This window comes from Equus quagga, chromosome 3 (genome assembly GCF_021613505.1).
Source record: "Equus quagga isolate Etosha38 chromosome 3, UCLA_HA_Equagga_1.0, whole genome shotgun sequence".
Lineage (NCBI taxonomy): Eukaryota > Metazoa > Chordata > Mammalia > Perissodactyla > Equidae > Equus > Equus quagga.
In genome coordinates, this window is record NC_060269.1 from 115,423,170 (window position 1) to 115,567,348 (window position 144,179).

The window sequence follows — 144,179 nt, forward strand, 5'->3', positions numbered from 1 at the left end:
AGAAGGACCCAGCCTCGTGAAGAGCATTCTGGGCAGAGGACACAGCTGGTACAAAGGCGTAGGTGGGATCCAGCATGGGGCAGTTCAATGACTAATGTACTAGGGGGCTTTGGGGAGAAGAAGAAGAAAAAAGAAGAGGGGCAACAGTTATTAGCTCAGAGCCAATCTTAAAAAAACAAAAGAATATGCTAGATGTGGTATATATATACAATGGAATACTGCTCAGCCATAAAAAATTGATGAAATCTGGCCATTGGTGACAACAGGGATGGACCTTGAGGGTATTCTGCTAAGTGAAATAAGTCAGAGGGAGAAAGTCATTCATAAATAGAAGGTTAAAACTACAACAATCAATCACACAGAGACAGAGAGTTGATTTGGATTGGCGGTTACCAGCGGGGAAGGGGGGAGAGAGGAGGGTAAAAGGGATGATAGGGCTCATGTGTGTGGTGATGGATTGTAATTAGTCTTTGGGTGGTGAACATGATGTAATCTACACAGGAATCAAAATATAATGATGTACACCTGAAATTTATATAATGTTATAAACCAGTTACCACAATAAAAAAATGAAAATACCCCTGAAACAAACAAAAAGAGAAGAGTATGCTATAGCTCTCCATTTATACAATTCCTTTTTCAAAAGACTCCCAGTAATAAAGTTAAAAGCTAGCACTGAAATAGGACTTAGGAAGAGGCAGGAACTGATCTCAGCACTTTAATTTTTTTTTTTTTTTTTTGAGGAAGATTAGCCCTGAGCTAACATCTGCTGGCAATCCTCCCCTTTTTGTTGAGGAAGACTGGCCCTGAGCTCACATCTGTGCCCATCTTCCTCTACTTTATATGTGGGATGCCTGCCACAGCGTGGCTTGCCAAGCGGTGCCATGTCCACATCTGGGATCCGAACCAGCAAACCCCGGGCTGTCGAAGCTGAACGTGCGAACTTAACTGCTCTGGCTCTGGGCTGGCCCGGCCTTGCTCCTATCAGAGACAAGAAGAATATATTTAAATATATAAAAATAAACTTTCATGCAATTAGATGTAATAATGAAACTCTAGACACATTTTCTTTAATTTCAGGTCTAAAAATTAACTCCCACTAACACAATTATTTAATATTGCTTTGGAAATTTCATGCTAATGTAGTTATACATGAAAAGAGAAAAGCACCATTACTTGCAGGTAATGCAGTTGATATTCCTAGAAAATCCAAAGGACTCAGGTAAAAAAAATTCCTGGAGATGTAAAAATAGGTTAATGGAAAAAGATAAAAGTCAATAGGATGCTTGTATAAGCAGTGATAACCAGCTGAAAAATAAGAGATTCAATTTAAAACAGCTGCAAAAATATAAAATACTTAAAATAATAAAAGATACTTATTCGTTTAGTTATAAAACATATTGGTTAGTGCTTCAGAGAATGGCCTGTAGAGCAGGCTGATGGTGCTAATCCTGGCTTCCACCCTTAGTAGCTGTGAGAACTTGGGAAGTTATTTAACCTTTCTGTGCCTTAGTTTATCCATTTGTAAAATGGAGATAATAACAGTGCCTACCTCATAGAGTTGGAAAGATTATAGGAGTCGAAAATTAAAGTGCTGGGGCCCCACTCCCAGGTAATCTGATGTAATTGGTCTGGGGTGCAGCATGGGCACGGGGAATTTTTTTAAACACCCCAGGTATTCCTAATGTATGGTCAATTTTTATAAACAGTAATTTAGGGAAGACCTGTTTCTTATACTGTGCAAATTCTGGTTAATAGGTTTATATAGCCTACTAGTAAAATATGCCACTGTGTATACCGATGTTCATAGCAGCATTATTCACAATAGCCAAAAGATGGAAACAACTCAGTGTCCACTGATGCATGTGAGTGGATAAACAAAATGTGGTATATGCATACAATGGAAAATTTTGTTGTAAAGGCCAAGTTGATTTGGACTCCTAGCAACCCTAAGTACAGTGAGCTGAACCCTGCCTGGTCTTTTTGCACCATCGTCCCACCTCCTGGGCTATATCACACAGTGCTCTGCTACTATCTTCAGGGGTTTCCTGGCCAATTTTTTTTGAAAGTGGATGGCTACGTCTTCCTTCCTACTCTGGAGGCTCCGCTAAAACCTGCCCACCATGGATGACCCTGGTGGTGTTTGAAATACCTGTGGCATAGCTTTCAGCATCGCGGCAACACACAGCTGCCACAGTACGGCAACTGACATATGGGTAGTGTGGTTCCCTGGTTGGGAAATGAACCTGGGCCATGGCAGTTGGAGCGCCAAATCTTAACCACTAGACCACCATGGGTGGCTAATGGAATATTATTCAACCTTAAAAATGAATGAAATTCTGGTAGATGCTACAATGCGGCATGGACCCTGAAAATATCATGCTGAGTGAAATAAGCCATACACAAAAGGACAAATAGTGCATGATCCTACTCATATGAGGTTCCTAGAATAGTCAAATTCATAGAGACAGAAAGTCAAATAGAGGTTACCAGGGCCGAGAGGAGAGGGAATGGGGAGTTATTGTTTGATGGGTACAGAGTTTCAGTTTGGGGTGATGAAAAATTTCTGAAAATGAAAACTTCCGAATAGTGGTGATGGTTGCACAACATTGTGAATGTTCTTAATGCCAGTGAATTATGCACCTAAAAATGGTTAAAATAGTAAATTTTGTATTTTGTATATTTTAGAACAATTAAAAAAGTCACACAAAAAATTTGCCAGTCGTAGGCAATGAGCCACATTCTCCAACTAGTTTGAGAGTGTTGATGATAAGGAATATAATACAGGGTAGTTTAGTAATTGCCTTAATAGAGCTCGTTTAGTGATTGTTTTTTCCCCATACTGTTTTCAAAGAAGGTAGCTCTTTTACTTTCCTAACTATCTTTGGCTGTTATGAAACCTTCCCGCGTGTGCAGACAGCTAGAGGCATGAAACTAGAATCTGCAGGGCACTGCTGTGAAGACTGTTGTGTGTGGAACCTTTTGAAGCAAAGATCAGATGTGGGTCTCTGTCATACTCACACCTTTGCTATGCTCCTGCCTGGACTGCACACCCGCCCCAAACAAAACTGAGACATCGGAATCACTACTTCTATTACGTGCAACATTTATCAAGAGCAGTATAATTTGTATCTGACTTGATAATGTTTCTAGTGTTCCAAAGAGAAAGATGAATTGAACTGAAACATCTCTCTTTGGTATCAATTTTCATGAGAAAAATGAGACCATTTATAAACTGTCTTGACTGTTTGAAAGAAATGGATCATGATGTCAAAGAAAGGCTTGGATTTACTGTGGTCCCTGATGGTCTGCGATAGCAGAAGATAGATGCGCTTTCTTGGCTTGGTTTTTCTATGCAAAATAATTGTATCATAAATTCATATTGGATGCAAGTAGCAAGTTATTAATATTCAGAATTTTGAAATTCTGAAAGGTGTGGAGTCTACGAGATCTACTACAAATGCTTCTTCACCTAGCAGAGGATTCTAGAATTGCACTGTCAAGAAGTGTGCTCTTGAAATGTGGCTAGTGGCACTGAATGTATTAATTTCCTATGGCTGCTGTAACAAATTACACAGACTTGGTGGCTTAAAACCACATGCATTTATTGTCTTTCAGTTCTGGAAGTCAGACTTTGCAATCAGTTTGACTGGGCCAACACCGAGGTGTCCTCAGGACTACACTTGCTCTGGGAGCTCTGAGGAACAGGCTGTTTCTTTGCTTTTCCCAGCTTCTAGAGCTTCATTCCATGCATTCCTTGGCTGGAGGCCCCCTCCCTCCATTTTCAAAGCCAGCAGCATAGCATCTTGCCTCAGTTGTCACATTGTCTTCTTCTTCTGTTCTGTCCTGTTCTCTGTCTGTTTCCTTATAGGAACATCTGTAATTACATTTAAGGCCCACTCAAATAATCCAGGACAATTTCTCCATCTCATTATCCTTAGTTTAATCACATATGCAAAGTCCCTTTTGCCATATAAGGTAAAATTCACAAATTCTGGAAATTAGGATGTGGATCTCTTTGGAGACCATTATTCAACCTATCATACTGAGGAACTGAATTTTTAATTTAATTAAATTTAAATGGACATGTGGCTAGTGGTTACCATATTGGGCAGTACAGATATAGAACATTTCCATCCTCACAGGAAGTTCTATAGACAGCATCGCTTTAGAAGACATCGAGAAGCCAATTCCAATGCCTCATTTCATAGCTACAGGCCATCTTGAATTTATTGTTGGGCTGCTCTTCAAAAAGAAACTATGTAGATCTTTTTATAGAAATTCAGAACACATTTTCTCATAGATGGGCTGAGGAAAACCCCTAGTCATCTTTCACTGTTGAGCAAAGATTTAATGAGTATTTATGATGGACCAGGCACTGAACTCCAAAAGTAGTTCACAATCTACAATGTAGTTAATAAACATTGTGATAGCGGTAAGCACTGGGAGCATGAGATCAGAAGATGATCCTGGTGAGGTCAGGGAAGGAATTCTGGAGGAATTCCTAAGGTAAGAGGTGGCCAGGCAAAGAAGGGTGAGAAAGAACACAGGCAGAGAGAAAAGGGTAAGAAAGATATTGTTGGCAGAAGGAGAAGCATGGACAGAGGAAAGAGGTTAAGGGAGGACTTTGGGACTAAAGCAGTGCTATATGACTGACTCTGTGGGGTCAAAAGGGGAAAGGCAGAAAAAAGGCAGGGGCCAAATCTCGATGGGCCTAGTACACCATGATAAGGAGTCTGGCCTTTTTCCTTAGTGTCAGGATTGGTTTGAATGCAACTAACAGAGGCCCAGTAATAGTGCCTAGGGTTCTGATCACCCATTAAGACATGTAGGGGTTTCCCACACACATTCAAGCAATTCCTGGGCACCAGCTGGCTGTCCTATGATTCAGTGCAATTCTGACACTTTCTACCTGGAAATAGCATCAGATCCCACAGGTTAAGGACTCAGTCCCACAAGACTACCCACCCCCCACTCCCCACCCCCCACTTCAGATGCCAGTCACAATTCCAGGTTGTCACCTGTGCTTCTGACCAACTGGCTATAAATCAGAGGTTCCTACGACCCCCTCCTTGAGTTTGATTAATTTGGTAGAGCAGCTCACAGACCTCAGAGAAACATTTTACTTACTAGATTACTGGTTTATTATTAAAGGATATAACTCAAGAACAGCCAGATGGAAGAGATGCATAGGGCAAGGTATGAAGTAGGGGTGTGGAGCTTCCATGCACATTCTGAGGGCATCATTCTCCCCATGTCTCCACACATTCACCAGTCTGGAAGCTCACCGAACAACATTCTTTTGGGTTGTTTTGGAGGCTTCATTACATAGGTGTGATTGATTAAATCATTGGCCATTGGTGATTGATTCAACCTCCAGCCCCTCTCTCCTCCCCAGATGGGGAAAGAACTAAAAAAGTTCCAACCCTTTAATCTCATGGTTGGGTCCTCTGGCAACCAGCCCCTATCCTTAGGTGCTTCCAAAAGTCACCTCATTAACATAACAAGAGACACCTATATTGCTCTCATCACTTAAGAAATTTCAATGGTTTTAGGAGCTCCGTGCCAGAAACAGGATGAAGATCAAATATATATTTCCTATTATAAATCACAATATCACAGGGCCTTAAACAGGGCAGATTTTTATCTTTATCAGGACCAAGGCTGATGAGGAAGTTGTGCCTCCAGAAAGTTCTGAGGGGCTCCGATTCCTTCTGCCTCATTTCTCTGCCATCCTTAGTATTGTCATTTGCTAGGGGTGCCGTAACAAAGTACCACACACTGGTGTGGCTTAAATCGAAATTTATTGTCTTACAGTTCTGGAGGCTAGAAGTCTGAGATGAAGGAGTCGACAAGTTTGGTTCTTTCTGAGGCCTGTAAGGATGGCTCTCTTCCAGGCCTCTCCCCTAGTTTCTGGTGGTTTCCCGGCCATCTTGGGTGTTCCTGGCTTGTAGAAGCATCTCTGCCTTCATCTTCCTATTTATATTGCAGTGATCTCCCTGTGTGTGTCTCTGTGTCCAAATGTCCCCTTTTTATAAGGACACCAGTCATACTGGATTAGGGGCTCGCTGTACTTCAGTGTGACCTCATCTTAACTAGTTACATCTGCAATGACCCTATAACATCACATTCCAAATAAGCTCACATTCTGAGGTAATGGGGTGAGAATTTCAACATAGAATTTGGGGAGGGGGACAAAATTCAACCCATAACACCTAGGATATGGTCCTTATCCTTATGGTCCAAGACAGCAGCTAGAGATCCGGCCATCTCATTCACATTCAGGGTCTTCTTAAAGGGCCCACCCTTGCAGGTGCTTCTTTCACATTAACGCGGATGTTTGCTCTGGAGGGTGTCTCAACGCAGCCAAATAGGAACAGATTCTGGCTCCGAGGTGCTCATTGGAGAGTTGTACTCCTGAAGAGGACACTGACCACTCTTTAGCAATGCCTCCTCTTAGAAGTAGGGTCAGAGAAAAGCCTGGCTAAGGATTGAGGAGAGGGAAAGTTGTTGCTTCTCCTCAGATCATTCCAGAAGGAACTTCATGGAGGAGAAGGGATTTCAGGAGATGTTTACAAGACCAAGTTACTAGGGCAATCTGCCTTACTTCCCACAAATTGGCTTCAAATGTTACATCCTACAGACCTGGAGGCAGGATTCATTGCCGCTTTCATTGGTTGTGTACTTGCTTTCCCTCTGCGTTTTGGGATGTCTGTTCTGCCGGGGGTTGTGGTTGTTGTATGTTTTTCCTCCTCTACTAGATGAAATGTTCCTTGAGAGGAAACAAAGCCCCTTTTAAGTCTAAGTCTCATGGGGCGGGGGGGAGGGGAGATTTATAGCTTAAATCTCAGCTCCAGCACTTATTAGCTACAGGAATTTGGCCCTCTAAACTGAAGTTTTATCATCTGAAAAGTGAAGTGACAATATCTACCTTGCACTGTTGTTATGATCATTAAAAATAACAGTTGCCGTGCTTGGGCTACAGTAGATGGTCCGTGGTAACTCTTATCTGTCATTTGTCATAGTCTTTCTCCAGGGCCTAGCCCAGGGCATCTCACAGAGAAAGTGCTCAATAAATACTTGTTGAGAAGGCTGGCCCCGTGGCCGAGTGGTTAAGTTCACATGCTCCGCTGAGGTGCCCTAGGGTTTTGTCGGTTCGAATCCTGGGCGCAGACATGGCACTGCTCATCAAGCCATGCTGAGGAGGCGTCCCACATGCCACAACTAGAAGGACCCACAACTAAAAAAAATATATACAACTATGTACCAGGGGGCTTTGGGGAGGAAAAGGAAAAATAAAAATCTTTAAATAAATACTCCTTGCCTCAATGCAAAATTTAGATAAATAAAGCCCTGGGCTATACTCAAGTCCGAAAATTGATGATAAATTAAAATAGCCATCACGGTATTATAATACACAAGACATTGGAAAAGAAATAATTATTAAATGCAAGTATTGTGGGGAGAAATAAATACATCGAATTTAAAGTAACACCCGAAGAACATAATAAATGCACATGTATCATTTTACAGTCACAAGACTTCAATGTCCCTGATGGAATAAACAGGACAATGCAGTTTGAGGAATGCCTTATGCACAGGAGCCATGTGTGCCTCAGATCTCTGATCGCAGGCTTGAGGGCAACTCTCTCAAACACAGGCAGTGACAGCCCAGGAAAGCCCCCTGAAAGAGAACTGTTATGTGTGACCTTGGACCAGAGCAGATAATCAACTACAGGTAATGCTACTACAATAGGAATCTTTTCCTATGACTTGGGGATACATATTTTATGGTATCTGATCAGAGGAAATGTCTCCCACACCTGAAATAATATTTTCATTGCTAAAAGTGCAAGGTCAAAAGAACTGGGTGTCTTATCTATTGATGGGAAGATGTGTTTTGAATTTCTAAAGAGTATTTACAGAGAGATTTTTGAAGAGCAGCCCAGCAATAAACTCAAGATGGCCTGTAGCTGTGAAATGAAGTATCTGGTATTGGCCTCCAGATGGCTTGTAAAGCAGTGCTGTCAACAGAACTTCCTGTGAGGACGCAAATGTTCTACGTCTGTGCTGTCCAATTTGGTCGTCACTAGCCACATGGCTATCTATATTCAAATTTAATTAAATTAAAAATTAAGTTCACTGATACTCTATCAAGGGTAATTGTAAAGCTATAGTAATGAAGACCAGGTGATACTGGTGCAAAGATGAAAAAAACCAAGCTATTGAACAGAATAGAGTTGGGAAATAGGTCCACATATATATGGTCACCTGCTTTATGACAACTGCAAATGGAGGAAAGTGATCTTTTAAATTAATATGTGGCATTAATTCACTATCCACGTGGAAAGAATGGTATCTGGACCCACCTCTATATCTCACCATTTACAAGAGTCAACTCCAAATGGATTGCAGTTCTAAATAGGCAAACTAAAACAGTAAAGCTGTTAGAGGAAGATGGGAGGAATTGTAATAACCTGGAGTAGGCAGAAATTTCTTAAATAAAACCAGAAAACACCATAAAAATTGATAAATTGGAATATTAAAATTAAGAAATTTTTTCCTCAAAAGACACCATTGAAAGAATGAAAAGAAATCCAGGATGGGAGAAGATATTTGCAACACATACACCTGACAAAGGATGCATACCAAAAAAATCCTCTCATAATGGATAAACTGGTATACTTATCCAATGGAATACTACTCAGAAATAAAAAGAAATGATTGCTCACACATGAAACAACACGGATGAATTAGAAATACAGTACGCTGAGTGAAAGCAGTCTTACATGAAAGAGTACATACTGTATGATTCTAGTTATATGAAATTTTGAAACAGACGAAGCTAATCTAGAGTGGGAAAAAGCAGAAATGAAGACTGTCTGAGAGGGGGCCTAGAACTCAAAACTCACTTGCTCAAAACTCAGCAAATGTACACTGAACGTGTGTGTATTTCATTTCATGTAAGTTTTACATCAAAAGAAACCTTAAATATTGAATTCTAGTTAGTGATATACATCCCAAAGTATTTAAAGGACGTATATTTCTATCTGCAATTTACTTTGAAATGCAACAACATTAAGATGGATAAAGGAAAGGATGGAAATGTAATAAAGCAAGTTTTATAAAATGTTAAAGGTAGAATCTATGTGGTAGGTTTATGTTTGTTTACTGTAAAATTCTTTAAACTTTGCTAAATATTTGAAACTTTATAATCAAACATTAGAAAAAATACAAATAAACAACTCAGAAAAATGGGCAAAATTTTAACAGACATCTCATAAAGTTATTTCTAAATAACCAATAAACATTTGAAAAGGTGCTCAACTTCATTAATCATCAGGAAAATGCAAATTAAAATCATGAGACCCAATTATCACCCACCAAAACATCCAAAATGAAAACAGATGGAAAATACCAAGCGTTGATGAGAATGTGAAACAACTTAACAGTCATATTTTGCTGACAGGAGTGTAAATTGGTGCAGACACCTTGAAAAACTGTTTTAAAATATCTACTAAATTTGAACATGGTACAACCTATGACCCAACAATTCCATTTCTAGGTATATATCCAACAAAATTCATTCATCATTCCTCATGTTCATCAAAAGACATGTATTAGAATGATCATGGCAGCAATATTTTTAATAGTTCCAAAATGTAGACTATTCCAATGCCTATTAACAAAAAAATTGTGGTATATTCACACAATGGAATGCAACACAGCATTCTCATGAATAAACTATAACTAAAATCAACATACGGATGAACTAATAAACACAATAGTCAGTTAAAGAAACCAGACACAAAAGGGAACATGCTGCAATGGTTCCATTTATACAATGTACAAACACAATGATACTACTCTACTTATTACTATTCTAAGGATAGTGGGTAACTCTTGGTTGGAGGGGAGTGGTTAGTGACTAGAAGAAAACATTTCTGGGATGCTGGTTATGTTCTGTTTCTTGAGCTGGTTGCTGGTGCGATCCATTCATGAATTTCAGCAGGTTGTGTATTCATGATTTGTGTACTTATCTGTAAGTATGTAATATTCCAATAAAAAGCAGCCTCTGCCAGAACCTATGGGCAATAATGGACGACAGAGGATTTTACGTTTGAGAGACTTGAGAAGGATTTGAGGGATATGATCAGATTTGCATTAGGAAGATTAATCCTCGGCTTTGTAGAGGATAGCAAGGAGAGGAGCTAAAGGACTGTTTGTGGAAGGAATTTAGGCAAGCATCTATGAAAGCCTGAATTAAAGTAGGGCAATAGGGATGAAAAGGACAGGGTATAGTTGATGTTTAGAGGGCAAGCAGACAGAACTTGGGCAAGTCACTAAATCCCTCTGTGCCTTCGTTTCTTCACTTGAAAAATTGGAATAACAACATATACTTCACTGGGGCTATTTTGATGATTTAATGAGAAGGCACAGTGGGTTTAGTATTGTTACAAAAAAAAAAAATCAATGCTCATTGCACACTATGCAAGGCAAGATACAAGGGATACAAGGTATTAAGATTAGAAAGCTTTAAGAGAAATATCTTAATTTGGCAAGGTCCATGGAAGCTTGCCTTCTCCCAAGCACCGGTAAAATCACCTCCCTGCCCGGGACTGGGTCAGTGTGGGACACAGGGGAGAAGCCCGAGGTTAGGATTGAGGCAGAACATGACAGGATCTGAGTGTGACATGGTCCTAACACGCCACGGGTGAAAAGTTAGGACTCTACTCAGGCGGCCCAAGCTCCAGAACCAAGAACTAAAGGCAGGGACAGGCGTTTCCCCTCTTCCTCCACATCCTCTCAGCTGAGAGGCGGGACACTGAAGGGGGCCAGGATTCAGTTGGGGCCGGAAAAGAAGCCAATGGGACGCGAGTTTTCTCGTGTTCAACCAATTGGTTTTGCCCAAGACCGCCCCATCCGGTGATTGGCACACGCGTCTCCCAGGGTTCTGCCGGCCTGTGGGCGCGGGTCAGAACTCTCGCGATGGTGTGGTCGTCCTGCGGTCTTTGGTCCCGCTGCTAAGGGGTTGTCTCCCCGCCTCCGTGGCCTCGGACTTGTGGCGGCCTCGGACTTGTGGCGCCCTCGCCGCCTCCCGACCTTGAGCCCGGGGCTGTCGCGGGGTGCCGAGGGGCGGTGGGCGCGGCGGGGGCATTGACGAGCCGCAGGCAGGGAGCTGCCTTTCCTAGAGCCCGGGCCCGCCGTGCCGAGGCCGAGATGAGGCGCGGCCCGAGCTCGGGCCCCCAGCGCGCTCCCCTCCGGCTCATCCGCAGGTGCGGAGAGGGCCGTCCGAGCGCCCAGGCCGCCGCTTGGCGGGAAAAACCCGGGTAGTAAAGCGCGCCCGATTAGGCCCTGGCAGGTGCTAACACTCTGTTGAAGGGTTTGCAGCCTTGAATGGGATATTTGAATTAAAAATAGTGGGTGAACTTGTGATTCTGTCGTTAAAACACTTTTTGGTGCATGCAGTACAGTATGATAGAGTGCTCATAGGGATTAACCGCCTTACCCAAATGGTCGGTTCCTGTTGCCCCAGCCTGTTTCTGGCTCGTTCTTTTTCTGCTAATTTACAGATAGTTCAAGTAGGGTTAGGGTCGCCTTTATATTTTGAAGTTCGTTTCTAATGCAGACACTTAAAGCAACTCTATTCACCTCCCAAAAGGGTAATGCAGATTCCACCAGTAAAGGAGCATGTCAATATGTATTGAGTTCTTGCGCTTGTCAAACAACACAAAATTATCTTAAGGTACTTTATACTTAATGCTAAAAGTTCTCAGCCTGAGTCTATGTTGTCACTGAAGGGAAAGCACTGCTTTCCAAAAAAAAAAAAAAACAAAGTCAATGGGGATTGAGAAGAGAATATTTAACCTAGCAGATGTCTGAATCTTCAGGTACCGTTGTAAAGTTTTGTGGAGAATAACAAGTATTGATGAGGATATGGAGAAATTGAAACCCTTGTGCATTGCTGGTGGGAATGTAAAATAGTGTAACCACTTTGGCAAAGAGTTTGGTAGCTCTTCAGAAAGTTAAACATAAAGTTACCATATGATCCAGCAATTCCACTTATCATGTATACCCAGAAGAATTGAAAGCAGGGACTCAAGTCACTTGCACACCAAGGTTCATAGCAACATTATTCCCAATAGCCAAAATGTGGAAACAACCCAAATGTCCACCTAAAGATGAATGTATAAACAGAATGTGGTGTATATATACACAGTGGGATATTAGTTAGCTTTTAAAAGGAATGAATACTACCTGCTACAACATAGGTGAACCTTAAAAACATTATAAGTGGAATAAGCCAGACACAAGGACAAATACTGTATGATTCCACTTACATGAGATAATTAGTGTAGTCAAATTCATAGAGACAGAAAAGAAGAGTAGAGGTTACCAGGGACTAGAGAGAGGGAAGAACGAAGAATTCCAGTTTAATGGGTACAGAATCTCTGTTTGGGATGATGGAAAAGTTCTGGAAATGTGATGGTTGCACAACATTTGAATGTAATGAATGCCACTAAATTGTACACTTAAAAATGGTTAAAAGGATAAATTTTATGCATATTTCACCACAATTAAAAGCAAAAACCAAAACTCATCAATAAAGTCACAACCAATCATTGGAAAACCTCATTTTAATTCTAGTATCTGCATTGTACAACTGTAATTTGTGAAAACCTTTTCAAACTTTGATCTGAGAACTGAGAGAAATTTGTGTTCGAAGCTTACAAGATTCTGTTTTTCAATGTATGTATGTTTGTTTTAAACTCTGACTATACTCGGTAGTATTTGCAGGATGAATATGGGTAATAATACTTATGTGTTAGAATTCCTAGGGACCTGACAACACATATTGTACAGACTGGAGATGTCAGCATATATATTGCTATATAGTTGGAAATAAACTATTTTGGTATTTTACATTTGAGCCTGCGTATCAATCAACATCAGAAAAACCATAATTTCAAACTAGCTCATTCTAAATATTCTAAATAAACAGCCAAGACAAGTGGCAGCTTATATAATGTTATTAGGTTGAATTTTTATCTTGGGTTCTTTTTGGGAGGTAAATGCTCTCTGCAGACAGTTAATGCATTTTTTTCCTTTAAGGAAGATTAGCCCTGAGTTAACATCCGTGGCCGTCTTCCTCTACTTTATATATGGGACACCTGCCACAGCGTGGCTTGATATGCAGTGTGTAGCTCCATGCCAGGGATCTGAACCAGTGAACCCTGGGCCACTGGAGCAGAGTGTGTCAACTTAACCTCTGCACAACTGGGTTGGCCCCCAGTTAATGTATTTTAAGTGTCAATTTCCTATCCATTTGACAAGTGAGAAGATGCTGATTTATTTTCTCCCCTTCTGTAGATGGGAAAATAGAAGGTATTCAGGCTGAGATGGTATGACGCTGAAGGCTTGATCAACTTCTTCAAAGATCGTTTGCAATCTTCCATTGTAATTTTGACTAATTTTTCATCTGTGGTTTGTGAAATCAGAGGAGTGATTGTTGCCAGGATATGTTACAACATGTTTCAGCTAGCCACAACCATGCTTCAAGGCTGCCGGCTAAATTTGTGAGTAGATGAGAACAGAATTATTTCTTTTTTCATCATAAAAATGAGTGACCATTATTGAGAGCAAAGAATTCATATTAAACTTTGTGTAGAGTTAAGTAAATCTGCAAGTGAGACACTTGAAAAGTTAAAAGTAGCTTATGGTGAAGAAATAATGTCAAGAGCAAGAGTTTTTGACTGGCATAGAAGGTTTAAAGAAGGTGGAAATGATATCCACGATGATGCTCGAAGTGGCCGGCCAGTCACCCACGGCACACATGAAAACATTGAGAGGGTCAGAAATTTGGTTTGCTCAGATAGCCGCATAATGGTAAGAAAAATGGCTGAAAAGTTAAATTTAGACGAAGAAACAGACTCATTCTGAAAGAAAACTTGAGGAAAGTTTCTGGCAAGAATATGTCTCCTACTATTGTGGTTGATGATCCTGTAGAGGTTAAACCAAAAGAGAGCTGCGCAGGAACCTGCCTCTGGGGTGCATATCCAGGGCACAATCCAACAGTTTTGTTTCATTGGTCTTGGAGAAACTTCAGGCTGAATCTAAAATGAGCTGGGCTTCTTCAACCATTTTCCTTCAGCTTTGTAGGTACGTGATTTAAGCAGAGTGGAAGCTGCAGAGCTGAGTGTGACAAAGGAGAGAGCATGGAGCTGGAAGTTTATTAGGAGGAATCTAGCAAACTGTTACCTCAGAAGGAGAGACTCAACATGGAAGCATTTCTACTTTATTTCTTCACGGTGAGCTCGTTTGAACAATCAGTAGGTTAGCGGCAGGCTAGGAGTGAAACCCTAAACAGGGAGCTAGAGATCAATGTTATTCTATATGGAAACATCTCAAAAAAGAATGAGAGAGTGGCCACTTTTAGGCAGAAATAGTCACTTGTAATAATGAAACTTCTTTTTGTTGATGGAGATTGTTCAGTTGTTGGAAACAGATATTCAAGGCTGTCAGCGAGAAAGAAATAGATGAAGTTGTAAGGAATGGTTTATGGAAAAGTACACTCTCCCCTTCTACTCCCCCCCCCCTCAAAAAATCAGGACCTGATTTTGGTCAGAAGCTCACAAAGCCTTCTATTCTTTATGTAATCTAAATTTCAATTTTAAACAGATTTTTGTATGTAAACTGTTCAGGTCTGGAATTTGGGATGAAGAGTAGACAAATAGGGCTTAGTTTTGATCTTAAGTTCTTTCATCAGGAGAATGACATTCCATAGGCTGAGCAGAGTTTCGAAAGGCATTCCTGCAAATAGCAACAAGTAAACAACAACACACAATCTTCTCAACAAGAACGGACTGAGTTTTTTTTTTTCAAAGATTGGCACCTGAGCTAACATCTGTTGCCAGTCTTCTTTCTTTTTTCCTTCTTCTTCTTCTCTCCAAAGCCCCCCCAGTACATAGTTGTGTATTCTTAGTTGTGGGTCCTTCTAGTTGTGGCATGTGGGATGCTGCCTCAGCATGGCCTGATGAACGGTGCCATGTCCATGCCCAGGATCAGAACCTGTAAAATCCTGGGCCGCCGAAGCAGAGCGCGCAAACTTAACCACTGGGCGACAGGGCCTGCCCCCTTGCCAATCTTTTTTTTGGGCGGCAACCACTGAGTTTTGACCTTCACATTTTCCGTGTTGTACTACTGACTGAGCATATTGGTCATATTCTAAGCATCAGCTCTAATAAGCATTCATCAAAGGGAAGGCATGACCTTGAATATTCATGAGGCCACAAATAGCTTCAAGTACATTATGGTCAAGTCAATTGGTAGTTTTGCTGAGACACTAATAAAAAAGCATTGGTAATTCATGTCAGAGTGATATAGATATGGCATTCTTCTGCAGAAGTTATAGGTGAAAAATGGTTTCACACGAAAGAAATTTTGATAAACCTAGAAAATAATGCACAGAAAAGAATTTCTGACTATTTTGTCCATTAACATGAGCGTTTTAGTTAAGGAACCAGTCGAGTCGTGTGCTGTTCCTTCCCAAAAGAATAAATTTTGAGTTCAACGAGTATGAACTTCTCAATCAGAAACTCAGGTTCTTTGCCCTTGTTTCCTTCCCAATCCCTAGGATGAAGCTACAATCGCTCAGTATTGGTATTGTTGCAAGCTAGATACACCACAACTACAGCACGCGGGACTGAAGTCAGAGCCCTGTGGCAGTGACCCTGAGAAGACTGGTTTCATTAGTTATACCATTACTTTTTCTTTTTTAAAGCCTCCCAGAAATTCAAGTTTACATTTCATGGAACATGAGCCAAAACTAATTGAGGTTGTTTATGGAAAAATCATCTCATTTTAATGGTCTGTACCTCTGGGACACTGCTGGCCAAAGCTGTATGGCCCACAAGGCAAAAATTATGATAATTAGACTGTTTTTCCTATTGTCTTATTTCCATGACTGAATTTTTATGTGAACTTTGGATGGTGTTTTGTACTGTGTAATGAAATTTATTACAAGTATATGTACATGACATTCCAGTAAACCATAAATTGATTTCTTACTAGTTTTGATAATCTGTTTTATTATGAGGTATTTGCTAATCCTCCAAATTTTAGCCACATGCTCATGTCTCTCATGATTTCAATCTAAATAAATTTTAGCTTCATTGCTATACCTCTGAAATGTTTTAAATTGACTAACGAATAGATAAGATCTACCCATAAGGCACTTATAAAAACTGTGGAGTTGGTGTGGTGAGTGCTGACTCCAGCTGTATTGTGATCTTAAGCTTTCCATCTGTGTTAGTTACCTGAGGCTTCTGTAACCAATTACTGAAAACTTGGTGGCTTAAACAACAGAAATGTATTCTCTCACAATTGTGGAGGCAAGAAGTCAGAAATCAGTTCCACTGGGTCATTCTAGTATATTCTTCCTAGGAGGCTGGGATCTGTTCCTCGCCTCTTCCAGCTTCTGGTGGCTGCCAGCATTCCTCAGCTTGAGGTCGTGTCATTCCAGCCTTCAAGGCCAATACCAGATCTCTCTGCTTCGTCCTCTTGTGGCCTCCTCCTTTGTGCATGGAATCACCTTCTGCCTCCCTCTTATAAAGGCGCCTGTGATTGGGTTGAGGGCCCACAGAGGCTATCCAGGATAATCGCTCCATCTCAAGATCCTTAGCCTAACCCTGTCTTTTTCCAATGAGGTAACGTTGACAGGTTCAAGATTAGGACCTGATATTCTTGGGGGCCATTATTCAGCCTGCTACACCATCTCTCTAGGTTTTGACAGATTTTTCTTCTGTAAAACAAGGTGGTTGTACCAAATAATCTCTAGAACAGTACTGCCAATAAAAACTCTCAGCAGTAATGGAAATGTGTAGAGTAGCCCCCAGCCCCACGTGGCTATTGAGCACTTGAAACGTGGCAGATGCAACTGAGGAGCTGAAATTTTAATTTTATTTAGTTTTGATTTAAATTTAAATAGCCCCATGTGTCATATTAGACAATGTGGTTCTGGTATCTCTGTAGTTCTAAATACTGTATTCTGAAGCATCTTTAAAAAAAAAAAATCCTTGTTTTTCCCACCCTCTGTGTATAAAACTGCTCACATCTTTCATCTATCATTTAGTCTAGTGGACTTCAAACTTTTTAGCCAAAATCCTTTTTACCAAAAAAAATTATCTGGAAAACCAAGGTGTAAACAGGCTGCACTTCAAGTCCTGAAGTCGGTAGCGGGAGGAGGATCTGTGGCAGACGCCTCAAGGGGCAAAGAACCTCCTCTAGGACTCAGTGGAATGGAGCTACCTGTGAAACCAGTGGTTACTCCTGGAAACTATTTGCTAGTGTCTTCAGCCAGACTTTCACACTTGTAGTTTCACATCTTTCATCTTGACAGTAACTAGAAAACATTGTCATTCTCATGGCCTGTTTTCAGTTGCACAGGAGCACTGTTGATGTGGCATGTTATGCACTCCTTGTTCTGCCAGGACACTTACTATAGGCTGTTAAGGTGTTAGGCCTATTTCCTCTCCATTTTTCTTCCCCTTCACCTACTCAGCATTGGACGGCAGCTCATATAGGCCTTTTGCCCCCTCATTACCCCTCCCCGCCCCATTGCCGACTAGTCGCAGCACTCTGCTAAGGAGGACTCTGGGGCCCTTACATGGGAGGCCTTGATCAATGGACCGACTGCAACCATATCCACTGATTTTTGTCTGCTGTGTTCACTGAGGTGTTCACAATACCTAGAATAGTACCTGGCCCATAGGAGGTGCTCTATTGCTTATTGGATGGACACTAAAGCCAGCATTTTGCTAGTATATAAACACTAAATACCAGTATTGTCATTTTGTTATAATATTACAATGATCATACAATATTATAAAAATGATCCTATGGTACTACCAATGAATATGACATTTACTGAGTGCTTACTACTCACCAGGTAGTTAGATGTACCATGTATAAACTCAACTTTAATAACTATGAATACCAGTTTACAGATAAAGAAGGGAGGGGATTTAACCTAGGCTTTTAATACTATGCTGCTAAGAACAGGTAGCTGTAAGCCACTCACCTGAATGTCAAATATAATTCAACTCACTACCAGTTATTGATATTAAGCTTAATTATAAATGATACTGCTCCTTATACTATAGTCATGATGGGTTTGGGGCTAAGTTAAGTATTTGAGGACCTATAACATGCCAGGCACTCAACTAGACCCTAGGAATATGGTGGGAACCAAGATGGACTCTACCTGTAACAGTCCAGAGGTTGCAGAATGTAGGGGCAGGGGCAGTCAGACAAGTATACAAGCAACTGCACATGTACTTCTAAGTATAAGGCCATCACAGGGTGCCATAGAAATCCAGGACAGGAGCACTTATGGCGGGGGGCCATAAGGTCACAGGAAAGTTGGGTAGGAGTGGGAAGCATATGGGTGGTAGGGAGCATTCGAGGTAAAATTAGAGCATTCAGCAGTCTGAGAGGCCAGAAGGCAACTTGACATTTTAGAACGGTCTGAACATCCACCTTAGCCCTGCATACAAGCTGTCATGAAACGCTCACTCTAAGGTTTCACTTAGCCTTTCCCTAAACCTTTAAACACATGCCTCCTCAGGGCATTAGCACTTGCTCTCCCTCTGCCTGAAACGCTCTTCACCCATCTATGTAACCATGGCATCTCCTTCATGTCTTCTGTGCTCACTCCTTCCCTGGCCAGTCCTATCTGAAATTCTAAGTCCACATACATGCACTACTTCCTGTTTCCCATCCTTTCCCCCACCCCTCACAATTATGGCCTTCTAACATATTAATTAAATTACCTAAAGTTATGAGGCTGGATTTTACAGTACAATATGGAATATAAAAGAAATGAAGTTTAGGGGCTGGCCGTGTGGCAAAGTGGTTAAGTTTGGTGCACTCTGCTTCAGCAGCCCAGGTTCATGGGTTTGGATCCTGGGCATGGCCCTACATCACTCATCAGTCATGCTGTGGTGGTGACCCACATAAAAAAATAGAGGACGACTGGCACAGATGTTAGCTCAGGGCAAATCTTCCTCAACAAACATAGAATAGAAAAATAAAAAATAGAAAAATAATTAGAAAAATAGAAAGAAAAGGAAATGAAGTTTAGCTAGAAAAATATTATGAAATAAGCATTATGACTCCAAGGTGAATATTAAATATCTTTATTTAAGACTTCTGGAAAATGAGGTATTTGCAGACATTCAGAGCTGGTCAACAGGAAGAACTCCTTCTAGCACATACTGGGTTGTTCATCTCGCTACACTATCACATTTCTTCCCACATGGAAACTTTCCCCATCACCTCCAAAACCTTCACATTCTAACCTAGCACCATTGTGTTCTTTAAATCCTTTTACAGCTCATTATGCTACATTCATCAAAAACACCTAACATGCTGACAGATGCTCCCTTTATGCCAAATTTTGGGTAACTTCTGGAGGTGTAACAGAACTAAATATTATGAAAAGCTTATATTCTTAATAGCTCTACTGTGGTGTTTCCCTCCAAAACTGGTCTAATCCCAAGGACACTAAATCCCAAGAAAGATAAGTGATTTTTCAGAGGTCATACAGCCAGACAGTTACCTATGAGGCTCCTTGTTCAGAGCTATGCATATGTGATAGGACCTTGAGTCACTATCTGACCTGTTGCTTCATCTGTAAAATGAGAAAATAGTATCAACTTCATAGAGTTGTGAGAATTAAAAGAACAAAATAAAGCTTCTGCTACACGGCCCTCTCACCACCAGCACTGTCCTACTGCTCTAACCCCAGTGACTACATGGACACATGGCTGCTACAAGTTATGTAAGAATATCTGACAATTTCAGAGACCCCTGTGTATTGTAAACTGTACAGCAATAGTTGATCTAAGTCAGTGAAAATACCAGTACCAGAGCATTCCAGCTTCAATGGCCGTACCTGTAGTTTTCAACCTATAAAAAGAAAGAAAAGTTTTAAGTAACTTTTAAGCAGATAGAAAAAAGACAAAGTATCCAAATTCCCTTCTCTATTTGAAAACACCATACGGTATCCCCATAGGAGTTTAAAAAGCGTGCTTGAATGTACCATCGAAGCTAAGGTTAAGTTTAAATCGATCACTTTGCTATTAACTGTATAAAAATATCACAAAGGTGCTTAAACTGGAAGGAATTTTCTTGTGGTTCAGCTGTGACTCCAGACAGGATCCAAAGAGGAGTCTGACAATCTCCTCTCAGGGTTTTATGGAGACTTACTTTGCCCTTCTGTGTTAGCCTCTTAAGGCACTGCGTCAACCTTAAAAGGGCACAGGAAAGGGCCATGTGGGTTTTTACAGGGTTCCCCACGGTTTCCTGCGCGCCTGCTTCGTCAGTATCCCATGGATCTCAGCAGTTTCTTTAACAATTCTGACAACCCACTAGAAGCAGCTGTTGTGCTGGTGGAGCCCGTGAACGTAAATTTCCTCCACGTTAAGGCAGAGCCGGATTCAGGCCCCTGCCGCAATCACGCGCCCGGGCACCCTCCGGTCGCCACTGGCCACGTGCTCGGGGCCTGGGCCACTTCACTTCGCTCAAGGACCGGGACCTACCTGCGCTCAGAAGTGAGGCCGCTGCACCCCGCAGACGCCGCACACAACCTCCGCAGGCCCGAGGTCGGTCCAGGATGGCTCTCGCCGCCGCAGGCGCGGCCGGGCCCCGAACCCGCTACCAAGTAGCCGCGGCTGCGCCCTGGGGAAGCAAAGCGCAAAGCTGTTACCGCGGCCGGGGCTGCCCACCGGGAAGCCTCCTCCGGACGGCGCCCCGCGGCGTCTGTGCCTCGCGCGGCCTCTGGACGGGCACGGCCGCCCGCCCCCCGGACCGCCGAGGGCTGCTCTACCCCTCCGTCCTGGCCGCCGGGAGCAGCGGAGCTCCGGGCGGGCAAAGCTCGAGGGGACGCGGGACGAGCCCAGCCACACCCGGGCCGGCCGGGTACCCACCCGCCACGAGGAGCCGGAACCCCGAGCCACTCACCGCCCCGGTCAGCGAGACTAAGAGGCCGGCGCCGGGCGCGCGGCGCGGAGACCGGGGAGGCGGCGCGGACCGGGAGGAGGGCCGCGGGCCGGGCAGCCAATCCCCGGGGAGGGACGGACGGGGGCGGGACGGCCGGCTATTGGTGCCCGCGGTCCTCGCCTGCCCCGGTGCTTTTGGCTCTTTCCGTGGCGGGAAGACACTCAAACCTGCGCGGAGCATCCTTCCTGGAACCTCCGGGAGTCCTGGCCCCTCCCAGGCCTAGATCCCCGTTGATCTGGTTCTGTGAGGACAATGTGCCTTCCCCGGGACTCTCCTGGGGAGGCCCCAGCCGTTACCCCAGGGCCAGGCCACGACACAGAGACTCCCTTTTTTACCACTATGCTAGTCCGTTATCTGTTTAGAGCCTGTCCTGCTAAACCTAAGGGTAAGAAAAAGCCAGGACCATGTGTCTTTCAAAAAGCTCACCCACGGCCCCTCCTAAATCAGGAGGACCAGCCTCTTCCTCGTGCTCTCTTCATTCTTTTAACGTGTTCAATAAGGAGACCGTAATCAGCCCGGGGGTGGGGGGCACAATCCTTCCCTAGGTGACTGCTCAAACTTGGCAAACAAGTAAGTGGAATAAAATGGGAGTATATGCTAAAACGAGAACTTATATTACTGTTCTAAGAGTTTACCACCTGTTAACAAATTTAATCCTCAAAATATCTTTTATCATCCCGATGTTGTAAGTAGGGAAACAGACACGTTGAGTAACTTTTCCAGGTCACAGGGCAGCTAGCAAGTGGTGGATCCAGGATTTCAACCCAGCGTTCCCTCAAAACACTATACGTCCTACGCTGCCTCTACCCCGGTGAGGGAGGGAAGGGAGACAGACAAACAGCCTCCATTTCACTAGCTGATCAAGACAGGCATCTCGGGTGCGGTTGGGGGTCCACAGCACAAAGAACAGCTTGCGGTAGAGCCCAGAGGTGGAACACGAAAGCGCTTGACTTGTTTAAGGACCCAAAAGTGTAAATGGAACTTAGGAAGGTAGGAGCAGAGCAGCCTGAGATGAGGGGCGCTCTGGGCCATACCATCAGTGAAGGAGGCCCTGGTGGAGTTTGTATTTAATGCTAAGAAGGACGGAAAGCTGTTCCAGCCGTTTTAACAGGGGAATCGTAGGATCTTATGTAGGGCATGGTTTAGGATGTGATTAAGATGGTTTTGGTGATGAGAAGAAATGGAATAAAAGTTATCAATAAAACCTAGCAGTCAGCTGCTGCTTTACAGATATTCATAAGATGATGGTAAAATGGGTTAAAGTGACAGAGGGAGCACCAGTTTGCTGTCCGTTCACCGGTCTGATTCAGAGTCTTCCAAACGTATCTCTAGCTTTAAATCCATTTCTTTTATAGCCCCTTTTGATAGCTGAGAGTATTACTTTTCCGTTAACTATGTCAATGAACATGGACAAGTTACATGGGAAGACTCTCAGAAGAGAGAAGTATATCTTAGGATTAAGTGGAAACCTACTGTGGGTTGAGAACAGTGTGCAGCATCTCTTCCTCCCAAATCAGGTGATAAAAATGGAAAGAGGTTATGAAAGAATTATAATAGTGTTTAACTTCAACTCAGGAGAAATCCAGCTCAATCTGGGGGCTTCACACCTCTGGCCAAATATCTCAATTCAATGGAGATGGCAACTGCCGTTCATTTGAAATGGTAAAACCATTCCTTTGGCTTAGAGGAGAAATGTCTTCTCAACTTTAAACATATATATATATATATTAATTAAAATTAAATACAGAGGTGATGGAGCAAAATAAACTCACTGTATAACTGCTTTTGAGTTAAGTTCAAGATAATTTCTATTTGGTATTAAAAATGCTTGTAATTCAGTTTAAAGGAAATGGAATCAATTGGCTTTATTACCGGGCCTGATTGTTCGAGAGAAATTAGTCTGTCCAATTTGAGAGAATTCACTTTGACGTAGACGAACAGGGATCCAGGTAGGAAGGCACAGGAGACCTGTTCACAGTCCTGTTGGGCAGGAGAGCTCCCAAGCTTTTCGTTTATATATTTTTTCTGTCTATCTCTTCCCTCACTTCCTCCCTCTGGCTTTTAGCTTCTCTGTGTGTATATACTCTCTCTTTCTCTCAACCTGAGTAAGCCTTCCTTCCATCAAATGTCCCCTAGTCCCCAGATACCACACTCTCCCCCTTCCTAACAAACCTTCAGAAAATACTATGTGTATACAGGTCTCCATTGCCTCTGCTCTGTTCACCCCTCAGCTCAGCATAGGTGCCCTATTTCCCTGATACTGTGCCCTCCAAGGTCACCAGTGACTTCCTTGTGACCATATCCATGGTCCTTATCTTACCCAGCCTCTCTGTGACATTTGACAGAACTGACCACTCCCTCCTTGATTCCTCCTTCCCTCTGGTTTCTGAATCTCCACTCCTCCCTGGTTTTCCTCCTCCATCTGTGGCCCTTCCTTCTTACTCTCTGTCCTACCCTTCAAGTTAGTTCTGGCAACAATTCTTTCTCAACTCTCTTCCCTTTTTACTCTGAACACTCTTGCTGACCAACTTCAGTATCGGAAAACTTCACACATTATCTCTAATTCATAAAACAGTTCTGCAGGGGAGATAATGAGAATATTATTAGTAACATTGAATGAGCACTTATCAACCAGTCATAGTATTTAGTTCTTTACATAAAAATAACATTATCATCACTTTAAAGATTATAAACAGACCAAGAAAGGCTGAGTGACTTTCCCAAACTATACCACTCACGGCAGGGCTAGGATTCCAATCCTGGACTCCCAGCCTGTCTGCTTTCCTCCACCCGACCCCGCCTCCCATGCAGATGATCCTTCAGCCTAGACCACTCTCCCAGGCTTCAGGTACCATATAGCTACAGGCTTGTCCTCATCTGGATGACCCAGAGACATGGCAAAATCAGCTTGTCCCAAACAGAGTCCATTCCCTTCTTCCAACTCCACACTTTTTTGTGTCCTCTGCCTTGATGAATAACAGTTCCTGAGCCCAGTTGTCCAAGACTCAGCCCAAATGATGTCCTCTCTCTGCCTCCACTTCCCATTCTCAGCCTTCTGTTTCCTCACCTCCTTTTATTCAGTTGGTTCTTCCTATTGACCATCCTGTGAATCCTCCCTCTTCTTTCCACCCCGTCTGTACTTCAGTTCTGGCTCACATCATCTACTTTCTGGTCCACTGCAGCAGCCTCTACTTAGCCCCCGCCTCCAGTCTTCCGTCCCCTAATATATCCTCCACACGGTTGTCATCTCCATTGGAAATCCTTAAATGGCTCTTCACTGCCACCAGGAACAAGACAGATCCCCTATCTTGTTGCCTCCCCCCTGCCCCCTCACATCCCTATTATGATCCAGCCATGCTGAACTATTTGCAGTGCCATGAATGCTCTGTCCAGCACTGTTCAATACAGCTCTCTGCAATGATGGAATATGGTAGCCGCATGTGACTACTGGCTACTTGAAATGTGACTAGGACAACAGAGGAACTGATTTTTAAATTGTATTTACTTTTACCTAATTTAAATTTAAATAGTCCTACACAGCTGGTAGATACTTATTGACAGCACAGCAGTTTAGACCACAAAGTGTGGTCCAGCTGCATGGACATCACCTGAAAGCTTGTGAGAAATGCAGAATCTCAGGCATCATCCTGGATCTGCTGATTCAGAATCTGCATTTCAACCAGATCCCCAGGTGATTTGTATGCACTGCACACAGTGCTCTTGCTTCATTGCCTTTGCATGTGCTGTTGTCCTTGTCTGGACTGCCTGTCACCTCCCCTCCTTTGCTCCCGAACTCCTATTTATCCTTTAAGACTCAATATCTACAATCACAACATATTCTTAATATGGTTATCTGGAGGGCAGAGGATGAAGGGGGTGGGTGGGGAGGAGTGAGAGGGAGAGAGAAAATGTCTGTGATAAAACCACATGTAACTTGTACTCCCAAGTATCCATGTATATCTATATCTGTCTATCTATATATGTCTGTACATGTATCTATGTATCTAGTGTGTGTGTGTACATGGAAAGATGGTTACTAAAATGTTAGTGGTGGTTCTCTCAAGGTGGTGGGACTTCGTGTGTCTTTTTTTCTTTTTATTGAATATATGTTTTTGAGGTATCATTCAAATCCTTCAAAATGAGCATATATTATTTTTAATCAGAAAATAAAATAATCATTTTCATTACAGAAAACAAAGGAAAGGCTATTTTACCCTTCTATAAATAGTTGCAAGAACATGGTGTCAGAATAAAGTACAGCACTTTTCAGAAAGGAGAGCTGACACCTCCCTCAGTTGGAGACGCAGTCTTGTCTGTATGCCCTCGTTATTATGGGCTGGCAGCGGCCTGGGCATTGGTAACACCTGACCTGAAGCCAGCAGAAGAAACCAGAATGATCTCCCTTGTGATGCCGTCTCTGTTCTCTCCTGTGTCTGCCCTCAGGCCCCAGTAGGTGTGATCCGAACACAGTGATGGTAGCCTGCTCTCCACCCCCAGCCTGGGTTCCTCTCGATGGCTGGAGACTGAGGCGGGTGTTAGGTGTACTGAGAGGGTCACTTAGAATCACTGAGGCATCTGCAGAGGCATTTGGGCACCTTGGTGACTGGGGTGGCATCTTATTTGGCTCTAAGCAGCAATGACTTGTTCTACCAAATGCTCAATTAGGAACCAATGTTTTTGTAAATTGGCTGTTGCATTTCATTCTTTTCTGTTTTGGCATTTTTTTCCTCACTGAAAAAAATGTGACAACCACCTATAGAGGTTATTTTATTTTTTACTTTTTTAAAGATTTTATTTTTTTTTCCTTTTTCTCCCAAAGGCCCCTGGTACCTAGTTGTGTATTTTTTACTTGTGGGTCCTTCCAGCTGTGGCATGCGGGACGCCGCCACAGCATGGCTTGATGAGCGGTGCCATGTATGTGCCCAGGATCCAAACCAGCGAAACCCTGGGCCACTGAAGCAGAGCGTGCGAACTCAACCACTCAGCCACGGGCCCGGCCCCCAAGGTTATTTTAAATTCATAGTGAAATGGGTTTTGCTGAGCTGTGGGATGCAATTTCTGCAGAGCTTAGTGGGCTCAGCGGTGGAAGCCAGTGGGCTCCAGCTACAGGGCAAGGCCACAAAAAGCCACCAGCATGAACAGAGGAGGCAACATAGCCTGGGGCCAAAACATCCAGCACAACAACTGATCTGCAAAAATAACAGGATATTGTGAAATTTGATTAAACAGCAACATGAAGGAAGCATTTTTTGGTGAGACAGCTCCATTTTAAGGGTAGTATGCAAGCATTAATACAACTCCAAAGACAGATCAAAAGAAAATTTATATTCTTTATTTTAGACCAAAGGTGGCTCATCTAAGTGAATGAAAAACCTAGTGGGTTTTTTTTAAGATTTTTTTTTTTTTATTTTTCCTTTTTCTCTCAAAGCCCCCCGGTACATAGTTGTGTATTTTTAGTTGTGGGCCCTTCCGGTTGTGGCATGTGGAACGCTGCCTCAGCATGGCCTGACCATTGGCGCCATGTCCGTGCCCAGGATTCGAAACCCCAGGCCGCCGAAGCAGAGCGCGGGAACTTAACCACTCAGCCAAGGGGCCAGCCCCCAAACCTAGTGTTTTAAATCAGCCTTTTTGATGTATATGATCATATTGATAAGTCTATATCCATTGATCAATCTGTCTACTGTCAGCCCCCATTTCTCCATGTAATGGTGGCTCCAGAGATGTAATGACTTGGATATCAGGGGGAGCCAGACTTGGTGAGGCCCAAAGCTTAGACAATTTGGGTGGTCCTTCTTAAGAAAAAGATTGCACAATCACCTTTTATGCACTTTACAAAAATATACAATCATGTGAGCACATTGCTAGAGCCGCTCCCAGGCCCTGGATGAGGCCCAAGCAGATAAAGAGTGTGAAAGCTAAACTTTACTTTTCAGTAGCTTCTTGATAAATCCACTTCTGCTGCTCGGATGCTTTAGAATGGGAAAGCTTTGGCTCTCCTTTAGTAACATCCCTAGTACGGCATAGCTAAGGAGGAAACCCCATGTTTGTAACACAAGGCCTTCTTCTTGAATCATCAGGATAACGGCCAGCTTTTATTGCACACCCATTATTATGTGCCAGGCACTGTTTCTGAGATATGTTGTCTCATTCAGTCCTGATAGTAACATCACTCCTCATACTGTCACTGAGAAATATGTAATGTGATCTTCGTTTATAGATGTGGAAACTAAGACCCAGAGAAGTTAAATAACTTGCCCAAGAAGATGTACCAACAGAGTGCTGAAACCCAGCTAGAGGGGCGAATTGGTCTCCAGCGTTTGAATTCTTGATGCAGTGTTCTTTCTGCCTGACTCTAGGACCAGGAGCAGAGAGCAGGGCCTGGGATCCAACAACATGAGCTTGGCTGTAGGAAGAGCTTGGTAAGAGCAGACAGGATTATAAGTGACCTGATAGGTCACTAGGAGATTGATCCAGTTACCAAAAGTGGGCAGATGGTCTGAGCCCAATTTGGGGGATGGGTGGTGGGGTAGCTTGGTTCTGAGGCCCAGACATCTCCCCTATGTGAAATGATTGCTTTAGATACTCAGAAATGATGGGTCAACCTGCAGAAGGGTTCCCCAAGATCCACAGACTCAAACATAAAAACGACTGATTGCCTGCACTCTCTGGGGCCACCAAGCCCTTTGGACAAAAAGGCTGCTGGACGTGGGGCTGGCCCCATGGCCAAGGGGTTAAGTTTGTGTACTCTGCTTCGTTGGTCCAGGGTTTCGCCAGTTAGGATCCTGGGCGTGGACATGGCACTGCTCATCAAGCCATGCTGAGGTAGCGTCCCACGTGCCACAACTAGAAGGACCTACAACTAAAATATACAACTACATACTGGGGGGATTTGGGGAGAAAACGCAGAAAAAAAAAAAAAGGCTGCGGGAAGTGATCTGAGAACAGTGCAACTTGCTTTTCTCCACTCTCTTTGGGATGGAATATACATCATACGTTCCTCTTCTTTTTTACTGTCTTGCACAGAAACACATGAATCCCAATATCTTCCTCAGACTTTCTTTTAAAGATTTATTTATTTATTTTATTATTCCTTTTTCTCCCCAAAGCCCTGGGTACATAGTTGTGTATTTTTAGTAGTGGGTCCTTCTAGTTGTGGCATGTGGGACACTGCCTCAGCATGGCTTGATGAGCGATGCCATGTCCGCACCCAGGATCCGAATTGGGAAAAACCTGGGCTGCCCAAGTGGAGCGCGCAAACTTAACCACTCAGCCATGGGGCCGGCCCCTCAGACTTTCTTTTAATCCACTTTTTTTGTTTTCCAATGTGGGAAAGTCCTAATAATAAATATATATGTGTGTGTGTGTGTGTGTGTGTGTGTGTACAGTAGTAGATTTTTAAGGCAACTAAATCTCTCTTAAGATTCTAAGAGTAAAATTAGGTTCTGAAGCAATATATCAGATCGGAAGCCCTCCACGATAAAATGCTAAGTCTAACACAACACATCAAAGAACAAACTTATTTTGATGTGTAATTAGAAGTACCAACTGAATATTTAGTTAGTAATTTCATCCTCTTAGAACTTAAAGTGGCTTTTGAGGAAAGCATTTGAATAGTTTTTCTCTTTTTTTTAAAATGATCAAGAAACTTTGAGCCCAATGCCTTTTGAATCTGTCCATTAATTTCTTGGATGTGTTCTAAATTCTCCCTCTGAACTTTTCCTGCTGAGAAGTTAAAAAGTAAGGACCTGCCTCTAGCATTTGCCCTTCAATCTCACCCTAACTCTTGAGGTACAACTGAAATTTTTGGAATCGAAACAAATTAAGATAATCTAGAAACTCTGAGTTCCTTTATTCTTAACTTTTTATCATGAAAATTTCCAAATCTGCACAGACAGAATTCAACAAGTCCCTGCATATTTATCTTCCAGTCAAACCATCAACCAAAAACATTTATTTTGCATATTTGTTCCATCTATCTCCTTTTGTCAAAGTATTTTAAAGAAAACCCCAGATATCATGTTATCTCACCCCTAAATATTTCAGTATTCATCTCAAAAGATATAATCGTACCTGACAACAATGCCAGGATGATTGCTAAGAAAAGAAACAATAATTCCAAATCCATATTCAACTTCCCCATTGTCTAAAAATGTCTATTTTACAGTTTGCTTGAATCAAGATGCAAATGAAGTTTACTCATTCTATTCAGTTATCTCTAAATTTCTTTTAAGCCTTTTTTAGTCTCCAACAAAATGCCCTCCTCTTTTTCCCCAATGCCGTTAACTTTTTAAATAACAATTTTTGAGATATAATTCAGATACCATAAAATTCACTCTTTTAAATTGTGCAATTCAGTGGGTTTTAGTATATTCATAGAGTTGTACAATCATTGCCATTATTTAGTTCCAGGACATTTTCATCACGTCAAAGAGAAACTCTGACCCATTAACAGTCACTCTCCCATCCTCCTCCCCACATCCTCCTGGCAACCACTAATTTACTTTCTATCTCTATGGATTTGCCTATTCTAGACATTTCATGTAAATGGAATTACACAAGATGTGGTCTTTTGTGTCTGGCTTTTTTTTACTTAGCATAACGTTTTCAAGGTCCAACAAACAAGAGTAGTGCTATGCAATGCTGGACTTCCTTTTATGGCTGAATAATATTTCATCGATTGGATATACTGAATTGTGCTTAACTATCAGCTGGTGGGCATGCCTTTGACTTTTTGAAGAAAACAGGTCAGCTGTCCCGTAGGGTGTTCCGCATGCTGACTGATTGCTTCCTCCTGATGCTTTTCAACCCTTTTCTGTATCCTCTCTTTTTCTCATAGACTTGAGAGAAACTTCACATTCTTGAAAACTTGGTGGTCAAACTTTAGTGTGAGGAAGAACTACCTGGCATGCTTGCAAAAGGTGTAGAATTCTAGGCCCCATCAATACAGAGTCTGATTTAGTAGACTTGAGGGGGGACCAGGAACCTGCATTTTTAATGCACCAGTTGATTCTGATGCAGAAACAGTCATGTGCCACGTAATGACCTTTCAGTCAATGACAGACTGCATGTATGATGGTGGTCCCATAAGCTTAGTACCATACAGCCTGGGTGTGTAGTAGGCTATACCATCTAGGTTTGTGCAAGTCCTGTAGGGGAGGAATTTTCCTCTACCCTTCTAGGTTCTTCTGGCTGGTGTATGAATCAGATTGGCATGAGACAGATTAACAGGAGAAAAAACAAACAAAAGTTTAATAACATGCATACACGGGAGAAACGCAGGAACACTGAGTAACTCACCAAAATGATGGAAGCCCTCAGCATTAAATACCATCCTCAGCTAAAGACAAAAGCTGCTCTGGGCAGGGAGGGTCAGGGACTTCAAAGGGAAGGAAGGCAATTCACAGGTATGTGAAAAGGAGTAAACGTTTGGAAAACAAGTGTTTGGCCACACGGAAACAAAACAACATAGAAGGCAGCCCAACACACAGGTGTCTCTAGGTTCCTCCCTGTCTACCACCTAGTTCATGTTATGCTAAGGTGATAGCTCCCTTCCTGAGACAGGTTTTTTATATGCATTGTTTTAGGCAGTTAAGGGGGAGGTAACAGTAACAAGAAAAACTTTGAGTCTTTTGTTTCTTAAAAATAGTCAGCCTAAAATAATCCTCAAGTTAAAGAGACACATTTTGGGGTGGCACATTTTGTTCCCCTTCTGTGCATTCTATGATGTTCTCACAATGACGAAATCACCTAATGACACATTTCTCAGGAAGTATCCCCTTTAAGTGATGCATGACTGTATTCCCAAAATACACTTTGAGAAACTCTGCTAGGTATCCTTAACTCTTGATTTTTTTTTTTTTTGAGGAAGTTTAGTCCTGAGCTAACTACTGCCAATCCTTCTCTTTTTGCTGAGGAAGACTGGCCCTGAGCTCACATCCGTGCCCATCTTCCTCTACTTTATATGTGGGACACCTACCACAGCATGGCTTTTGCCAAGCGGTGCCATGTCTGCACCCGGGATCCAAACTGGTGAACTCTGGGCCACCGAGAAGCAGAACATGTGCACTTAACCACTGCACCACCAGGCCGGCCCCTTAAATCTTGATTTTAATGGCACTTGACATTTCCCAGGAAAGCCACAAAAGCAACTGGTAGGTTACTGACTTATTTTTTAAACATAAAGTTGAAATATTATTTATAGAATTACTAAAAAGGGCCTAAGCTAATATCCTGGCTGATGTCTTCTGGGTTGGAGATAGACATTTGAAGGAATGACGGCCAAGAGAATTGTGTTGTGGATGTTAATTAGCCATCCTGGAGTGAGTGAAATAGCCAACTTCAGCTTTAAAGGTAATGAAAGCCAAATAGCCTCTAAGAATTAAATCATTGCACAGACTTTTACAGTACTGACCTCACAATTTATAAATGCTCTCAGATTAATAAAAGTACTTTTTGATTCAGGAAATTTTAATCTGAAGCCATTTCTTTTAGGTGATGAAGAACAAAGTAAGGTGTAGATTTTCTAAGAGAGCTCTCCTGTTCCTCTAGAAATATGCTACAACAAAGTACAACCATTTTTGCTTCAATATTTTTTCATTATCTTTTTCATTATCTAAATAGTGTATTTTAAACAGCAAAACCTCCTAGTATGAAAGAGTTGTTTTCCCCTAATTTAATGTTAAGAGTTCCCTTTCACTTAATAGATGAGTGATGCTCTTAAGGGTCTTTTAATGGTTCTCAAGCAGCAAAATCTGCAAATGGAGATCCATTTTCTCCGTGTGTCTTATTAAGCTCTTATAGAAGAGAGTAACGTGGCTGAGGAAAAAACCACCGGTGCTTTTTTCAGGCTATGAGAGAAAAAATGGATTTCAGAATAATGAAAACTGAGTTTTGACTTTCAATGCCCTTCCAGGGGTGTTTATAGGGGCCTTATCAGGGGAAGAGAATGTTTACTTCCTGAGTATAAGAACCTCGACTTCCTGCTTCTTGAGTAATAAAAACTTCAACTTCTGGAACTCATTAGCCTGACTTGTAAGGGGTGAGTGTCTACAGCAAAAGTATATTTTAAAAGACTTCTTATTCTGGAAAATTTCAAGCATACCCCCAAATAAGGAGAATATTGTAAAGCTCTGCACGCCCAGCATCAGGCTTCAGCAATTAGCAATATGTTACCAATCTCATTTCTTTTCTTTTTTTTTTTTGAGGAAGATTAGCCCTGAGCTAACTATTGCCAATCCTCCTCTTTTTGCTGAGGAAGACTGGTCCTGAGCTAACATCCGTGCCCATCTTCCTCCACTTTATATGTGGGACGTCTACCACAGCATAGCTTTTTGCCAAGCAGTGCCACGTCCGCACCCAGGATCCGAACCAGCGAACCCCAGGCCGCAGAGAAGCGGAACATGTGCACTTAACCGCTGCACCATCGGGCCAGCCCTGCCAATCTCATTTCATCTGTCCACCTACCTTTCTTTTTGCTCAAGCATTTTCCAGAAAATTCCAGACATTGTGTCATATCACCTGTAAAAATTTTAGTATGCATTTCTAATTGACAAAAATGTTTTAAAAATAACTAAATGCTATTATTCATACCTAACAATAATTTTAAATTATCATCTAACACCAGGTCCATGTTCGGACTTCCCTGATGGTCTCAAAGCCGTCTTTTTACAGGTGGTTTCTTATAATCAGAATCCAAACAAGAGCCCCACACAGCATTTGGCTATGTCCGTAAGTCTCTTCTCTTTTATACCATCTTCCTCCCTTCCCTGACTACTGATTTGCTCTGGAAATTGGGTAATTTGTCCTGTAAAATGACCCACATTCTGGATTTGTCTTATTGCCTCCCCCTCAGTGTCATTTTACTTGTTTCTTGATCCCCTGTATGTCCTATAAAGTGGCTTGATGAGATTCAGGTTGAATTTTTTGGGGCAAGAAAACTTCATACTTCCTGGTGCATCGCATCACAAGGCACGTGCTGGCACAGCTGTCCCATTTCTCTAGGCTTCATCAGTGAATTCAGGTGGTGTCAGTTGGATGCCTCCATCATAAAGTTAGCCACACCCTTTCACTAACAGGCTTTAGTGTCCACTTATGTTCATTCATTATACTCTTTATTCCATTAGTAGCTGTAAAATAGTAATTAGAAATTTAAAAAAACCATTCCTTCTGCATTTATTAGCTATATTTCTATAAAGAACAACTTTTCCTCAAATACTATTTGGTTACCTTGAAAGACGGTTCATACAGGAAAGGTACAATAAATTCTTTTTATTTGCCTTTTTGTTGCAAATTCCAGAGTTACGCAACCTCCGATAATGCCAGAGAGGTCTCATATTCTTATGAATTCAGGATTTTTATGTTTTACATTTCATCAAAAGTACGTCTTTAAAATTGATGCTGGAGACGGAATCAGGAAATGTTGGCATCAGCCTTCTGAGATAGCATTGCTCAAAGGATGGCCACAGACCATATACATCAGAATCCCCTGGAGCCTTGGGTAATACGTAAATTCCTGGTCCCCACCAGGACCTTCTGGGTCAGAGTCTTTGGGAGTAAGCCCTGGAATCTGCATTTCTTACAAACTCCACGAGGGATTCTAAAATAGCTAGGGAGTGGGCAGCCTTAAGAGACGACCTTATCAGAGCCTGGGGACAAGCCACCAAGTGGATACACACCTGAGCAGTTATTCCAAAATAAGCTCATGAGATTACCCACTGATGGTTCAACAGAAGGGAGGGTGGATAAATTAGCTCCTTCATGGAGGGCCCAACAGACAAGAGCAGTGCTGTGCAGTGCTGCATTCCGTGCAGTGTTCTATCTCGGTTCAGATAATCTAGGTTCTGACTACCCATTGTTATCAGAACTCTGGGAAACTTTCACAACAGTAAATCCTGTACAACACGGTTCTACATGGCAGTGAACGAATCTCTCCTGTGGATTCCCAGGGAGCAGTGTTGTTAACATCCACAGCCTCAGATCCTGCACAGCTGCTGTCCACTGGGCCCCAGAGACTCCCATTGCGTGATTTGTGTCATCTCATCAGATAACACGCTTCCTCATCCATAAGGATACGGAGTGCCATTCGTATTTGAAGTATCAATTAGCACTGTTCTCATACATTCTATTTTTGAATTGCTCATCTCCTCTGGGGAACTCACTTTCAATATTTTATTAAAGTCCCCTAATGCTTGACATGTTGAGCAAAACATTGGTTTAGTTGGCTTTCCATAAAAGTGATGATCCATTTTTATAATTTCATTTGCCTTTATTTATCCAATTTTAAATAGCATTGTTGAATGCACTGACTCACAGGGAAAAAAATACATACGCTTAAAAGAAGAGCCAAACTTGCAGATCTCTTCAATTGAATTTTTTTGCAGATTAGAGAAAGCTGAACTACGTTTCTCCGTGATTTTCTGCCCGTGTACTTGGGAAGAGGGAATGGGAGTCAGGTTCCTGGGGCATAAAGGAAGTCCCAGATCTCCCTGGATTAATGCAGCTCCCGACTGTATGCCAATGGAGCTCTCTGGATGCCAGTATCCAGCCCATATAAAAGGCATGGCAAAGGACAGGATTGGGCAATCCAGCAGGGCCCTGCAGGGGACCAGAATTATATGCAGCCTGTTTTGAGATTCTTCAAGTTGCTGCCAGTGCCCTGGCATTGTTGCCTCCAGGCAGAAACCTAGCCTTCAGACGATTTGCTTAGGACAGGAGTCATAAACTCAAGTGCCTGTGGGGGCCAGGAAAGCAGCCTAAGAGTGAAGAGGTCTGGAGAGGAGCATGGTGAGTTAGGGAGACACGTCCCCACTGAAGGAGGCCACTCTATTCGGCTTCTCTTGGCCATCACCAGGAATGTGGACCCTGAATGACTACAGCTTTTGATGTTTCAAGAGGAGCTGATAATCTGAATTTTTATGTGAACTGATTAGATTTCAAATGTTGGCATTAATTCAAATAGATTTTAAACACAGTGATTATTAAACTAAATACATCTGCAGGCCACTGTTTTGGGGCTTTTGATTTAGGGGATACAGTACCTTAAATTAATACCACATGAATTAGAAGAGAACTTGTATTTCCCAGATCAAGATGAGTGGAAGTGAGAGTCTATAGCTGGTTTGCTGATGCTGTTAGCAGAGACTCAAACCAGAAACCTTATAGGAATAAATTAGTTATATTTTGGTCAGTGGCTAGAGGCTAGACGCTTGCAGTTGTGTGCCATTTGTCACCTCGCAGCTCTGGATGAATGTACATGGATCAGTGCAGAGCCATAACTCAAAGCTCATGCTCTATTGATTACGGGCCAGTGGTGACATCTTCCCACAAGAAAGCTATCGCATTACAGAGCTAGCCCCTTCTTGAGTCCTCAGAGGAAAACAGAGCTGAGTATTTACATGGATCGCTTTATAAAACTCTAAGCCTTGGCTTGCTGGAAAAGAAGGTAGTGAGAATGTAGACAGACAGCTTTTGTCTTTCTGAAGAGTGATAGAGAGATAGCATGTTCTGTTGGACTGGATTTCAGTGTCAAGTTGTCTTCTAATTAGAGAGAGGAAGCATGGCTATATAATTACAACATATGGACACAGTGATCTTTCATGGTTAACTAAGTGCAGTTACAAAATTAATCTGAACTTTGGAAACTAAATTAGGTTTAAAGAGAAATTTTAGACTTAAGAAAGTATGCTGAATATAATTCTGGGTATCCTATAAAAGGCTAAGGGTGTATGGACTAGAATTCTAGTTCTGGCTCTGTCTGCAACTGGTAAGGATCTTAATCATTTAACCTCTCTTGGCTCCAAGTTGGTTGAATTAGATGAATCTAACTATAAATTCAATTATACTACAGTTTACATTTCATTTTTTAAAAGCTGGTTGTTTTTCTGTTATTGCTTATAGTCGTTGACTATTCATTTATCTTGTTTTGTTTTGAGGAGCCATTAGATGAATACTTCTGTTTGCTAGATGGTTCAGATGGACTTGTCACATATGTATGTTATTGTTTTTGTATTAGTTGGGACATAGACTGATCATCAAAATGGGCCTAAAAGGAAATAGGATGATATGGATTACTAAAAATATTTTAATGAGCATTATGAAGTCATATATGGTTCTCTTTGTTCTACTATAAAAGGAAACATAATTAGTTGTTTATTAAAATACAGTACTTTAATACCACGATGAAATAGAACTGTCTCTATACATACTCATCAAAATGGCTAAAGTTAAAAAGCCTGATAATACTAAGTATGGAGAGATAGGGAGAATGTGGAGCAACTGGAACTCTGACTCTCTGCTAGTCGGAGTATAAGTTAGCATGACCACTTTAAAAATCTGTTTGGCATTATCTCCCCAAGTTGAACATATGCATACCCTACGACCCAGCAACTTATGCCTAAGTATATGCCCAGCACAAATGTGTGCATACGTACACCAAAGGACACATTCAAGAACATTCATAGAAGCATTTTTGGTAATAGCTTCAAGCTAGAAACAACCCAAATATCTGTCAGGGTTGAATTTGTAAATAGATTGTGACATCTTCATACAATGGAATACTATACAGCAATGAAAACCAATGAACTACAGTTTTCTGAGCAACATGGCTGGATCTCAAAAACATAATATCGAGGGGCCGGCTCCGTGGCCGAGTGGTTAAGTTGGAGCGCTCTGCTGCGGTGGCCCAGGGTTCAGATCCTGGGCACGGACACGGCACTGCTCGTCGGGCCACGTTGAAGCGGCGTCCCACATCCCACAACTAGAAGGACCTGCAACTAAGATATACAACTATGTATGGGGGGGTTTGGGAAATAAAGCAGGAAAAAAAAAAAAAAGATTGGCAACAGTTGTTAGCCCAGGTGCCAATCCTTAAGAAAAAAAAAAAAAGAAGATTGGCAATAGTTGTTAGCCTAGGTGCCAATCTTTAAAAAAAAAACAAAACATAATATCGAGCAAAAGAAGCCAGGCAAAAAAAGAGTTACACACTGCATGACTTTATTTATATAAACACACACAAACAAAAAAACCAGGCACAACTGAACTACAGTGTCAGAACTCTATAACTAACACTGGGATAGGGGTTGCCTTTGGGGAAGAGAGGTCAGTGATGGGCAGGAGCATGAGGGCTTCAGGGATGCTGTTAATGTTCTATTCCTCCTGGGTGGTGGCTGCACAGTGTTTCTGTGTTGTGACAATTCACTTAAGATTTATGCACTTTCCTGAATGTATGTTTCAATTAAAAATATTAAAAAACATAGAAAAAAATCTGTGCTTTGTGCTTAGTCATAATAACAGCAGCTCTTTAAAAAGTTGTAATAACCTATAGGAATCAGTAATCGCAGTTGCTGAAACTCGTTATTTTATAACACTGACTTGGACCAAATGGCTCATAATTACCATCATCCCCCTCAAAAAAGATATATAAGCTATCTTGAATTGCCCTCTTTTTAATTTTTTTGCTGAGGAAGATTCACTCTGAGCTAACATCTGTTGACAATCTTCCTCTCTTTTTGCTTAAGGAAGATTAGCCCTGAGCTAACATCTGTGCCAATCTTCCTCCACTTTATATGTGGTTGCCACCACAGCGTGGCTGACGAGTGGTGTGGGTCCATGTCCAGGATCTGAACCCACGAACCCGGGCCGGTGAAGTGGAGCACACCAAACTTAACCACTATGCCACAGGGCCAGGCCCTGCCCTTTTTATTTTTTAAAAAAGTCCAGATAGCAATGAGTATAGTGTGCCTAACATGGAAACATCTATAGTATCATTGATACAAGGGTTCCAAATGAACCAGAATGCCATCAAAAACAGCATAAACCATTTGTAATAACTGGAATCAATTAGTACTCCTGAAGCCTTTGGATCCATTTACCTAGTTCATGTAGGTCTTGAAAGGCTTATTGAATGATTATTGAACTGATTATTCTAAGCCAGTCAGTTCCTGAAGCCTACCTCTTTTTGGCCACTGGTGACAGTAAGTAATGACTCGTATGTGTATAGTGCTTTACAAGGCACATAACATCACGGCTACCACTAGGAGGAGGATGCTTATGTGGTTCTGTCAATGTCACCCTTGCTCTGGCCGTCTGACTCTATTTTCCATGAAGAAATGGAAGAGTAGAACCCTAACCACTGACTGGGGTCAAAGCTGTACAGCCAGAGTTCAGGACAGTCTTACCTTCTTTCCGATGGATCACACAGTTGCCAGCTTTCTAGAAGGGCAGGCCCAAAGAGGAGCATAATAGGTGCAGCCTCCCGAGGGAAATGTCATTCCAAGGTGCCACTTGTGAATCCTTGCCCTCCCACCAGGTGGCGGTGGTGTTGGGGTTGTTAAAGCTATGGAAGTGATCACACATGGGCTGGGAGGATGTGAGGGTATAATCTGGTGAAAAGACATAATTTTCCTTTATTTTAAATAGTGTTTATGGACAGGGAAGGAATGTAAATACCCCCAAAGAAAGCCTGTCCTAAATCTGATCAGGCTATAGAACTATTCACCTTACCCTAGAGATCCTAGAGAGTCTACACTTACAGAGTTCTTCCCGTCTTATCCTCTTTCAATCACTTTTCTTTTCTTTTTTTTTGAGGAAGATTAGCCCTGAGCTAACATCTGCTGCTAATCCTCCTCTTTTTGTTGAGGAAGACTGGCCCTGAGCTAACATCCGTGACCATCTTCCTCTACTTTATATGTGGGACGCCTACCACAGCATGGCTTGATAAGAGGCACCATGTCCGCACTGGGGATCCAAACTGCCAGACCCCCAGGCTGACAAAGCGGAGCGCGCAAATTTAACCGCTGTGCCACCAGTCCAGCACCTCAATCACTTATTTTCAATCATACCCCCACTTAAACAATATTTATTGAGCAGTTACTATGTGTCTCACTATTCTGAGGGATATGGCAGTGAACAAAGCAGTCAAAACCCCTTGGGAGTGACGGAGCTTACAGTCCTGCCTACTTTACTGAGAAGATGGAGGCTATTTCATGTTAATTTCCTCAGTCTAATGGATGAACTTCCTCCTTTCCAATGCTCCTGTGCCCTTGACCTATCCCCCTACCCTTCTAATAACTACCCCCCAGGCCTCACTGCTAGGTTCACTGGCCCCTCACCTTTTGATGACAGACATACTCAGGGTCTCCCCACACTAATAATCATGGTCAAAGGGACAAATAAAATGATCAGACCCTTTCATTGATTCCCTTGCCTCCCTTTGGCTGCAGATCTCTCCTTATTTGATGACCAAATCTCTCTAGAAAATCTCATTTCTAGGGAAGCCTCTTTGCTTCAACTTCCTTATCATGCACTTACGTCCTAAACCCCACCCTCCCTATTCCCACAAGGACTGTCAGTTCTATATAATTCAGATCAGAACTTGGAGGAAAGAGAAAACTACCAGGAAACCAGGAAGGTGAGTAAAATGGTTCTGATCAAGTGAGCCAAGCGTGTCAGGTAAAATAATTACCTGCTAGGTATCTGAGAGTGTGAACTCAGCATCGTGCCAGGCATTTCAGGTTTCTAAAGAAATAGGAAAAGTGACCTTTGATAAAAACTTACCAAGGAAGATGAGACTGAGAAGACTTCCTCTGGAAATAAGGTCTGAACTGAGTTTTGAGGAATGAGTGGACTTGAAATAGACGGAAGAATAATGGGCTGAGGGTGGGGAGAGTTGTGAGCCCGCAGCCCCGGAAGCATGAAGTGAGAGTGATATGTTTGCTTTAAAAGTTGGAAGAGGTGAGGCAGAGCCAGGCTAGGAGGTCCTTGCAAGCCAGGCAGAGAGCCAGTCACGGCAGGGATTGTTAAGCTCCTCAATTGTCTACTACTCTCTCCCCTTCCCTTCAAAGCCGAACACCTTTAGTCTGTCTTCCCACCTCCCTTCCCCTTATCCACCCATTGTAGTATCTATTCTGTCCTAACCGGTCCATGCAAATTGCCCTCAACAGAACTCAAAGGACTCTTGAGTAACAGGCTCTGGTGAGGTAACGCTTACATGAATCTGGCAAATTCCGTAAACTCTCTGAGTCTCAGTTTTCTCTTCTCTAAAATGGGGATTACAATATTGCCTTCCTCACAGGGTTGTCAGAAGGATTAAATGCATCTTAAAGTCTTGCTCAAGAATTGAATGTTGTCAGGCCGGCCCCATGGCCGAGTGGTTAGGTTCGCATGCTCCGCTTCAGCGACTCAGGGTTTCCCCAGTTTGGATCCCGGGCCCGGACATGGCACCACTCATCAGGCCATGCTGAGGTGGCATCCCACATAGCACAACCAGAAGGGCCTACAACTAGAATGTACAACTATGTACTGGGGGACTCCGGTGAGAAAGAAAAAAAAAAGAAGATTGGCAACAGTTGTTAGTTCAGGTGCCAATCTTTAAAAAAAAAAAAAGAATTGAATATTGTTATTATTACGTATCTTCTTGATCTCCCCTGTATTTGATACATTTGACTACTCCCCCCATCCTGAAATGCTCTGGCTTTTGCGATGCTACACGTTTGTTTGTTTGTTTGCTTTTCTTCTACCACTTGAGAAGCTCTGTTAGTTTTCTTTGGCTCCTCTTCCTCCATCTGATCCTGGCATGGGGGAGCTCTTCTCGACTCTCCCCTTGTCTATTTTCACTCTATACACTCTCCCCAGGCAATTTCATCCATAACTGCACGTCCTCCGTGATCTTCCATCTATCAACTACTCTTAGATTCATCTCCAGTCGAGACATTTCTTCTGAGCCCCAGACTTGTACTTGATATAACTAGTCAGTGTCGCACGCTTCTCTCAAACTCAACACCTCTGAAACCAAACTCGCTTCTTCCCAACCACCTCCAGCTGAACCTTCTCCTTCAACATTCCCTGTTGTCAAAAATGACATTCCTTTTCATTCTCATCAGAAACTAGGGACTTATCTTTGACTCATTCTTGTCCCTCATCCCGGTCAATCACCAAATTCACTTGACTACCTTCAAAAAAAAGTCTTCAATCTGTCCACTTCTCTCTTTTTCCATTGCTACTCCTTCCCTAACCTGGCTACCGACAACGCAGGGACAGTCACCGCAGATTTCTCACCGGCCTCACCTAGAGCTCTTCTGCTCTCCTTCAACCCTCTCTCCCCATTCGGTAGCCAGCTAGAGCAATCACTTCTCTCAGTTAATCAAAACAAATCAGCAAATAAGAAGCTAATCAGGTTCTAACCTAACTTAAAAAGGCTTCAGTGCCAGTTCAGCCGGCACTTCAAAACAAACCAATTGTGGGGCTGGCCCCGTGGCCGAGTGGTTAAGTTCGCAGGCTCCTCTTCAGCAGCCCAGGGTTTCGCCAGTTTGGATCCTGGGCACGGACCTAGCACTGCTCATCATGCCATGCTGAGGTGGTGTCCCACATAGCAGAACTAGAAGGATCTGCAACTAAAATATACAACTATGTACTGGGGGGCTTTGGGGAGAAGAAGAAGAAAAGAGATTGACAACAGATGTTAGCTTAGGGCCGATCTTTAACAAAAAACAAAAACTAAGCCAATTGTTCCAAAGGCTTAGGGAATCACCTATAAACACACTCATGGTCTTAGATGCAGTTTCCTGGTGGAGGAACTCTAATTTGATGCTCACTCCCAAGTTAGCTTATCCTTGTTTTGTACTAATTGCATGCAAAAAGTAGCAAAGACATTCGTAAACAATGCCAGTGAACTCTGCAAGAGGCATGGAGCAGTGCCAGCATGGTGACCGTCTTCTCTCATCCTAGCATCACCAGTAGCACCCGGCACAAAGGATGTTTTTAATAAATATTTGTTCGATACATGATGAAAAAGGAAAAAGGCTGTCATCAAGTTCCTCACAGAATTGAAATACAATCCACAGAAACTAGTTTGGTTTCAAACTCAAGTCTATGGCCAGCAAAATGTTTCCCCCCAGACAGCCAAACCTTTACCAGCATTTGCATATCAAAAGAGTTGTAATAACCTATTTGGCACTGAGGAAAATAGGAAAGGAAGGAATGTGCCAGGCACCGTGCCTGGGACCGGATGAGATTTTTAAAATGCACAAGACAAGGCCCCCTCCCTCCAGGACCTTCCTGGCCACTTGGAGAGAGGCAATTGTCCAAATAATATTTGATCTCTTGGCTCCTCCTATGGACAAGGTATTGTCTTTCTTTAAGTGTAAAATGGTGAGTAAAAACAGACCTGTCTCTTCACGTCTGATGAGGGTTGGGAAGCACTCATTAATCAAATAATGACATGCATGATAATAATAGCAGTGATCACTTATCTGATTAGTATGTGCCACACATATTTTTAGTACCTTACATAAACACAATCACTCTCTGAGGGGTACTCTCATTATCTGCATTTTATAGATAACAGAAAATGCAGCACAGAGAGGTTAAGAAACTTGCCTAAGGTCACACAGCAAGTCCAGGCAGTCTGCATCCAGGGTTCATTTTTTTCTTTTATACTTTGTGTGTGTGTGTGAGGAAGATTGTCCCTGAGCTAACCTTTGTGCCAATCTTCCTCTATTTTATGTGGGATGCTGCCACAATGTGGCCTGACGAGCAGTGCTATGTCTGCGCCTGGGATCTGAACCTGCGAACCCTGCGTCACTGAAGCAGAGCGTGGAAACTTAACCACTACACTGCTGGGCAGGGCCCCCAGGGTTCATTTTTTAACCACCCACTCTACTGCCTCCACACTGCGTGCTGCATGGCCTAAACACATTTACAAATATAAGGCCAATGAAGGAAGATGGATGGTGCTATAAGAACACGTGGGGCTGGCCTGGTGGCGCCGCAGTTAAGTTCACATGTTCCGCTTCACGGTGGCCTGGGGTTCACCAGTTTGGATCCCGGGTGCAGATATGGTACCGCTTGGCATGCCATGCTGTGGTTGGCGTCCCACATATGAAGTAGAGGAAGATGAGCATGGATGTTAGCTCAGGGCCAGTCTTCCTCAGCAAAAAGAGAAGGACTGGCAGTAGTTAGCTCAGGGCTAATCTTCCTCAAAAAAAAAAAAAGTAACAAGAACATCTCATGTCGGCTCAGGTCAACTGAAGGCTGAGCAGTGTTAACTAAGCAAACAGGGGAAGCAGGAGGGGGACAGACACAAAACTAGTAACAACAGAAGGGAGAGCATGAAACCACCTGGATATAGAAGTTCATTGATGGGGGGGGGAGGGAAGCAATCTGGGAAGACCTCATGGAGGAGGCAGACCTCGAAAGATGGGTTTAATGAGTAGAGAAGACAGGAAAAGGAAACGTTATGAATTCAGAAGGAACCTAATGAATTTTGGGGACAGGGAGACACTGGTTATTAGGATTCTTTCAGCTGTGAGTAGCAGACCTGCAATTTGAACTGGCCAAAGAAAACAAAGACTTCACTGACTTGAGTTGCCAAAAAGTCTGGGATATAGATCTGGTTGCAAGTGGATAAAGGATGTTGTTAGGCTCTCTCTTCACTTCCTCAGCTCCATTTTTCTGTGTTGGCTTTATTCTCAAGCAGTGAAAAGATGTCAGCTCTAGATTTTAACCCATCAGCTCAGCAAACTCAGGGAGTACAGCAGTCCCCTCTTCTCAGCAGGGAATACATTCCACGACCCCCAGCAGATGCCTGAAATATTGTGAATGGGGATAGTACCGAACCCTACGTATACTATCTTTTTTCCTATACACAGACCTACGATAAAGTTTCATTTATAAATTAGGCACAATAAGAGATTAACAACAATAACTTCTCTTTGGCATATTCAAATTGCCAGCATCAATGTTCTTCCACTTTGGGACCATTATTAAGTAAAATAAGGGTTACTTGAACACAAGCACTGTGATACCTCGACACACATCTCATAACCAAAATGGCTAAGTGACTAATGGGCGGGTAGCCTTATAGTAGTGGATACCCTGGAAAAAGGGATGACTCACATCCCAGGTGGCATGGAGCGGGACAGCACGTTTCATCACACTCCTGAGAAGGCGTGCAATTTAAAACTTCTGAGTTTTAAACATATTTCTGGAATTTCCATTTGATATTTTCAGGCTGTGGTTGACAGCGGATAACTGAAACCTTGGAAACTGGAAATGGGCTAAGGGGGAAATAAGAGGGGACTACTGTATTTCTTTCCTCAAAGACCTAGGGCTGACTCTCATTGGCTCAGCTTATATTACAGCCTCCTGGCTGAACCAATCACTGTGGCTGGGCCATGAGGCGCTCTCATTGGCCAGCCTGGATTATGTACCCTCCTCTGAGCCAGGGGTCAGCCACAACTGAGCCTTAGAACAGGAGAGGGAAAGCTCCCCAAAGCAGAATCTGGGAGCTGTTATTGCAGGAAGGGGAATATATGCTGGGCAGGCAAACACAGACAATGCTACCACAAGTGGCTGGCGGGGGCGGTGCTCCTCCTTTATGCAGTCTCATTTACAAAGTTCTGGGAAGGGACCTGAGAATCTGTACTTCTCACAGGCTCCCAGGTGACGCTGATGCTGCTGGTTCATGGACCACACTTTGTGCAGCAAGGGGCATTCTACCTGGACTGACAGCCTTCCCCAAATTCATTTAGGCTCTTTAGTGCTAGCCTATATCCCATCCTTCCATTTGCCTACTTTTCCCAGTTCTAACTCTGTCCCTTTAAACCAGCCTGCTCCTGTATGTGAAACACTTTTCCTCAGTTCTCTCGACATTTTCTTGATTTTACCTCTTATCACCTCCAAATAACGTTTCCTCCTTGAGTGAAGCTGGGGTTGGGATTATTCTGCTTCAGTTGATGCCTGTTCCAATTTAGACCTGTGAATACCAACCTTGTGATAGTGTAAAAATACTTAATTATTCACGAGTCTGACAAGATCCGCTGTGTTCAATTGATTTGTTCTGTATGTAACTCGCTGCCTGAGTTTCAATCTGGATGTCTGTCTCTATTGAACACTTCAGTTTTAGCCTATAGGCCGTTAAAAGGCATGCAAAAATCCTTTTAACTTGCAGATATAGCGCTCAGTAATCAGATGACGTTCAATTTTCGTTATGTCAGTGACGTTTTTAATCCGGGGGATTTGGTAATCCACTGTGCCAATGTTAGCGGAAATACTGAACTCTATTATGGCATAAAATTTCCCTATCATTGAAGGCTTTGGATTAATGCCTTTATAGTGGAATGTCTGTGAAACTGAGTCCCGAGGCCTGAGTTTTGGCCTTGAGGTTGTTCTTGAATTTGTTTTGTGACCTTCCTGCAGTCTTTCAACCTTTCTAGGCCTCAGTTGCCCAACTGGTCATAGTTTGGATGTTCTGCTGTCTTCTCCTCCTCTCCCAGGGTGCTCAGCCAGGTGAGCACACCAGCTTCACTTACAGAATGTGGGTAACAGGATCGAAGTAAGATAATTGATCCTCTAAGCCTTATTTTACTGATCTGCAAAAGGTGATAATAGCCTCTATCACCTGATAGTTACGGTGGTGACTGAAGATTATGAATGTAAAGAACGTTATGACTGACAATGGGAAGAAATCGAAGTTGGCTACCATCATCATCAGGGTCTATTTGAAATAACGTGTAGAATGGCTTAGCACAAGCAAGAACTTACTTCTTAAATCCACTGAAGTACACAGGGCCAACATGACCCCACTAAAGTTTAGTCAGTTGTTGGTCTTCTTTCATTTCTACCCAGGTCCCAGGGAGATTAGCAATCACCGTTTACCAAATCTTACATGCATCACCCTACACAGATAATGAAGGAGCGGAAGCGTGATTTTCCCCAGCATGTTACCCTTGGTTAGATAAAAGCTATCGTCAATTACATTAATTTCTTTTCTAATTCAATTTATCATCAAATAGATTGGTTTTAAGAAATATCACGCGTTTCACTTGTTCAACTTTTCTGTTGAAAGCAGTGAACTGCGACCTTGTAGGTAGAATTGTTTCACACGAACACATCTGCAAAGTGGTGTACATTCGCGTTCTGAGCCAGAAGCCACCTTTTACGCAGGAAATGTGTGTGCGCCGATACAACACCCTCTGAAAAACGTGGAGAGGCTGGGTGCTCCTGAGAGAGGTATGTTTTTCCTGAGAATGCGGAGAAGTTTGGTTCTCGTTCTTTCCAGATTCAAATCGCTCCTTGGACAGTCCCTGGTCCTCGCCCAGAACCGAGACTTCTCCTCTGTACCTGCTAATGCCACCAACTGCCCGAGCGCGCCGCTCCCGGCCCCCGCCCAGACCCAGATTCCTCCCCCTGCCGGCGCCCTTCCCCAGGCGGCGGCCTCCTGACGCTCCCTGTCCTGACCTCATTTACTTCTCGGGTCCCGCCGGTGCCATCTGGCTGGAACCCCGGGGAGAAACGAAAAGTCGGACGTAGTCACCTCTATCCCTTGCCTTCTCTCCTCGCCAAAAAAGAAACCCCCGGGGCGCGGGAGACAGGCGGCAAGAAGGAAGAGAAAGTGAAGACCGAGAGCGGCCCCGGCGCCCGCCTCCCCAGGCCGCGCTCTGCCGCCGGTGGGCGCTGCACGCCGGGAGCGGCCGCTGGCTCCCCGGAGGCGCCCCGGGCCCCCAGGCGGTCGCCGGCGCTTGGGGTCTGCGCGGGGGGCGGCGGGGCGGCTGCGGCAGCCGCGCGAGCGAAGGCCTGGCCCCGCATGCCGGCCCAGCAGAGAGCAGCAGGAAAGACAACGGAAAGGAAAGGGCCGAGCCGGCGGCGCGGGCGGGCAGGCGAGGGTGGAGGGGCCGCCCAGGCTGCGGCCGGGGCCGGGGCCGGGGGCGGGCGCGCAGCAGAGCGCTCGGGGCGCGGGGCGAGGGGCGCGGGCTGCACGCGGCGCGCTCGGGCCGCCCCTCCTCCCGACGCCGCCGGCCGCGGCCCAGGCTCCCTCGCTCCGCCACTCCCCGCCCTCCGCTCTCCCGCCCGCCCTCCCCGCGTCCCCGCCCTCCCGCCTCCGCCTCCTCCCTCCCGGCCTCCCTCTCTCGGCCAAACTGCCAGCCGGACCCCAGGCCGCCTCCCCGCCGCCGCCGCCGCCGCCGCCGCCTGGCCTCCGCGCGAGCGCTCCACCATGGACAGTCCTGTTTTCACCTTATAAAGATGGCGGTGCGGGATCGCTGCAACCTTTAGACTAATGACTGTCCGAAACATCGCCTCCATCTGTAATATGGTGAGTGGCCGCCGCCGCTGCAGGGGTCGCGCCCGAGGCGGGCGAGGCGAAGAAAGGGAAACCCGAGCCGCACACACTCCCGGCGCGGGGCGGGGGCGCGGGCGAGGGGGCGGCTGGCCGTGCGGGCGGCCAGAAGTTCCCGGCCCCCGGCTGGGCGGGCCGGCCGCCTCCCCAGCAGCCGGAGGAGGGGCCCCGTGCCCCCCGCCCCCCGCCCCCGCTCAACCCCGGACCCCGGGCCGCACAGCTCTGCTCCGCCCTCGGGTGGCGGTGGGAGCGTTTTGGGGGGAGGTGGAGGCCGAACCCGGACGTCCCGGGGGAGGGGGCTGGGAGATAAGCTGGCGCGGGGAGCACCCATCCTGTGCTTGCGGGAGATAAAGCCCTGCCGGACGCTCTGACCGCCCTCATCTCATTTTGAGTTCACTCCTTAAACTGTCTTTAAAATTCACTTTGCAAAGCCAATCGGTGTATCTGGAGAAATTTGAAATGTACTAAAGCTCTAAAAAAGTGCAAAATCGTGGTTACAGAAGTGAACTTCTACCAGGTTTGGGAAAGCAGGGTAATTTGTTTTCGATGCCTCCGTTTCCCCATCTGTGAAAGAGGCACAAGGTTATATGGCAGTCACATTTGGAGACCCGAAGGGCAGGCTGGCTGTGGGCGTGGAGGAGGCTTCCAGGGTTATCCTGCCTGGTCCATTGTAGACCCGGCTGAGGCTGGTGGGCGTGGACACAGCAAGGGGACATCGCTGGGCTCTGATGGGGGACTGGGTCATGACGTGGTGGTCACTTGGGTTTCTCCCATTGCATTCTCTTCCTTTTTAGTTTCTGCAGGAACAGCCTCCAGCCCTTGGGTCCCCAGGGTGCACCCTGCTGGCACCCACACTTATCAGAGCCTTGGGGAGCACAGCTTACCTCCTGGAGTAAGGCACTGCCCTCCTGTGCAGGGTGAGAGCAAATGTGCTTTGCCTTAGCTCTCCAGGGTCACCCCCTCTATAGCTCCCCTCCTCCCAGCTGGAGTATGTGCTGTGCTCTTTAATGCCAGTTTCGGGGAACCTTCCTTGAAGCTAATAATACAGGCCCCTCCAGGGAATCTGAGGAGGCCTGATTGACAAGCCTGGGGGTCAGGTGATCTTCTGGGTGCCCTTCCCCCACCAGACAGCTTTTTAAATCTTTCCCACATTCTGTTGCAAGATTAACACATGGCAAAGGAGCCTTAAGGAGCCATGTGTTAGCTCAGGGGTGGGAGAGAAGCCCACCGGTGCTGGCTTCAGTTTTCAGCACTGTGAGACGTGGCCACTGCTGTGGGGGTTTTCCCAGAGTAGTGATAGCTGCAAAGATATTGGCACAGGATCACTTAGATGTGGTGGGTAGCTCCTGAGCATTTACATTTCCTCTCTTTTCCTTCCTTCTCTAGGCAGAGTGGCGTCTCCTGCCCCTGCCTGTCGAGTGGCATTAATGTTGCTGGGTGCAGTGAAAAGGGGATGCCTTTCCTCTCGGTTTCTCTCTCTGGTGTGACCAACTCCTGAGGGGAACTGTGAAACCACAGCAGCTCTCATTCTTTCTTGCCTGCTGGGGTGGCCTCAGGCTTACAGGGCCGTGAAGCATGGTTCCAGCCCTTGGTGCCAGCCCTTGGTGTCATTCCTGTCCTCCTTGTGTGTGGTGACACCTCTCTGGATTGAAGCAGGCTGGAAACCTGAGAGCCAGCGTGTCCCAGGAGGAAGTCAGCCTCCAGGTTTTTTCCCCCTGCCCTCAGTGCAGCTGGGGCTTCTTGGTACACCTGGCAGAATGTCACAACCTGTTTCCAGTAAAACTCAGCCAGGGAGGCAGGCTGCAGGGAGCATGTGAGAAGAGCAGGCCAGTACTGTGTCTGGAGAGTTGACTCCTCATTTGGAATCTCTAAAAAGGTACCAAATTTAGGATCATCACCCGGGTGAGATGAGGAACTAGTCATTCATAAGTAGAGAGTTTTGTGTTGCTATTGGGACCACTGTGTCTTGAGCAAGTGATGAAGGGTTTGGGCTCTAAAGTCAGACTTCCTGGGTTCAAGTCCTGGTTCTAGCATATACTAGCTTTTTGTCCTTGAACAGGTTTCTCTCTTCCCTTATCTATGAAAGGGAGATGATAATAGTTCCCACCTCCTAGGACTGCTATATTAAATGAGTTATTGAGCCTAGTACTTAGCAAGTACTCAGTGAGTGTTAGCTGTTATCAACATCATCTTTCTCATTATTATGTCACTTTCAGTTGTTTAAAGGACAATGGAGATTATACCTTCTTGGATCTGACGGAAGCAGCCACTGATATAAACAACCCACATGTTCCATTATGCAAACCAAGCCCAAGGGCAGTATACAAAGGGTGGGATGGGAAGTCTTAACCCCGCCCCTTTTAAAAGCAGCTCAGGTCATCCCTGTCCCTCCCAGTCTCACTTCCCAAGTGAAAAGGCTTGGTAATGAGGAGACGGCAGTCTTTTCACCTGATCATACGTAAGTTTTCATTGGACGTCTCTTTAGACTCTTCGCTCGATGATGAATTGTTTCCAGGTAGGTCTTCTGCAGGTCTCTCCTTACTGTTTAGCATCTCTCTGAGGCTCTGATTGATCCTTCCCACTCCTAACTCCATTTGATCCCAACTGGTTTGAGTAGTTGTAAGAGCAAGTGGTGATTGCATGTTTTTTTTAAGCAGGTCAACTGGCATATTTTAAACAGGCTGATGTGTGTCCAGAAAGGGTCTTACAAGATATCGTTCTTCTAGGTAAGACTTGAACAAACCAAGACCTAGCATTGAAAAGTGGATTTGTTTCATCTACCAGACAAGAAAGGACCCAACAGAGCAGAAACGAAACTTGTAGCAAATCCTTCATGTGATTGAGGGCTAAACACTTTCTCTTTCCTTCACACTTCTTGTGCTGGTTTTACATATAGAGGGTCTTGGAAAATAAATACTCAATCCCCTCACTTGTCTCCTTCCCCACTGAAGTTTTATCGCCCATTGAAAGTTTAATGCTAGTTCCCATTTGTTTTAATTTTACTTCCATGTAAATTCCTGCCATAGTGAATCTTGATCAACTCGCCCAGGGCATGTCACCTTAGCCATACATCATGTCTAGTTCAGAGATAGTAAAGCTTGTTTGGCTGGTGTGTTGTAATTTTTAAAATGCACTTGCTACCAAGCACGAGGAAATGTACCTTGTTGATAATCTTCTGATTTTTGTCCAGAACAATGGATTAAACTTCCTGCATATTTTTATGGCCCTACAAATGGAAGGGTTCTTTTTGGGTAAGTTTTCTGTTTAAAGAGCTTGAGGAATTTTCTAAAGAGGAAGCATCTGTTAGGAGAAACCAAGTGTACCCTCTAGAAATGTGACTTGTAGCAATGCAAATTGTTCTAAATTATCTAATCTTAAGTTCATTTGTTAATAGTGCTGTAAGATGTACCACAGAGGAAATGCCGTGTGTCAAATAGATTACATTTTAGTTCCCATAAATGGCCATCTGTTGAGGACCTGTTATGTTAGTGTTGGCACATTCTATGTGCAGGTGCTTCATAAATGAATGAGGTGGGTCCATATCCCCAAGGAGCTCAGTGGTTTCTTATCTTGTGGGCATAACATTGGTAAAGATGAAACAATTTCAATACAGTGCGCAGTGTGCTGTCTACACGGAAACAGGTTGAACAGAATTGCAGGTACAGTGGGAAGATGGATGAACGCAGCAGGACATTAATATAATTTGTGTTTGACCGAAGGGTGGCTATTTTTTATTTTATATGAGACTATGATTATAGTCAGTGTAACTTAGAACTGGAATCTGTACCATTGGGCGTCTCTCCAGTTAAGCATGAGTCTAATGGTACCTTTTTGATAAATTGTTGTATTTCTTGGGACCTTAGTTTTTCTCAACTTGTAAAACTGATATATATTTTTTGGTCGTAGAAAGCTTCTTAGTAGTATTTCTTAGAGTATTTATAAAAATCTATACCTGTTAATTGGGTAGCAAGGATTTGAGTACCTATCTTATTTCCAACTGTGCCGAACGTACATTTTAGTATCCACTGAACAACCCCAGGTATCACCAGACAGCATTGTGAGTGCTGGCTTTGAATCCTTTTCAATAAATGAGGTCACCTTGATATGAAGGGAAGAAAAGTTAGTAAACATTTGAAACAAAGCTGGAGGATTTTCATATGGATCATTTTATCTTGGTAAGTCAATTACTTACCTGAGGCAAGTATTTTGAGAATAATTGGAAGATTTTTTAAAAAATTATTAGACAATATGCACATCTCATAATTTCGAGGGAGCGATAATTTACCTCTCCTCTATCACTGTTACTCATGCTTCTCCTTCACAAATAATTGGAGCCTGTCCGTTTAGTTTAGCGTATCAGCTAGGAGAAGTTACAGTCACATGTGAGGGTCTGCCCTGATCATTGTCCGATTTCAGAAATTGCAGCCTGAGGTGCGGTGGTGGGTTAATGTTTAAAGGAAAATTCTGTTCTTTGGGCCTGTCAGGTCTAATATGTAGGAGTTTGTTTGGGGTCAGGACCTGACAATTAGGTCTGCAGATTCTTCTCTGTTTTTCTTGGAATCCTAGGGGAACACAAAGTTGAATGCTAAAATGTAGTTAGAATTAAAGATTGTAATACCATTTTCTGGATAGCAACTTTATGTGTTCCGGTTCACCCATACAATAAAACGTATTTATTTATTTTTTGCTAATGTGGAGTTTTGGTATGTTTGGGTTGTAATGGAAAGCGATTTTCAGTTTTGATTCTCGTAGCAATTAAGAGAAATTTCTCTGGTTCACATGTCTCTCTTTTTTCTCCAGCTTGGTCTGTCTGGTTAATTTGAATGGGTTGAGGTTTTATGATGGTGTTGAGTTCTGCAATATCATCAGAAAGATATCTCTTGGCACTTTTATCTCTGGCCTACCCGTGGAGCCAGCCCAAAGTAAACTGACTGGAAGAGTTGTAAAAGATGATGTCTTTTAGTCTAGTAACTCTTCTGGCCTAAATATTTTTAAGCAACTTCTTATAATAAACTCTCAATTGTGGTGAAACCAAATGCTAGTCTAAGGGTTTGAAAGGTCTTACTGATCTTTTGAGAGAAAAAGACTGCTGGAACGTGAACCGACGAACACTGTCTTGAGACAAATCAATTCTGGATCAGCAATCAAGCCTGGCACTAAAGGCTTTTTGGGAATGTTTCAGTTCCGGGATTGTTGGTTAGAATTTTAGGGATGTCGCAAATCCTCTACGTGGAATTTTACCACAATTCTGAGAATGACTATTTGCTATGGGTGGTTTTAAGAGGGTGGGTGTGGGAAACCCTGTTGGTTTGGGAAGCTTCACTCTTCTGCTTGTAGGGCCAGGCTTCCTCCTGCCCGTCTAATATATTGCCAGATTGCTCTCCAAAACAGCTGTGCCAGTTTGCATTCCAGCCAGCAGCGTCTGGAGTTCTAGTTGCTCCACATGCTCACAGACGCCTGATATTGTTAGACTTGATGTTTTACCAATCAGATGGGTGTGAAATGGTATCTTTGTGGTTTAAAATTTGCACTTTCTTATTTACTAGTGAGGATGAACATCTTCTTTTTTTTTTTTGCAGGGGAAGAGTCACCCTAAGCTAACATCTGTTGCCAATATCTCCCTGCCCCCCCCCCCCCCCCCCCCCCCCCACAAAGCCCCAGTACATAGTTGCATATAGTTGTAAGTTCTTCTGGTTCTTCTGTGTGAGCCGCCACCGCAACATGGCTACTGACAAGCGAGTGAGGTGGTTTTGTGCCCAGGAACTGAACCTGGGCCGCCAAAGCAGAGTGTGCTGAACTTTATCTAGGCCATCAGGGCTGGCTCCTGAACATCTTTTCATGTGTTTATTGTGCTGGGCTTTTATTCAGGGGCTCTGGAGCCGTTTTCCAGGGCTTGAAAGTCAGGATTGCAGTGGTTTTGTCTGGAAATAGAGAAAAGGACAATGAAGGGGAAAATCAGGGAGACCAAAGAAAAAGTCAAGAAAGATGAGGATGGAATGGAAGATATAGGATGAAGAAATGATAAGGTGAAACAAATCAAGACTTGGGGCAAAAAGATTATAGACTGGAATCGGGAAGATATCTTGAGTGTTGAGAGTAAATTTAGGATGTATTACTGTGCTAGGCAGGCAACTTGCATTGTTCCAGCTTTGCTTAATTGAACTTGGCTTTGGTGAAAATCATGTCTGGGGCCTCTTCCGGTGAGAACAGCAACAAGGCTGGACTTGTGGAGTTTTCCTGTTTACCCAGTTGCTTTTTGAAGTTCTTGTAGAAAGGCAATGTGAAATTATGTTGTTCTTCCTAAAATACATTCCTTTGTCCTTCGGGTTAGATACAGTATGCAGGAAACCAGTTTTTGTCAGGATCTGCTTGAATGTACTTGTAGAATTTCTATCTCAAATATTTAGAAAACATTCCCAGCACTTTAATTTTCAGAGTAGGACGAATGTCACCTTATTGAACACAGACATGTATGGTTTTAAAAATGTAACTTAAAAAATATGTTATACTTTAGTGGTTTTTCAGTGTACCAAAGAATTGTGCCCACATGTGCATTCTCTTATTAAAAATTCAGATTCTGAGGTTCTGCCCCCAGAAATTTTGATTAAGTAGGTTTAAGGTGGGGCCCTGGAATCTGCATTTTAATAAGTACTCCTTCCTCCTTCCCACTCCCTCCTCATTGTGTTACAGGTGACCTGAGGACCACACTTTGAGAAATATTGCTTTCCTTGGGTAATAACCTTGGCCTCCTAAAAAAATATTGCTTACAGAAATTATCTGCCCTACGAAAGTTTTTTAAAATCTATGTAAAATTATTTAAGGTAGTAATTTAACTTCAAGAGCTATAGATCATTGCCATTCTGTAGATGGGTTTCTTGATGTTAAGTAGCTAGTTTTTTATTACTTTATTCTCCCAGAACAGGGATTGCCAACCCTGGCTATATATCATATCACCTGTGAAGCTTTTAAAAGAAATTTAAAAAAATAATTAAATCTGGGGGCTGGCCCAGTGGCTCAGTGGTTAAATGCGCACATTCCTCTTTGGCAGCCCCGGGTTTGCTGGTTCGGATCTCGGGTACGGACATGGCACCACTTGGCATGCCATGCTGTGGTAGGCGTCCCACATATAAAGTGCAGAAAGATGGGCATGGATGTTAGCTCAGGGCCAGTCTTCCTCAGCAAAAAGAGGAGGATTGGCAGCAGATGTTAGCTCAGGGCTGATCTTCCTCAAAAAAAAAATTAAATAAATAATAAAACATTAATATCCAAAAAAGTTTGGAAGGAAGAATGTAATTTAGTATATGCTATGTACCCAAATGCTTACCCTTCAGATTTAACAGATAATTAAAATTTAGTCATATTTGGTTAAGATCTTTTTTTAGACATAATACCTTAAAAAACCACTAACCACCCCTGTCTTTTTCCTCTCCCCTCCTCCCAGAATCAGCCATTTTCCTGAAGTTGGTATGGTGTTCACGTGCATATTTATATCCATAAGTAGTATATCACTGTTTCTGTGTGTGTACAAATATGTAGCCTTTTGCAACTATCTTTTTTTACTCAACAATTATACCTGAGAATATCTTGACACATAGAGACCTAGTTGACTTATTCTAACTGTTCTTGAACAGAATTTTTTGACTTAACCATTGTTTACCTATTCATTCCCTTATTTAGGGACAATTAGGTAGTTTCCAGTTGGGAAATTGTGTTGCAGTGAATGCTCTTGTTCCTGTTGTCTTTGCACATGTGCCTCCATTTCTCCGGGAGCTACTCCTGGAACCTGAAGTGCTGATCTTAGGCTGTGCCTGTTTGCAGCTTTACTAGGTATTGTCAGATTGCTCTCCAAAGTGGTTGCATGAATTGGAGCTTTTTTGATATGCAGCTTCTAGGGCCCCAGTCTCAGAGTTTCTGACTGTGCGGCGGGGTGGGTATAGGTAGGTCTGGAGTGGGTTTTGTGCACCTGCAATTTTTTTTTTTTTAATTCCTGCAGCTGATTCCGATGAGCATCCAAGGTTGAGAAACCACCGTGTTAGACTGGCAACTCGGTGAGGGCAGGTGCTATAGTTACCTCATCCTCTGTTGATTTCCCAGCATTCAGCACAGTGCCTGGCACACATTTGCTGGATGCTCAGTAGATGATTATGAGATAAATGAATGAAGAGATGTAGCTCGGTAGAATGGAAGAATTGCCTTGCAGGAAAGCAGTGCCCCTCACATTTTCATGTCCACAGGAATTATCTGGGGATCTGGCAGATTCTGATTCCCATAGGTCTGGAGTGGGGCTGAGATTTTGCATTTTTAGCAACCTCTTAGGTGACCAGATGCTCCTGGTTTGGGGAGCACACTTAGAGGAGCAAGGCCCTAGGGGAAAAAGGAAAACAATTTCTTTCTTCCATACAGCTCGAAAGCAGTGGGGTTTGGGATTTGGAATCCTGCTTGGTAAATCTCAGCCTGGTTCCTCTTCTCTTTGCAACACAGGAAGGCAGACGACGAAATACCTTCCTCACAGCTTTTTTTTGGGAGAATCAAAGGGCATCCTGCCTACGGGAAGCATTTTGTGAGCTGTGATGCTCTCACGCATGTTACTTTTCATAGTTGTTCTCACACTTTTAGTGAATTAATATTTTCCTTCAGTTTGCTCAAAGCACAGAGCTGTTGGTATTACAAGATGCAGTGGAATTCTGCTTTCATTTTGACCTGCTCTCTGCATTTCGTGGGCGTCTTGGGAGGAGTGGGATTGGGGAAGGAGGTTGGGCAAGAGTGAGGCAGAATTCCCTTCATGCTGTGGTTCTGACTGCAGGTGCTGGGGAAGTGGGGGGTCCCTTCTCACTGTTTCTGTCGTGTGGGGAGGAACAGGGCTAGAGAGAGGCCCACAACTCACTCCCAATCAGCTTTGCATTAGAGCTGGTGGCAGGTTAGTGGGGAGCCTCCAATTTATTTCCCAAGTCAGACACTTCTTAAAGTGAGAGGGGGATTCTCAAAATAATTATTCAGCATTAATTGATCCACTATAGGTGCAGTTGGAGCTTTTCAGCGTAAACTGGGCTTGTAGTCAACTGAAGGTTAAGCCAGCACAGGAGGCTGCCATTTAAATGCAAGGTTTCAGGATGCTTTAGTAACTGGGGTCCTGCCTCATTCTCTGAGAGAGGCAGTGTGGTGTGAAGAGGGGAGGGCAGATAAAAATAAAATAAGTAAAAATAAAGTGACATTCAAAACGAGTGTGTATTGTATGCTGGGGGGTGGGGGGGTGGATATCTGTTTTTCCCAAGCTTTTCTTCCTCTAGAGAAAAACCATGGAATGGATCCAGTTCCTTAGACCAGTGATCTCAAATATCAGTTTGTTGTCCTTTATGATTTTCATTATATCTGTGAACCACCTGAACTTATTTATTTAGTAGCTTTTTTAAGATCTGTTCACCTTCTTTTAACTTGGCCTCATTCCGTGCTAAGATGTCTGTGAAGTAATGGGTTTGATGAGCTAGTTATATGCTTTTCTTTGTTGTGAGTGCTGTTGAGTGAGTTCCGACTCCTGGTGACCCTGTGTACAGCAGAGCGGAACCCTGCCCCGTCTTTCTGCGCCATCCTCTCCCCTTCTGGGCTGTATCAGACAATGCTCTGCTGCTATTCGGGCGATTTTCATGCCATTTTTTTCTGGAGGTGGGTGGCCAGGTCCCTCTCCCTTCCTAGTCAGTCTAGTCTGCAGGCTGCACTGAAACCTGTCTCCCATGGGTGACCCTTCTGGTATTGGAAATACTGGAGCAGAGCTTTCAGCATCACGGCAACATGCAACCCACCACAGTATGACAGCTGACAGATGGGTGGTGTGGTTCCCTGACTGGGAAGCAAACCCAGGCCATGGAGGTGAGAGCACCAAATCTTAACCACTAGACCACCAGGGCTGGCTCTGTGCTTTTCTAATATATTTCAAAAACATAGTAGCTAACGTTAAAAATGTTCATCCTTGTGCTGCCTAAGATTATTGCGCCTCCTTCCAGGATTCACAGCACATAGTTTGGGAGACGTGGTCTCAGATGAGATTCCTTATGGTGGTTCAAATAACTGGCTACTGGTTTGCAGATTACGGGTTGGTGAGCTTCCCTGGGAGGTGGGTAGCCTGTGGATGTGATCTGGTTGGAGTGTCCACTCTGCTGTTGGTTGGGTGTGAGAGCTTGCCATTATCGACCTTCTCAGAGACTCTGCTTCTCATCCATAACGTGGGTGACAAGAGAACTTACCTTCCCGAGGCCGTGTGTGGCTTCCCTGGGATCATTTTATTTGTAATGCTTAGCCCAGTGCCTGGCCATTTTATTACTGTTTTCTTCTAGTGTGCCTGTTTTTCCCAGTAGCAAAGGAGTCCAAATGATGTAGTGGAAAGAGCCCTGAGCTAGGGATCCGAGGTCCCGGGTTCCAGTCCTGACCCTGCCACTTTGTAGCTCTTGTGACATTGGGCAGGTGACTTCGGCCTCTCTGGGTGTCTAATTGTTAAGAACCATTCCTGTGGTGAGTGCTCAGGAGATGAGCAAGCACGTTGTAATCTAGCTGTGGCTTCCAATTAGAGCCAGGACCAGGGAGGTGACATGCATGAAGCGGACAAAAGGAGAAAGAAGCTGTGATTTCCCACCGAGATGACATTGAAAGACGCAGTGCTGATGATGCTAGGCTGTGCTTTCAAAATCATCAGTCGGAATACAGCGATTTTCCTTTTCCTGATAATGAGGGCGCCTCATGTGGTAAAAGAATTTTAGTCATCTAATAAGCATGCAACATACCCTTTTGTTTTATTGGTTTACACAGTTAGCTATTCCTAACTGAGAAATACACCAAGTAGCTAAGTTCAGTTTCCTTTCTTTTTTTTTAAAAAATTTTTAAGTAAAGTTTTTGAAAAGGTAATGTGAGTTCACATGGTAGAAATTTCAAATAGTACAAAAGGATGTATGTTGAAAATATACCCACCATCCAATTCTTGTCAATATTTGCAGTTTCTTTTGCTCCCATTCAGAGGTATCTTTGCATATACAAGCGAACATGTTTATATTTCTCCCCTAGTTTTTAAAAACACAAATAGTACATATACTAATCTGTCCTGATCTGCCCCTTGCTTTTTGTCTCTTGGAGGTTGGTCTGTGCTAGTATCTGAAGAGCATCCTCCTTATTTTTTTATGGCTGCAGAGTATTCAGTTGCTTGAATGTATTGAATTCACTTAACCAGGCCCCCACTGTTGGGTGTGAAGGTAGTTTTTCAGTCCTTGGTTTTTACAAACAAGGCTGCAGGAAACAATTTTGTCCATACGTCATTTTGCATGTGTGGGAGTATATCTGTCCACTGACTTCCTAGAAATGGATTTGCATTTGTAACTTTAATGGGTTTTGCCTAATTGCCCTCCACCCGCAATATATGCAACTCTTGTTGCCCACAGCCTTGCCAAAGCAGTATGCTATCCAAAAACCTTTTGATCTTTGCCAGTCAGGGGAAAAATGGTGTCTTAGTATATTTTTAGTTTGCATTTCTCTTATTAGGAGTGAGCTGGAGCAGCTATTCACACATTTAAGAAAACAAGCTCAATTTCATTTAACTGTTTTGCTGTTGGCACTTATGTTCAAAGTCTGTAGGGAAGAACCAGTTTTATTTTTATTTTCAATCTGTCGCAGACAGATATTTTTGTAAAATCAATAAAAAAGAATTATTAGCAAAATGGAATAAAAACCCCAAAGATACATAAAATGCAAACTCCAATTTTTTATTACCAAATGACAGAAAATTACTCTATCCATTCGTTATGCACGTTTACGGTTTCTGAACCAAGCTCGTGGCAGTGTTAACACTTTGAGTAATATTGTTCTAAAGACATCCTTGCTCCATCTCTCTTCTCCCATTGCCATCCAGTTTGGGGATGGGAGAAGACAGCACAGACTTTTATACTTTATACATTACAATCAGTATATTACAGGATGTTTTCGTTACATTAGAATAAAATATCTCTGGTGGTGTGATACAGTCACATGCTGCATGATGTTTCGGTCAACGACGGGCCGTGTGTACCATGGGGGTCCCATAAGATTAGTACCATAGAGCCTAGGCGTGTAGTAGGCTATACCGTTCAGGTTTGTGTAAGTACACTCTTAAGATGTTTGCACAGTGATGAAATTACCTATGGACCCATTTCTCAAAACGGACCTCTGTTGTTAAGCGGCGCACAACTGTACTGATTCTGAAAGGCTTGGTTCCCAAGGGCAGGGATGCCACACAAACCCACGCAGGCAGTTCTCCCACGCTGTGAGGAGGGGATACTGGTGTCCTGGATTTCTACTGAGGAAGCCGACCTCGAGCTTGAACTAGAGAGAGGGGATGAGGGGAATGCTTGAAATCGCCCTATTAGTCAAATTTGCAGAGTTGGTCTTTTTGACCTGAGGCTTTGCCAGGATCCCGTGCTCCCCGTGCTGCTTTTCAGAGAAGTGATGGGAGGGGTACTTTTGGGCAAAGTAGGAGCTTAAGAGATCTCATAATGGAGGAGGCATTTGGTGGCTTTGCAAAACATTGGATTGGGAATGATGTTCCTCTAGCTCACTGAGTTTACTGACTATGGGTGAATATTTCCTCCTTCTCCACTGTCAGCCAGAAGACAGACACAGGCCCAGTATTCTTTGTTCTGCTTTTGAGTTGAAATTTTATCTTCGTGTGAGGACTTTGTTAAACTGTCTCTAGACGTGGGGAGAGTTGTTTTACGAGCCACAGTCTCTCACTGTTCTTTACGCCCATTAGGTATCCCAGGGTCGTCTTTCTTCAGTAGCAGACATTGTTACTTCTATGTTATGATCATTAAATGAAGTCCTGTTGAGGTTTTTTTCCAGTTATTTCTTCCTACCCAATATCATACCAGGCATGGAAATGACATGCTCTCATGGCGCAGAATGCAAGTGCCCTTCAACTGCCTTCCTTGGGTGGCTGGCACTGTGGAAGCCTGGAGAGGCCTGGGAGGTGGGTGAGCACTCTTGGACCGGCAGTTGGGGTTGTAGTGTAATAGTATTAAAATCGTGAGTTCACGGCTGACCTCTGCCTCATAGAACCCTTGACCTTGGCAAGTTTCCTAATCTCCGTTCACCTCATTTCTCTCACCTATAAAATGGGGGTAGAAAGTCCCCGTTAGTGATTTACCCTGGAGGGAGAGTTTTGCTCATCGTTGCTCTGTGGGCCTGGGTGACCTGTCTGCTGTCTAAGCAGCGCTGGCATCCACAACCACTCTGAGTATTGTGCGCCCAGTGGTTGGGTAACTTGTGACAGCCAGCAGCCAACGAAGGCATGCTCAGAAACAGTCCTGGCTCCCTGCCCAGTCCCTATGTCTACAGCGAAGGAATTTCTAAAAGTATGAATGAAAAGCTCATCTCCTCTGACTTGTGGTCAGGAGCTCAGACTCTGGAACAGAACGGCCTGGGTTTGAGTTGTGGCTCTGCCTTTACTGGCTGAGTGAGTTTGGGCAGCTTCCCTCCATGTCTTCATAAGGAGAATGGGGATAATGAGTATAATCTGCCTTGGATTAGTGGACAAGATTAAATGAGTATATAGACGTAAAGTTCTCTGAACAACAAGTGGCACACACCGCGTACCCTGCCCGTGCTTCCCAAGTTAGTCAGTCAGCAAATTTAAGTGCCTTTTATATGCCAGATGCTCTGCTAGGTCCTGGCAAACCAATCAGATGTAATCCCTGTCTTTATAGAGTTCATGGTCTAGGGGAGGCATTGGCAAACTTTTTAAGTAAAGGGCTAGATTGTAAATATTTTAGGCTTTGTGGACTGTGACAAGTACTCCATGCTGGTATTGTCTTGTGAAAGTAGCTACAATAAGTGAATGATTGTGGCTGTATTGCAATAAAACTTTATTTACGAAAATAGTTGGTGGGCCGGATTTGGCCCGTAGACTGTCATTCGCCAACCTGTAGTTCAGTGTTCAGAAAACATGTTTAATAATCACAAATAAGTGTGTTATTGCAAATTGTGATAGATTTTATAAAGCTGCATACAGGATTCTGTGGGAGGGAAGGGTCAGGAAAGGTAGCTTTGAAGAAGTGACGTTGAAGCCAGACGGTGAGGAGGCGGGAACCAGAGGAGCCGAAGGGGAAGAGGAACAGAGAACTGGCTACACTAGTTCTGAGTCAGGAGGCTCAGAATTGCAATCTGCATTTCTGTCTTTTGGAGGTGTAAGAGAGATTTTGCAGCTGTCTTTGGATGAAAAGTATTGGTAATTTTTTTCCTGATGTATAATTTATGACCATTCGCCTGTGTCCCTTCCCCTGCCGTAATCGCAGCACTGAGAGATGAGCTGTGTTAATCTATTAACACATATCGTTTTGCATACTTCTGGTGGGCTCTTTCTCTGTTCCCTTGTTTTTGTTATATTATTGTCAGTATCCAAAACTTTAGAAGTCAAGGGAGTAAGATTATACGTTATTCCCTTATTAGGGGTAAAATGGTTTACTCCTTAAAACTCATTTTTGCTTTTCAATGCTGTTTTTCTGCCTTTGTAAACAATATTATTTTCTTTTCCTATTTGGCTAAGTAAAGATTCACAACCCTTGAAACCATTTTGGAAAAAATCTCTTTTCCTCATGACTACATCTCAAGTTTCTCCTGACTTCCAACTTCAATTTTACATTTTCTTTAAGTAGGTTGCAGCATTCTGTGGAGATTTTACAGAAAAGGGTATGTGTGTTCCTCATTCTAGAATATTTGAGGGGTCCCTCACAGGTATTTGTTCACCTGTACAACTCTGTGACTCCTTCAGTCTCTTCAGTTCTTGAATTCCTGCAATTCTGAGATTCTGAGGGGACTCTGCATCCTTGAGAGTCACTATTGTGTAGTGGCTGGGAGCACACACTCTAGAGCCAGATCATGTGAGTTCAAACCCAGTTCCACTACTTAGTAGCTGTGTCAACTTGGATAAAGTTATTTACCTTCTCTGTGTCTCAGTTGTCTCATCTTTAAAATGGGGACAATAATGGTATCCACCTCGTGGGGTTATTATGAGGGTGAAAATGAGTAAAATACACATCAAGTATTAGAGCAGGGACTGGACACAGTAAGTGCTATTTATGTGTTATCTATTATTATGATTACTACCAATGATGTCTGGGGAACCACTGGCCTTAATTCCTCCTTAACCATCCTTGAGTTCTGGCAAGCAGCTCCTGACTCATCCTGAGATCTTGGGCTGCATCTCTTCATTTTGCTTCACTCTCTCTGTAAGGCTGTAGGGATGACCGTTTGTCATCAGAAGTCTAGCAATACTAGTCTTTTTGAAAACTAGCCCTTTATGTCCTTTTGTACTTTGAAAACACTTGATAAGTAAGATAGCCTTTTGAACACAGACCTAAAAATGTGGTTTTAGTAACAACATTCACCTCTGCTGTCATATATTTTAATTCCTGGTTTATAATTAATGACTGATTGTCTGGGTACTTAGAAATCCTTACATGTTATTTTTGGCCTTTCCTGTGTCCCTTCTCTACTTTGTATAAACTTGAAAGAGAGGCTGCCTGTCCTAGGATGCAGAAAAATGGGCCGCCTTGGGGTGATCTTGGGCAGGTAAGTGTACTTCTCCGCGCCTTGGTGTTTTCATCTGTGAAATGGTCCAGCTGATCTCCAAGGACCCTTCCTGGTCTCTGGGTTTTTTGTTTAGGCTCCCCCATATTATTGTAATGTTCTCATTGGTTTTTATAGACATTGCAATGCCATCGTTCTGATTATATCATCCCCCTGAGCCAAGATCTGTCTCCTTCTCACTCTTCAAAGGAAGAAATTCTAACATGTTTTCCTTATAAATTGCTTTTAAAATTGCTTTAAAGAGAAATGCCTTTCTATTCCCATCTTATGCATTTATGATGCATCCTTGCCGACTTGTTGTTGTTTGTTTTGTGTTTTTGTAGCACCCCTCGGCAGTCACAGAATTGCTCTCGAAAGTGCTTTGGAGAGCTAACATTACAGTCTTCTTGTTGGAACTTGTCCCAGCCCAGATTCTACTTTTAATAAAGTGGTGCATTGTTTTTCAAAGGTTACCAAATTTTTTACTGATGGCAGTAAGAACTCTATGTTTCCTATACCTCCAGACCCTGTGATTTGCCGCCATAGGTAACTTTTGTTCAGCATCTGGTCATGGAATGATTATTTTCAGTCCCTCCCTTTTGCCCTTTGTGTCACTGTGCTGGGCCTAGCAGTCGAAGCGCAGGCTCTCGGGATTGTAATGCACCTTGCAGTTGACAGTGTGCAGGTCCTGTTCCCTGTTTTGCTTGATTCTTTGCCACCCTGAGCGATAGGCAGGCTGGATGTCGGCAACCCCACCTCTCAGCCAGGAAACTAAGGCCAGGAGAGAGGAAGGGACCAGAATCAAAGGGAAGTCATACTGGGGGGAAAAAAATGGCCGATACAGCGCTGAGGTGTGTACTGTGGGCCTTTGATAACTGGTCTACAGGATGTTAGTTTGCTAACTTTTTATTAAACTTTTAATGACGAAAATAATATATACTCATAGTAAAAAATTCTAACAGTTGAGAAGAGAAAATGAAAAGCCCCTCAGTGACCTCATCTTCCAGCCCTACTCCTAGACATTGGTGACTAGTGTCAATAATTTCTCATTCTTAAAGGGGCCTCTGTTAAAATGTAGGCATTGAATGCAGGCCTGGTCTGCTCTCTTCACCTTGTGTCCCTCAGATGCAAGTAGTGCTGGGCACAAAGCAGGGCTCAGTGGCTGTTGGTTGAATGAATGACGGTTCCAGTATTGTCCTGCACATTGGTACTCTCTAACATGTGTTTCCTTCTCACTGTATCTTGGACAAGTGTTCATAGCAGTAGCTATAGAGCAACTTTACTTTTTTAAATAGCTACATGGTATTCCATCATATGGATTCCTGTAATTATTTAACCAGTTCAAGTTATTTCTGCTTTTTTCTGTTACAAACTTTGTTGTGAGGACCATCTGAGACATTGACTGCTGGATGTTCCCTCATATCCTTCCATTTCTAGTTTTAGCTGATGCTGGCTGCTCAGGTAAATACCACATTTACCAAGCTTCTTTGCAGCTAGGTATAGAGGCCATAGAGATGCTGTGAGTGGGGAGTAGAGGTTATGTGTTCTGTGGGTGTATCAGTTTCCTGTTGCTGCTGTAAAAAATTGCCACAAGCTTAGTGGCTTAAAATGATGCACATTTATTCTTTTTGAGCCCTGGAGTGTCAGTAGTCCTAAAATCCAGGTGTCAGCAGGGCTGCGCAGCTTTCCAGGGGCTCGGGGAGAGAATGTGTTTCCTTGCCTTTTCCAGTTTCTAGCAGCTGCCTGTATTCCTTGGCTCACAGCCCCTTCTTTCATTCAAAGCCAGCAGTGTAGCATCTTCAGATCTCTCTGAACTCTGCTTCTGTCGTCCCATCTCCTCACTGACTCTGATACTCTTGCCTCCCTCTCATAAGGACCCGTGTGATGACACTGGGCCCACCCAGATATTACAGGATAATCTTTCCAAGTCAAGATCCTTAAGTTAATCATACCTGTAAAGTCCCTTTCACCACGTAAGGTGACATACTCATAAGTTTCAGGAATTAGGGTGTGGACATCTTTGAGGGGCCCCGTCTGTCACAAGGACTACCTGAGTGTAGGGGTGGTCAGTGATGAGTTCCTGGAGAAGGCCTCTAGGGTACAGCCAGGGGAAGCAGTGGGGGAGGAGCGTTCAGGTGATGGGTGGGAGGGAACTTGAGGTATTTGGGGACTAGAACAGAGGCCGTTGTGAAGGTCAAGTGTAGGAGGGAGTGAGTGGCCAGGGGTGATGTTGGAGACAGTACTGGAAACCACTGGAGGATTTAAAGCAAATTCATATTTAGAAAGAACACTTTTGCTGCTGTGTTGACAGTGAGGTTAGAGGTGGGGTAGGTGGATGTTGGAGGCCACTTAGGAGGCTGTTGTATTTCAGATGTGAGATGCTGGTGGTAGGAGATGAAAGAGAAGCAAATGGACTTGAGAGATTTATGGAGACTGGATCCATAGGATGCTGTGATGGATGGGTGTGGAGCGCAGAGGGGGATGTTGGGCGTGAGACGAGAGGAGGGTGGCAGTCCTTTACTAAATGGGGAAACATTAGGAAAAGATTGGATTTGAGGGGAAGGGAAAGTCTAGTTTTGAGCAGATTGATTTTGAGGGCCTATGAGACAAGCAGGTGGGAATGTGGGCCCTCATCCAGGCTGAGTGAGCTCAGAAATGAGGTTTCTGGGATGAAGGTAAAGAGTTGGCAATGGTTGGCACATAGCTGCTGATTGAAGCCATGTGAATGGTTATTGCCTGGAGCCAACAGAGAGGGAGGAGTGCCCTGAGAAAGCCAACAGCTAGAAGCACCCCCTGGAGTTGGCAGTGTTGGGGCTCATCAGGAATGAAGTGGAGTAGAATCCAGAAGGGTCTGTTTTGGGGAGAGATTGGAGGTGAGGAAGTCGAGACAAATCTTAAAGGATATTGTGGAAAACTTCAAACATATCGTATTAGTTTCCTATTGCTGCTGTAATAAATGACCATTAATTTAGTGGCTTAAACAATACTAATTTATTATCTTACAGTTCTGGAGGTCAGAAATCAGAAATGGGTCTCCCTGGGCTGAAATGAAGGCGGCGCAGGGCTGCGTTCTCCCTGGAGGCTCTAGCGGAGAGTCTGTTTTCTTGCCTTTTAAGTTTCTACAGGCTGCCCGTGTTCGTTGGCTCCTGGCCCCTTCCTCCATCTTCAAAGTTAGCAAAGGCGAGTTGAGTCCTTCCCGCATTGCATCACTCTGATCTGTGGTTCTGCTTCTGTCTCCCGCTCTTAAGGATGCTGGTGATTACATTGGGCCCAACTGGATAATCCAAGGCAACCCCCCTATTTTACAGTCAGCTGATTAGCAAATTCAGTCTATATACAACCTGAGTTTCCCTTTGCCATGTAAGGTGATACAGTCACAAGTTCTGGGATTAAGGACCTGGACATCTTTGGGAGACTGTTATTCTTCCTATACATTACACATATAGTCATGTACCATGTAACAACGTTTCGGTCAATGATGGACCGCATATACAATGGTGGTCTCATAAGATTGGTACCATAGAGTCTAGGTGTGTAGTAGGCTGCATCATCTAGGTTTGTATAAGTACACTCTGTGATCACACAGCAATGAAATTGCCTAACAGTGCATTTCTCAGACCATATCCCCATCATTAAGCGACACATAAACAGAATAGTATAATGAGCCCCACATACCCCTCATTCAGCTTCAACTACACAATTTTGTCCCCAGCCCCCACTTCTCCCCTCTAGATTATTTGAAACAAATCTTAGAAATTATCAGATTCATTTGTAAGTATTTCAGAATAGGCAGTTGTTTAAAGAAGCTTAGTTGTGAAGAGAAGATGATAAACAGGCTGATAACTGGGGAGACGTGTGGCAGAGTGTGTATGTATGTGTTTTTTTTTTTAAGATTTTTTTATTTTTTAATTTTTTCTCCACAAAGCCCCCAGGTACATAGTTGTGTATTCTTCGTTGTGGGTTCTTCTAGTTGTGGCATGTGGGGACGCTGCCTCAGCGTGGTTTGATGAGCAGTGCCATGTCCGCGCCCAGGATTGGAACTAACGAAACACTGGGCTGCCTGCAGCGGAGCGCGCGAACTTAACCACTCAGCCACGGGGCCGGCCCCTATGTATGTATTTTTAATATGAGAGACACTTAAGCACGTTAAATTCTGATGGGAAGGATATAGCAGTGGAGGGGACACTGGCCTTGGACCAGAGAGAGATCTCCATCTTTAGCAGAGGGAGGCACATAGGTTTGAAGGTTTGGGAGTGCAAAATTAAGGGAGTCCCTCTCTGCTAGTTTAATTTTTCTTTCCTCTGTTGAGTGGGAAAAGCAAGAGGGGCAAAGATGTTGAAATTTTGAGGAGCTTGGGGAAAGTTGGAAATTGTCACTGTGGCATGGAGAATGAATGCAGTACAGAATTATTGTTGGAATGTGGGACGTGTTGAAGGCCACTTGAAGTTGGTGAATTCTAGTGAATCCAGTCAGCTTGGTTGTGACTTTTTTCCCACCAGCATTTCACATCTGTCTGGATGTATGTTCAGAGAAGGTGAATAATTTGGTTCCTACTGGGTTAGTTTTTTGCCATGCGGCATGACCAAAGGACAGGGTAAAGGGTGTTTATAAGAGCAATTGGAGTCATGATCCATAGACTCTAAACTGAATAAGAAGGTAGAGGAGTGAGAGGTTCCGGCGAGGTTTAAGTGTAGCTGTGATGCTTAAGAAGCAGCAGGCAGAGCCGAGCCTGGGTGGATTGTAGGGTGGTGACCAGATCCAGCATATATCTTTGGGAGTGAATAGCTGAAGTGGGGTGGAATATAACAAAGTGGAGTGGAATAAAAAACAGTTGGAAAAGAGGACATCGAGTTGCTGAGAGGGCAGGGTGGGAGAAGGCTCCTCCACATGGGTATTGAAACCACCCAGGATGATGGCAGGAGATGGAGTATAAAGGTAGCCCTTCTGTGAATGGGGGGGTCAGCCAAGACGAGGAGAAAGGAAGGGGTATGTTCAGCGCTAGGAGGCACGGGCTCAGAACGGCAGGTGTTTTGACAAGAGGGTGAAGGGGCGGTGGTCTGGAAGCAGCACTGAGGACCAGGGCCCGGCTGACCTCCCCTCCTGACCCTCACAGACCTTGTGTATGCAGGTGTTATGCAAGAGAATGAAGGCTGGCGAGGAAGCGTTGATCTCAAGGAAGCCAGATCTCACAGAAGATACTGCTAGCTCACTTTCTTCTTTCTCCATGCTGCATTATCGGTGCTCCCCTCATACTGCCTCCAGGGTCCCTGTGTCCAGGGTGATTCTCTTAATCACTGCTGCCTGGGTCGCTGTCCTTAGTATGAATCCCCCCGCCCTATCCCCGCCAACTCCCCCTCCAATGGGAAAATATTAAGATGGGTAGAAAAAAGCAGACTCAATGCAAGAATACCCAAATAGCAAAAATCATGGATTAACTTGCATATATGGCTACCTCATAAAGAAAGATTTAATGAGATCTGTCTCCATGTGCTATACTTTTATATCTGACATTCCTCCTGGGCACTAAGCCATATATTCTAATGTTGCTTCAGAAATGGCTATGAGTATATTTAATACACATTATTTACGTTGATTTATGATTAAGATGTAGCTTTATTGAAAAATTTTAGTGATTTTTGTCTATATCTTAAAATACTGCTATAATATAAGTATTATTTAAAAAATTCAGCCTTGTACACAAGGGTCGCATTATTGTGAAGGCAATGAACCCCTCCCCCCCCCCCCCCCCCCCAAAGATAATGAAACTGTTGTGCACACAGACGACCAATGAACTCAGTCCCAGGTGATGGGTAAAGGAATTTCGATTGGTGGAACAGTGTAATGGATTATATTATATTGTGATAAGGGGATGGAACGTGCTGTTTCTTCTGTGGTTCTGTTTGCTTAGAATTGGGTTATTTTGCATTTAATGTTTGCTCGTTGACACAAGACCATTTTGACTGGTTCTCAGCCCACTTTTTGGCCATTTCTTCCTGAGACAAATGCTAATTATAGGAGTCCAGAATAAGTAGCAGCAGCAGATTTATTTTTTATAAAACGTAACGGGTTCTTTTTCTTTTTAAAATACCTGTCTCCCAAATCTTTGAGATTCCGTGAGCTGTGAGTCTTCCACGATGGCCTGAGAACACGAGATGGTTGTAGAATGATGGTGGAGCCGCGGGTACACGTGGGGCTGGATCCTACCCACCCCAAAACTGCTTACCTTGTCGGACTAAACTTTGGGCACTTTTCCTAATCCTAGCAGACTCGGCCAGGCCTTGGGGAGGAATGGTAATCAGTGTGCTGTTGCCTGTGAGCACTTGGCCCCCTTAGCGGGGCTCAGTAAATGGTTTTGTTTGACTGACTGCTCCGCAGAGCATTTGGTTAAGACCTTGGGCTCCTGAGTCTGACTCCTGGGTCCGAGTCCCAGCTCTGCCACTTACTGACTGTGGTCCTTGGGCAGATTCTTAACCCTTCTGAGCCTTCAACTCCTGTCTGTTAAATGGGGATTGTAACAGTACTTACCTTATAGGACAGCTGTGAGAATAAATAGCATGGTCCCTGGCACATAGTAGGAGTACCCAGTAACTGTTACTATTATTACCACATTGGAGTGTTAAACTTGGGTTCGTGTGGCTTACTCATTTGATGCATTTGAGAATTGTTAGGTTTTAGATTGTATTTCTTTGTTATTCACAGTATCCCTTGGACATTGCATTTTCTCAGTAAAGCTGTGACTGTCTACCCTCTGCCCCTCCCCCATGCCTCTCCTCCAGCCCCTACTCGCTAGAGTCCTCACTCTTATTTCCTACTCTGTTTTTCTCCACCACACTTGTCACCTTCTGTCCTTGCTGTTTCTTTCAGGCTGTCTTCGTCCACTGACGTGTGAACTCCGCAAGAGCAGGGATTCACGTCTGTTTTGTCTACTGTTCTATTGTCAGAGCCTAGAACAGTGCCTGGCACATAGTGGGCACACAATAAATCTTTATCAGAATTAAGAAAGTGACTTGGAAAGTGGTGATCTGATTCTGTACGCCACCAAGTGTGCTAAACGCCGCCGTGACTGTCTGAGCTTAAAATGTTTTATTCAGGAGTTCTTGGTGTTGGTTTGCTCATTTGCCTATCTCAAACCTCCTTTCCTGAGGGGAGGTGATTGAACCCAGGTAGAACAGGTTTGAGGGGATGAGTAAGTTGGCTGAGGAGAGGAATAAGGCTGACACTGTTCACTCATCTGCTGGTTTGGTTCTGACGCCTGCTCGTCCAGCACAACCATCACCAAACACCTTGGCGACCAGGGGAGTTGCTTGTCTCTATAGTGGACTTTGTCAAGTTATCATTCCACTTTCTTGTCTCTGTTACATGCAACAAAATTTGTGTGTTTTTTTTTTTTCTCTTTTAGGGCACCAATGCCTCTGCTCTGGAAAAAGACATTGGTCCAGAGCAGTTTCCGATCAATGAACACTACTTCGGATTGGTCAACGTAAGTATTTCAAAATGTATTACTTTTATCCAATGTGTTAGAATGCTTGAAGCACCTCCGCTGCCATTTTCATCATTTCCAATTTTTAAAGAATTGTTCACGCTCCTGAGTTACTGGAAGTGGCAGATGTTGGGGAGGGGCAAGTGTAGACCAGTTTCTGAAAGTCTGGGTTGTCCCAGATAAAAGGATACAATGACTGCATTATTGGGTCAGACCCATTTTTTACCCCCTGTGCTTTAAGGGATTTCCTTTGCACACAGAACTTTCAGTGATTGTATTAGCCTTTGCGGCCAGATCTGCTTTTGTAAGTTCTCCCTTGGTCATCTCGCTGAGCTCCTCAGGCAGTCTTTGTTTCAGTATGCATCAGTGCACCCGGAGTTCTGAAAGTGTTACCAACTCATCACCAGGACCTGTTTAACGGTATAACTCGGTGCTGGGACCTGAAGCAGGAGCAGGGTGTCGGGGAAATACTGAGACCAGTTTATCTCCGAGTTCCTTGGCCTCATTTCACTTGTGCTTAGCAATGGCTCGCTTGTATAGGGCCAGACTTAGGGCTCTGCATCCTGGATGAGTTGATATGAGCAAAGAGTAAGGCAGTGTTCCTCACCGGCCTCCTGAGCTTTCCTTCCTTACCTGATCCTCTCTCTCTGGGCTGGAGGTTGTTTTTGTCTTTTGTTTTTTTGGTCAGGAAGATTGGTCCTAAACTAACATCTGTTGTCACTCTTCCTCTTTTTGCTTGAAGAAGATTGTCCCTGACCTAACACCTGTGCTGGTCTTCCTTGAGTTTATATTGGGATGCTGCCACAGTGTGGCTTGATGAGCGATGTGTAGGTCCACACCTGGGATCCCAACCCATGAATCCTGGACTGCTGAAGCGGAGCATGCAAACCTAACCACTGTGCCACCCGGTGGCCTCTGGAGTGGAGGTTTTAAGTGACATCAAATGTTAACTCACAAGCACCTGGTTTTCTGGAACAACTACCCTGAGTATAGTCCGTCAGTGCCGAGGTATGATAGGTGGTAATTTCCACTGGAGAAGCTGGAAAAATTCTCTGTGAGTGAATGCCATCTGTGATATTGGAAAGAACACTGGATTCCAAGTAATCAGACCTAAGTCTGAGTTCTGCCTGTGCTGTTCACTAGCTGTGTGACCTCCTGACCTCTCTGAGCCTCCATTTCCTCCTCTGTAAAATGGAGATCATAAGGGTTTCTTTCTCTTGGGTTATAGTGAAGAATCAGTGAGAACTCCTATTTGAAGACCCTGGTACGAGGCTGAGGTACATGGTGGACACTCAGTGAATGTCAGTTACTTTTCTTTCCCAGGAATTGCCCACTGGATCAGGGCCAAGTGTTAATGAAGGGTGTCTGGGTAAAGTGAGACGTTGAGTAAAAGAGAAAAGAATGGAAGAAGGAAGGCCAGAGTACTGGAATATGGAGCATTGTGTTGATGACATTCTGACTTCTAATTTTAATACAATTTTTTTAGCCATTGTGCACAGGCCTCTGCTTAAGCTTGATGAAGACAGTTATTCAAGTCATGGAAATTCTGCTCTGGCTAGGAAAAATACAAATGCAGACCATGGAGGAAAAGAATTAGGCCATTTCCTAGTTTGTAGAAGGATTATGAGATGTAAATTTATTAATAGCTTCATTTATGTTTACTTTGAATGATAATTCATGAAAGTTCCAGCTTCTCTGTAAAAGGTTTGTCTCCTATTACATAATTGTGTCAAAGTAGATGAAAATATGTAAAAATAGGAAATGTTCTATCTTAGCATACGTGGAAATGTCATGTTAAGGATGGCAGAGCATCTGTCTCGCTCTTGGATGCAGGACACACCAGCCAACAGCCAATCCTGAGAGGATGTACATGTTCTATTTTAATCCTACATGGCGTTTTGTAATCTTTGCTGTTAATCTTGTTATTTCCTTAGATTCTTTTCCTTTTCCTTTTACTGTGTAAGAAAAATTCTAAAGTGATAGTCTCAGCTGTGTTTTTCCACGGAGTAGGTTTTATAGTCAGTTGAAAACCAGCGAGACAATGATGTTTGCCCTCTTTACTCAACTCTGAGTACCCATGGTTTCTGAGAGGTACGAAATATTACTGTTGGGCCCTGATCTGATTGTAGGAGACCAGGAACTGCGTGGTCTTGTGTTGGGACAATTGCCACACTGGCAGAAACAAGATTGAGGGTAATTTAGGAGTTAGGAGGCTGGTGGGATGACCTTAGGCGGTGCCTCTTGCCTCCATTGCTCTGGAGTAAGCGAGGAGATGTGGTCTGAAGCCAGTGGGCAGGGGCACTAGAATCCTGAAAGAGAAAAATGAAAACAAGGCCCCATTCAGTTATGGCTGTTTCTGCTGAGCATGGGGTTCCTAGTTCCTGGATTTCTTTCTGATTTGGATTTTTATTTTTCCTGTCCTAGGAGTTCTGATGTGTTGCAATGTGGTGTCTTTTATTTCGCCAGCTGATTTTCTGGGCCTCCATATTATGTCAATTTCTTTCTTCTCTCTCTTTTTTAAGCACCGGAAGGCCTCAATAGGTTTTTTTTTGTCAAGGCAGAGTGCGTATTATCATTTTAGAGACTTTATGGGCTAGAGGGGCCCCCAGCTCAGGTAAACTTGTCTTCATTTCCCTGTTGATCGATAGTCACTGGTGTTTAGAGTGGTGTGGTAGTTTTCTGACGTGTGCTAGTTTCTGATTGATAGAGTGGAATTGGGGCCGGTTCCTGGAGAATGGCCTTCTCCCTCTCCCCACCCGTTCCAGAGGTGGCGTGTCCCCGGACCGTGATTTGAACCATCCCTGTTGTCCTTTGGCAGTTCGGAAACACTTGCTACTGTAACTCCGTGCTTCAGGCCTTGTACTTCTGCCGGCCGTTCCGGGAGAATGTGTTGGCATATAAAGCCCAGCAAAAAAAGAAGGAAAACTTGTTGACGTGCCTGGCAGACCTTTTCCACAGCATTGCCACGCAGAAGAAGAAGGTTGGCGTGATCCCACCAAAGAAGTTCATTTCGAGGCTGAGGAAAGAGAATGGTGAGTAGGGTGGAGAGAATGTGTATAAGGGTCTGAAATAAGGAGAATTGAGAGTTCTGTGTATCCTCAAAATGAATCTTTTTTTTTTGAAAGGAAAATAGTATGGCCAACTACTGAAATAACATTTTTTTTTAAAAGAAAAGATATTTCTCTTTTTCCACCCAGTGTGCATAAAACAAAACTGGATTACAAATATGCTTAAAAATTCAGATTTATCATACCATTTTGGAATGATCTTTTTGTTTGCTCCACATTAGGAGGAGTATTTTTCTGGGTGGGATCATTGTAAGAGGAAAATTGCCCAAGACAGCCTTCTGAGCAGGACACTGATAGGAATAACTAGGTTGATGCAATAATTGAATAAAATAGTGCTATCTTATAAACAGGTCATAAGTGATTAAAGTAAATGCATGTTATCTAATCAGAGCATCTGCTGTTTTAAAAATAATACCTCTGATTTTTATTTGCCTAAGACAATTGAAGGATATTAAATTGATATCTTCATATGTTAAAAATGTCCTGCTGTCACCTGATTTTTTTCTGGTGTTTTGATCTTTTTGGGGGAAGTGATGGTAGAGACTAGGTTATTCCAGAAGTTCTGCATTGGTAATTTTTATGACTACAGAAATATTTGATATGGCACCTTGTGTTCCCCTGGATTGCAGACTTGCAGTTAATCAGATGTTTGTTTTATAAAGTCTCGTTTAATTTGATTGCTGTCTTTTAACGTGGTTGTAGTTTATACATACCAGAATAAAAACCCTCTGAGAAGAACGCAGAGCACTCCCAAGTCTCGTTGTGAACGTGATTAATAATGAAGTTTCACTGTTGCATTCGTGTCTTGACTGTCTGTCCTCATGGCAGGGAACAGCAACAGGCTCTGGAATCACGTGTATTTGGTTTCAGAACACTATCAGATAGATACGTTCTCACGTAGATCTCCCATCTCCTTTATGTGTTCCATTCCAGCTGTTTTGAGGCTGGTCCAGGGTTTCATATGATCTTTGGGAAGAGACCCAGTTGCTCTGGATAAATTACAAAATGAATAATTGATCATCGGTGGTCACTATTAAATATTGATATTTTATCAGGGAACTTATCAAGTAATTTCTGTTATTTTTCTCTTTTTTTTTGTGGAACAAATAAAAAATTTTGGTAGCTTTTTATTAGCCATGATGACTTTAGGGAGATATGGCAAATTTAGTCCTTGGTGGGTGGTAGGAAATAGAAATGAACAAAAATTCTTTTAAAACTTACCTACTGAAGATGAATATTTTCCATACCTGCCCACTCTTTCAATATAAAAATTGAAGTGTGGCATGTAAAATTAAGCATTTTCATTTGCTTTTCAGGAATCAGAGATTGAAATAATGACCTTCTCCTTTCCAGATCTCTTTGATAACTACATGCAGCAGGATGCTCACGAATTTTTAAATTATTTGCTAAACACTATTGCGGACATCCTGCAGGAAGAGAAGAAACAGGAAAAACAAAACGGAAAATTAAAAAATGGCAACATGAACGAAACTGCGGAGAATAATAAGCCAGAACTCACCTGGGTCCATGAGATATTTCAGGGAACGCTCACCAATGAAACTCGGTGCTTGAACTGTGAAACTGTAAGCATTCGGAGGGCGTTCATGGAATGTGCTTGTGCATGTTTGTACAGGCTGTGTTGTGAGGGAGTGCGCTGTGGTGTTACAGCACCTAGCAGTTGTCCATATCTGCAGACAATTCTATTTGTGTATACGAACCTTTCATTTAAACTTTCGGAAGCATGTTTCCATCCAAGATGTCTCAGCTGGCTAAAGTAGAGTGATGAGGGCAAATCTCAAAAGCTGGAGTGCTTTGCACCATGGGCACAAGTAGAGTCCACAAGTAGACCGTTGAGCTGGACCTCCACCAGTCATCTTGAAAAGATTTTGGTCACAAGGAGATCACGTGCAACTTAGAACAGACCATCACCCCAACTTCAAGGGAATCAGCTGTGGTAGGGTGAACTTGAAGTCAGGAGACAGGTTTGATGTCTGATGCTACAGCAGTTAGCTGGGTGTTTGGGCGAGTCCCTTACAGCGCTGTTGTGAGGCTTGGGCAAGCCTGTGTGTTTGGATGAGTTCAGCAAGTGAAGGTAGACATGTTGGTTTACTTTGAAGGCATGTTCTCCAGAGCACGATTCAGGACGTCACATGTGCTTGGTATGTTTGATTTAACTCTATGAGGGGCCTCATAAAATGGTGCTTAAAAGCCCTGTTCTTTACCCAGGCTGCTGGGTTTGTGTGCTGACTCACTCAGTCAGGAGCTGTGGGACCTTGTGCAGATTATCCAGCCTCTCTGTCCTCATGCTCCTCATCTGTAAATTGGCGATGATCAGAGCGCCTCTCTCATAGCGTCCTAGGAGGATTAAATGAGTTAACACCTGGAAAGCACTTGGAACCATACTTGGCACACAGCGAGTAAGCAATAACTGTCACCTCTTATTATTTATTATAACTGCTAACAACATAGAAGGTCTATGGGTTCATCAGGGGTCTCTGAGTTTCTTGACAGTGTGTGAAAAATTTTGTTGGGGTTGTGCATTTTTCTGGGGAGAGAGACGGTAGCTTTCATCAGGTTCTGCAAAGGGAGGGGGACCCAGAAATGGTTAAGAAATGTGGATTTAAGTGGGAGGTTTTTGTTTTTTTGGCAGTCTTTGTCCTTTTAAACAATTTTTGGATCAAAATTCTCGTTTCTTTCGTTGTAGAAACAATTAGAGAACATAACTAAGCTAAAAGAGACTAAAAGTTACCAATAATCTCCCTACCCAGAGATGATAAATTTGTAACATTTTCTAAAACTTGTGATTATGTTGGCTCAGCGATAACCACTTGAACATTTTGAAACATATCCTGCCCAAACGTTTTCTAGGCATACTTATCTATCTAGAGATCTCTCCTCCCTCCCTTTCTCCTTCTGTCCCTTTATATATATATATATATATATTTTTTTTTTTTAGAAGATTGGCACCTGAGCTAACATCTTTTACCAATCTTCTTTTTTTTTCCTCCTCCTTCTTCTTCTCCCCAAAGCCCCCCCAGTACATAGTTATATATTCTAGTTGTGATCCTTCTGGTTGTGCTGTGTGGAATGCTGCCTCAGCATGGCTTGATGAGCGATGCTAGGTCCACGCCCAGGATCTGAACCAGAGAAACCCTGGGTCGCTGAAGTGGAGCCTATGAACTTAACCACTCGACCACAGGGCTGGCCCCTCCCTTTATATTTTACATTCCAGGAAAATTCAAGTGAATGCAGAAGTAGAGAGAATAGTATAATAAATCCCATATGTGTATTACTTGGGATCAATGACTGTTAACACATTGGCCCATCTTGATCATTTCTGATTCCATGCCCTCTCCTCACCTCACCAAACTGGTCTATTTTTAAGCAAACCCCAGATAACATCATTTCATTTGTTGTTTCTTCAGTACCTTGTTATATATCTGTAAGTGGTAAGACATGTTTTTTTTGAAAACATAAGTACAATACCATTGGTAAATAAAAACATAAATACAATACCATTATCACACCTAAAAATAATTCCTTTGAATCATTATTCACTTTGTGTTCAGGTTTCTCTGATTATGTCATATATTTTTTAGCAGTTAGTTAATTCAAACTGGGATCCAAACATGGTCCGTACATTGCATTTGGTCAGTCTGTGCCTTCATCTACAGGCTACCATCTGTCTCGTTTTTTCCTTGCAATTTAGTTGTTGAAGAAATTAGGTTGTTTGTCTTGTAGAATTTCCCACATTTCTGGAAACATCCTCTCGTGGTTACCGCGTATAGTAAACGGCAGTGTGTTTCTACCATCCTACATCCTACTCTTTGTTTTTCTCTAACCCACCTATTTTATATTCCTTTTTCACTCTTGCCTTCTTTTGTATCAACAAAATCTTTCTTTTCTTTTTTTTTTGTACCTTTATACTGTTACTTTCTAATCCTTTCAGAGGTTGCTCTAGAGACTACAATGGGCATCCTTGACTTAATTCATTTTTTACCACTTTCCTGACAATGCCAGAACCTGTAGGACACTCTCTCCTCGGTTCCTTCTTTTGTGTTAGTGTTTTCTGATGAACTCATATGAGTTTTAAAATTTTACGTGTTTTAACCCATTGCAGTTTTTTAATTCTTTTTGATACTGCATTTATTTTTAGAATAACTGTGTACTTTCAAACATCAAAATTAGGACTATATTGTAAATATTATAATTTGCAGATTTGCGGTCTTTCTTTTTCTCTCTCTTTTTTAATTAATTAATTTCTTCCTTTTTTTTTCTTTTGTGAGGAAGATTGTCGCTGAGCTAACATCTGTTGCCAATCTTCCTCTTTTGGCTTGAGGAAGATTGTTGCTGAGCTAACATCTGTGCCAGTCTTTCTCTTTTTTGTATGTGGGATGCTGCCACAGCATGGCTTGGTGATGGGTGTGTAGGTCTGCACTGGTGATCCAAACCTGTGACTCCTGGGGCACTGAAGCGGAGCGTGTAAACTTAACCACTATGCCACCAGACCGGCCCCCCTTTCTCTCTTTTAATAAGAGAATATTCTGTGACACCCTCCTCACCTTTTCTCTTGCATCTGTTCCATCACCAAGTCCTGTCTGTTGTCTCTCTCTTTAATCCATTTACCTGTCTAGGTCCCCGCTGCTCCCACCCCAGCTCAGGTCGCCTGTCAGCTCTTGATTGACAGTCTCACCTACGCTATTGCAAGAACTTCCTTCTGGATTGTCTTCTTTTCCTCTTGCCCTCCTCCATGTTACTCTCTTGCTAAAAAGTATGGTAGTAGCCTCCAATTTCTTTCTTTTCTTTGGAAGAGATTGTATAAGTTTTGATCTATCTATTCTTTGAATGTTTGGTACAACTTGCCACCTATCTTTGTATCCCTAAAATATATAGTTCATTTTGGCATGTTTTTGGTCTTTGTATAATGGAATCATACAGTAGGTATTCTTTTATGTTCTCTTTTGCTAAAGATCCCTTGTGAGAGTCACTTGTGTAACAAGTGCTTGATGCTTTACTTTGTTCGTTTTCATTGCCGTATAGTATTCCATTGCATGAATATACCACAAATCACTAATCCGTTGTACTGTTGGTGGATATTTGATTGTTTCCAGTTTTGGGCAACTATGAACAATGCTGCTGTGAACATTTTAATACGTATAATCTAGTGTACATAAATCTGGTTTCTGTAGGATATATACGTACAAGTAGGTTTGTTAGGCCATATGGTATGCTATCATTAACTTCATTGGAAAATATCAAATTCCCAAAGTGATTGTACCATTTTACACACCCACTGTATGAACATTCTCATGTCTCCACGTTCTTGTCTATACCCACTGTTCTCAGATGTCTTCACTTCAGGTAATACAGTGGCTGTATGGATGAGTATTTTATTCAATAAATATGGGTTTTTTTCCCCCACATTCACTACGTAAAGATATACACAGTGAGAGCCTTGCCTTTCTACATGGAAGACAGATATTAGTAACAAAATGAATAGTTTTGTAATTATGACAGCAAAATCCTGGGAAGGAGAAGTACAGAGTACTCTGTGAGCTTATGATACCCGAACCAGAACAGTGGGGCATCCCATTTTGACATTTAGCCGAGAAATTTGCACTAGACGGTACAGCTGGTCTAATCCTTTTGGTTATCCTTGAAATTAACACGCTTACCCAGTCTATCTTGCGGTACTCTGTGTGGGTTTTCAGGAGGGCTCAGAGGATAGGCTCAGTCACATTTGTAGTTCCTTTTTTGTCTGTGAAGAAGTCAGTGGATCCTAACAAATGCCGGTATTGCATCCTCAGGTATTTGTATTGCAGAAGCTGTTCGCTAGTCTGTTATTTCCTGGAGGGTTACCATGGGTGGGAAGCCTGTGCCTAAAGATTCCTGCAAAGCTGCTGGATGATACAATAGAGTTTGTTATAGTGGGATTCCAACTGTTTATACTTGGTGTGTGGAAGTGAATGAGAGCGTGTGGATGTGTCTTTATGGAGAATGGTGCAGTCTGAAAAACCTACTTTTTTTAATCCTCTGAGGCAGGAATGTTTTTCTCTGGAGTTACTTGGATAATCACCTCCATTTCCTTAGATCCTTTAGCTGGACAGGGTCCTAGGAGTCATCTAATCCTTTCCCTACAGTGCCCAAGTCCCTTCTGTGATGTCCTAGCCAGCTGGTCACCAGCATCTGCTGGACCCCGTCCAGAGATGGGGAACTCAATCTCCCGAGGCGATGCATTCCATTTTTAGAAAGCTCTAATTGTTAGAAAGCCCTCTACTTTCTAAGAAAATAAATAGCCTGCAGCCTTTTTTTTGTTACAGTAAAATATTGGGGGCTTAGTGTAAACAAAGACCTCATGTTAAAGGTTTTTTTTACAGGATGAGAAATATGGGGCTCCCTTTGAGTAACGTCCTCTGCCCAGGGCAAGAAGCCTTTAGATAGTGCTTCCCTCGGAATTGCCAAGACTTACCTTTATGAGATCTCACAGTGGGGTTAAACTGCGCTAGATCCTGAGCGGCAAATTAGCCCCTGGGGGAGCCTTGCCATTGTAGACACCTCAGCTGCCAGTTCCTCCAATTGTGCAAAACTCTTTGTGGCAGCCTTCATGCTTTCAGAAAACAATGATTTTTTTTCTGGTTCTCAGCCTTTGTAAGTATTGTTTGTGATCGCAGCGCAAATGTCAACTGAGGGATTTATGGAGACAAACAGTTTCATTCTGCAACAGACGTGGAGAGACTATTTTAAGGGTAATTCAGGGCTGACTTTCCCAGATAACCTTCATCAAGGCACTTTAGAATTGAGGCGTGAAGATTTTCCAGTCTAGCCTCAGCGCTCCTTGCTTGTTCTTTGCTTAGTTCATAAGATTTGCTGGGCCATTTGGAGCTTAATTTTGTTGTTGTTGTTGGTTTTCCCCCTTTCCGTCTAAACTGAGTTTTTACTCTGCAAACCTGTGGTTTTCAGTGCTTCTCAAGGGCTCTAAGACACCTTTGTCTCTGTTTGATTGTCTACAGAATTGATTTGTTAAGTGTTAGTTGTATGGCTCCTTGCTTTGTCTGCAGAGGTTAAAATTGGTTCAGCAGAGCTTCTGAGCCCTTCACAGGAGAGGAGTTGGGATGGGGGGGTGTGACCAGTTGGGATCACCCGCTCAGCAGGGGGAGACTCTGAGTCCCGGGCATTCAGGTGGGCTGCAGTTGCCACTCTGCTCAGCCCCGCATTTTGGCACTGCTCTAAGTCAGCGCATTTTCAGTTCCTGGCTGAGCAGCGTGGAGCTACCACCTGGTCACTGTTTCTACTAAGCCTGGGAAAGAAGTGTGGGGATTTAGAAGCATGTTTGAATAGGATTTTAATTACTGAAGACTTAGCAAAGCTCATGATTTATCTGTATGCCCCATATATCAATGTTCTATTAATAGATTTTTAATTAATTGCTTTAAAAAGAAGAGCAAGTAGAATCTCTTCTACCTTTTTAAACTGGGGTTTTCGGGAGACTCCATGGCCAGAACTGAGGGAGAAGAGAGGAGAAGATGTAGCCTGTTCTTGCTGAGAGTATTGGGAGTCTTAGTGATATATACGTTTCCTTGGAGACAAGCTGTATTTTCACTTAGAACAGAATGAGGTCCTGTGTGGGGGAAGAAAATGGTTTTATTTTCTGGCAGCTTTCTGGGAAGAGAGAAAGAAAAGAAGAAAAAAAAATTGCTTGATCATTCATTGCTTTTGACTGTGTCAGTCTGAGGCAGGGGGAGAGAAAAATCCACATGGAAGGGTCTGATGTGTGTTTTGATATCCCCGGCAGGGTGGATGCACCCCAGCAGTGCTTTCTCACACTCTTAATTCTGGAAGCAATGTGTGTTGGGAATTGAGAAAGCTACAGTAGCTTTCTTCAGTTAGTTAATTAGATCAACTAATTGTTTCTCTGAAACAATTAAGTAGAAAAGAAGATTTGCATCCAACAGGACACAATGTTTCTTTGTTTTTGCCCCTTCAAGTATAAGAGCTTGGGTAGAACCCAATCCTAGCTATCTAAATTATGCATCGTTTCAGTTGACTATAATCCTTTTGTTTTCTCCCAGAGAAGGGGTGTTTAAGTATATAAAAAAAGTTTTGCTGGGGCCAGCCCAGTGGTTAGTAGGAAATTCACCTGCTTCGCTTTAGTGGCCCGGGGTTCACAGGTTTGGATCCTAGAGTGGACATACACAGTACTCATCAAGCTGTGCTGTGGCAGCATCCCACATACAAAATAGAGGAAGATTGGCACGGATGTTAGCTCAGGGCCAATCTTCCTCACCAAAAAAAAAAAAAAAAAAAAACCCACACATTTTACTAATTAAAAAATATAATACCTGTGGATTGTTTTTTAAAAAATCAGACACAGGAATGTATAAAAAGAAAATCATTCATAAATTCTGACACCCAGATGCCACTATTGGCATTTAGCCGTCTTTCCATTTGTTTAGTCTTCTCTTCAGTTATTTATTCATTCATTTAGTAAATATTTATTGGATACCTACTCAATGCTGGACATTATTTTAGGTACTAGGAACATAGCAGTTAAAACAGAAAAGATAGGGACTCCCCCATGGCTGAGTGGTTAAGTTTGCGTGCTCCACTTTGGCAGCCCAGGGTTTTGCACGTTCAGATCCTGGGCCGGACCTAGCACTGCTCATCAAACCATGCTGAGGCAGCATCCCATATAGCACAACCAGATGGGCCTACAGCTAGAATATACAACTATGTACTGGGGGGCTTTGGGGAGGAGAAGAAGAAGAAGAAAAAAAAAGGTTTGGCAAGAGTTGTTAACTCAGGTGCCAATCTTTAAAAAAAACCCAACAAAACAGAAAAGATAGTCCCTGCCCTTTTATTTACTAATATATACATTTAAAGCTATAAATTTCCCTTTAAGCACTGTTTTAGCTGCATTCCACAAATTATGATATGTTTTCTTTTTCATTAGTTCAAAGTATTTTCTAATTTTTCTTGTAATTTTTTTCCTTTGATCCATATGTTACTTAGAAGTATGCTGTTTAATTTTCAAATATTTGGGATTTTCCAAGTAGATATCTTAATATTACTGACTTTGAATTTTGTTGTGATTAGGGGATGTATTCTGTATGATTTCCATCTTTTTGAATTTATTGTGACATGTTTTGTGTCCTAACACATACATGGTCTAACCTGGTAAATGTATTTGAAAACAGGGTCTCTCAACCTTGGAACTGTTAACATTTAGGATCAGATAATTCTTTGTTGCTAGGTGCTACTCTCTGCAGTATAGGATGTTTAGTGGCATCCTTGACTTCTACCTGTTAGATGCCAGTAGCATACCCCAAGATGTGAGAAAGAAAAATGTCACCAAACATTGCCAGATGTCCTTGGAAGGCAAAATTTCCCTTGCTGAGAACCTCTGAGTTGAAAAGAAGGTATATTTTGCAGTTGTTGGGTGCAGTATTCTGTAATTGTCAGAAGGTCATGGTGGTTGATATAGTTAGTCAGATCTTCTGTGTCTTTGATTTTTTTCCATTGTTTTTTAATCAGTTGCCAAGAAAGGGATGTTAAAATATCCAACTGTGTAGAATTGTCTTATTTCCCTCTAATTCTGTCAGTTTTTGCTCTGTGAGTTTTTCACTTTTAAAAACTAGCTTTGGAGAGGTATAATTTATATACCATGAAATTTATCCATTCAGTGATTTTTTTTTTTTTTGTAATTTGCTGAGTTGTGCAACTATCATCATAACCTAGTTTTAAGACATTTCTTTCACACTAGTAGGATACCTTGGATCCAGCAGTTAATCCCTGGTAGAAGCCCTGGGCCACTATTAATCTACTTTCTGTGTTTAGATATTTGCCTTTTCTGGACATTTCATATAAATCGGATCATGGAACATGTGGTCTTTTGTGTCTGATTTCTTTCACTTACATACTGTTTTTGGTGTTCGTTTGTGTTGTAGTATGTATCAGTAGTTCATTCTTTTTTATTGGTGAATAGTGTTCTAGCTTCATCTATTTTGGGGGCTCTGTTATGATGGCCTTCCATATTTTTTATTGTTATGTTTTTCTGGTACATTGACCCAATTATTAGGAAATACACTTTTTATGTCTCATAATTCCATCTTAAAATCTATTTTATCTGATATTAATATAGCTCACTACATACTTACGTTAACTCCTTGCATGGTATATCTTTTTCCATCCATTTGCTTTCAACATATCTGTGTCTTTATATTTAAAGTTTAGCTATTGTGGACAGCATATAGCTGGTCTTGCTTTTTTAAAAATTCATTCTGCAATTTGTCTTATTTGAAGTATTTATTCCATTAATGTTTAATGTACTTATTGATATGGTTAGGTTTGGGGCTCTCATTTTGTTTTCTGTTTATTCCCTTTTCAGTTTTTTGTTCCTCTGTTCCTCCTTTTCTGCTTTTTGTTTGGATTGTGTGTGTGTATGTATATATATATATTTATTAATTTACAATTCCATTTCAATTTTCCTCTTAGTGTATCTTTGTGTGTCTGTTGTTTTTTCATGGTTGCTCTAGAGATTACAATATGCATTCTTTACTTTCACAGTCTACTTACAGTTAATGATGGCACTATTTCACATTACATAGAGGAAGCTTATACCTGCTTAGGTGACTGTTCCTCCCCCCCCCCCACCTTACTTTGTCCTTTAAGCTATAGTTGTTATATGTATTACATTTATGTATATTATACACCCCACAGGACAGTGTCATGATTACCATTCTTGATGCTCTTCATTCTTTCTTGAAGATCTCCATTTCCATCAGGTATCATCTCCCTTTGGCTTGAAGAACTTCCTTTAACCTTTCTTGCAGTGCCAGTCTGTTAATAATGAATTGTCTTTATTTTGCCTTCCTTCCCGAAAGATAAATTTATGGCATATAAGAATTCCATGTTGATACTTTTTTTCTTTTAGCACATTAAAGGTGTTCCACTGTCTTCTGGCCTTCCTAGTTTTTGAAGACAGGTCAGCTTCCAACTGAATCATTCTGTTGTATTGAATGTGTCATTTTTCTCTATAAATTAGGATCTGATTTTTACCTATGGCTTTTAAAAAAAATTATTTTATTGAGGTCATAATGGTTTATAACATTTTGTAATTTCGGGTTTACATTATTGTATATCAGTTTCTGTATAGACTACATCATGCTCATCACCAGTAGTCTAGGTTTCATCCATTGCCATACGTATGCGCCCCTTTACCCCTTTTGCCCACCCCACCACCCCCTTCCCTCTGGTAACCACTAATCTGTCCTCTCTATCCATGTGTTTATCTGTCTTCCACATATGAGTGAAATCATATGGTAGTTTTCTCTGTTGGGCTTATTTCACTTAACATCATACCCTCAGAGTCCATCCATGTTGTTGCAAATGGGACGATTTTGTCTTTTTCTATAGCTGAGTAGTATTCCATTGTATGTATATACCACATCATCTTTATCCAATCATCAGTTGATGGGCACTTGGGTTGCTTCTACATCTTGGCTATTGTGAATAATGCTGCAGTGAACATAGGGCTGCATAAATCTCTTTGTATTTTTGATTTCATGTTCTTCAGATAAATACCCACTAGTGGGATAGCAAGATCATATGGTATTTCTATTTTTAATTTTTTGAGAAATCTCTGTACTCTTTTTCATAGTGGCTGCACCAGTTTGCATTCCTGCCAGCAGTGTATTTCTCCACATCCTCTCCCACATTTGTTATTTTTTTGTCTTGTTCTTTATAGCCATTCTGACAGGTGTAAGATGATATCTCATTGTAGTTTTGATTTGCATTTCCCTAATAATTAGTGATGTTGAACATTTTTCATGTGTCTGTTGGCTATCTGTATATCTTCTTTGGAAAAATGTCCATATCCTTTGCCCATTTTTTGATTGGCTTTTTTGTTTTTTTGTTGTTGAGTTATATGTATTCTTTATATATTTTGGAAATTAACCCCTTGTCAGATATGTGATTTGCAAATGTTTACTCTCAGTTGGTGGGTTGTCTTTTCATATTGTTCGTGGTTTCCTTTGCCTTGCAGAACCATTTTAGTCTGATACAGTCCCATTTGTTAATTTTTTCCTTTCTTTGCCTTCCTTGAGTAGACATGGTATTTGGAAAGATGCTGCTAAGACCAGTGTCAAAGAATGTACTGCCTATAGTTTCTTCTAGGAGTTTTATGGTTTCAGGTCTTACATTCGAGTCTTTAATTCATTTTGAGTTAATTTTTGTGTATGGTGTAAGAAAACAGTCTACGTTCATTCTTTTGCATGTGGCTGTCCAGTTTTCCCAACACCATTTATTGAAGAGACTTTCTTTTCTCCATTGTATGTTCTTGGCTCCTTTGTTGAAGATTAGTTGTCTGTAGATGTGTGGTTTTATTTCTGGGCTTTCAATTCTGTTCCGTGGATGTGTGTGTCCACAGAACACGGTTTTTGTGCCAGTACCATGCTGTTGTGATTACTGTAGCTTTGTAGTATATTTTGAAGTCAGGGATTGTGATGCCTCCAGTTTCACTGTTTTTTCTCAGGATTGCTTTAGCTATTTAGGGTCTTTTGTTGATAAATTTTAGGATTCTTCTGTTTCTGTGAAGAATGTCATTGGGATTCTGATTGGGATTGCATTGAATCTGTAGATTGCTTTAGGTAATATGGACGTTTTAATTATGTTTATTCTTGCAATCCATGAGCATAGAATATCTTTCCATTTTTTTATGTCTTCTTCGATTTCTTTCAAAAATGTTGTATAGTTTTTGTTGTGTAGGTCTTTCACCTCCTTGGTTAAATTTATTCCTGGATATTTTATTTTTTTGTTGCAATTGTAAATGGGATTTTTTTGTTTTTTGAAGATTGGCCCTGAGCTAACATCTGTTGTCAGTCTTTTTTTTTTTTTTTTTATTTCTTCTCCCCAAAGCCCCCCAGTACAGAGTTGTATATTCTAGTTGTAGGTCCTTCTGGGTCTGCCATGTGCGATGCCACCTCAGCATGGCTGGATGACTGGTGCTAGGTCCGCACCCAGGATCCGAACTGGTGAAACCCTGGGCTGCTGAAGTGGAGCCTGTGAACTTAACCACTCAGCCACAGGGCCTGCCCAGGATTGTATTCTTGACTTCTCTTTCTGCTAGTTCATTATTAGTGTATAGAAAAGCAACTCATTTTTTTTTGGTGAGGAAGATTTGCCCTGAGCTAACATCCATTGCCAAGTTTCCTCTTTTTGCTTGAGGAAGATTTGCCCTGAGCTAACATCTGTGCCAATCTTCCTCTAATTTGTTTGTGGGCTGCTGCCACAGCATGGCTTGATGAGCGGTGTGTAGGTGTGTGCCCAAGATCCGAACCTCTGAACTCTGGGCTGCTGAAGCAGAGCATGCAGACTCAACCACTGTGCCACTGGGCCGGCCCCAAGCAATTGACTTTTGTAGGTTGATTTTGTACCCTGAAACTTTGCTATAGGTATCGATTATTTCTAATAATTTTCTGGTGGATTCAGGGTTTTCTGTATATAGAATCATGTCATTTTCAAACAGCGAGAGTTTTACTTCTTCCTTTTCAGTTTGGATGCCTTCTGTTTCTTTTTCTTGCCTAATTGCTCTGACCAAAACCTCCAGTACTGTGTTGGATAGGAAAGGTCAGATTGGGCACCACTGTGTTGTTCCTGTTCTCAGAGGGATGGCTTTCTGTTAAGTATGATGTTGGCTGTGAGTTTGTCATATATGGTCTGTATTATGTTGAGGTACTTTCCTTCTATTCCCATTTTATTGAGGGTTTTTATCATAAATACATGTTGGATCTTGTCAAATGCTTTCTGTGCCTCTATTGAGAGGATCATGTGATTTTTATTCCTCATTTTGTTAATGTGGTGTATCACATTGATTGATTTGCAAATGTTGAACCACCCCTGCATCCCTCGTATAAATCCCACTTGATCATAATGTATGATCCTTTTAATGTATTGCTGTATTCGATTTGGCAATATTTTGTTGAGGATTTTTGTATCTATGTTCATTAGCAATATTGGCCTGTAATTTTCCTTCTTTGGTTTATCCTTGTCTGGCTTTGGGATCAGAGCGATGTTGGCCTCATAGAATGAATTAGGAAGCATTCTATCTTATTGAGTTTTTTGGAATAGTTTGAGAAGGATAAGTTATTAACTCTTCTTTGAATGTTTGGTAGAATTCTCCAGAGAAGCCATCTGGTCCTGGACTTTCTGTCTCTTTGCTTGTGATTGGTCTGTTCAGATTCCCTGTTTCTTCTTGATTCAGTTTTTGGAGGTTGTATGATCCTAAGAAGGTATCCATTTCTTCTAGGTTATCCAATTTGTTGGCATATAGTTTTTCATAGTTTTCTCTTATAATCCTTTGTATTTCTGTGATATCCGTTGTAATTGCTCCTCTATCATTTTTAATTTTATTTATTTGCACCTTCTCTCTTCTTTTCTTAGTGAGTCAGTCTAAGGGTTTGTCATTTTTGTTTAACTTCTCAAAGAACCAGTTCTTAGTTTCATTGATCCTGTTTTTTTAAAATCTCTTATTTATTTTTGCTCTGATTTTAATTATTTACCTCCTTCTGCTGACTTTCGGCTTTGTTTGTTCTTCTTTTTATAATTCTGTTAGGTGTAGTTTAAGATTGTTTATTTGAGACTTTTCTTGTTTGTTGGGGTAGTCCTGTATTGCTGTAAGTTTCCCTCTTAGTACCGCTTTTGCTACATCTCATGTGAGTTGGTATGTTGTGTTTTCTTTTTCATTGTCTCCAGGTATTTTTTGATTTCTCCTTTGATTTCTTCATTGATCCAATGATTGTTCAGTAGCATGTTGTTTAATCTCCACATATTTGTGCCTTTCCCCGCTTTTTTCTTTTAGGTGATTTCTAGTTTCATAGCATTGTGGTTGGAAAAGACACTTGATATGATTTCAGTCTTCTTAAATTTATTGAGGCTTGCCTTGTTTCCCAACATATGGTCTATCTTTGAGAATGTTCTATGTGCACTTGAGAAGAACGTGTATTCTGTTTTTGGATAGAATACTCTCTCTATATAATCTGTTAAGGTCATCTGGTCTAATGTTTCGTTTAAGGCCACTGTTTCCTTGTTGACTTTCTGTCTGGATGATTGACCCATTGAAGGAAGTGAGGTGTTGAGGTCTCCTAATATTATTGTGTTGTTGTCGGTTTCCCTTTAGGTCTGTTAATAGTTGATGTATATACTTTGGCACTCCATGGTAGGTGCATATACATGCAGAAGTGTTATGTCCTCTTGGTGGAATGTCCCTTTTATCATTGTATACTACCCCTCCTTGTTGCTCATTGTCTTTTTTTATCTTTTTTGTCTTGTTTTATCTCATTGTCTTTTTTATCTTGAAGTCTTCTTTGTCTTATGGCAACACCTGCTTTCTTTTGTTTGCTCTTTGCTTGGAGTATTGTCTTCCATCCCTTCACTCTGAGCCTGTTTGTCTTTAGACCTGAGGTATGTTTTCTGGAGGTAGCATATTGTTGGGTCTTGTTTTTTAATCCATCTAGCTGCTCTGTGTCTTTTGATTGGATAATTCAATACATTTGTATTTAGAGTGATTATTGATATATGAGGACTTAATACTGCCATTTTATCTCTTGTTTTCCCGTTGTTCTATCTGTCCATTGTTTCTTTTCCCTTGTATTTCTGACTGCCATTTCAGTTTGGTGGTTTTCTGTGATGGTTTTCTCTTTATTTATAGTTTGTGGCTCAGCCTGATTTTTTGTTTATTGGTTACCACAAGGTTTGTATAAAGGGTCGCATAGATGAGGGGCCAGCCCTGTAGCCTAGTGGTTAAGTTGAGTGTGCTGTGCTTCAGCGGCCTGGGTTCAGTTCCCAGGTGCAGATGTACACCACTCAGCAGTGGCTGTGCTGTGGTGGTGACCCACATACAGAATAGAGCAAGACTGGCACAGATGTTAGCTTGGGGCAAATCTTCCTCAGCAAAAGATAAAAATTGAAAAAAGATCTCATAGATGAGATAATCCATTTTCTGATAGCCTCATTTTTACATTAGCCTAAGCAAGTTCCATCCCTTTCCTCATCCCCTTCTGGGTTATTGCTGTGACAAATTATTCTTTTTTTTGTTATGAGTTTGTGAGTAAATTAAAGTTTTTACAACTATTTTTAATGCTTTCCTTCCCTTTATCTTTTATGTTATAATTGTTTGCTAACCTGTTCTGATAGAGAGCTGCAATTTTCTGATTTTGTCTATCTACTTATCTCTTTGCTCAAAGCTTTGTAGTCCTTTGCCTTTTTGTTTCAGGCCCAAGGGCTTCCTTCATCATTTCTTGTAAGGGAGGTCTAGTGGCAGTGAACTCTGTCAGCTTTGTTTATCTGGGAAAGCTTTTATTTCTCCATCATATCTGAAGGGTCGTTTTGCTGGATAGAGTATTCTTGGCTGAGAGTTTTTCTCTTACAATGTTTTGGATGTATCGTTCTATTCTCTCTTACCCTGTAAGGTTTCTCCTGAGAAATTTGCTGAAAGCCTGATAGGAGTTCCTTTGTAGGTTATTTTCTTCTTCCTTGCTGCCCTTAATATTTTTTCTTTGTCATTGAATTTTGCCAATTTTACTATTATATGCCTTGAAGAAGGTCTTTTTGCATTGATGTAATTAGGGGTTTTATTGGCTTCATGTATTTCTAAGTCCACTTCTTTCCCCAGGTTTGGGAAGTTCTCAGCTATTATTTCTTTGAGCAAGCTCTCTACTCCTTTCTCCCTCTGGAAAACCTATAATCCTTAGGTTGCTTTTCCTAATTGAGTTGGATATTTCTTGAAGTTACCTGAATTTATAGTTTTCTGGAGGAGTGTTGAAATGCCAGTGTCTTAGTCATTACTGAAGCCAGTCTTTTGAACTTTCATTTTAGTAAGGAAGAGGTAGACAATAAACAAATAAAAATAAAACATTATAATGTTAAATAATTGTATCATCTATTGCTTTGTAACCAACCACCCCAAAACTCTGAGACTAAATCAGCTATTACTTATTATTATAATTCATGCAACTTTGGGTTGGCTGAAGGCTGTCTGATCTAGGCTGGACTTGGCTGAACTTGTGTATTTGTATTTCCACTGACTCACTTGTGTGTCTGCAGGTCACAGGGGCATTGTGTTCTTGAGTGGGCTTGGCTGGGCACCTTAGTGAGAACAGCTCTCCTCTATGGGTCTCCTGTCTTCTTCCTGGGAACAGTGGGCTAGCCTGGGCTTCTCCTTCTCATGGTGATGACAGAAGTACAAGAGAGCAATTTCACCAGGGCTTGTTCAAGCCTCTGCTTATAACATGTCTTCAAACTTCCCATTGGCTAAAGCAAGTTACATGGCTTAACTCAGAATCAGGGGTTGGGACGTATGCCTCTTGATGAGAGGATCTGTAAAAGTCATACAGCAAAGAAGCCAGTATAGGCAATGATGAAGATTTGGGGCCATTCATGCATTCTACACAGCAGTAATAAGTGCCATAAAAAACTTACAGCAAGGTGATAGAAGTAGGGCATGTGTGTGTTTAAATGTATACATGCCTTTTTCATGCAAAGTTGGAATTAACTTATATATAATTGTATAGCCTACCTTTTCATTTACTGTGGTACCCACAGTGCAGTAAAACATTCTCAACTTTTTGACCATTTTAGGCCATTTAAAAATGTTTACCCCTCTTCGATTTGTTGAGTGGTTACTTCTCTTTTTAAATTGAGGTAACATTGGTTTATAACATTATATATAAATTTCAGATGTACATCATTATATTTCGATTTCTCTATAGACTGCATCATGTTCACCACTGAAAGACCAATTACCGTCTGTCACCATACTTCTTAAAGCACCTTATGTGTATCATCTTATTTCATCCTTACAGCAACCTTCTGAAATAGATACTCTTACTGTCCCCACTCTGCAGATGCAGACACTGAGGTACAGAGAGGCTAAGTAACTGACCTAAAGTCATCCACTTTGTAAGTGACAGAGAGAGGATGTGGAGCTGGGCAGCCTGTCTCAACACACATTCTTGTGTGTACTTATAACAGATCGTGTCTACATCTCTGAGTATTTCTTTAGATAATTTCCTAGCAGTGGAGTATTGAATCATGGGGTAGTTCTAACACTTAAAGAAGCATTATTTTCATTTTTCTGCTAATTGAGCACCTCAGAGAAGTTGCTGGGCTAGTTTGTCCCTCCCACTCCAAGACAGTGAAATGCCAGGCTTGCCAGTGCACTGCTGGAATGTAAGCACTTCCTCTGTGTGGCTTCAGTAAGTACAAGACCCAAAACTGGTGTGGTGTGAACTGTGGAGGCCTGAGAAACTGCTGGGGCCAGTGACCCAGGCCTGCTGAGAGCCGTCCCCAGTATGGCGGGCCCGTGTGAGCCCAGGCTCCAGGCCAGCTACAGGTCCAATTGTTATTGCAGACAGCACAGGCCTCTGCAAATGATGACCACTTCCTGGGCTGGAGGACAGCTCTATGTGTGGTCAGCGGGACTCTCCAGTTCATCACCCATTAGGCTTCTTGGCTCCACAGACAGTTTGGATGATGAGGCACCAGAGAAAGGGAGTGATTTCAAGGACCTGGTAGAAGGTACAAACAACTTAATGAAGGAGTGGTCATCTGATTAGTAGGTTTTCTAAGTCTCTTGCCCATTTGCCATTTCTGTCATTCTGCCGCTCTGGGCTATATGATGTTTGTCTGATACTTTCTACTTTGAAACGATGGAGGAAGTGAATGGAGAAGGGAGAGAAATGTGGTTGAGTTTGAATTATCAAAAGCTCTTTGTCAAAGCTGACACAGGGAGAAGGTTCAATAGAGAATTTGGGATTTTCTCTAGATTGGGTTGTTTTTGAGGTAACTCTGGTTGCCAGTGAGTACAGTCAGTCCTCCTTATCTGCTGGTTCCCCTTAAGCAGGGTCAACCAACCGCAGATAGAAAAGTCTGTACTGAACATATACAGACTTTTTTTTCTTGTCATTATTCCCTAAATGATACAGTATAACAACTATTTACATAGCAATTACATTGTATTAGATATTGCAAGTAACCTAGAGATGATTTAAAGTATAGGGGAGGATGTGCCTAGGCTGTATGCAAATACGACATCATTCTATACAATACACTTCAGCATCTGTGGATTTGGGTATCCATGGGGGTCCCGGAACCAGTCCCCTGTGGATACTGAGGAATGACTGTTTACAAAGCCACATACGACTCTGGCGTTATGGTTTTTTGGTTACCCTGGTGTTCAAAGTTCTGTCTACTCTGTCTATTGTGTGTTTTGTGCCTAATATGTTTTTTTCTTTTCTTGCTTCAGGTTAGTAGCAAAGATGAAGATTTTCTTGACCTTTCTGTGGATGTGGAGCAGAATACATCTATTACCCACTGTCTAAGGTAACCTCATGAATTCTGATTGTGCCTGAGCTTTTGACCAGGCTAGTAAATAAGTGTGGGGGGGAAATCCTGTATTTCTTCAGTAGATAATCTTCATTTCTGGTAAACCAATGTAATCCTATTATTTTGTATTTCTTCTTCCCCAAGAGAGATTAAAAATAAGTATATGTGATCTAGAGACGAGTCCTGCTGAGAAGAGAGAGGATCAAGTGGAAGTCATTAGTCATTACGTTTAAAAAAAAGTTTTTAATCTTTAATACAGATGTGCGCATTTGGCTTTCATAACTCTCTCTCTTTCTCCATCACGTGTGTACGCACAATCACACGGTTAAGTTAATAAATGCTGCAGATGCCTACCATTACTTTCCTTTTCTAAGCTAATCTAGTATTTTCAAAACTATGCACTTTTGAGCTGAGACCCAACGAGGGAGTTGCCTCTTCCTCCATCTTTCGGCATTCTATGGAGATTATTTATGGAAAGAAATTCCTCCTCATTAGGGCTGAGAGAAGGCAAGGAGCCCAGAGTGTAAGAGCAACACCTGCCCAGGATTACTTGATATTTGTGTATTGACTTGCACATTGATGATGTGCCTGAAGTTGATATAGAGACATGATTCCCTTTCCCCTCCTCGCACCCTTCCCCCTCCTCCTTTCAACAAGAGGTTGTGAGTGCTTGTAATTATCCCAGCCCTGTCTGGACACTGGGGATAGAGGAGTGAGTATCAGACAGGGTCCCTGCTCTCGCACCATTTATGTCCTAGTGGGCATCCACAGACAGTGATCAGTGCTTTGAAGGGAGTTAAACAGGCCTAGAGAGTGCCTGGTAGTGTGGATGCCAGTGTAGACCAAGTGTTCAGGGCAGGCCTCCCCATTCTTAGGATGCCATAGCTCAGGGACGTTTTATAGTGCTAGGACAAGGCGCTGTTGATTTTTATCAGTTTTAGAAGACTAGATTGAAGGGACTTCCTGTGATGGATGGCTGTCATCTTTCAGGGCAAAGGCACCAAACTTCATCGTGGAACAGCTTCGGGGTTCGTCGGGGTGTGACGGATTGTGTGTGTGCGTGTAGGGGGCGCTGGTTGCTTTCCCAGTTCCCAGGAGTCCGAGGTCCCCTCCGCCTTCTGCCCTGATAGTAACCTGGTTACCTCAGCACGTCCTGTTGGTTTGGCATTTCAGTCTTGTCTCCAAATGCCTTAGGTCCAGGTGTCTAAGACAAGCTTGTTATCTCTTTGTTTGCAAAGTGTTTTCTAGGCCAGGATGGCCTCTTTTTCTTCGGAATGGTTGTTTATGGCATGGGTTCCTCAAATTCCTGTGAAAAGAAGCCGTTTTTGATTTCCCCAAGGTTTTGTGATCACAGAGAATGAATGAGAGGAAGGATATTACTTGCTCATCCCTCTTTTTTGAGAAGGGGAGTTGGGGAGAATTTGGAGGTAGGGAAGTTGTCTGCTTCCCCTGCCTTCTGAGAAATTCCTGGGCTGTTCAAAAGGTCAGATCGCAGTGGCCGGAGCTTTGAGACCAACCAGATAAAGGGCGAACTGGCTAGTTATAATTTCCACCTTTGGGAAACTTCATTATAAAGAAATGTAACCCAGAGTTGGGTTTCCATTTGTTTTTCTGGAGAAATGTGTTTATTGGTCATGCATACCTGATGAAGGCAGGCTAGATGCATTTGGAGGTGTTAAAGCTGGGATGGGCGAGTGATGAAGTAACCCTGGAATGCCTTTTAAGTAACATTGGATTTTCATCTGATTGGACTGTCCAGGCTGATAATCCTGAAGTGCCTGCCCCACCCCCTTTTTACATCATCCTTAAACTAGACTTTAACTGACTTACCGATACCTGGCCTCATGTATGCCTAAGCTCTCACCTCCCCAGCATGAATAAAGAGAAGCCTGGCAAGGGTTGCCATTCAGGTGTCTGTGATGGGAGTGGCAGCTTTCCAATACATTGCAAAAGAAACATGTGCAGGAGAAAGGCCCAGGGAATAAATGAGCCAGCTGATCCATTAGCTTTTTCTGTCTGAGACAAAAGAGAAGAAATGATCAAAGGAATGATCTTTATTGGCCCATTTCATGGTTTAATTTGATTTGTAGTCTTGAAGTTTTATTTTTAAAATTAGAATTGAGTTTTCTTCTTCAGCATCACTGTCTGCCTGTCTCTTCTGATGTGATATTTTTATCCTTCTTTTATTTTGATAATGAAAAACATTAAAAATCAAGCGAAGACCGTGGGATTTAAATGCCAGATCTCTGCCGCCTCCTTCCAGAAGGGCTTATGTGATCGATTACAGTGTGTTTTCACTGACCTTTTGTCCCCGAGAAATGATAATACGAATAGTGGTTAAATCCAGGATGTGAGTCTAGAGAAGCCATGAAGTCCATGTTGTCGCTGAGCTATAATTCTAATATTTCAAATCTCAGTGCTGTGTCTGAGGCAAGATGAGCCAGCTGTATCACAGGAGGATACTTAGAGTATTGTTTTTCTTTTGTAAAGTTCAGGGATGGCCTCAGGCAAAACCTTAAAATACCTGTAGTTTATCTTAATTATCCTTCCATGGCCTTTTTGGTATGTTTTGTCTTCCATTTCAGTGCCTTAGTCTCTTGTTGTGGCTCCTTCACAGAAACTTACCTTTCTTCTCAAGTGCTCCATGTTCTGAACCCACTTTCCTCTTCCTCTGCCTTCCTCTCATTAAAAATTCCCATCCTCCTAGTGCTGGGGAGGTTAGCTAGACAACAGGAGGAAAGTGCCTTTTAATTCTTCCAAAGCTCTATTTTTAAAATTACTTTTTTTTTCTGCTGAGGAAGATTTGCCCTGAGCTAACATCTGTTGCAAGTCTTTCTCTTTTTTTGCTTGGGGAAGGTTAGCCCTGAGCTGACATCTCTGCCAGTCTTCCTCTATTTTGTATGTGAGTTGCCACCACAGCATGGCTGATGAGTGGTGTAGGTCCACACCTGGGATCTGCACCTGTGAACCAGGGCCGCTGAAGCAGAGCGCACCAAATTTAACCACTACACCATGGCACACCAAATTTAACCGCTATACCATAGGGCCGGCCCCAAAATTACTCTTCTTTTTAAAAACTTTCATTTTCTACTTATTTTGAGAAACTTCTTTTATGTACTAAGTTCATATCCATCCCTGTCTGTTGCCACATGCTTATCTCTCTTCTGCTTCTCTGACCTGTGTTTCGGATTTGGTTATTGATAATAGGTATTTTCTAATGTCTGACACATAAGTTTTTCTTGTAGATTTCTTTTTTCAGTCTTCTTTAATACTCTAGTCAGCGGTTCTTAAACTTTGGTGTGTATCAGAATCACCTGGGGAAGTTGGTAAAAATCGAGGTTCAGGTCACTTTCAACTTCTGTGAGCCTGGGCCTCAGGTTTTAATTTTCCAGGTGGTTTTGATACCACCAGAATTTGAGAACAGCTGCTCTAAGCCTTTGCTACTCAAACAGGGTTCCATGGAGTAGCACCGTTGACATCACCTGTGGTCTCATTAGTACAGCAGCATCTCAGGTCTCCCCCAAGAATGAATGAATGAATCAGAATCTGAATGTTGGTGGGATCTCGTGATTCACATGCATGCTAATATTTGCAAAGCATTGGGTGCACAGCCCTGGCAGCACATTGGAACCACCTGAGAAGCTGTAAGAACAGTAATGCCTGTGTTCTACCTGGAGAGATTCTCATGTAATTTATAGGGCTGGGGGCCATTGAGAATGTTTTTAAGGCTCCCCAGGTGATTCTAACGAGCAGCCAGGTGAACCACTGCTGTGGATTCTGCAAAAAAGCCTCCCACTTGGTGTGCCCTGGAAAATGGGGTACAGGTGTCTATTGATCCCTCGGCTCCTGGGAGGCTGGGCAGAGCCTGGAGCTGCCAGAGCCCCATGGCCAGCCATAGGAGCAGCCTCATTGGTTTACCCCAGCTCCCTTCTCTATGGGATCATTTTGTCTGTGGGTCATGACATGAAAATTATCAAGAAGCATTGCTTGAGAATTTTTTTTTAAATCAATTTTTGAACTCTTGTGTTGAGTGGAAAAGTTAAGATTTTAATTAAAAATGTATCAAATATAGAGATTAACTTGGACATGATAGCTGTCTTTACAAGACATCCAGGAACATAGTTTTTCTCCATTTTTTTCAAGTTTTCTCATATACATTTCCATGAGGTTTTATAGTTTTCTTTCCTTAAAGAGGCGTTTATTTCATATTAGATTTGTTCCCAAAGTGTATTTGTGTGTGTGTGTGTGTGTGGGGAAGATTGGCCCTGAGCTAACATCTGTGCCAGTCTTCCTCTATTTTGTACGTGGGACACTGCCACAGCATGGCTTGATGAGCAGTGTGTAGGTCCATGCCCAGGATCCAAACCCATAAACCCTGGGCTGCTGAAGTGGAGTGTGCAAACTTAACCAGTACACCACTGGGCCGGCCCTCAAAGTGTATTTCTAAACAGTGTTTTATTGTCACTATGACTCTCTTTAAAGAAATACAAAGCGTTTGTGCTTCCCACCAGCCTCCCCCGTGCTTTAGTAATTTATCCCGAGTGTCGGAAAGATCTCTCTACTGTCTCTCTCCTCTTTGACTTTCTCCTTGGAAGGTTTCGACCTTTGTTGTCTGCTTTTGTTCCAACAACTGTGCAGCATCAGCTGACAGACCTGCTCTGCCTCAGAGTTTCCTGCCAGGGTTGTCCCCTTTTCCTAGCCTCATTTTCCAATTCTCAACTCACAGGTACCCTAAATGCATTAGCCTATCTCTCACGGCCACGAGCTCGAGCCAGCTGGTGCTGAGCAGGATGGTGGCTGTTTGTAAATCAAGTCTAAATTAGGTACTAAGTTCTGCTGTGTTTCTACCTACCTGGGTCTGCAGATACTTCGAAAAACTTTTTTTGAAAAATGAGAGTGAGTAGAAAGTGTTTAATTCCTTATTCGTTGCTGTGTCTGCCTTAGTTATTCTGCTTCTTTAGTTGATAAAGAGGTTTGTCTGTGGTAGACATTCCAAGGATGTAAATCTCTACCATGGCCCATACGCACCTCCCCTTCTCCGTGATTCCTCCATTCCACCCCAATAAATCCTGTGCAGGCCAAGAAAAGATTTCACATCAGTTATCCATTGAAGAGTTGGCCAGTATTCATTCAGCGAAGTTTGAGTCTATATAATGCACCAAGCACTTGAAATCTGAGGCATGAGGATTATTGCCTTCTAAATTGTTTCCTTGCCTTTCGACCCCCTCCTGTCCTTCCTCTCCAATGCTGCCAGAAGTGGCGTTTCTTAAAAGCACTGTCTGATTATGTCTCTTCCTTGTTGCCTCTGGTTAGTGAGACTGCTCAGCCACATGGTGCACGCCAGCTTCTGAGAAGCGTGCTCCGTCCCTTGCCTCCATGTGTCTGTGCTGTGGCATTCCCTCCACCTGCTACACTTTCCCTCTTGACAACCTGACTTGGACATCATCCCTTGGGGAAATGTCCTGAATTACCCCAGTTCAACTTCATTTCTTCTTCCTCTGTGCTTTCCCCTGGCCTTTGTACACCTGCTTCTGTCTTCGTTTGGTCACCCAACACACACTGTGAAATGCCATGATGTGTTGGGCCTGTTCTCAGTGCTGAGCTTTAGCAGTGAGAGAGACAGGGTCACTGCCCACAGAGAGGGGAGGCAAGTTGTCGAATGACTAGGAGGATGGTTTTAGATAGTGCTAAGTGCTCAGAAGAAAACAAGACAGCAACGGGATGGGGCAGAGTAGGTTGGAGAGTGGCCAGGGAAGTCCTCTCCAAAGAGGGAACATTTAGGCTGAGCTCTGAACAATCAGCGGAATCAGCCATGGAAGCATCTGGAAAGGAGCTATCAGGGCAGCGCCGGTGGTTGGTAGGAAGTGGTCATCTCCTGATAATTTGGGACTTCCTTAGTTCAAGATAAGGGCAGTTGTGTGTGGTTTAAATTTCACTTTCTTAACATTTATGCTCTTTGAAAATGGAGACCACCTGATTCACGCTATTTTTCATTAACTGACAATGATGTCACGTCGCGTTTTTTTGATTTTTTTGGACTCAACTTATAGTGTAATGATGGGCTTTTACTATAGTTACTATTTTTCTATGATAATTTTTAATCTCCAGTGTACAGCTGCTCTCTGTTAAACTCTGACTTTTTCCTGGCTCGGTTGCAAACCCTAGTTCAGATCTAGCTGTGTCCATTAAGTAAAGCTGTGCTTGAAAATCTCTCATGGTGGGCTCGTCACCCGGTCCTGTGGATGTGCGCTGATGGCATCGGAGCACTGGCTCGTAAGAAAGCTCTTTTGCCGTTACTTCTTTCTGCACATTCGCTTAAAAATTACCCTACAGGTGGGGCTGGCCTCGTGGCCGAGTGGTTAGGTTCGCGCGCTCTGCTGCAGGCGGCCCAGTGTTTCGTCGGTTCGAATCCTGGGCGCGGACATGGCACTGCTCGTTGAACCACGCTGAGGCGGTGTCCCACATGCCACAACTAGAGGGACCCACAACGAAGAATATACAACTATGTTCCAGGGGGCTTTGGGGAGAAAAAGGAAAAAAATAAAATCTTTAAGAAAAAAACAAATTACCCTACAGGTAATCGAGGACTTAGAACGTGGTATACCAAGTGCCTTTTGGACTTGTTTTTAAGTTGAAAATATTTTCCTCTGCAGAGACTTCAGCAACACGGAGACACTGTGTAGTGAACAGAAGTATTATTGTGAAACATGCTGCAGCAAACAGGAGGCCCAGAAGAGGTATGTGAAGGGTCGTGCGGGAGGGCGGCCGTGGGCCTTGAGAAGGAACCAGACTGTGGCGTCTGACAGATCTGATTTTCAATTCCAGTTCCACGGGCTCCTAGCCGGGTAGCCTTGGGGAGTCAGTCACCTTCCTCACTGGAAAAACTGGGATAGGGACGCCATCCTCAGAGGCTGTGCACTCATCTGATCGTTTGCTCATTTGTTTATCTGTTCGTTCATTCATTCATTCAACGAATATTTATCAAGTGCTACTATGTATGTGCCAGGTACTCTGCTGGGTAAACAAGTGGTGATCAGTATAATCTCTGTCCTCTTGGGAATAAGGGCAAGTTATAAAAAGAACTTAGCATAGTATGTAATGCATAGTGGTCACTCAATAAGATTGATAGTATTGCTTAAGCATTGGAACTTATTATTTAGAAGACATAGAGGTTAAAAAAATTAATCATTTAGTAAGGAATCATAAGGAAATCAATTAAATATCAGTTATATGGAGAGGCAATAAGGAAATTATCACACTCTGAATTGAACTAGGACCCAAGGTTACCCATCTTTTTACCAGCATGAGCCACTTTCAACTCTTGGACAGTCTGAGAGAAGCAGTGATTCCCTGTTATCTATCCCCAGAAGCCAAGAAAGTTGACATTTTGATTATCCTGTGCAGCCTTCCTGTGGGTTGGCTTTGCCCGGCGCACGGCTGTGGCATGGTCAGGGTAACTCACGGTTCTCATTACTGCTGTCTAAAACCCTCGGGTCTAGAGCCGAGGCTGAAATCATTTCTCTGCCCAGCGTCCCAGCCCTTTGCCCCCAGACATGCACGTTTTTCCTTGCTGCATCCAAACTTATGAAAGGTTAGTCGTGTGGCAGACGGGATGGAGGTGGGATGCAGTTACCTTTCGTTAGTGGTCAGGGGAGCTCACTCGCCTCTGCTCCCATCGCATACTCTGAATCTGCCTAAGGTGGGGCCCAGGTCTTCCTGTGTGACATGAGGTGTTTTCTGTTCTAGGCTGGAGGTTTTGTTTTTTGGGATTTTTTTTCCCCCTGGAGGTTTTAGACCTTAAAAGGGCGCATGTTCCTGTAAAATACACGGTTCCCTATAAATCTTATCTTCCTGCTGATGTGGTTATTTTGCTTATTTTTACGAACAGGGTTTTACCTCAATAGATTCCTGCAAAATATTGTCTTAAAATTTGTCCCTTTCAAATAACATGCATTTAAAATAGGTGCACACTGAACAGCATTTACACTAATTCAGGGCATTCACAGAACGGGGGTCCTGGAGGGCAACCAGAAGATCCTCTGTTCTGGCAGAATTATCTACATAAACTGTTGTCTTTGTGACTTTTGACTGAGGAGTATTAATGGTCATCTAGTGAAAAAAGCTTTCTGTGTCTATGTAAGTTTGGGAAATGCTGCATCAAACAAAAGAGAACAGTTCTTTTACTCTGGGATTTCTCAGAACCTTCCACATGTGAAAGAGCAGGGAGGAGCTTGAGAATAGAAAGTAGCCATGTCCAAACTTGGCCATGGAAACGCCCCCCTATTAACATCTCCAGTGCTGTAATAGCCCAGCTTGGGAAGTGTAGCCCTAAGCCAGCCCCTGTGTTTTGTAAATGAGGAAACTGAGAGCTGGAAAAGGGAAGTGACTTGCTCAAGAGCACAAGAGCAAGGAGTGAGAGGGGCCCAGCATGCTTGGCTTCCTGGTGGCCGGTGGTGTGCAGCGTCTGCCCATCCGTACCAGTCCTCAGAACCTGCAAGTCCAGCCCATGCCCTTCTGCTTGTCCTCTCCCCAACCTCCTTTTCTCAAAAGCTATTACCCCTCGTCTCCATGATCTCTGGGTGAGGGGTGGGCGGGGTGATTGTTCAAATATTGTTCCTTCCTGGGAGGCAGAGGGCAGTGACAGAGAGCAATCACACATTATATTTTTATTGGTACAAAATTCTGGAATGTCTCCTTTGACCAAACAGAAACTAGCTGTCATGCTCTTCTCTCGCTACCTATGCCCCAGTTAGCCAAGAATGTAGGATGAAAGTCAGTGCTATGTAAGCGAGCATGCTTTTATTATTGCAAGTAGTTTGGTTATTTGCTGATTTGAAGCTTGTTAGCCCCCTCCTGCTCTTTATTTGTGCAGGCAGCAGTGTATTCCATTTCCCTAACACGTGCTGGGTACAACTGATTTCTATTTCGTGGTTTCTTAGGATGAGAGTCAAAAAGCTGCCCATGATTTTGGCCCTGCACCTAAAGCGGTTCAAGTACATGGAGCAGCTGCACAGGTACACCAAGCTGTCCTACCGAGTGGTCTTCCCCCTGGAACTCCGGCTCTTCAACACCTCCAGCGATGCGGTGAACCTGGACCGCATGTACGACCTGGTCGCGGTGGTGGTTCACTGCGGCAGGTAAGGGCAGGCGGTGAAGCGGGTGCCCATGACAAGTGTGAGGTTTTCCCTGTGCTGAATAGGCCGAGTGGCTCCCTTCCTGGGCTGTGAGACTCCGTAATAATGGTACTTTGGGGAATCTTCCAAGCTCTTGTTTATTTATCATCTCAAAATTATTCCAAACACCCCTACGTACACATAGAAAATAAAATAAAATCATTTATTTTAATTATTTATTAAAATAATAAATCTGTGTTGGATATAAGTGGTGCTTAGGAAGAGTTTGAAATAAGATGGAGAAATAAATATTTATGTATGATTGTAATTTTCACGAAGCCAGGTGACATGTATAGTATGATCTCAAAAGTATTTTAAGATGTAGGAATAAAGGCTGGAAGCAGTAGGTCAAATTTAATAATTTTTTGGCATCTTCACTGATTAAATATGTACTCTTAAAAAATATTCTTTATGCAGTTTTCAGTCTTTCCCCAACATTCTGTAATAAGTACGTAATAAGAAGACAGAGGGTAAGAGAAGTCCCTCAGACGTGGAGAAGCAAAGCATTTTGCTGACAGTCCTTTGAGCAAATATTTTCTATTCTATTATTTGGTCTCTGCATGGAAAAGTCTATTGGAAATTCCTGTTCGTTATCCTCTGCTCGAGTGGGATGGGGTATGTCCTGTCCCTGAGACAGCACAGCTTCCCCTGCCCTCGTGGGTACTGGGTTGGGGCCTGTCGCAGAGCAGGCGTCTTCCTCTCCCTCTGCCTGGACCCGCTTGTGGTGAACAGACCATTACCAGGAGGACGCGTGGTTCCACGTGGAGGAAAGGACTCATTCATTTTTTGCCCTGTCCTGGGGTGGATGGTGTCAGAAACTGTAACTTCACCTCGGAAGCCACCTGTGTTTTGTCCTGTGCATATTAACTTTGTCACCAGCTGTTTTCTTACATTCTCAGGAAGTTATATTTATCGGCCAGTATAAGCCAGCTTTGTGTTTTTTCCCTGAAGGATAGTCTATCAGTTATTCTTTTAAAGAACACAGGGGTCCAGCAATCTGGAAACTAGCCGTGAACACTGGGTGGGAGCCCACGGCAGGGGTCAGGAGGAGGTGTGGGGGCAGGCAGAGCCTGGCACCTGGAGGGCATCGTGGCCGAGGTGGGTGGGAGGGGTTGTAGACAGGTGATGGGGAAGCAGAAGTGCTCAGATGTGTAGGGTGTGCTCAGGTTTCAGTATGGATCTCTAATCCCTGGGAGCACTGTGAGGCAAGGCGGAGACCCGTTTAGGGGAGCTGGGGGACGAGTAGGGGGTTGGGTTCTGGACTCGTCAGTTTCTGTAATAGGGGCACGGGGTCAGAGCAGCCCAGTCAGTGAGGGCGAGTTGGTGCTGGGTCACGCGTGTTACTAACTAGCATTCCTTAAATTCCTCCCACTAGAGACTGGATTGTTCTCATACACAGAGCGGGGCTGGGCTGGCCTACGGGCTGGGATAAGGTATCTTCGGCTGTGGGCACTGGGAAGCTCTGAGGTCGGGAAGCCGAGCCCATCCCCTCCATGGCCTGGCCCACATTTGCTGAGGATGCACAGCCTCCTTCGTTGATTTCTCCTGCAAGTATTTTTTGAACCCTTGTTTCCTGGGTTCTGTGGCAGGATCTGAAAGTACGGCAGTGAACGAGACACAGGAGCCCTGCCCCCCGTGAACCTAGGATCTAGTGGGAAAGATAATTAACAAGTAAACACACCAGCCTGCCACCGCCAACAACAAACCAACCACTGCAAAATAATTTATGGTTTTGATTAGTGCTATGAGGAAGGAATGGGCGATGAGAGAGCAATGGGAGGTACGTCTTCAGGGAAGGTGATGGGCAAAGACTTATCTGCCCAGGTGATACTTGAGCTGAGGCCTAAGGGGTAAAATGGGCCACACATGTGAAGAGTAGGGGAGGATTGTTTCAGGCGGAGTCATGGCAAGTGTGGAGGCCCCAGACGCGAAGGGGTGGAGTGTGTGAAAAAAGGAGACCTATGGGCTGGAGCTCAGAGGGAGGGGAAAGAGGGGTTGGCTGGGGTTGGAGAAAGGCAAGGACACATCATGTGGGTCATCTCGCGTTTAAAGCAAACAAAAAAGGGGAAATTTGGCTTTTCAGCTTTAATGGTGCATTGAAAAAAAACCAAAACAAAACTCGAGATCTAGGATTAAAATCTCCTCACTTGTGCAAATATAACTACATGGTAACAGCGGTTCAGTTGCTCTTTCTCCTTTTTTCCATACTGTGTAATATATACCTTTTTATTTTTCTACTTGTTATTATACGTTATGGTTTAACATCTTTCTGAAACGAAATCAGATCATGTCACTCCTCACAATCCCTCAGGGTCTGGCTGGCTCATGCACAGCAAAGTCCAAAATCTTAACCATGATAATATGCCATTCCCCGCCAGTCTGGCACCCCACTCCCCCTGCCCCCTGGCTGACTGGGCTCTGGCTTCCTTGCTGTTCCATGGACATACCAAGAGCTACCCCCCTCCCCTAAGACCTTTGTGCTTGCTACTACCTATTCCTGAAACTCCCATCATAGTCACGTGGCTTATCAGGCCCCCCTCCCACCCTCCCTTCTTTCAGGGAAATTTCCTTCTGCTGAAATCTCATGTTACCAGAGAGGTCATCTTTCACCCCTTCGTGTCAAATAGTACCTTCCCTGTGTCACTCACAATCCCCTTACTCTGCTTTATTCTTCTTCATGGCCCTTACCACCACTTGGATTATACTTATATTTTAGTTTGTTTATTGCCTATCAAACCCTCACCCCAAGGAAGTGTGGCCTTTGTTTGGTTCACTGCTTTTTTGCCTGACCAGTCAGAATAGGGTCTGACACATCACAGGTATACAGTAATTACTTGTTAATATTAGTTGAATTTGAACGTCTGTTTTCCCTCCTGGGTTGTGAGTCCTTAGAAGACAGATGTTTTATTCATCGTTGCATTCTGTTGTGCCCAGCACAGTTGGCACCTGGCTGTCCTCCATAAATTGTGGGCAAACAATTGTGGATGCAGACATGACCTATAGCAAGTTCTCTGTCCTGATCATAGAGTTTTTTCTAGTAAATCACTGCTTAGAAAGAGTTACCTAGAGTTTTGTAAAGAATAAGTGTGGAGCCGGCCCTGATGGCCTATTGGGTAAAGTTCTACACTCTCACCGCTTCGGCCACCTGGGTTCGTTTCCCCATCTCGGGACCATACCACCTGCCTGTTGGTTGCCACGCTGTGGCGGCAGCTCACAAAGAAGCACTAGAAGAGCTTACCGCTAGGATACACAACCACACACTGGGGTTTTGAGGGGAAAAAAAAGAAGTGTTCACGTGCTAACTTGCTTTTGTCTGCTCTTTTCCAGTGGTCCAAATCGTGGGCATTATATTACTATTGTGAAAAGTCATGGCTTCTGGCTTCTGTTTGATGATGACATTGTAGAGGTGGGTATGCAGATGATCCTACACTAGGGGTAGGGCAGAGACAGAATTTGGGGGGATGTGTATGTGTGGACATTTTCTAAACTAGGCCTGTTTTCCCATAATCTGACTTGGAAACAACTTAGATTTCTTTCAGAACTAAACCCTGCTGCTCCCCATTCTCAATAGGAAAGGAAAAGGGATGTGAGCATGGACTTATTAATGCTGTGTTCTCGTTAACTGACCAGCCACACACGTGGGATCTCTATGCCACCATAAATTATATGTAACTCCTGTTTCCTACTGTGACGAAAGCCCTCTCTGATACAGACCAAATAATAAACTTTGAAGTTCTATCAAAATTATTTCATTATACCAAATTCTTCTTGTATTGATTATTATTTAAAAATGTTTTTTTCCAGTCTCTTGGACCTGGAAATCTTTATATTACATTAAAGTCTTCCATATGTTGATTTTGTTGTAAAGGAATGCTAGCTGGAGAGAATTGCACACGCAAAGACACGGTCTATTTTAGCCCACTAGGGTAACACTGAAGGGAGTGAACTCTGATGGCCTGAGAGAATTAAGGTTATTCCCAAGACCGTTTACCGTTTGGAAGACAGAAGTCCTGGCTTCTTCAAAGAGTGCCCACGTATGGTTGCTGATAAATTAGAGGGTGGCTTTCTTCCCCAGCGATGTGGAATTCATGTAGTCATCTCCCTCTTTCAAGTCTGTGGAATTATCTGTTTGCTGGTGAAATTCCCAGTTGTGATTTTATAACAGTGTGTCTTACATTTTCTCGTGCATTACATTAGTTTTTCTTTCCTTCTCCCAGTAATCATGTTGAACAATTGTATTGTTTTATTTCTCTTTTATTGCAGAAAATAGATGCCCAAGCTATTGAAGAATTCTATGGCCTGACATCAGATATATCAAAAAATTCAGAATCTGGATATATTTTATTCTATCAGTCAAGAGAATAACTTAAAGAACCGTGGGACTAACTCAAGTGGGGGAAAATATTCAAAGCACTATTCTCTGGTTTCTCTGCAGACTTTCTTCTTCCCCAGCAGCCCGCCAGTGGTATTACCCTGAGTCTCAGTGGTCTGGCTGTGTTAGACACTCTCCCCTTGTTTTTTTACATACAGCACTACTTGTGGTCTTATTTTAGTCTGAGTAGAGTTAACTGCAATCAGATTGTAGTAAGATTTATATTAATAACAGTTGCTAATTTTAGGATTGGGTAAATGCTGTGCCACTGGCTGAATTAGAATGACATTTCCTCCGAATGTCTACAGTCTATTTGGGGTCTTTGCTAAACTTCCTAAATGGCTCCCGGGGTCTCCTTTCAATGCATTCCTTTAAGTTGCCCCTGGAAACGTTGCGACCCACTTTTAGCTTCTCTGCCTCTCTTCTGACCGAAGGACAGAAAAATTGGATAGATGTTCCCCATTTAGGGCTGCACTTATAGCTTTAAGTTTGTGCAAGTGAAAATGTTTAAACGTGAGCAACCTCGATGCTAAAATCATCCTCCCAGTGGAACAGGGTGAAGAAAAGCTGTTCATAGTGGCCAGCATCTGCCTGGGGGCTGTGCTCGCGTCGCTGTTAGAATTCCAGGGGCTCAGAAGGTGTGGAGCTCAGGGCAGGCAAAGCCAAGAGGAGGAGGCTTTTGTGGACAGTGAAGTTACCTTTCTTACCTTTCTACCAAAACCAAGTTTCAGGAAAATAACTCTATGCTGTTTGTTTTTAGTGATACTTTTTTTCTGTCAGGTTGTGTGAGTTGTATCTATCCTTTATCTGGCACTGCTAAGCTTTCCAGGGTATCTTTGCAATCCTGCTGGTGTTTCGCAGTCTGTGGTCCCAGGACTGAAACACCACGGTGACGCCTGCAGCACAGCTCTCCTTAGCCAGTCAGTACCAGCAGCATTGTTTTTCAGGAAGAACAAAGGCACTGTACCTTTACTACCATCAGCCACGTTGTACAACTGTTCACTTTTTAACATTTCAGCCTGTTTACTGAGGCACTGGCAAGTCCCAGGACGAATATGGAACCTTTCCTGGAAGGAATACTGGAGTTAGCTGGGTGTGAAGGTGGGTCAAAGGAAGTGTCAGTGGGCAGGTGGAGGAATGAACAAAATGGCGGCGTTTCTTTGGCTCAGACTCCTAGGATGCTTGACAAGACGGAGTTTTTTGGAAGAACCTCATCTCACCATAGTTACTTTTACTTTTTTCACTTTTGTTATATATGTATTTATTAGATCATTGAATATTGGTACCTTTTATTAAAAGGGTCAATTTGGTGTTTTGCCATTGAGCTGGTTTTTGGTTTCCTACAAATACTATGAGTCTAGCTCTTGGCTTCCTTTGGGAGGTCAGTTGATTTCCATACACTATAATATACTGTGAACATGTTATTTTGTTACCTAGTAAATCAGCGAATGAACATGCAAACATTTGGCATAATGTGAACTAAAACTGAAATTGAAAACGTTAGTGGCCATTTTGCAACAATTAAGAGCATAGCACTTTATCTAGATGAAAACTGGATTTCTTATCTTTGAAATATCTTGAACTGTTTATTGCTCAGAACTTAAATAAGCATGCCAACGCTCATTCGTTCATGCTTGAAGTGAAATGTTTTACTTTTCACTGGAGAAGACAAAAACAGGGTGATCTTCACGTTATTGTTTTATACAAGTGACGAAAATATACCTTGCCTTGTTTAGAGGCGAATTCATATTTATAAATACTTTGTCTTTTTTTCCTCCATGAAACATATGCAGTAATCACTTACCTGGAAAGTGAGTTTTTATTCTGTTTAAGGAGAGACACTTTCCAACTGAGGGTGATTGATATAGGGAACTGTTTGTACTATATATAACCCATATATTTAACTGCAGGTTGCAAAGTTTAAAAAAATGATGGTTGATCTCTAATATATTTGGAAATTAAAAAAACTATTAAAATTATCTTTGAAGTGACTCTTGAAGCTAATTTATTAGGAAAAAAAGTTTCAATTGGAAGCCTGTAGAATTAATATCTAAATGCTAAATCATAAATTCAGGACATTTTCTTTTTCCTTTGGATGCACAAAGAAAGAGTTTTTCCCACTAACTTAACTGAAATAATTCTTTTTAATAGAAAGGGTCAGTTAAAATTCAGTATTCATGGATAGATTTTTGGAATAAAAAAATAAGTATGAAAGATAATGCAAAGACATTAAAGTGTCATGCAGGAAAAAAAGATGGGGAAAAGACCAAAACATACTCACCCACCAACCCTCCATCAGTTTTTTAAACTTCAGAGTTATCTGGTCGTTTCTTCCCTCTTCCTCTTCAATAAATGAAACAAACACTAGGCAGCTACATTCCCCCCCCCCCCCCCCCAATCATTTCACTTTATGTAAAGACAGTAGCAAACACTTTTTAATTTTTCATCCCTCCTTCATCGTGTAAAGCAGAGAATGGCTGGGATGTGTGAGACCCTTCTGAGGTCAGTGATAGCACAAGAGCGCAGCAATATTCCCTCAAACGGCCAGGGTTTTTGCGTGTCGTTTTCTGGCAGGAGTGAGTAGGCCTGCTGTATTTCTTTTAACTGCTGGGTGTTTTAAAATAAGTTAAGTGTTTTACACTTAAAAAAGAGAAGAAATGTTTGCTTTATTGGTTACTTACTAGTTTAGCATCTTGATTATGGTACAGTATGCTAAAAAGTCATTTGTTTAAAAGTAAATTTCGGTAAAATGCTGATATCAGTCCTGTTGTGTTGATGCCTTTTCCTTTCTGAGGCACCACAAAGTGGACTGGTTTGAAGAGAGCCAAGGAACAAACGAAAAGGTGTTGGCTTGAATAGGAAGCCAGTCATGTTTGGTTTTATGGCTTCATATATTTTGGATTTCAGATGAAATGGGGGAAAAAAATGACAGAAATGGTCCCTATGTGTTTATTTTCATGGGTACCCTTAATTTCATGGGCATGCCTAACAATGAACTGTGTTCTAACTGGAGCTTAGGGCTTATTTTAGATATTGGAGTGTAGCTTTATTACAGATGGGTTTTATCTTTAAACATTGCATTCTGATCAACTTTGTATATTCATATGTATTGAAATGTTGTGCACTAAATGTTTTGCCCTCGTTTGCTATTATATGGTCAAGGCATTTATCAGCACTATTGTGATTAACTCATGTAAATGGCATGGGTCGGGGAAAATTATTTCCTACTTTTCTGCCTATTAAATTTCTGTTTTCCAGTATTACATTAATTTATTTTTGGCTTCCATTTTTGTATAAGCAAAATAGTTACTGTATTTGTGTGGCATTCATTTGACTGTGTTGCTAAAAAGAAAATTTAGTTTTTATTTGAAATAATTTGTACCTTAATTTTTTTAATGTAACCAATTCAAGCACTTTAAGCAATAATGTCAATCTTGTGAAATTTCAATCAGTTTAACACCCTGCCTCTAAAATTGTTTGCAAAAAAGTAAATAAATAAAATAGGAATTCTCTTCCTAGGGAATTATATCCGAGTAATGTTACACACATGGACTTAAAATCCTTTTTATAAAATGGGAGTCATTGGCAAGTCTCATGTCCAGGTAATCGTTCCATACTTAGTTTTGAAGCGGTGGAATGTAACATGGTCATTGTTAACATGCAAAGACAGTACTACTGTCAAGGTTGACAAAGTCAGTGTTCTGGAGGTAACTTGCCACTTTTTGAGTGAAAAAGATCAACAGGATTAATCCAGAAACCTGTATCTGGGGAATAGCAAATTGAGAGTATCAGTGAAAAAAAAAATTAGGGGTGGGTAACTTAGGCATCACAATGAGTTGCTTAGCTGGGCCTTGGCATATAAAATCTCTTCTACCAGTTATGAAATAGAAGATCCATTTCCAAAATGAGGAAGTGGCTTCCAGTGCTGCGATCCTGTCGGCGTCTGGTTTCTAAGTAGGAGTAGGAGTACGGTCCTGGCCCTGGGGTACGGACAGCCATCCCCAGGCTGCTGGGTGGTTTCTGAGCTGTGAGGACTCCCAACAGGGGGCCAGGTGCAGGTGCATGTCCTGTGGTCTCAGAGTGTGGCCTCCCAGGGCTGACACTCAACTTGCTGTTAACATGCCTAAGGGTTTTTTTTTCCCCACCCAGTCACTTCGGGGGGGTCCGTGTGTGGGCACAAGATTGTCATCTGAATACTTTTGTCTGGGCCCAATTATGGGAATAAAATCCCACAGCCCAAGAGTCAGGCAGTGTGCCTTTAGGTCTCCCCGTTTCCCTCCATCTTCTCTGGGGGCACTTCTGTTGACCCTGACTTAGCTGGAACAGAGGCTCCTTGGGAAAGTCGCTTATATCCCCCCTGAAGGCTGTAGGAGGGGAAGACCTCAGGAAACGGTTTCTTTTCTAGGCCTCATTTTGTCCATCTGTCAAGTGGAGTTTATAGGAGAGGTCTGTCACCACCAGCAGCACACAATTTCTGGAATGAGAAATGTTCTCCATTTCTCCAAATGTCCGTCCCTCTCTGTTCATTGATACTTAACACCTTCAACAGAGAAGGAAGCCTTCCATTTCCATTACCTCGTATTTATAGGAAGATAAAAATATTTGCTAAGTCATTTTTTTTTTTCCTGAGGGAGGATTTTGATTGTGGGGATGGTGCTAAAGACAGACCACTGAGACTTGTCCTAGAGATGCCGCAGGTGGAGAGATTTGGCACCTGTTATATGCTAGGGATTGTGGTAGTGGTTAGGGATAAACAGGTGAAGCAGAGAGGGTCCCTCTGCTAGTTTCTTGCCTCAGAAGAATAGTCTGTGGAAAAGAAATTTGTTGGATTGTGGGAAGAACGTGTGTGGAGGGAATTCATCACCATCACAGAGTTTGATGTTCGGCCTGGGTCTTACCGAGCAGATGGCTCTGCTTCCAGTGGGCACTGTGAGATAAAGCAGGCCTCTTCCTTTTTGTCTTGGATCCACTTCTTGAAGCCCTCTTTCCTGCCCGCCCGCTCTTCCGTGTTGCCGTAGCCTGCCTTTTAGCTCCTTGTAGGGAGGACAGAAATTTTTTAAATGAAGTGTAAATCCATTACGTTGCAGCAATGGACTCGAGCATTTGCCTCTTAATTCTCATGTCAAAAGAGCCAGAATATTGAAAGTCTTAACTGTGGATTTTATGAATCAAATATCTAAACAATCTCTTTACATTATTATCCAATAATCAGAGACTATCCAAACTTACCAAAATCAATCAGGGCATGAGAGCTCTTAAGCTATGTGACTGATAATTTTATTGGCTTAGCAACCTGTGTTCCCTTTTTTGTGTTCCCTTATGTTTTAATAGTGCTTTGAACAAAGCACGTTAGTAGCTTACAAACAAATGAATAATTACTTCGTTTTGGTTATGAGACACCAGAGTCAGAAACAACATTAGATTTTGTAAAAACGATTCCTAATTTTGTGCTCGTTTCCCACATGATGATTCATAATAAAGTATTTATTAACAATCTTGGAGGCGTCATCTTCCTGTTGTAAGTTACGTGGATGCGTTTTTATACGGGTGGTCTTAGGTGTGTGGGATTCCACAGAAACTCCTCTTGGGAAGGTTGGACACTTGAGCTGTGGGTTGAAATGCTACTTTGTTCTTACCTCCTCTTAGTCATAGGGGGTTTTCAGAAGAAAACTGAGACTTCGAGTTGACTTGGCTGGAAACAAAATAATTTGGTAGTTGGAGCCACCATTTCTATATATTTAAGTCCTCCTCCTGTGGTCCCACTCAACTGTATTTGTATTTTGGAGTCTCTCCTAGTTGACCTTGCCTGAGAGAACATTCTGTGCTGAGACAACTGAAAATAAACACCAGAAAAATTTTAAGAGTGAGCCCTCATACCTCGCGCAGCAGCTGAGTCTCTTTACTCAAGAGCTTTTCTCCAGGTTGAGAATTGCCTGTTTCCCATGCTGTAGGATAGATTTTTTTTTTTGATGAGGAAGATTGGCACTGAGCTAACATCTGTGCCAATCCTCCCCCTTCTTTTTCCTCCCCCAAGCCCGGGGCACAGTTGTAAGTCCTAGTTGTGAGTCATTCTAGTTCTATGTGGGAGGCCACCACAGCATGGCTTCATGAGTGGTGCGTAGGTCTGCGCCCAGGATCTGAACCAGCAAACTCCAGGCTGCCAAAGCAGAGTGCACAAGCTTAACCACTATGCCACTGAGCTGGCCCCAGAAAATATTTTTTAATGGATTATGAAACCTGTGTGAAGAAGAGACTCATTCTATTGGCCTCCCCCACATTCCCACTCCCAGAATGAGTGTTTGAAACCTCTTTGAAAAGAAGTTGCTTCTGCATATTTTCCTATCTCTGCACCCCAAAGCCCAGAGAACAAAACCTAAGTATAAATTGCCTAGGTGTGTTGTAGTTGCCAACTTGGGTGTTTGAGGCTTCAGCAGAAGTAGAGGTGAAGGCTGTAGAATGGAGAGGAGCCCTGTTGCTAGATGTTCATTGATTGACCTGGTGTTTTAAACTATGTCGTCTGAGCCTGTGAAGGTTTATGAAGAACAAGCTCACTGCAGAATCTGCCCTCAGATGGGAATTTTTACAGAATGTAGAAGGATAAGGGGTATAACTTGGAGCGGGAAGAAGTTAAGACCCTTCTGACATCACTGCTTAGCCTCCAGCCTTGGGTCTTGTTGCAGCATCTGCCCCATCCGTGCATGTGCCCTGCAGGGTTAGATGGGACCCCAGTGAACCCCACAATCCCCCCAGCCTTTCGCTGATTGATGTACAACCTACAGATTCGATGCCCTTTCTGTTGTTGCCCTGGCCTTGATCTCTGATAGGAGAATTTTAGACTCAATAGTAGTGTGAAAAAGCCCTGCTGGACTTGGGCTCAAGTCCAGGTTCTAGTGCAGGCCAGTCTAGCTGGTGTCATCATCATAGCACGTGGGGAAAGCAAAGGACCAGGAGGCCTAAGATCTGAGTTCAAGTCCCGACTGTGACTGTGGTTCTAGGATCTTAGAGGTCTGTCACCTGAATCGGATGGTGGACATAATGTTGAGGTTAGGATGCTGAGTGGTATTTGGCAAAGGGGCCCTTCTGCACAGGTCCTCAAGGGAGATAAAGACACAATTGCCAAAACAATGGAAAGCACAGACTAGCTAGTTACTTAAATAATTAAGAAGTTCTGGGGTACTATGTTATGCTGTTTTGTTTTATCTAATCCCCACAACGTCTTCTAGGCATAAGAGACAAGACTAAGAGAGATGAGAAAAAGAAAAGTGGTCCCTCACAGCCAGGAACTAGCCTGAGACAGCTAGGACAGCTGTCCTGGCGCTCACAGCTGGGCCATGGTATTTTTGGGTTGGACATAAACCGTCTCACAGAACACCAACCTCAGACGAGGTCATGCTGTGACCATGTTCAAGTGAGACAATAAACAAGACAACTTCATAATTTTATCTAAGCACAGACAAGAACAAGGTCGTTGCAAACCGCAAAACACCAAACATCCCTCTCTCCCACCAAATCTCACTGCTGCTGCTTGACCAGTGACAGTGTTAGCTTTGCTCTCATCTGTCCTAGATGAGATTAATTAAGGTACACAGTTAAAGAAGTATCCCCACTTACTGACAGCACCCCATCCAGAAGGAAACCCTGTTCCTTAAACCCCCCTCCAAATTACCAAAGCAAAGCTCCAATCCTGTAAGTTCTTTCTGACACCTTCTTCCTGAGAAGCCCACGCTTCCCCAAGGCGTGTGGTCTCTCGCTGCTGTGAGCATTAATCACAGTTTGTTCAACCACACTTGTGTTCCTGGTGGTCTGGCTGGAGAGCATGGGCAGCAGAGTGTGCTAGACTGCGAGATAAGCCACTTCCTGGGCTCAACCTTTATCTGCTGTTCTCATGGCTAGAAGGAAAAAGAGCCACACACATTCAAGGTTGTCGGTAGTGTCCCGATGTCTAATTGATCTGCAGGAACTCCTGCCCAGAGGGGATGGTGGTGTTGGGCTGGATGCCAAGGGAGGCTTCTCACAAGTAACCTTGCATAAATCTAGACCTCGGGTTTTCCTAACCTATAAAATGATGTCAGAGCACAATTATGTGTAGAAACTTCTGGAAAACATGATAGGCATATAAGGTGATTATGAGCAGGATTTGTTCATTATTTATAGACTCCTGGCACCTCCACACCTACCCTTAGAGTCTCTCAGCCTCAGGTGCATCTGTCTCTAGAGCCCTGAGTTAGGTGTCAGAACCCCGATTTGAGGCAGTCTCAAACCAGCAAGATGGGGCCTGAGCTCCATCTGCAGGGAGGGTACAAAATCTCTCTCAGGAATCCCAATTTTATCCAACAGAGAAGGTCCCAGTTCTGCCTGGGTGTTGTTATGTATGCCAGAGAGCTTTTGCGAATGGTAGGGTTGGGTTGGGGTCAGGGGCAGTGAGGCAGGAAGGCGGGTGTCCACGGAGATGTTAGAGGACATAGTGCAGGGTCTAGCGCCCTCTACTGGGAGTGGCCTGAAAATACCCCGATTTTTCTCAAAGAAACTGTTGTATCCGTCTTGCCTTTATTTTATATACATTTTTTTTTTTGTCCACGGGTTTTTGTTAAACAAACCCCAAACCTGACAACAGTTATCTTGAATCCAAACCAAGGCTTAATTTAAACGGGTCCTCACCTTTCTGCAAGATGGGGCAATGGAACGAGGGATTGTCAGGGTCAAAGGAAAGGAAAATGACCTTGAAGACAGAGAGAATCCTGTTCACCTCTGAAGCTTTGTGTCTAGAAGAGGTGGTTGAGTGAAAACCAATGCGTATTCTCAGGCAAGGGGTGGAGTGGAGGAGCCTAAGACAGGAGAGCCGAGGACTGTTGACTGCTGTTCCTGTTTAGCTTGTTAATATTACAAAGGAGGAAGAAAAGAAAGAATAAGAAGGGAGGAAAGAAAAATGGTATCTTTGAGAAACTGATGTAAGGGTTTAAATCAAAGATCTAAGAGCCACCTTCTTATTTTGGGAGTGAGAGGGAGAGCACCCCCCAGCAAGCCAGCTAAGGAGATAAAGCATCATTTTAATCCTTACAGTCTTCCCCGAGGGCAAATAAACTGTTTGATTTCAGCTATTTATCTTTTGGCTAAAATTCTTTGCAAGCTATAGACTTCTGTGCACAGACTGTAAGACCTCCCCAAGAGTGGTATGGGGTAAGCACTCATTTATTGTTTTAGAATTTCTAATCTAGAATTTCATCTATTGTTTTAGAAAATTCTTTTGCATTTTGGAGCAGTCCTACATTATTTTTGCTCAAGGCATTTATTTGTAATCATGTCTGCTGACCCCAAACTATAGGATATATAATAGAACTTTAGGCTCAGGATTTTTCTCTTCTCCACTTTGATATATGGATATTAGACATGAAGTCTTGGACAGAAAGTCTATAGTGACATCTGAGAACAGGAACTCTGAATAAGTGAATGATAGGAATGTGAGAATTCAATAAAGACAATTTGCAAAGTGGAGCTGAAGGGAACAGAGAGAAAGAACGCGTTATTCTTCAGCCTGGCTGGTTAGCGTGTGACTTCTGCTGCGCTAAGACTTAGATGAAGTGGACTGATAGAATCTATTTTGAAATAGATTTCAGGGCAGGCAGATAGATTTTATTTTTAAAAACTTTATCATGGGAAATTTTAAACATGTACAAAGGTAGAATAGAGGATAGAATACTGAACTTCCATGAACCCACGACTCAGCTTCAACAGTTAACTCTGGCCAATCTTGTTTCCAACTGGTAGGATTTGTAGATGGACCTGGAAAGTTACCAAACTAACAAGTCTCTAACTCTTCGGAATCTCTAAACGCATAAAGGATAAATATATGAGTTGTTAGTATGAATCAAATCTAGGGGATTATCCACTTATTCTGTCACTCCTCTAACTTGAAATGTTTCTGCATAAATGTGGAGACATTTTTGTGATATAGATTTTGTGGTTGAAGTAGGCTTAACTTGTATAATGGTGAAATAATGTGAAATACAAGGAAACTGAAGCTCCAGTGTTTGAGGGTGATCACATTTGGAAAATTATATGAAAATAATTGCATATTTTAACTAATATAGAATATGGTCTTATGTATATTTATGCAAATGTCAAACATTCTATGGCTCACAGCTGTCTCACATGCTTTCTCTTCTAGGTTTTCACCTTTCCATCTACTCCTTACTTCGGGAATTTTCCCAAAGAAGTGGGGCCAGACTCAATGTTTCCATTTGTTTCTACTCTTTCCTGTTGGTATTTTTCCTTATAGCATGTCATTAGCAGATTTCACTAATGGATGATTAAATCAAAGAATGACAGAGACAGGTGGAAGTTCCTGGACAAAAGGGCAAGCTTTCCAAAGTTGAGATAAGGAACTGGAAGCCCTGATCTTAGCAAGACTCGCCTGCATTGCTTTCCAAGTTGGTATTAGCTAGAGTTAGGAGGGAGGGACTGGCGGAGGTGGCCCCGGTGGTGAAGCAGGGTCTCTATTCTATGTGGTGGACCCTTGCAGCAGGAGAGCCATGCAAGCTCCATTTTGGCTCCCTGAATCTCCCTCTTCACCTGGTGCCTGCAGTCAGGAGTCCACAGCTTAGGGGTCTGGGCAGAGAAAGAGAAAGAGGCGGTCTTAGCAATCAGGGGTGCCACAGAACCCGGAGGCTCTTATGAATAGAACCTCGCTCTCCGTACCTCATTGTCCAAATGATCTAGGGCTGAGGTTTTCAAACTTTTCATTTAGTAGAACAGCCTCTTTGAAAAATAAAATCTTATGTAGAACTACTCCATGTTTGCATATAGTATTTTATATGACACTTTATTGGTATCCATTCCTTTTATTAGTTACTTTTATAAGTTAATGGGAACAATGAGTCTACTTGATCAACATGAAATTTTGAAAGTTTCAGTCTTTTATTGGTCCCAGGAGCCAGTTTATATCTGAATTTTGTTTTGCTCCCTTAGGACTAAGAAAATCCAAATTCACACAGACATATGGTTGCAAATACTGTTTTATTTGTTTTGTGTCTATGGTTGTTTTTAAACAGCTGTCTTGCAATATCCAGTATTCTTTTCAATAAAGAAAGATAGTGGGGAACTTTTATTTTTGAAATCTTCAAAAACATAAGTTAACCTCTCAAGTTATCTTAGTTGGGGGTCTCCAATGAGTTTAAATTTGATTTATAACACACTTGAGAATGTGTGTTGATTATTCAACCAAGTTATATTTAAAAAGTGAAATCCTAATGAAAACATCTGTGGAACCCCTGAAGCAGGGTTCTGTGGAACACAGTTTGAAAACCACCAGTCGGGTGTTAAAAAGGTAAGGCTTCCTTTATTTCCTCACCCAAACATCTTTCAGCCTTTAATGCTGCCCATTCATGGCTTTTTCCTCCTTTAGAGATGGCATTGAGCTGATTTTTCTCCAGCTCTAGTGAGATATAATAGACATATGACATTGGGCCTGTTTAGGATATAGAACATAATAATTTGATATATGCATATATGGTGAAATGATTATCACAATAAGGTTAGTTAACACATCCGTCACCTCACATAGTTACAATGTTTTGGGTTTTTTTGTGGTGAGAATTTTTAAGATTTACTCTCTAAGCAACTTTCAAATAGCGTTGAGCTAGTTTTAACTCAGAGGGAAGGGAAAGGAGGGTAAGGTAGACAGCCTGGTCTGCCTGGGCCCCTAGGTCCCATCTCCCTTCCTTCCTCTCTGCTCCCTCCCCTGACGTAAGGAGGGTGAGTTCACTCCCAAGTAAAATCATCAAGTAGGTGGACTTAATTCTCATGTCTTCTTCAGTCCTTCCATCAAGACTTCCCCATTGAGTATCCCATGACTTTGACCCTGCTTTCTGCGAGGTGTTTGCTGTCTATACTGGTAAACGAATCCAGCTGATATGTTTTCTGGTCCTCTTTTGCGAGTATTACCTATTTTTATCACATTTTGTCACATTGAGCAGTTCCTATGTGTGAGAGACTGAGCTGAGCATTTTACACGAGTTACCTCCTTGGGTTCTCACAACGACTCGGTGAGCTAAGTCTTGTATTATCATTCTTAACTAGAGATGAGAAAACTGGGTCTGGGGCTCCTGAAGCTTGTTGAGAGTCTTTGGAGCTCTTTGTTCTGGTACCTGGTTCGGATTCCAGGTACAAAACATGAGGTGGTTTAGAACCAAGCTTTTGTTCATCTGAAGAATAGATCTTGCACCAAATAGCACAGCAGTTAAGAGCACACAGGCTTTGAAACCAAATTAACATAAATTAGAATATAGGCTCTGCCATGTTCTTGGTCAGTCTCAGTTTCCTTACCTGTGAAATGGGCATGGTAATAACAGTACCCACATCTAAGAGCTGTTGGGAGGGTTCAATAAGATGAAGTATGTCAGGCACATAACACAGCACTTGCCACTGTGTTCAGTGCGTTCAATACATTCGATGCCGGAACGTAAGTGTTTAGAAAGTATTAGCTATAATTTTGTAACAGTCAAATCTTCCCCTGAAGCACATATTTAAAACGGGAATAAGAGAAATTGCCTGGATTAATGTAAGAAAAGAAGTGAGAGTATGCCGACACCATTCAGCTTAATTCTTTTATTCTTTGAATGTTAGGATCATCTCTCTGAGAGACACTGGCTCATGTTCAGGCTCTACTGTGGCCTGGTTCTAAAGTTGGCTGTTTAATATCTTGTTTACTTTAGGGCAACACAGTCCATAGATGAAGTCTCGGGCACGGGTGGGTGCTGTTTTGGCCAGCCAGTGACAGAGAGCAGGAAGAGCTGAGATCATCAAGTCATCCTTCTTGCACTTTGAACAAACTTCTCCTGTAAGTGGCTTTGGGAGAATTTTGCCCCCTGGGAGCCATTCAGGCTGCTGGTGTCTAATCAAGTCAGCGTTTTCTCCACAAGTGCTGTTTCTGCACTTGCTAAAGGACAGAGGGCTTGCTGGTTGCAGGCCTTCCTGGAGCGCATAAACCCTGGGGCTCAGTGAGGGGCGGTCTTGTGCTTGCAGTGGCCCAGACTCTCAGACACTGCAGTCTCTCTTGGGCCTAAACGGACAGTCAGTAGGGCCCTCGGTGAAGGCTTCTCACTTCCTGTCCATCCGCTGAAGATTAGCCCAGCAAACCAACTGGTCCCCATTGGTAGCAATGTGGCAATTCCTGAGCCATTTAGGGATCTCCTACTGGCTCTTTTATTCAGAAACACCCTTGCTTTCCCTAGCTCGAGTCAGACAACATGTTCATTTTTTCTTTTTAGAAACACTTTGTAGGGAGGCAGCTGGTGCTGTAGTGGTTAAGTTCATGTACCCCACTTAGGCAGCCCAGAGTTTGCCGGTTTGGATCCTGGGCGTGGACCTACACACCGCTCATCAAGCCGTGCTGTGGTGGCATCCCACATACAAGAACTAGAAGGACTTACAACTAGGATATATGGCTGTATACTGGGGCTTTGGGGAGGGAAAAAAAAGAGAGAGAGAGGAAGATTGGCGACAGATGTTAGCTCAGGGCCAATCTTCCTCACCAAAAAGCATTAAAAAAAAAAAAGGTGACTCTAGACTGGGTAAAACCTTAAAGAATCAGAATGCTTAAGCCCTGGAATGTTGCAGTTAATTAAAAAAAGCAAAAGAGCTCACTTTGTATATTTTTGAATAAAATTATTAAATGCTCATTGTTCACAATTTGGAAAACATAGTAGAAAAAGAAAAATCTTCACAGTGTTTTTGCCACTTATTTTTTGTATGTTTGACATACATACATATTTTTTGAAAATTAGTGACACGCTAATTGTGACTATAATTAAAAACTCAAAAATATTTGGTTAAATAGAGTGAAAACTGAGAGTTCTCCTTTGCTTTTCTCCAACTCCATTTCCTTCCCCAGAGGTAACTACTAATGGAAGTTTCTAGAGGACTTCCAGACATTTTCTTGCATTAACACACATAGACATACACATAGATATATGAACATGTACTTGTGTATTTAGTTTTTTGTTTTTTTTTTGAGGAAGATTAGCCCTGAGCTAACTGCTGCCAATCCTCCTTTTTTTGCTGAGGAAGACTGGCCCTGAGCTAACATCTGTGCCCATCTTCTTCTACTTTATATATGGGACGCCTACCACAGCATGGCATGCCAAGCGGTGCCATATCTGTACCCGGGATCCAAACTGGCGAACCCCAGGCCGCCAAAGTGGAATGTGCATACTTAACCGCTGTGCCACCGGGCTGGCCCCTGATTTTTTTAAACATAAATGTTATTAAATGTTATTCTGCAACTTGCTTTCTTTTTCCAACTTAATAGTCTTGAAGATTTTTCTACAGCAGAGCTACTTCATTTTTAAAAAAATCATTGCAAATATTTCCATAATATGGATGTACTCTAACTTATTTAAAGAACTTTTAGGTTCTTTTTTTGCTATTAAAAGCAGTCTTGCAGCGACTATCTTTGTCAACATACCTTTGTGCAAGCAGCATTTTAAACTGAAAACTTTTCCCCTAGGGCAGGAAGGATTCACACTAGGAGCCTCAGAAGGGTTAGCTGTGGCCACGTGCAAATGTTGCATTAGTCCAAGGAAACTACTTGGGGAAATTAGAGGGACTCATTAAGTCCTTTGGACAAGAGCTGACACTGAACTTGAGAACTGCTTGCTTCTAGGAATGCCAAAACAGATTTTTCCGTTTCATGTTTGTTTAACATATGCAGACACTGGAACCATCATCCAATGACAATAATTGGAGACATAATTTTATGATTGCTGGAAGATGGTGTAATGGCCTTGATGTCTCTCCTCATCTGGTGCTGGGAACGCTTTCAAGTATCCTAGAGCCAAAAGAGGCTTGAACATTGATAATGTGTGTTTTTCCCTTGTTATGCTTTCACCAAGGTCTAGAATTTCTAACTGGTCCAATTCGGAAACTTATCTTCTGGCTGAAATGTTTTTCCTTGATTTGGGGCTGTTTTGTAACTGTTGCCAAAGGCACATGATTTTAATTGTGAATGCCGCAAAATGTATTCTTATTCTGCTATTCTTGAGATAAAATTTAGAAATCTGGAAGTTGAAGGGTAAGACTTAGAATCCATTCATGGCACAGCAGCCTGACGGATTTCTTTTACCTTTTTATTTTGAAAAATTGAAACTACAGAAAAGTTGCAAGAATAGAATAATAAGCCCCTGTATCCCCTTTACCTAGATTTACTGACTGTACTATTTTGCCATATCTGCTTTATCTCTTTACATATGTATATCTTGTTATTACTGTTACTGTTTTTATTGTTGTTTTTGCTGATCCACTTGAGAGTATGCTGGCGACATCAGGGCCCTTCAGTCTGTATCCTCTAAGAACAAGGGCATTCTCTTTCATAATAGCTACAGGACAATGTCAAATTCAGGAAATCTGACAATGACGCAATCTATTATTTAATATATGGTCCATATTTAAATGTCGCCAATTGTCACCAGAATGTCCTTTATAAAATTTTTGTTTTCCAGGATCCAATTCCCAACAGACATTTGGGAGTGTCACGTCTTTAGCTCTTCTTTGCATCTCAGACTTTCTTTGCCTTTCATAACATTAGGATTTTTGCAGTGCAGGCTAGTCATTGATAGAACACTCCTGCATTTGGGTTTATCTGAGCTCTTCTTACATGTAAAGGCAGGTGATTCATTTTTAGTAGGTTCCTTTTCAGAGCATCACATCAGGGGCTGGAGGTCACCCATGTAAGTCAGATCTCATGGAATTAACCTTCCCACGCCCTGGCAGCAAGGCCGGGCACACCCTGCTCCCACTTCTCTCGAGCGTGTCTCCTACCGTTCTCCTTCCTCTCACTGCGCTCTGGCCACACTGGGCTTCTTCCACTTCCTAGAACCGGTCACCCCTGTCCCTGGAAAGCTCTTGCCCACTCTGGTCTACTTGCGATGGGCCGGTCAGCACGTTGCAGGAGTTCAGCTATGCAGACAGAGTAAGGAATTGCCACTGCCTCGAAATGGAAGTCACTGCAAGGTGATTTTGGTTAAAAAGATGTTTACCTCCCTAAGGCCACCTGTCTTTTCATTTTCTTTGCCTCATTCTTTTAATGCTGGATTACTCAAAAGGCAGGATACACCATACCTGGTACTTGGTACCCTCTAAAGCACAACCCCTCTCCCATGTGATAAGTTTAGGTTTTATTTTTTAAAGAGTTTTGCAATAAGAGGCAGCATTTAAAAAAATGAACTTTAATTTTAGAATAATTTAGATTTACAGAAAAGTTGCAAGGGTATTTCAGAGAGTTCCTGTATAACCTCCTATCCCTTTTGCCCTAATGTGAACATTTTACGTTACTTTGGTACGTGGGTCAGAACGAAGAAACCAAGATTGGTACATTATTATTAACTAAACTCCAGACTCTATTCAGATTTCCCCAGTTTTTCCATTACTGTTGTCTTCCTGTCCCAGGATCCAATTCTGGACACTCCATCACATTTGGTTGTGATGTCTCCTTAGTCTACTCTGGTCTGGGACAGTTTTACATTTTTTCCTTGTTTTTCATTCAACAAACTTTTATTTTTATTTTTTTAAGATGTGCAATGTGATGATGTAATATACGTCACATCGTGAATTGATTACTGCATCATTACTACCATGTTTTTCATGATCTTGACGGTTTTGAGGGGGACTGATCAGATATTTTACAGAACGGCTTTCAGCTGCAGTTTGCCTGATGCTTTCCTCGTGATTAGATTGGGGTTGTGAATCTTGGGAAAGAGGTGAGGTGCCTTCCTAGTCGCCCAGTCGGCGGGTGAGTGCTATCAATACGACTTATCCGTGTTGCCACTAACCTCGGTCCCTTGGTTAAGGGGTGTCTGCAGCCTCCGCCACTGTAAACTTACTATTTTTCCCATTCCAAATTCCACTCTTTGCAAACAAGTCTCCGATTCCAGCCACACTTGGGGATGGGGGAGGGGGAGGCAGCTTTGAAACTTTTAGTACACGTAGTGGTTTTGTGATTTAGAGTTTAATATTGTTTTTCTATTCACTCACTTCTGGGGGCAGAGGGGCTATATTCTTAATCAGATCCTGCTTCAATACCTCTGTAATACTAATTGCAGATGCCTTCATACGACATGGCATTTCCTTGCTCGTTCATAGCTAGAACGAGCAAGGATTTGCTGGGAGGTGTATGTTGAAAATATTTTGATTTTTATAAATAAACCCCTATATTCACTTACACATTTAATAAGCAGCTATTTATTGAGGACATACTATGTGCCAGGCAGTGCTAGGGATTCATGGACACATTTCTCCATCCCACGGTTTGGCGTGGAAGAATAAATGTAATCGTTGCAACCACTTACTGAGTACCTACTATGAGCTGGACACAGGGCTGGATGCTCTATATTTGTCATTAAATCCTTTTGACAGTCCTGCAAATAAGTGATTACTATGCCAAGTTAATTATATCTTAAAAATTAATTTATTTTTAATCAAGAAACTCAAATATCACCAAAAGATTTACAGTGAAATATAGGAGTTCATTACCCATAATCCAGTAACCCCAGAAGTAACCACCCTCAACTGTTCTAGCCGTTTCTCCTGGTGTTTACCTCTGTGTTTGTAAATAATATGCTTAAATTACTCAAATTAAAAAAAATGTGTTTAAGGTAAAATAAAACACAGATACAGCACCACACAAAGCCAATGACTAGGTTAATAGGGTATTATAAGCCGAACCATCCAAGATGAGAAATAGGACTTTTCGAGACCGACCCCCCCGAAGCCCCTCCATGTGCCCCGGCCTAATCACCACCCCTCCCTCCCAGAGGTAACTACTCTGCTGATTTTTATTGCCATCACTTTCTTGTGTTTTTAAAAATAGTTTATTACCCGGGGTGCATCCTTGGACACTATGCTTTGTTCAGTCTTGATCATTAAAAGAAGTGTTATGTCAGCGCTGGCCAGGTTGCGTAGTGGTTAAGTTCCTGTGCTCCTGCGTCAGCAGCCTGGGGTTCGCAGGGTCAGATTCTGGGCACAGACCTAGCACTGCTTCTCAAGCCATGCTGAGGTGGGTCCCACGTAAAATAGAGGAAGATGGGCACAGATGTTAGTTCAGGGCTAACCTTCCTCACACACACACACACACACACACACACACACAAACCCCACAGGGGCCAGCCCAGTGGTGCAGTGGTTAAGTTTGCGTGCTCCGCTTCAGTGGCCCAGGTATGTCGGTTCTCAGGCACGGGACCCACACTGCTTATTGAGCCATGCTGTGGCAGGTGTCCCACATATAAAGTAGAGGAAGATGGGCATGGATGTTAGCTCAGGGCCAGTCTTCCTCAGCAAAAAAGAGGAGAATTGGCAGCAGATGTTAGCTTAGGGCTAATCTTCCTCCAAAAAAAAAAAAAAAGACAAAAATTGGTATGTCTTTTAAGTCTCTTTTAATCTACACATTTATTCTCCTACTCTTAATTTTTCCAACAAAATCCACAATCTGGGTTTTCTCGGTTTTAATTTTGGAGGGTGTCCTTTATGTGACCTTGCCCCAATGCCTGGAGTCCCTTATATTCTGGCTAGATACGCAAATAGGGACTGCCAGCCCTAAGAAACATTTTTACACCTATCATTTTCTAAAGAAAGACATTAAATACAGTCAAATGATCATTTTGAAAGGCAGGAAGATGAAGGCCGAATACAAGTATGGGTGCTTGGGAGAGACTGGCAGGCTTTTACCCAACATTTTTGTCTTTAGCGGAAAAAATAACCACTATTACATATATAGTTGTAAAATAAAGAAGACTTTAAAAATTGCATGCCGATTAGGAGTAGTGCTCTGATGTCCGCCTGAGTTCAAATCCTGGTCTCTCTACTTCTTAGTGACTGTGACCTTGAGCAGATAGTTAGCTGCTTGTTGCCTCAATATTCCCTTCTGCAACATGGGCGTGATAATTGTCATAGGGTTGTTGTGAGGATCACGTGAGATAATACATGTAGCGTGCTTTGAAGAGTGGTTGGCAGCACAAAGTAAACGCTCAATATTTTAGGCTGTTATTATTATTCTTTGCCATGGGGAATGGATCAGTTGAAAATGATCAACTTAAGTGTGATGCACATGGCCAGAATTTTCCACTCATCTATTTGCTTTTCCTGCTGGTACATTTCCAGCTCTCATTCACGTGATCAGGAATAAAATTAATTCATCCACAGCTGCTTGTTAATCTCTGGCTATTTTCTGACTCTTTGGCAAATAGATTATCAACCTTTAAACTAAAGAATTAATCCTAGCTTGAAGGAATTTGTGTATATCTCCAAGACCACGCACAATGAAACAAATCCTTGTTTCCTCTGTTTAGACATAAACTGTGGGATGTGTCTACTGAAACCTCTGCTCTCTTCCACGGCATTTTGGGAAGAACAAAAAGACTATAGTAATTAATGTTTAGCAACAAAGAGAAAACTAGTGTATTTCTATGCACATCCTTAACACCCAGAAATCTGTCTACATCTATTTCCTGCCATCGTATTTTCTAATCTAGGTGGTCACTCCCTTGTAGTGGGTTGAACTGTATCTCCCAAAAGACTTGTCCACGTCCTAAACCTCTGGTATCTGTGAATGGGAACTTATTTAGAAACAGGGTCTTAGCAGGTGTAATTAAGTTAAGCATCTTAAGATGAGATCATCCTAGATGTAAGGTGAGCCTTAAATCCAATGACGAGTCCCTATAAGAAACAGCAAAGGAGAGACAGACACAGGGGAAAGCCAGTGAAGACTGAGGTAGAGACTGGAGTGATGTGTCTGCAAGGCAGGGAGCACCAAGGATTGCCAGCAACCTCCAGAAACCAGGAGAAGGGCCCGTGGGATGGATTCTCTCTCAGAGCCTCAAGAAAGAGCCAACCCTGCCAACGTCTTGACTCTGGCCTCTGGAGCTGTGAGAGAACACAGTTCTGTGGTTTGAACCTGCTGCGTTTGTGGTAATTTGTCATGGCAGCCCTGGGAAACTAATGCAACCCTCATGATCAGAAAGGACATTCTGAAGGTTTTTTATCAGAAACTGAAGAAATTAGAAGTAGGCCTAGGCATTCTACTTCGGCCAGTACAAAGAACACCTCCTCCTCACACACACAACTTTTATTTATTCTAAATGAAACGTACGTGGGGAAAGGGCAAGTTCTGGTTGACTACTGTGTCCCACACCAGTGTCCACGGTTTTAAGGAACCCAGACATTCAAACTACATTGCACATAAACTACTCATTCTTAGATGACTCTGAAGGCATCCTCAGAGACCCGGACGTTACCCGTGATGTTCCCGTCACCCTCACCCTTATGTCCAGTTAGTCACCCAGTGCTATAAATGTTGCCTCTTAAATATCTCTTGAGTTTATCCTCTTCTTTCTATCCCCTCTGTCACTCTCCGGTCCAGGCCACCATTCGCTGTCACCTTGACTGCTGGGGCAGCCCAGTCTTGTAACCACGTCAGTCTGATTATGTTGTCTCCTGCCCAGAAGGCTTCCATGGGGCCTCCAGGGCTCTTTGGACAGAGATCAAATTCCTTGAAAGAAGAGACTTTGTTTTCTTCTCTCCTTATTTCAATGCCTAAAATGGTGCATGGCACACAGTAGGTGCTCAATGCACATCCATGGAATGAATGACATGAACTTACACTCCCTGCATCATCTAGCTGAGGATCCAGTCTAGTCCCCAAATGTCCTGGCTGTGTGACTTCGGGAAAAACCATTGAAATTCTCAGGCTTCATCCAAGGTCCTGCCCCTCCTCGTTCACTGTGCCTCAGCCACACTGGGCCTTCCGGTCTTTGCTGCATGTGATGAGTTTCTTCCTTCCTCAAGGGTTTTTCCAGGCAGTTCCTTTCTCCTTCTCGTCCCTCTTCTCTTTGTTAGCATCTACACACCAAATGCCGCTTCCTCAGTGAGACTTCCCAGTGAGGCGACATCTCCCTAGTCTAGGCTCTCATAGGACTTTATACATTTCCTTGACCTCGCATGTGACTCTGTAACTATGTGTTTATTAGGTGATTACTTGTTCACCATCTGCCTCCCCCACTAGGCTTCAAGTTCCGTGAGAAGAGGGACTGACTGGACCTTGTTCACCACTCTATCCCCTGAGCCAGGCACAGGGCCTGGTACATAACAGTTGCTCAGTAAAGGTTGTGGAATGAATGAATTGCCCTGTGGTGTCTCAGCACGGTTGTTATGACCGTCAACGTGCACAGCATGTTTCTGGCTTTCGGGTTCATGATATATGAGCATTCACAGTAATGTTCACTGGGATCCAACATGGGTAGAAGATTCTATCGGATTCGAGCTCTCCCGTGGGCACATTGCTGGGGTGTGGTGGGAGGTGGGAGAGGAGGGGGAGGCAGAGATGGTGCATAGCAGGCAGGATGTAAGGGAAGAGGTGCAGAAAGCAGCAAGCAAAGTACAGCTTTTGCTCCATCCCTGCCCTTCGCACCTGGCGGTCCTGGGCAGACAAACTGCCAGTCGCAGTAGGAGGAGGAACGACAGGATGGAGCCCGTGGGAGGAGGGCAGGCGAGTCCACGCCATGCTTGACAGACCACAGGCTAGAGAGTCATGGAGCCTCTCTTTGGGGAAACGCTTCTCTAACTCTATCCTTCCTGGTTCCCCTGAGAAACGAAACAAAACTTAGCAGTGCTTAAAGGTTTCATTTTCTCCCTGCTTCAGCTATTATGATGTTGTAGGATATCACCGGGCCAGGAAACCGGAAGGCAGGGTAAGAACTAACACTTTTGGGAGCCTTCAGTGGACCAGGTACTGTGCTAGGCAGTTTCACATTTTCATTTGTTTGTCAGTCTGTCCTTTCTTTCCTTCCTTCCTCCCTCTCTCTCTTTCTCTCTCTCTCTCTCTTTCATTCTCTCTCTCTCCTTCCTTCTGTCCACTTATTCATTCATTCATTCCCAATCATTGTCTTAAATGCTGGGAATATATTGGTGATTAAGACATGCATGGTCCCTGCTGTCATGGGGCTTGCGCTTTAGTTTCTACATTTTTAACCCTGCAACAGTCCACTGCAATGTATATTGTCCCTATTTTATGGGTGTGGAAATCGGCTCTAGTAGGTTAGGGGGATTTACCCAAGGAAACGGCAGAGCGGGATTCAATCTTTAGTCCACATCCCTCTCATAGGCTATTTCTAATCCCTTCCCTCTCAGGAAGCATGTGCAGCCCTTGGGAGAGTCATAATCTCCACTCAGGGCCCTGCTGCAGAGGAGGCAGTGGGAATAGGTTGGCAGCAGGAGGGGACACTGGTAGGAGGCCTCTGGTCCCATATGGCAGATGCTGTTGGTGACCCATCTTTATCCCCTTCATCTTCACCATCCAGGCACGTGTCAGAAGTGTCCTACTGCAGGCCCCGGGCATTATCCACACGAAGGCTTGCTCTCAGCCTGGGTATGAGGTGAACTGAACAGGCCAGGGACTTAATGCCCCAGAGAGGGTCCCTCAGCCAGTGACAGATGGGGGTAGAGGGTAACTATCCCTCAGGTGGCGTGTTTCACACTATCTCCCAGAGCTCCTCAGCAGGGTGAGCCTAGGATGCCCACAGGGATAACAATTTGTGGGCTTCCTTCCCTTTCTTCTCTCATTTCTCTATGTTCCGCCACAAGCCCAGCTGGGCTAGGATGGCGGGATATCGTGCCAAGAGACCAACCAACCCCCAAGAGAAGCGTGCTTAAGTAGGCAGAGGAACAAAGGCTGCGTGCTTGCCAAAGGGCTGTCCTTGGTATGACCAACGTTCCCAGGAAGAGTAGCTCACATGAAGGATCTATGTGTCCCTGTAAGACGCAATGTTCTTCATGTGGGATAAGGGAGGTCCGGGCTGGCCAGGCCCAGATCGTTAGAAATCCTGGTAGCTGGGCTGCCTTCCCACAAAGGAGCCAGCAGGACACGTGGTTGCAGTGGGCCTGGGGGTTTCCGCTGCGCAAGCAAAGCCCAGGCCCTACACTCCACTTCCTGGGATTGCCTCTAAAATTGACTACTTGTCTTCAAATCCATGTCTCAGGGTCTGCTCCTGAGGGACTCTGTAAGAAAGGCAGTGACATTTTATACCCTGGCAGGGTTCTAGTACTGACCTTCCTTTTTAATAACCATAGAACATTGGGAAAGTCATTAAAGTGAGGTTCAGTTTTCTAGCCTAGAAATGGAGAATAATGATATCTTTCATGTCTCCCTCGTGGGGGGAATGTAGGGCAAGGATCAAATGAGAAATGTCTTGGTAAATTACAGAGTCTGAAGAAACTTGGCGTGGTATCGGTATAATTAGAAATTACCCATGGTGTTGAAATGAAACAGTCAAAGTGTGTGTGGGTCCCAAGCTCAAAGGCCGCCTTGGGCTGGGGCCCTGGGAATGTGTCCACGTCATCGGACCCTCAGAAGCAGTTTCAGTTTTGTAGCTTCCCTCTCTGGGTTGAGCACATCCTGGCAATTGATGAAGGTCTTGGAGAGAGGATCCTGACCCCATGGGTCCTGCACTAAGTGACAGGACGAGAGGGCAGCCCTCTGTGGTGGTGAAAAATGAGAATGCAGCCAGAAACGCTTTTTCTCTACATTAAAATGAAATTCGTGAAAATATTCTCCAATGGAGAACCCTGGAGTTCTCAGCAGGGGCCCCTCAAGAGTCTGGATGCTTTGCTTAGCCTTCTTCCCATGGCTGCCATTAGAGAATCACTGAGGATGTTTTGCTGGTGGTGGGTGGACGGTGCTTTGCTGGCACCTTGGACCACACCACCCAACTTTCCCGTGACAGTCCTATGTGGGAGGTATTTTACAACTTCCGCATGTTGTAGACTGGCTCTGGGAGAGGCCAACAACGTGCCCAGGATGGTGTGGTCAACTAGTGGCTGAGGGCAGATTTCAGCCAGGTGGTCTGGTGCCAGAGCCAGGTCCCATAGACTATCTCACCACACTGCCTCCCTGGGGAAGAAGAGCCACTGAAGCCACAAGACCAGCGTTCAAGACCCAGCTCTGCTGTTCATATACTCTCGCCTCAATTTTCTCATCTTTAAAGTGGAGCTTAATGAATGCTCTCTCTAAGAGTAGTTGGGAGGATTAAATGAAATAATGCACAGGCAAGGGCTTTAGAAACTGCAAAATATTATACAAAGGCTGTAGTTTTGATAAGTATTACATAGAAGGCAGAGAGAAGAGAACCAGTGTGCTGACTTAGAGTGATGGGCATAACAGATGTGGCAGAGACCCGCTGGAGGCTCACCACACCCGTGCCCTCCTCTTCCTGGGGACAGAGTGGGACTGCATTTCTCAGACTCCTTTGCAGCTGGTAGGGACTGAGTCTGGCCAGAGGAGTGTGAGTGCTGTTCACCGCTTCCAGCCTACCCCTAAAGCCTCCTGTGTGCTCCTCTTGGTTCCGCCTCCTTCCCTCGTCTGCTGGCCAGATGCAGAGCGTCTAGTGGCAACCCCAAGGCTCAGCCAGAAGACAGTGGCCCCCCAGACTGTCTGCTCAACAGCCAATTGAGCTTTGCATAAGCAAGAAATAAAATTGTCTCACGTTAAGTCACTAAGATTAGTGTTATTTGTTACAATAGCAAGTGTATCGTAATGGAGAAGATGACGAGAGCTGCCTCACTGTCTTCCCTTTTATTTTATTTTACTTTTTTGCTCAGACCACATAGAAATCACACCCTGGAATTTAAGGGTATGTGAGTTGGGTAAAGAATACTTTGTTCAAGTTAACCAAAGATGGAATTTTTGTTCCATATTGTTTTCATTAACAAACAAGCCAACAAATAATTTGCTGTCCCTTTAACTTCATTTTCTAACAAAATGAAAAAGAGGATTTAAAGAATTGCAGTTCTTTGAAACTTTGGGGATACATACGCTGGTATTAATCCTATTCCCAAATCTCATTATCCCATGGAGAATCCCTGACAAAATTTACAAGAGCTTGAGCTCTACTTGAAAGACAAAAAATGCAATCATCTCCTCAGAATGGAGGTTTCTCCTGGGGGGGTGTGATTTGTGGAATATGGTTTAAGTCAAGCTTTCACAGCAGGGGTCTTTCATATGAAAGAGGATTACTCTCTTGGCTGAGCCCCCTTGAAAGGTCACCGTGATCAGCAGCCAAGGACAGCATATCCATTTAATTTAATTTATTTATTTATGTCGAGGAAGATTAGCCCTGAGCTAACATCTGTTGCCAATCCTCCTCTTTTTGCTGAGGAAGACTGGCCCTGAACTAACATCCATGCCCATCTTCCTCTACTTTATATGTGGGATGCCTGCCACAGCATGGCTTGCCAAGCGGTGCCATGTCCACACCCGGGATCTGAACCAGCAAACCCCAGGCCGCCGAAGCGTAACGTGCGAACTTAACTGCTGCGCCACCGGGCCAGCCCCCGAATATCCATTTTAGAAAATGGGCCCAAGCTTGGAGTTAAAGGAGAGTACAAGAGGAAAGCTGCTCACTCCAGGAGAATAGGGGTGTATGTATTGGTTTTGGGCACAAAAGGCCAAAACAGAGCATCAGGAGCTCCAGCTGTCAAAATCGCTGCAGCAGCCTCTGCAAAACCAGAAGGGGTTTGTAGCAGCATGAAATTTCAGTAGCTGCCACGTGTCAGGAGTCCTCTGAAGATCTGCAGCATTTTGGTGATTGTAATGGCTGAATGTTTGCGTCCCCCCCAAATTCATATATGGAAGCCCTAACCCCCAGCATGATGGTGTCAGGAGATGGGGCCTTTGGGAGGTGATTAGGTTCAGATGAGGTCATGAGGGTGAGCCCCCATCACGGGATTAGTGTCCTATAAGAAGAGGTTAGGGGCCAGAGCCTCCTCTCTCTCCATCACGTGAGGACACAGCAAGAAGGCAGCCGTCTGCAAGCCAGCAAGAGGGCCCTCACCACAACGCAGCCATGCACCCACCCTGATCTGGGACTTCCCAGCCTCCAGAACTGTGAGACGTAGATGTCTGATGTTTAAGCCCCGCAGTCTGTGGTGTTTTGCTGTAGCAGCCTGACTCATTAAGACTGTGGTTTACTTCATATTTCACTTTAAAAAGAGTTTCTTGGTTTAGAATGCAGGAGCGGGGTTCTTTCCCTTGACCTGGTTATCCTTTGACGGATCCATATGTTAGAACCCTATGGGAATCATTCCTTTTCTGGAATCTGAGAACCTAGGAAATCTACCCTATTAGGCAGTTTGTTATTCTCCTAATTGCGATCACTCAAATCGGAAGTCCTCTCCAAATTTATAAACATATGGCACAGAGGTACTTGACACAAACAGCTCTATAGTCTTTCCAAGCTCTCAGCAGCCCCAGTGCCCGGAAGAAGACCAGGAAGTTCTGTTGCTTGCGTGTCTCTCCCATCAAGTCTGCTCGTGCTGGGCCTGTTTTCCTCCAGGTCACGTCGGCCAGGTGCCCCTTCTCCCCTACTCTGTGCTGATAGCTGCACCAGCTTATCAACTAGGCTTCTTTCTTTGCAAGTGTGATAAATGTAATGCCAATTGGCTTAAGTAGAAAAGACAGAACATTGCTTCACATCATTGAAAAGCCTATGGAGATAGAGCTCTGGATAGAGCCCTAGCACAGCTGGATCTAGGGTTCAAAGAATGTCACCGGCATCCAACCTCTCTCCCCTCTTTCCTTATATCTTGGTCTCTCCTTTTCTCTCTTACCCTTTCAGCTCTATTCCCTCAACTTCAGCTCTCTTCTCAGTGCCCACCTGGTTCAAAGATGGCTGTAGTTCTGGATCTTCCAGTGTCTGAAGTTCAAGCTCATCGGGAAAGAGCACTTGCTTCCATCCTATTGTTTCCATAACAGGTCTCACTGTGTTTCCCAGCTCTGATTAAAACACGTGTTGATACCTCGGACCAATCACTGTGGGAGAGGAGCTTGAAAGGCTGCTTGGCTGAGGTGGGGTGTTCCCTCCCTGGTGCTTTGGGCAGTGATGGAGTCGGGGAAGGTTAGGGGTGGTGTGCATCTGAACTAAGTGGTACAAGAATAGGGGAGGATGGATTCCCAAAAGAAAATGAGAACAGGGCCTGTTAATGGAAGTAGATTGCATCGATACTGGATGACCCCAAACCCGCAAATGTATATCACCGGTCCTGCCTGAACCCGTGCTCTACATTCAGATAACAAAAGAAGTCTTCAATACCCTAAATAGTAAAAGGAGACCTCAATTTTCCCAACATTTTTGCTGAGGGTTACATAAGAAATGTTATCTAGAGCGTAAATCCTAGTGTTTTGGGGGGGGGGGCACAAAGTTTTAGAAAGGGGTGTTTCTGGGAATGTATGGGTACACTGTCAGCCTTGAACAACAAAGGGTAGAAAGGAGGACTGCTCATTATAGAAGCTATAATGTCAGTATTTATCCTCTGAGCATTGTCCTCAGCACTTTACAGGTGATTCTGTGTCTAATAGAGAAAATGCAGACATTAAAAATTAGAATGTTAGATCACCAGCTCTGCCCTGGATGTGGCAGGGACCTCACTGTGGCTCGGGGAACATGGCTGACTCCTTGCTGACCCAGTAACCTGCCATTCTGCTCCCGTGTGGCCATTGCCTTCACTCTTTTTGAGCTTATAAAGACATTGTGTTTTCTTAAGATTTGGAAGCCTAAGTACATCACTTGTGTTTCTTTTTCTTACCAAGTTAGATTGAGTGGGTAAGCTTTTCCTAAAATTGGTCTTTCTGCCTTTAAATTTAAGCTCTATTTCATTCCCACTAGAATGTAAGCTCCATGAAGGCAGGAATTTTTTTCTATTTTCTTCTTTGCTGTATCTCTGGTATGTAGAACAGTGCCCACCACAAAACTGGAAACCTCCACAAATCCTCTAAGCCTCCCAAACCTTTCTGGGTTTGAATCTACTTGGAGGTCACCTGGAAGGCTGTCACTCTCTGAGGACACTGGAAAGACTCTCTAGAGATGATAATCACAGAGAAGGAGAGTAGACACCACTAGCAGGACCCCAGCCTATAATCTTATCTGGAGCGGCCATTTTGAGGAAATGGACCAGGACTGTCCCGGCATGTACCCATACCTCTCTAACAGTGATTCCAAAGACTGTGGACTCCCAAGCAATTGGGAGTGCTTAGAACCTAAATGGTAGATGCAGCGTACGGTCCTGTTCTGGAACTCTGAATGACAGATCCTTTGAGTCCCCTAGAAAATACTAGGTTAATAGGGTCCAAGGAACTGTAGGTAAGCTTCAGAATAGCAGCTTTGTTTCCAATAGAGAAAGTTCAGCTGAGTATTCTCCAGGTCATATGGCCACTTGACGTTCCCGCTCATGCAATCAGTTACAGGGGGCCCACCCCTCACTGACATCACTGGGAGGACTTGCGATTAATCAAGTAGGTTGAAAAGACGTGTTTACCTCAGTCCACCACCCCACCCCCATCACCGACATCTAGTAAAGGGACAACTAAGGGCAAAAGCACTGGAGGACACCAACCGAGCAGTGAATGTGCTCCTTCCTGGTTCCCTTTACCCAGTGGGTTCTGAGAACACATTCACACAGGGAAAAGAGGCTTTAGATCCCTCTCTATCCTAGGCAGGAAATCAGAGGATTTCTCTCTGGTAAAACCAATTGGCCCAAGAGCAAAGAATTAGTGGTATCTAGTCCAATCACATAAAGAATTAGTGATATCCCACCAGAGAAGCCCACCAGTCCACAAGCCCAGGCACACAGGGTTTCCATTATTTCTCACTCTAATTCTCAAACTAATTTATGAGGACTCATAAAGATAAGGTGGAGACGTAAAATCGTGTCAGCAAAGAGGCTGTGCACAAAATGTAAACTTGCACTTGCTAAGAGTGGGCCACTAATTTGCCTCATTCTTTCAATGGCCAACTCCAAAAGGGAAAAGCTATATGCTTTGCAATATCCACAAGATAAAGCCAACCAGTTGCTCCCAACTCTCTTCTCTCTTACTATACTCCTAGTGACGATTGCCCTGGAATCTTCATCTGTACTCCAGTTTTGTAGATTTAGTGTCTGTCTTTGGGAGCATCTCAACAAAATTCCAGTAACTTCTGGTTCTGTTTGAACTGAAGTCGCCCTGATGTGTCTGTCGCTCCCATGCCCAGCACACACATTTCCGACTTCATAAGAGCTAATGAAGATACCTCTTGGGATAATTCTGTCAAGGGTATTGGCTTCTAACCCACCAATCCATTAGGTTCCTAAAGAAGATTAACATGACGATGGAGATTAATTTAAAAACAAGAAAGAAAAATATTTCATCGTAAGGGTTGACTCTAAGGCTTTGACACCCGGTGGGGGAGTACTGGCTTAGATGTCTGTTTCTCCACGGTGGTTGCCGTGAAGGAGCAAGGGTTATTTTCACCCTCTAGGCATCATGTTTTGGAACTTCAGAGTGCCCTCAATGAAGCAATCATGTGATCAAAGTCAAGTCAGGGCATATCATGTGCTCTGCAAATTTACTATGTGGAAGCATAAAGCATACCTTTTCTTCTGAAAGCCTGCAAGGATACCCTTCAGATATTCCCAAAACTTCTGAACAGTACAATATGGGTACAGTCATCTTTTCTTGCCCCAAAATGTCCCAGCAAAACAGAAACTTATCCCTTTATTAAATATGGATAAGATAAGGAATCCTGTGTACAAATAATGTATTTTTAGTTTAGCTATTATATTGCACTTGCTTGCAACATATATTAGATATCTATTACGTGCCTGGGGCTGAACTACGTGTTGTGATACAAGAAGACCCTGCCCTCCTCAAGGGGTCATTGTCTAGTGGGGAAATAGACACATACAGAAACTTCGCTCGAAACATTGTGATCAGTATTTTAAATAGGTTTGTACAAAGCTGTGGAAGTACCTGAAGGATCAATGAGTTCTTTCCCACAGGTCTGGGATGGGGATGAGGCAGGAGGATGTTAGGGAGGACTTTGTGAAGCCATGCTTATCTTTTCACTTCTATGTAATAAAAGCAACAGAATAGCCAAAACAGTTTAATTCAAATGTCTATTGAGTGCTGGGCAGTGGATATAAAGAAAAATAATGTGCAATTCTGGCCTCGAGAAAAGTCTTACTTCTTTCACGTCTGAAATCTATTTGGTTTCCTATAAACGGCATTCACCAGGAAAATACATACTTCATGTGTGTTGATAAGTATCCAGACGCTTGATCTAAAGATCAAAGAGGAAATGATTTGCCCAGTCTGGGAAGGGAGGATGTGACTCCAAACACTCAAGGAGTCATTGATGAAGAGTCATTGGGCTTATTCTGTGAAGCTTAGGAAGGCAGGGCTGGGGCCAACAGGCGGAAATTACACGAAGGCAGATGTGAGCCATTTCAAGGAAGCCTTATTTTTCTCACATCTAAAACTCTCTAAACCTCGAATAAGCTGTCTTTGGGAGCTGTGAGTGCCTTGTTCCCACCAAGTAAAGCAAACATGATAAAATGATATTCGGGCATTATAAATGACTGGGCCAGACTCATTCATCCAACAATGATCTACCGTGTGCTCAGCATTCTGTCGGGATCGAGGCATTGAACAATGAGGAGGCCATAGATCTTGCCCTCAAGGAAAGAGACGGGTGTACAGACAAGTACATACAATATGATTCACGGCAGTAAAATTAACATGCTGGAGGGGATTATGGAAGGCTTCACAGAGGAAGTTACTTCTCAGCCGAGATCCAAAGGACAAGAATATGGCCAGGCCAAGGTAGTGGCAGCGAAAAAGGGGGAGTGTGGGAGATTTCTTCTAAGTCTAATAGTCCATGTAAATGTATTGGCCAAAAAAAGAAAAAAAAAAAATCTATGCTTCCCTTTTTACCAAAGCAAGTAATAAATAAGACCATGTTTATTAGGCATCCTTTAAAAATTGTGAGTAGCCTGATCATGTGGCCCAGTAACCACAATGGGAATTAGAAACTCACAGAGGGTTAGATGTGCCCTTTCACTCTCCCTGCCACCCAGTTACACTGCTATTGCCAACACTGTCTGCTCCCACAAACCTCTCCTCTTCCCTGAACCCTTGGGTGGGAGTGGCAGGGCTGGTGGCATGGGTGACCGGAGGGGAGCTGTGACAGGTGTCCAGTGCTGACTTACACCTTCTCTGCAGTGTCCAGTTTTAAGGCGGTGAAATTTTGTCTTCTCCAATAGAGAGTTGATAGTGACTGCTTGGCCTTTATTCTGCTGTAATTAAGGATCTACTTATGCTCAATAGGCTCAGACACTGTAGGGACCAAATGACAGAGAGTGCCCAGGCCTGGCGATTATAGACATGACAACCCACCAATCAAACAACCAATGAAGCACTGACTGAGGACCAGTTGAGTGTAGCCCACTCAGTGTCCACATCAAGGCACCTGGTATATGGGTGAGTGCCAAGTTGAAAGGCATAGATGGAAAGTGCCAGAAGGAATTCAGCAAAGGGGGAGATTAATGTGTTCTCTATTAGACAAGACTTCAGTGAGAAAGGGAGATTTAAATATTGAAGGATGAGAGGTCCAGAGGAGAAGGCCATTCCAAGTGAGAGGATGACACAGACCAACACTCAGAGGTGAGACTGAGCCAAGCCTGGGGAGAGTCATGGTGAAAAGCTCGGGCTTAGGAATCTCACCTGGCTCTGAGTCTTGGTGTGCTATTTGCCGGCTGCATAACTTTAGCTCTTTAATCATTCTAGGCCACAGTTTTAAAATTTAAAATGTGGAGGTAAAATAATAACTAACTCATTATGTTGTTTTGAAGAAAAGGATGACACGATAAACAAATATTTTAGCCGCATACCTGGCACATAGTAAAAAATCAATGGTGACTATTACTAATGAGAAAGATGATGATGATGATGATGATAGCGAAGTAAAGAGGAGCGATCAATATTAGGAGACCACTCAAGTACACTGGGGTTGATTTTTGACCAACCTCTGTGGATTAGCATGCAATTACCAACAAAAAGTGAAAATAAAGCTTTCATGCTTGGAATGGAGCAAATGCAGAGCCTATTTAGAGTCTAAATGCAACGCTGCAGGTATTCAGACTCGCACACACCCAGGGACAGTGGTCGGACCTCCTTGTTCCGAGACCCTCAGCTCGAGGCTTATGTACTGTGCCACCATGTCAACAATAATCCTTTTCTGGTTCCAGTTCACAACACTTGATGTTTTTTAATCAAACAGATCCTCTTTCAGAAATTCTTGGCTATTCCTTCCCCTAGACTTCAAATCTCAGTGTAAGCTGATGTCAGATATTGTAAAGTGCATTTAAAAGGTGCCAAGAGAGCAAGAATTGAGTTTATAACCAATATCCTGGAGCAGATTTACTGTGAAGGCAGTAGGATAGTGTGTGTTTTTCTTGGAAGCATTTGAGGAAGATACATAAATACTAAAGCCAGATAAGGACACTATAAGAATAGAAAACTACAGGTCAATATCCTTGATGTATGTAGATGTGAAAATTCTCAGCAAAATATTAGCAAACCAAATTTAACAGCACATTAAAAGGATCATATATGATCAAGTGGGATTTACCCCTGGGATGCAAGGATGGTTCAACATATTCAAATGAATAAATGATATATACAATGTTAATAGAATTAAAGATAAAAAGCATATGATCATCTCAATAGAAGCAGAAAAATATTTGGTAAAATACAACATACTTTTATGGTAAAAACTCTCAACAAATTGGGCATAGAAGAATGTTCCTCAACATAATAAAGACCATATATGACAAGCTAATATACTCAATGATGACAGGTTGAAAACCTTTCCTCCAAGATCAGGAGCAAGACAAGGGTGCCCGCTCTCACCACTCCTATTCAACATACTATGGAAGTCCTAGCAAGAGAAATTAAGCAAGAAAAGGAAATAAAAGGCATCCAAATCAGAAAGGAAGAAGTAAAACTGTCTCCATCTACAGATGACATGGTATTATAACTAGAAAATCCTAAAGACTCCACCAAAAAACCGTTGGAACTAATCAATGAATTCAGTCAAGCTGCTGGATACAAAATCAACATACAGAAATCAGTCGCATTTCTGTAGACTAACAACAAAACATCTGAAAAATAAATAAAGGAAATAATCCCATTCACAATAGCATCAAAAACAATAAAATACTTTAGAATAAATTTAAGCAGAGGGGCAAAAGATCTGTAACCTAAAAACAATAAGACTTTGATGAAAGAAAGTGAAGACAGCACAAACAAATGGAAAGGTATTCTGTGTTCATCAATTAGAAAAATTAATATTGTTAGAATGTCCCTACTGTTCAAAGCCATCTATAGATTCAATGCCATTCCTATAAAGATTCCTATGGCATTTTTCACAGATATAGAAAAAACAATCCTAAAATTCATATGGAATGACAAAATGCCCTGAATAGCCCAAACAATCCTGAGAAAGAACAAAGCTGGGGGCATCATGCTTCCTGATTTCAAACTAAATTACAAAGCTATCATAATCAAAACAGTTTGGTACTAGGGTAAAAATACACATAGACCAATGGAACAGAATAGAGAGTCTAGAAATAAACCCTCACATATATGGTCAACTAATATTTGACAAGGGATCCAAGAATACTCAATGAGGAAAGGATATTCTTTTCAATAAATGGTGCTGGGGAAACTGGATATTCACATGTATAAGAATGAAATTGGACTCCTATCTCACACCATTCACAAAAATTAACTCAAAGTAGATTGAAGACAAACAGAAGGCATGAAATGGTAAAACTCCTAGAAGAAAACAGGGGAAAAAGGCCCTTGACATTGGTCTTGGCAATGATCTTTTTTGTATATGACACCAAAAGCACAAGCAACAAAAGCAAAAATAAATAAGTGGGACTACATCAAGCTAAAAAGCTTCTGCACAGTAAAAGAACCAAGAAAATGAAAAGGCAACCTACCAAATGGGAGAAAATATTTGCAAACAATCTGATATGGCGTTACTATCCAAAATATATAAGGAACTCATACAACTCAATTACAAAAAAACTGACCGGTCCAATTTAAAAATGAGTGGAGGAACTGAATAGACATTTTTCCAAAGAAGACATACAAATGACCAACAGGTACGTGAAAAGATGCTCAACATCACTAATCATAAGAGAAGTGCAAATCAAAACCACAATGAGATATCACCTCACACCTGTTAGGATGGCTATTATCAAAAAGACATGAGGTAAGTGCTGGAGAGGATGTGGAGAAAAGGGAACCCTTGTGCACTGTTGGTGGGAATGTAAATTGGTGCGGCCACTGTGGAAAGAGTATGGAGGTACCTCAGAAAATTAAAAACAGAACTACCATATGATTCAGCAATCCCATTTCTGGATATATATCCAAAGGAAATGAAATCAGGATTGTGAGTATCTGTATTCCCATGTTTGTTGCAGCCTTAGTCACAATAGCCAAGATATGGAAACAACGTAAGTGTCTGTCAATGGATAAATGGATAAAGAAGATGTGATTTATATACATATATATATATATATGTATATGAATTTTATTCATCCATAAGAAAGAAGGAAATCTTGCCATTTGCAATGATGTGGATGAATCTTGAGGGCATTATGCCAAGTGAAATAAGTCAAACAGAGAAAGACAAATACTGTATGATATCCTTTATATGTGGAATCTAAAAAATCTGGACTCATAGAAGCACAGAGTAAAACGGTGGTTGCCAAGGCCTGGGAGGTGGGGGAAATGGGGACATGTTGGGCAAAGGGTACAAACTTTCAGTTATAAGGTGAATAAGTTCTGGGGATCTAATGTCCAGCATGGTGACTACAGTTAACAATACTGTATTATATACTTGAAAGGTGCTAAGAGAGTAGACCTTAAAGTTCTCACTACAAAAAAGAAACGGTAATAATGTGAAGTAATGGAGGTGTTAACCAACCCTACTGTGTTCATCATTCTGCACAATATGTGCATCAGATCATCGCGTTGTACACCTTAACTTACACAATGTTATATGTCAATTATATCTCAACAAAGCTGGGGAAGAAAGAAATAAAGCACCACATATACAGATGGAGGTTCCCCTGAGACCCTTTCCTAATCCCATTCTCCCTCTTCTCTCCCCAGAGGTGGCTGTTTGCCTGGACTTGGTATGTATCTTTAAAGCACATATATTAAGATTGTTGCTGTTATGTATGTATCCATAAACAAAAATAGTTTTGCGTCATACATTTGAAACGTTTTTTAATGGGACAAGAGGGCTTGCGATTTTTTATTCACCATAATATTTTTCAGATTTATCTATGCTGATACACATATATTTCATTCCTTTCAACCTCAGTATATAGTTCCATTTGGTAAACACGCCACAGTTTATTCTTCCAGTCTCTGGTTGCAGTGAACATTGTAATAGTATATGTCTTTTTGTTCACAAAAGCACAAAACTTTCCTTTGTGCTAGGGACTGAATGTTTGTGCCAGTTCCGCACTCCCCCCCCCCCCCCCCCCACCACCCCGGCGTTCACATGTTGAAGTCTTAACCCCCAGGGGGATGTTATTTGGAAGTGGGGCCTTTGGAAGGTGATTAGGTTTAGATGAGGTCATGAGGTGTCCCCATGATGGATTAGTGCCCTTATAAGAAGCGCAAGATACCATTTCTCTCTCTTCCGTTCTCTCCGCCATGTGAGAATACAACAAGAAGGCGGCCCTCTCTAAACCGGGAAGCAGGCTCTCACCAGACGCTGCATCTGTTGGGAGCTTGATCTTGGACTTCCCAGCCTCCAGGGCTGTGAGAAATTAATGTTTGTCATTTAAACCCCCAGTCTATGATACTTTGTTATAGAAACTCAAATAGACTGAGACTCTCAGAGAAGACTCTGATCACCAGCCAGTGAGGAACTGAGGCCTCCAACTTAACAGTGCCTTGGACTTCCTTCAGGTTCTTAGTAGCAAAAAATAGACTCTGCTCTGGCTGGTGCAGGCATGCGTGAAAGGGATCTGTTAGAGGGTTCTGAATCAAACGGAATCTCCAGAAGGAGCAGAGAAGATTTGGAAACTCATAGGGGGGAAAATGCCCATGGACACTGTCAGATTGCCCCGCTGGAGACCTGCCGCCGATGCCTCCAGCAGAGACAGCGCAGTTCTCACCATGATGCCGGGTGTGATGTTAGTGCTGGGAACTCTGTCTCCTGCCTGGGAAAGGCCGAGGGCACGTAGTCCCCCTTGCCAGAGTCAGTTCCACGCTACTCTCTTTCGAATCATAGGTTCATATGGGTGCAACTAAATATGAAGTCTGGGTCATATCCCTGTGCTTAGCGGCAAAGGGAGGCTGAGAAAGAGGAGGCTGGCTTTTGCCAGGGGAGGTGGAGCTAGAGGTGGGAAATTCCTCAAATGGAGGACAGTTTTCAAAGGGTATTTGGTGGCTAAAAAGTATAATAAATGTTCACTGCAATACCCCAAATTAGAATTTCTGTTTGAAGGTATACTTATCTTCAGTCCTATTAGCTGTTACCTTTGCTCTCCGCATGGTTGTATTTTCATCAACCATGTATTAGTTATCTACTGCTGTATAACAAATCGCCCCAAAACTTTGCAGCTTAAAAAAACAAATATCCTTTGTTTCATAGTTTCTATGGGTCAGGAATTTGGGTGTTACTCAGCTGAGGGCCTCTCACCCAGGATCTCTCACGATGGTGCAGTCAAGCTGTCAGCTGGGGCTGATGAAGGCTTCACTGGCATCGGGTCTCCTTCTAGGCTTATGCAGGTCACTGATGGCAGGCTGCAGAATGCTCATTTCTAAGCTAATCCACATGGCTCAGACCTTGTCAGGTCTCAGACCTTTGCTGGATGTTAATTAGAGATATCAGTTCTTTGCCTCATGGGCCTCTCCACAGGACTGTTCACAGCATAGCTGCTTGCTTCCCCCAGCATGCCAGGTGAGAGAGAGAAAGATTTTAAGGAATTGGTTCATATAACAGTGGAGGCTGGCAAGTCCAAAATCTGCAAGGTGGCTGGCAGGCTGGAGACCCAGGAAAGAGTTGCAGCTTGAATCCACAGACAGTCTGCTGGCAGCTTCCCTCTTCCTCAAGGGAGATCAATCTGTGTTCTACTAAGGCCTTCAACTGATTGAATGAGGCCCACCCACATTATGGTGGGTGATCCCTTTTACTCAAAGCCTACTGATTTAAATGTTAATCTCATCTGAAAAATACCTTCACAGAAAGGTCTGGAACAATGTTTGACTAAATATTTGGGCAGTGTGGTCTAGCCAAGTTGGCACATAAAATTCATCATCCTAGTGTGTATGTGTGAGAGAGGGCAAGGAGGAATAGACTGTGGCGGAGGAAGGGGAGGTGCAGTTTCACTGTCACTCCCCTCTCCCCCTGTCTTATTTCCCAACCAGGCTTGTCACTCTCTCACATGTACCTACCAGGACTGGGCAGCGGCTCCGAGGGGCGTGGCTTGAACCCAGGGAACGGCTGCGGAGTTCGGAGGACCGGCAGAGTGTGGCTCAGTCAGGGCACCAAGAGGGCAGCTGGGTAAATGTTTATTTTCTCGTCTTGCTCAGGCCCCACTGTCGCTGCACCTAGAGGATTTCTCACTTCATCCGGGGTCGCACGTGGCTGGGGCCGCTCAGTGACGCAGAGAAGACCAAAGGGAGAATTCAGTGTCTTAGAATCCTCTACCTCCCTTTCCACCTCAAAAAATGAGCTATAGCCAAACGCCTCCCAAAGTCCATACACAGATCACTTACATATTTTCCTTTCATCCCTGTAGATGCTTCAAATCTCACTGAACATTCATTTGGGAGAAAAGCAAGACCTAATAGTTGGATTCATTTTTCCACAAAAAGACAACTTTTCCTAGTAGAATAGCCCAGTTCAGTTTTATGTTTCGTCTCCCCTTCTAGTTGAGTCACACTCTCAGTGCGCCTGTTGAATATTGACGCTCAGAAGCCTTCGGGTAATCATGTCTATTTCTTATCCACCGAAAAATGCTGAGAGAGCCTTTCAGCTAGAGCAATTTTGTATGCGGCTTAATTATTATTTTAGAATGT

General features: G+C 42.9%; 2 protein-coding genes and 1 non-coding gene across 3 annotated transcripts; 1 reads left to right on the forward strand and 2 right to left on the reverse strand.

Moving 5' to 3' along the window:
• Window positions 1-14,155: 14,155 nt before the first annotated feature.
• On the reverse strand, window positions 14,156-23,366 carry LOC124236835 (translation initiation factor IF-2-like). Its single transcript, XM_046655774.1, has 4 exons — window positions 23,322-23,366; window positions 20,601-21,157; window positions 19,927-19,968; window positions 14,156-14,516 (listed from the first exon to the last, which is right to left on the reverse strand). The coding sequence occupies exons 1-4, from the start codon at window positions 23,364-23,366 to the stop codon at window positions 14,336-14,338; spliced, it is 825 nt and encodes a 274-aa protein (XP_046511730.1). The 3' UTR covers window positions 14,156-14,335.
• Window positions 20,200-20,321, reverse strand: LOC124237723 (small nucleolar RNA SNORA26). Its single transcript, XR_006888106.1, has one exon. It is a non-coding gene; the product is annotated as a small nucleolar RNA SNORA26 (small nucleolar RNA).
• Window positions 23,367-46,971: 23,605 nt separating the features above from the next.
• LOC124237268 (ubiquitin carboxyl-terminal hydrolase 46) lies at window positions 46,972-109,155 on the forward strand. Its single transcript, XM_046656730.1, has 9 exons — window positions 46,972-47,146; window positions 70,146-70,226; window positions 73,045-73,258; window positions 74,648-74,877; window positions 92,592-92,668; window positions 99,325-99,408; window positions 101,611-101,808; window positions 105,172-105,250; window positions 106,108-109,155. Exons 1-9 carry the CDS (start codon window positions 47,111-47,113, stop codon window positions 106,207-106,209), a joined length of 1,101 nt encoding a protein of 366 aa, XP_046512686.1. The 5' UTR covers window positions 46,972-47,110; the 3' UTR covers window positions 106,210-109,155.
• The last annotated feature ends 35,024 nt before the right edge of the window (window positions 109,156-144,179 follow it).

Bases quoted from the DNA above. Each gene is read 5' to 3' on its own strand.
- LOC124237268 (XM_046656730.1), top strand. From the start codon at position 47,111: ATGACTGTCCGAAACATCGCCTCCATCTGTAATATG. The intron at 47,147-70,145 runs GTGAGTGGCCGC...TTTCTCTTTTAG, and splicing joins TCGCCTCCATCTGTAATATG to GGCACCAATGCCTCTGCTCT. The intron at 73,259-74,647 runs GTGAGTAGGGTG...TCTCCTTTCCAG, and splicing joins GAGGCTGAGGAAAGAGAATG to ATCTCTTTGATAACTACATG.
- LOC124236835 (XM_046655774.1), bottom strand. From the start codon at position 23,366: ATGGATATGGTCACAAGGAAGTCACTGGTGACCTTGGAGGGCACA. The intron at 19,969-20,600 runs GTAGGTCCCGGT...TTCTTTTTATAG, and splicing joins GGCCTCACTTCTGAGCGCAG to GTTGAAAACTACAGGTACGG. The intron at 14,517-19,926 runs GTACTGGTATTT...TCTCGCTGACAG, and splicing joins ATTGAAGCTGGAATGCTCTG to CCTTGAATATCTGTTTCCAA.